At 37.6% G+C, this 144,179-nt stretch overlaps 1 long non-coding RNA gene across 1 annotated transcript; it reads left to right on the plus strand.

Annotated features, from left to right (window-relative positions):
- The first annotated feature begins 31,048 nt into the window (after window positions 1-31,048).
- Window positions 31,049-107,220, plus strand: LOC125276726. Its single transcript, XR_007186725.1, has 4 exons — window positions 31,049-31,837; window positions 36,002-36,101; window positions 77,035-77,208; window positions 106,887-107,220. It is a non-coding gene; the product is annotated as an uncharacterized LOC125276726 (long non-coding RNA).
- The last annotated feature ends 36,959 nt before the right edge of the window (window positions 107,221-144,179 follow it).

The raw sequence follows: 144,179 nt of genomic DNA on the forward strand, positions 1-144,179 counted from the left end.
CGTTTAAAGCTGCAGTCAGTAACTTTTTTGGTTAAAAATAATCCAAAATCAGTTTTTGAGCAAGTACATATCCAGCCAGTGTTCAAAACTATCTCATTATCTTAGCTCGATTCACAATAGCTTGTAATACTGTTTTATAATAAGAGCGACCTGGTGGATTTCCGCTGGAAATTTAAGCATGCAGCAGTTCATCTTTGCGTCATTATGTCACGTCTGTTAACAGAAGGAAGGAGTCCAGGCTAGTCGGCTTTATTATGTGAGGATGCTGCTTGTAGCGGATCATTTATAGCCTGTTCTCACAGCAGCTGAAATAATTAAACGTATCATTTTGATGGCGGCTTGTAATCCATAAAGATCCAAATGACAATCATCAGAGACAACTGGAGATTCACCCGTATAAAGCAAAAGACTTTGGACTGTGGAGTGGCTACAGAAATGTAATCTACAGGTAACACTAATACACACTAATACACATAGTCACGCAATGCTGATGTTGTTAACATTAACAATTTGAGAACAAAGTATAACAGTAATAATAATTTGTCGTGTTTCTCGCGCATATACTTCAATGAGAGCGAGACATCACTGCCGTTGTCAGAGCGCGATCAGACCAAACGAATCGAGTGATGAATGCCGTTGGACATAGTGGTGTATTAGAGGTAAAAAAATGATATAAATACTGTTCGGTTTCTCGCACAATCCGATCGTTTCGTGTCTTAAGACATCAATGTGCCGTCACGATCCGCAGGGTTTAATTTGGACTTGTCTATGCAAGTTTTATTTACTCTTATAGTAGAAGTTCCCATCCACTAGCATTATTTGACTGACAGACAGCAACGGTTGGAGTTAAAAATCATAATTTGTGTTCTAGTGAAGAAACAAAGACACCTACATCTTGGATGCGCTGGGGGTAAGCAGATAAACATCAAATTTTCATTTTTGGGTGAACTATCCCTTTAATTCAGGTATTAGTAGATGATTATTCATGAACCTTTATTGTAAAGTGTTATCCTTAATTTTTAGGTAAATTATACATTTAATCTGATCACTCACAGATGAGTATCCTATTCCATGGACTCAGAATCTGCAGTCTTTAAAAATGAAATGCAATTCAACACCTAATTGAGATTCACCTTACATTTGCTGTCACCTCATTTCAATTAGCATGTGGGGTGGTGTACTGAGTACACAAATAAATGTTTTATTCATCATTAACAAGTCAGTGTTATGTAAGTGGAATTAGGTTTCCATGAATGATTAATAAGCCGGAACATTTAGTCCATTTAAATGCAGCTAATCAGCTAAGGATAGTATGAGCTGTTAAAGTGTTAAAAGCAAGTTAACACTCTTTAACAGAATATTGCATCCCCTAAAAAGAGTTAAAAGAGTCACTTATACTTGCCAGAGATTTTTGGCCAAAATAATGCGAGCACACTGCCGTTCAAAAGTTTGGAGTTGGTAAGATTTTTTTTATGTTTTAGAAAGAAGTCTCTTATGATCACCAAGGCTGCATTTAGTTGATCAAAATACATAAAGACAGTAATACTGTGAAATATTATTACAATTTAAAATAACTGTTTTCAATTTGAATATATTTTAAAATGTAATTTATTCCTCTAATGGCAAACCTGAATTTTTAGCAGCATTACTCCAGTCTTCAGTGTCACATGATCCTTCAGAAATCATTCTAATATGCAGATTTGCATATTAGAAAAAAGTGCATCCATCCATGATAAAAGATATCCATATGGCCCCAGGGGGTTAATAAAGGCCTTCTGAAGTGAAGTGATGGGTTTTTGTAAGAAAAATGTCCATATTTAAAGCTGCAGTCCGTAACTGTTTTTGGTTAAAAATGATCCAAAATCAATTTTTGAGCAAGTACATAACCAGCCAGTGTTCAAAACTATCTCATTATCTTAGCTCGATTCACAACGGTAAGCTTGTAATAATGTTTTATAATAAGAGGGACATGGTGGATTTCCATGGGAAATTTGAGCATGCAGCAGTTCGTCTGTGCGTCATTACATCACGTCTGTAAAAAGAAAGGAAGGAGTCCAGGCTAGTCGGTTTTATCACGTGAGGATGCTGCTGGTAGCGGATCATTTATAGCCTTTTCTCACAGCAGCTGAAATAATTAAACTTATCATTTTGATGGCGGATTGTAATCCAGAATGGTCCAAATGTCAACACGACGCACGTACAGATAACTATTCCGCATGAAACCTGCAATTGCAGGTTTCAAACAGAGATGGCGACAAAGAGGAAAAATCGTGGACTGCAGCTTTAAATCTTTATAAACTAAAATAACTAGCTTCCGGTAGAAGGCCTACGCAAATCAATGAACACCAAAAGAGTAATCTTCGCTGAAAGAAGTCATATACACCTAGGATGGCTTGAGGGTGAGTAAATCATGGGATAATTTTCATTTTTGGGTGAACTATCCCTTTAATGTTTTAAAATATTGTTATAGAAAAGACATTGTACCTAGTGATGTGTCGTCCACCAGAAAGTTGAAAAACTTCTGTGACTTTACTCTCAACTAGACAGAGTCTTTGTTCGCCTGGGGTCAAAAGTTCTGCTTCTTTCATTATAGATGGTTTATAATTACTTTGTAAAGTATAAAACATTTAATAATGGTATTTTTTTTTCTGGTACAAGGTTCTGCCTAGCACTAGGAAAAATGAATGGTAACATTGACCCGTGATACCAGTGACCAATTATTTCCATTATTCTAATGCTTTTCACAATATACCATTACCTATATTTAAACCTTACAATTGACCCTTCCCCAGGAGTTTGATTGACAAGCCATCTAACCAATCATAACGCCGAATCTGACATTTTGTCCGACAAAGCAATCAGGAGTTAGAAGATTAACCTCGGTGGACTTGAACTTGAAAAATGGTGTGTACTGACATCTTTCTGCATTTGAAACAACATTCCTTTTCATTTTCATTCATGTTTCTTTGATACTATTAACTAGTAGGAACAGATGATCGGTTCACAAGCTGCTTAAGCTGAGGCAATACAGCAATCTGTCACAACACATTAAAGAGCCACAATACGTTTTTTTTATTGTTCAAATTTCTTAAAAATGTACATAATTTGAAAGTTGGGACTATGTTTAATATCATAAATAACCTGTTCTGTCTTGTCTGTTGACATGTTGTCAGTGTCCTCTTTGTTACACAATGTATTTTTCTCTCTGTGTGGCATGACAGCGCCATGGCTTGTCGGACAAAGCAACAGTAACTAAAGGAGGTGGGTCTTTGCGAAGGGTCAGTTAGTGGGAGTCATGGCCTAGCAGTTGACATCACTTGACATTTATTATTACCCATATTAGTTTAATTTAGGATACAGGCTGTATGTGCTGGCAGGAATGAATTGTATATTCATTACAAAAAGGTCTTTATGGATATGTTGACCTTGAGAAAGGTTTTAGCATCAGATGCGATTAACTCAGTTAACCTCAGTGCTGATGTATTGAAAGCCAGGGATCTTTCACCTGTCAAAGCTGATGTGTCACAAAGCGCTGTGATTCACATGTGTGAATCACTCTGAAAGGGCAGACGAATCCTCACACACACTCAGAGACGATGTTTCACAGAGAGAGATGGAGAGCGAGAGAGATTTCCTTGTGGATCTGGACAGAAAGAAAGAAAGAGAGGTTATATGAGAAGCAGATTAGAGAGTGGGGGGAAAAAAGAGAAATGAATTAAAGATGACAGTGAATCATCTATGAGGATTTGAGGGTAGAGTCGTGTATGAGCAGAGCTGAGAGGAAAAGGCCTCTGTCAGTAAGTCTAATGTCCCTGAACAGCAACGTAATGTGTGAGTGCTCTCTCTCTTTCTCTCTCTCTCTCTCTCTCTCTCTCTCTCTCTCTCTCTCTCTCTCACACACACACACACACACACACACACACACACATTGGTTTCTCTATCTCACTATCTCTCATTCTGTTTCTTTCTGCCTGTGTGTCCTCTTGTTCTTAGTTTTGTGTAACAAGACTTCTGACTGTCTGTAGCTTATTCTGGCTGTGAAACGGCCACTGAACGACATGAAAAATTACCAATGAGTTTGTTTTCTTTTTCTTGATGTTTAAGGGTGGGTTGATCTAAAATATATGACCACAAAAGGCCAAAACTTGGTGAAACTTGGCTGGAAAACACAAAAGAAATGGGCAGAAATAAGTAAGAAGTAAGATTTACAGTATTTCTGGTAAAATAAATGAAGCCCTGTGAGCATGAGAGACTTTTTTTTAAAACTGACCCCAAACTTTTGAACAGAAGTGTACTTCACATCTGTTTTTTGCATCATAAACCTCAGTACTCAAAAGGGTGATAGATTAATCGTTAAAATGAATGCTTTCTTTTAATTGTATGTGTTATTTAAAGGGTTAATTCACCCAAAAATGAAAATTCTGTCATTAATTACTCACCCTTTATGTCGTTCCACACCCGTAAGACCTTCGTTCATCTTCGGAACACAAATTAAGACATTTTGGATAAAATCCAATGGCTCAGTGAGGCCTGCATTGCCAGCAAGATAATTAACACTTTCATTGCCCAGAAAGCTACTAAAGACATGTTTAAAACAGTTCATGTGACAACAGCGGTTCAACCTTAATGTTATGAAGTGACGAGAGAATACTTTTTGTGTGCCAAAAAACAAAATAACAATTTTATTCAAGAATATCTAGTGATGGGCGAGTTCAAAACACTGCTTCATGAAGCTTCAAAGCTTTACAAATCTTTTGTTTAGAATCAGTGGTTCGGAGCGTGTATCAAACTGCCAGAGTCACGCCCCCCAGTGGTGAACCATTGAAATTTCGAAACACTTATGACGTAACGAAGCCTCGTTTACTGAAATCACGTGACTTTGGCAGTTTGATGCTCCGAATGCTCCGAACCACTGATTCGAAACAAAAGATTCGTAAAGCTTCGAAGCTTCATTAAGCAGTGTTTTGAAATCGCCCATCACTAGATATTCTTGAATAAAGTCATTATTTTGTTTTTTTTTGACGAACAAAAAGTATTCTCGTCGCTTCATAACATTAAGGTTGAACAACTGTAGTCACATGAACTGTTTTAAATACGTCTTTAGTAGCTTTCTGGGCATTTAAAGTGTTAATTATCTTGCTGTCAATGCAGGCCTCACTGAGCCATTGGATTTTATCAAAAATAATATCTTAATTTGTGTTCCGAAGATGAACGAAGGTCTTACGGGTGTGGAACGACATAAAGGGTGAGTAATTAATGACAGAATTTTCATTTTTGGGTAACCCTTTAATTAACTGGCTACAGTATAAATAAACATGTCAACAGTTTGAATTGACTTGACAGTTTCAATTTGAATTGACTTGCTTGTACAGATTCTCTTCTATCTGCTGTGATAGTAATTGACCTCAAAAACAATTATTCTGGTTTGTGATTTCACTTAGCAATTTTATTAATAATGATTCAGATATTCTGATTAGACATTAAAATGATTAACTCTTGAGTTTAAAACTGATACATGAGCTTTTCAACCGAAAAAGAACCGGCTAATTCACTCACTACTATGGTCGCACTCGTTGCTTATTTTGTTGGATATTTAATTAAAAATAACAAAAATAAAATGTCTTTACATATGAGTTATTAGGAAAATATCTGTAAATGTCCAGAAAAATTCCAGAGAATTCCAAATTCCAAATTCAAAAAGATTTTTTTGTTTGTTTTGTTTTTTTACAGTTTTTTTACAGTCCAGCACAATGCCAGAACAGTGACACTCCTTTCCTTTCAGAAACCTCAAACATGTTTCCACACCCTTTACTTTTTAAAGGGAGACTTTTATACGCTCAGTAAACTGAGTGGGATACTGATTGAAAAGCCTCTGTTACAGTGCAGTTATCTGTCCGTGCATGCTGATAAACTCTAATGGCACAAAGGCATGGTTGTGTGTGTGTGTGAGAGAGAGCTGAGCTTTGTGCTCCAGACAGAAACGCAGGACAGTAAAGCATCCGTTAGGAGACAGAGGGATTCACGAGGCTGCAGTGGCCTATTTTCAGGATTTACAGCATGGGCTCTGCTGCACTTCATGGGCAGACGAAGGTAACATGGGGACTCTGTTCCAAAATATAGTAATATGCCTTGCTTCTTGCTACAACAGCATCCTACGCTGAAAACAAATCTGGTGTAGGGTTTACTTTGAAACACTTTTCACTCAGAAATTTCTTGTACAGTTCACAAATAATTATAAAGAAACTGCAACTAACATACATGATTAAAGTAGCAAGACTGAAATGGTATTTTCTTGTAAAACATAGGCTACTCCAATAATTTTATTCACATCTTCTTCTCAGCTTTTTTTTTTTTTTTTTACAGTGAAACACTGTACATACTGTAGGCAGCAACTCTGTGCCCCATGCAAACATTTATGTAAAGCACATGGGAATTTGACACACAATTGATTTCAGTGGAGTTTCGCTTTAGCATGTTGCTGAGATGATTCTTTTCCAAGGATGAAAATATCACATGTAAATACTGGTTAAACCTGTGCATTTTAAATTATATTGACAGTACATTTACAGTATATTTTATTGATAATTTTAGGCATTGAATAGATCTGACCAATCAGGGCTGCGTTTCTCAAAATCATTGTAAGTCTAAGTAGATCATGGCACCAATGGTCCTGCAATTTATAATCAATGCTGGTTTGCACTTTGCCTAGCCTGAAAACACTCTTTGCACTTTCATACAGTAGCACAACATTAGTTGATGAACTGTTTCTTTTGTTGAGGCTGCAGAGCTGATATGGACGATAAGTAAAGTAATTTACATATCATATTTATTCATATGAATTTAACTTCTGACCATTACATCAAAAGCAGATTGTGATGTTCAGATATCTGACCTAATATAATTCATGTTTTATGTTAAAACATTTATACACAGTTAACATTATCTAGCAGCATTATGTTATTTTTCTATTCTAAAACTGTAAATAACTGTATTTTTTTTTTTTTTTTTTTATTTTATTATTTTATTTTATTTTAGTCTGTGTTAAAACTGATTAGGAGAGGGGTAGTGTGTGTGTGTGTGTGTGTGTGTGTGTGTCAGAGGTGGGTAGAGTATCCAAAAACTGTACTCAAGTAAAAGTACAAGTACTTATAGAAATATTTACTCAAAGTAAAAGTGAAAGTAATAATCCTAATAGTTACTTGAGTAAGAGTAAAAAAGTATCCAATAAAAATCTTACTCAAGTAGCTCGTTACTAGTTACTTTATATATATATAATAATTAGATATATAATTAGATATCTTTGCAACAAACAAACATAGAAGAGACAAGCATTATTTCTAGCATCTGTAACCCGAATGTATCGTTACTATATTAATAACGTATACAGCTAACGTTACATTTTAAAGAAGAGAGAAAACTCTTTACATGTGCTCGCGCACATATCTGAACTTGACACAAACAATGATCAAATACACATTGACGGATCTTCTTCGGTCTGTTCTCCAAAATGTAATCAAATGTATATTTCAGCAGGCGCGTGTAACTGCTTAACTGTGTCAACGCAAAGCGTTCATTTTCAAGACGAACAGGTCGCTGGCGCCGCCATTGCGCAATAGTAGCCTATATATAAATGAATGTATAAATTAAGATATATGCCCATAAAAACGGTAAAGAAATATACTTTTGTTATAGTGACGTAATAATCTGTTTGGTTGTAAAATGTCGGCTATTGGCTGTATCATGAAGTAAAATCAAATGAAATCGATAGGCCTACCGGTGGAATTGTTCACAGACAGCATACGCAGCTCAACTAATAAAGGTCTTCATCGCTGGCAAACCATTGGATGCATTTGCAGATTTGCTTTTAATTGACTGTAGGTCCACTGCCACTTCATCCGCACCGAGTGAGAAACCACTTCAAACGATTCAGCGCGTGCAGGAACTGAACAAATCATTCAAACTGATTCGCGAATCAATTTAGACAGCTTTACCAACTTGTCTGATCAAGTCTTTGAACAGAATCGACTCAAAAGAGTGATTCATTTGTGAATGGGGCATCGTTCATGAAAAAAGAGACAGCGCGCATGGAATAAACTACGCATTTCTTAACATTTACAGTATTGAATTAAAATAAAGTAACGAGAGGAACGTTGCCCATTGTAGTGAAGTAAAAGTACAAATTTTTCATTACAAATATGCTCAAGTTAAAGTAAAAGTACCCACATTTTAATCTACTCTAAAAAGTACACATTTTCCAAAAAACTACTCAAGTACATGTAAAGAAGTAAATGTACTTCGTTACTACCCGCCTCTGGTGTGTGTGTGTGTGTGTGTGTGTGTGTGTCTGTGTCTGTGCGCGCCTTTTTGACATTTAATTTCATCAGAATCAAACAACACTTTCTCACACAACCTAGATAAGAATAATTGAACAAATTAGCAACTGTGTTTTTCAGCTAATAACATGTTTTCTAGGGAGTCTAATCTCATCCAGATTATTATAAAGTACTCGTTGTGCTGAATAATGCACCTTCATTGTGAATTTAGACATTTTAGCCAGCTTTCTGGTATTTGTTCTGACATTTGAGTCCAGGCTTCACAGAACAGCCACTGTAGCAGCAGCGTCAGGTATGATCTTAACCTTAATTATGCGGTGTGACGTCCCATTGGTCGCTTCCAGTGTAAACATGGTGTTTGGAGGCTGTGGTGGCCTATATTCAGGATTTACAGCCTGGGCTCTGCACGACTGGGCAGACTTCTTCTCTCCCACAATCCTTTCCCACCGACAGGACCCTCTTGTCTCCTTCCTTTCGGTTATCTTTTATTACTAAAGCACTTCACTGGTATGTCATTATACTTCCTTTAGTTAATTTCCTTCTACACCTTTTCCTTGCTCCACCTTTTCTTTCTCTCTCTCTCTCTCTCTCTTCCACTACCCCCCATCTCTCTAATTCCCATTTCAATCCCAGCATCCCTCTCCGCTCTACCACCTCCTCACCCGAGGGTCCCGTAAAGCAGACTGTGACACACTCTGGTGATCTGGATAACAAATAACCTTGGCGAACTGGCTGGATGGGGAACACGGCTTACCAGCAGCCACGGACAGGTGTGACAATGGCCCAGCATGCAACAGGAAGAGCAGGGAGATATATTTAGTGTCTGATCTCTCCGGTGGCCGGGGTTTGGTGGTATTAGTGGCGTAAAGTGTGGATTGGTCAGACCCCAGGATATGTGTCTCTGTCAGTCCTGACACTCTGTAAAAATGGAGAGTTATCTTTCATCAGGGCTTGGCTGATTTGGAGCCAGTCAGCAAGTTCATATTTTCATGGTGTTTGGACTACAAATTATAACAGTTTGTATGCTCTATTACTTAAGCTCCATTACCCTAACAAAAAAAAAAAAAAAAAAAAACTTCACTTATCTCTCCATTTGTTAAAAAAAAAAAATCTGGGAATGGAAGCCTATGGGGCAAGTGCATATGAGAATTTAAAAGTAGACATTTAAAGTTTTTTTATATATATTTTTTTTCTTAAGACTGTTCAGTTTTCAGTGTTATTTGAGTATTTTTCTATAGTATTTTATAACATTTTAAATGTGTTTTTATTTTTATTTTTTTGGTTTTCATTTTATTTTGTAATTTTATGTGCTTTTGTCATTTATATTAGTTTTTTATATTTCTATTTAGTTTTATATTTATTATAGTTTGTTTGTCAGTTAGTTGCCAAGGCAACATTCATTTATAATTTTTGTATAAGTTTAAGTTTTTCATTAAATATATTTATTATGATTTCACTATGGTCCTTGGTTATGATTTCACTTTTTAACTTTAGTTAGTGTGTAATGTTGCTGTTTGAGCATAAACAACATCTGCAAAGTTGCAATGCTCAAAGTTCAATGCAAACTGAGATATTTTCTTTTACAGAAATCGCTTGGGACTACAACAAACGGCTGGTAGGAACTACAACGGGCTTCTTCCCAGGTTAGTGACATCACAAACCCCAAAATTTACTTAAACCCTGCCCCCAGGAACAATCAATGTTGGCTATGTTGGGCTGCTTTAGAGAAGAGGAAGAGTTGTTGTCGTAGAGTGTTGTTGCCATGCCGTCATTTTACGTCAGACTGCTTCGCAAACGAGGATCAATTCAACGCTGGATTTGCGCAAAAGATTAACATGACGGCACATGCTAGTTGATGAGTTGAATCAACTCCACAGCAACTACATAAATTTATCTACGAACCATTCAGAAACATCCAGTTGCATTCTAAAAGTTGTAACTCCTTCCTGAGTCTCTCCAACACCGTTACTGACAATCCTCATTTTGGCTGCGTGTGAGATTCTCCGGCTTTATTGTTGTTGAGCAACTGAAGGGCGAGCTGTTAAAGCTCCGCCCTCTTCTGGAAAGGGGCCAGGAGCAGCTTATTTGCATTTAAAGGCATATTTTTGCTCACATCCAAATAGGGGCAAAGTTGACAAGCTATAATAAATGACTTGTGAGGGATTTTGAGGGGCATTATAGGTCCCCATTAAATGTTGTGTTTATTCCATACTCTAATAATATAAATTAAAAATACACAGCATGCACAACTATTGGGTATTCGATTCAGTATTTGGTTAATTATCTGAGAATGTTTTTTTTTTCTCTCTTTTTTCATCCATCTTTCACAGAGCTCATTGAAATGCATTTTTAGGGTTTCACTTTCTGTGAAGAATGAATGCTATGCTGCCTTAGAATTTGACTAAAAGAAGGTATTGCCTTGGTGTCACCTGTGACATTGGCATTTATGTAAGGTAATCACTAGGTTTTGGAACAGAGCTACAGTCTATCATCTAATTCATGACCATACAAACAAGATACTCATTTCATTGCCTTCCTCTAGTCATCCATGCACCTGCTGATCAACTCATTCTATCATACAGAACCTACTACAGCTCTGTCAGCTCTAGTTAAGGGCAGGAGGAAGTGCTTTAGACTGACAGGAAACCAGAGGCCACAAGAGGATCTAATTGCAAAGTGGGACAGAGTCAATAAGGAGAACAAATTAAAAATGGCGGCTTAATAGAAACAGGCCTCAACTGATTGCACAGAGGCGACAGAGACCAGACAGAAAGTTAGTGAGACATATAGAGATACAAGATTCAATTAATCTTTTTATTTATTTTGGAAAAAGCTAAATAGTAGCAGGGTGTGTTAAAACTTGTAGTTTGGTTCTCTTGGTTAGGACCAAAAAAGAAAATGATGCACACTATCATTTTTAACACTGGACCCAAGGATACGAAAACGAAAAAAACATCTTTTATGATGTAGGCTATATTTTGCGACAGCACATACAAACATACAAAACAATGCCGGACTAAATGCGCTTCTATGTGCGTACGTACACTACAGCTTTTAAAATGTGTAAAGGAGTCAAAGTTACAAAATGAATTTGCAATTGTTTGTTGAGTTCAATAAATCTTAAATAAACTCTATCAGGTACAAGGATTGTAACACTTTTTAGTATAAAAAGCACTCTGAGTGACCACACAAAACACTTGAGCTAAATATGAAACAAATTGAGAAAAATCCATAAATCCATATGCAACACATATCTCTGTAAAATTGCGAAGTGTATGTCTTTTCGTCTTTTGCCGTCTTCTGATTGGCCAACATCCACTTGAGATGACTGCTTGAGAGGAACAACAATAGTACCATTGATTCAAGGATGTTGTCATGGGATTGTTTTTACCCTTGGTTATTTTTTTAATCAGAGTATTTTAAAAGATTCTGATAATGCAGTCTGTAAAAAGTTTGATAAGGCCCATTCACAGTAATCACAGTAAAGGTCTTGATATTATTACATAAGGTGTAATGAGTCACTTGTATCTATATGGTGTGTTTGAGTGTGTTCTCTGAATTCAGCTTCATTATTATAGATTTTTATAGATTTTTTTATTTTTATTTTTTTTTTATACATGCACGTTTTTTTAATCTAAAGTATGAAATTCCAGGGTGATGCCATAGTGTGTAAAAAGCATTCATAAATTATGAATAGCTGCATAGACTCTAAAACATAAATGATCAAGATATTGACAATCTAAAACGAAAGTTCTTTTAATCTCTTTTAGACATACAGATCCTTATGAAGAAAATGTATGCATGTTAGAACCACACTTAACATGGCATGCAAATACTTATAAATACTAATGAACAAACTATTTTTGTAAGATATGGAAACTCTGGTGTGGATTTTTTTTTTCTCTTGTGTTTTGATGTATTTCAGTGGTCCGAGTACTTAGAGAGTGCTGTTCTCCCATGAGAACAAGTTGAGCTGAGAGCAGATGAATTACCAGAACTGCGAGTTGTTGAGATCGGACTGTTCTCATCTCTGAATTGTCCAGGAGTGTCCATGATAAACTAGTAGCATTGTGAAACCATTGTGCCTTACCGTTTGCAATTCCTATTATATGAGTCCTTTCAAAATTGCCACTTTTCAAAGGTTAGAGCTTGAATCAAGGTACAGTAATGGCCACTTCAGACTGGGCAGCACATCAGGGAACTCTTTCAGAACACCATACGGTTACACGGGCCCATTAGTCTTGTGTCATGGCTTCAACACACCTTGCAACGAAATCGTCATACTCCACTTTTACCCATGCTTGAAAAGCACTGCCAGGCTGGAAGAAAGCATGAACATTTGTGCTTAGAGCAGAAAGAAGTTCTATTGATTGCTTTGATATATTGCAGAAGGAAAACAATGACTCTTGGCTTCTTGAAATTGTACTTTCTTGTTTTCGTCTCAGTGAATTTAAATTAGTTCAAGAACTGATGCATAATGATGACAGGTTCAGTCTTGTGTCATTCTGCACGACAACCAGTTTGACCTTCTCACTTTTTAAATGCTGAATGGCATTGCATTTTCAGAATGCCATACAGGTATCTGTTATATGCTCTTGCACTGTTAAAGGGGACCTATTATGCAAAATTCACTTTTACTTGCTGTTTGAACATAAATGTGTGTCGGCAGTGTGTGTACACAACCACCCTATAATGATAAAAATCCACCTTCTTTTTTGAAATCCCCATTAAACCTCAACAGTCTCATAGAACGTTTTCTGAGCAATCACATTGGCCCACCCATGACTGCTGACTGCCATATTAGCATAGTTTCCGCCCTCAGCGAGTTGTACACTGTCTGCCATTATCTCTACGCCAGAGCAGCTGCCGCAACAACAATTGAGGTGTGAGCCGCTGAAGACGCAGTGGATTAATTTTAGTTTTGAACGCAATGCACCACAGATATAATATAAACATGCGATTTCTGTCCCTGCTGTTCACATTCACAGACATAACCGAATGTGTTTATGTGAACTTTGTGTGTTTTTGACATAACCTTGTGTGTATTTGGCAGTGTAAGCGCAATAAAATGTGAAAGAGAAGTTAGTTTAGTACTCACATGATGTGCCGTCTGACAGCCAGCTTTCTTTGTGTGTGCTTCAGATGTGTGGGTTCAGAAAATGTTAAATTAGAAGTTTAAACTGATATAGCATTAAAATGCATGAAGATAATAAACTTTCATGATGAAGAAGAACTGCAATGTCCCTGAGCGTGATCGCGATATAGATGATAATCAAAACCAAGCAGATATCTTGTTAGTATCTGGCAGAGTACCTGATGCATGCAGGATCTCTGAATGAAGGAAGAACTATTCTGGATAGTGGGCAGGGAGCACCATCTCATTTGCATTTAAAAATACATGCATGAAAAAGCATATTTTTGCTAGCACTCAAAAATGGGTATTTACAACTTCGGAAATGTTCACAGACATATTCTGGGGACACCTGAGATGTAAATTACACATTGTAAAAAGGGGCATAATAGGCCCCCTTTAAGCCATGATTTCGTAGGTAGTTGCTCACTGGCCCTGGCTAAAAGAGCCCATAAGTTTCAATAGGGGATTTCGCACCAGAGGAACCTTTTCATAGTTCTTAGGACTATTGGTTGAAGTACCCAGATTTTGCTGTTTACAGCTCAGGATTTTAGTTCTAGGAACTCCTTTTGGGGATCTAAATTAGCTCCTACTTCAGAGTAGGGTCTTGCCAATGCAACCAGGAACATGGGCCGGGGGAGAAATTAGTTCTCGAGGAACTATCCTAGCAGCTAGTTCCTAGAACTACCTGGTGCGAAAGCCCCTAATGATATTCTGCCGCCAGTTGCATAAAACTCCTTAGGTTAAGAAAAACAAGAAACATATACCCCCAGTTTCACAGACAAGTCTTAAAGGGTTAGTTCACCCAAAAATGAAAATTCTGTCTTTAATAACTCACCCTCATGTCGTTCCACACCCGTAAGACCTTCGTTCATCATCAGAACACAAATTAAGATATTTTTGATAAAATCTGATGGCTAGTGAGGGTCTGCATTGACAGCAAGTTAATTTAGACTTTCAAATGCCCAGAAAGGTACTAAAAACATATTTAAAACAGTTCACGTGACTACAGTGGTTCAACCTTAATGTTATGAAGTGACGAGAATACTTTTTGTGCGACAAAAAAAAAAACGACTTTATTTAACAATATCTAGTGAAGGGCGATTTCAAAACACTGCTTCATGAAGCTTTGAAGCTTTACGAAACACTTATGAAGTAATGGAGCCTCGTTTACTGAAATCACATGACTTTTGAGATCGTTTGATACACCACTGATTCGGAACAAAAGATTCGTAAAGCTTTGAAGTTTTATCATCCACCAAATAATTTGTCTGATCACTTAGAAAAGCATTAACACACCTCTCCTCCACTAGGCAAATGATTTGAGGTATCATTCACACTCTTAAATATAAAGGTTCTAAAATGGAATTTTTGCAGTGATTTAATGGCATCACTGCAAAAATTCCATTTTGGAACCTGTATATTTAATCCCTGCACAGACCCCAAACGACATTTGCTCAAATAAAAAAAAAAAAATGTTCTTTTTGTCCAAATGACATGAAACTTTGTACAGTTGTTAACACTTTCTAGATCTACAAAAAAAAAAAAAAAAAAATTGGAGTGATATCTTGTTTTTGTTAGTGTAAAAAAAAGGTCACACTCAGGGTCTTCGGGGTCTCCACAGACCCCACACTGTAAAAAAAATCCCGTTGTTTCTACGGAAAAATACCGGCAGCTGTGGTTACCAGAACAATACTGTAAAAATGACATCAAACCGTAAACATACTTACGGAGTTACATGTGAATTTTACATTTTAAATATGTATATTTAACATTGGATTTCAGTACACTGTAAAAAAAATCCCAGTAAAATTTACGGTAAAATAACATATTTCATTAACTGATATAATGTTAATTTACCAACCTAATGAAGTACAAATATCTGTTTTGTATCTTTATAATACACTGACAGTCACCAAACACAGTGGTGATAAGAGTCACATGATGAATCAAAGTTCATCACAAGCAGCTTTTCCACAAGCTGAGGAGGACAACACTAACATATAGAAGGTGCACACAGTGTCATTCACACACACACTAAACACCATCATGGTAACATGCATGAAATTTTAAAAATGCAATAAACATTAATTTAACAACATTAGATGTAACATAAAACCCTAATGTACATAACTGATTAGAAAAAAATGAGAAAAACTAAGAAGAAACAGAGTTATTTCAACAAAAATATATCAAATGTGAAGTGTCACGCAGGGAATTGTGGGAATGTCAATTTACGGTTTTTCACTGTAAATTTTACAATGAATTGTTATTTTTCACTTTCAAAAACTGTGAATTTAACGGTATTTTACCGTAAAATGACATTAAATGTACCGTTAGATCTATTACAGTTATTCACCGTATATAGTACGGAAACTTTCTGTAAACCAATTAACAGTTTTTCACCGCAGCATTTTTACAGTCTTTTACTGTTAAAATCACGGTAATTTTTTACAGTGCAGGCAACAAAATGTAATTTTGTAACAAAATAATTGTTTTTTTTTTTAAAACAAATGTAATTTTACTCTGTTTATTAATGTTTTTACTTCATATTTGTGCAGTTTTTGGAGGATTTGTCATATCTTTTAAATTTATGTAAATAAATAAATACTTTTTTTTATATACAAAAACAGCTTATTGTGTAAAATTCACTTTATAAAAGACCCACATTTCTAACTTTCATTCATGGGGATAACATGGATAATTTGACGTGTAAGATTTTTGCCCATCTTTTGGAAAATGCAGTTTTAAAAGTAAAAAAAAAATATCACTTTTATCAGTAGACGGCTGCAGAGCTCCACTATTTGCTATGTGTTATTTGACTGACTGAAAGACATCTTTTCACAAGTATTTTTCAGTTGGATTTATATCTAAATATTATGAAATCACAATTATGACAATAAAAGACAATAAAAATTACTTTTTGTCAAAGTTTAGAATTTTTTGTACTGAAAAAAATAAGTTTGAATAAGGATGAATTTTGTCCAATTTCTAAGCGGGGTCTCATCATAATGTAACAATATTGAAAAACTGATTTTTTTCATTACAAAAAAATACTAAACTTTGACAAAAAGTAGCCTTTATTGTTATAATTGTGATTTCAGAATATTTAGATATGAATCCAACTGAAAAATACTTGTGAAAAGATGTCTTTCAGTCAGTCAAATAGCACATAGCAAATAGTGGAGCTCTGCAGCATTTACTGGTAAAAATGATAGTTTTTTTACTTTTATAACTGCATTTTCCGAAAGATGGGCAAAAATCATACACTAAACCATGTCAAATTATCCATGTTATACCCATGAATGAAATGTATTCCCATTATGAAATGTGGGTCTTTTATAAAGTGAATTTTACATAAAAAGCTGTTTTTGTATAAAAACCTATTTAAAAAAATATTTTTTCATTTATTTATATAAATTTAAAAAACATGATAAATCCTCCAAAAACTGCACAAACATGGAGTAAAAACATTAATAAACAGTAAAATTACATTTGTTTAAAAAAAAAACAAGTATTTTGTTACAAAATTGCATTTTGTTGCCTGGGGTCTGTGGAGACCCCGAAGACCCTGAGTGTACTTCCCAAACGAAGACCGCACAAGGGTTAAGAGTGTGAATATGAACCATTTTTTGGTTCCCCATTGAATCTTTCATTGAACAGTTCTTAAAAGAATCATTTTTTTCTTACTGTGGAGAACTTTTTAATAAACTGAAGAACCTTTTTCCACAATAAAGAACCTTCTGTGCAATTGGAAGGTTCTGTGGATGATTAACGTTCTTCATACAAGCAGATGCTAGTAAAGAACCTTTATTTTTAAGAGTGCATGTCCATAACATAAACAGTATGTGATGGGCTGTTCACGTATGTAGGTGTGTGTTAAAATTGTAAGAGCAATGATAATATTGATACTTGTCTTAGTAAGCACCACTAAATAATTTCCCTTTTTGTGTGATTGCTATTTAACACAACACAATGGAAATAATTAATAACAAGAAAAAATCACTTACCTAACCAATAATCATCTCTTTCCACTCATGCTCTAAGCAATCTCTCTTACATTATTGAGAGGTCGGGGGGCTAAAGTGCCATAACTCTGAGAGAGTTTACTTCTCAACCTCTTCACTGTGTTTATCAGACACCACCAATTAACAATATCTCAAACCCCAAACACACTTCTGAATGTAATGCAATAAATCAGTATGGCAGCACGTCGGCCATGAAAGCCATTTTTCAGTGAGGGAGAGAGAGATGACAAACATTGGATTTGACATTATGAAATGGATTACATTTTAGACCAATTAAAATTAAATGGGCTGCAATGAGTGTTGACCCTGACCAAATTGGCCACTACTGATCTCATCAGCACTGTATCTCCTATCGGCCAGACGGGGAGTCTGACTCCAGCGGTCGTCATGGTGAGAAAACGAGAGGGAAAGAGAGGACTGATCAGCATGACGACGGGCCTCTGGATTAGTATATGTGCATCTGTGTCACTTTGTTCATATCACAAATAATGTAGTAGGATACAGATTTAAATGGCTCATATTTTACATTGTGATGCATTTTTTTTTTTTTAATTGACTGACATTGTCAGTCAATGGTTGCATCAAAAAAGACATATACACTCTAAAAAAATAAATAAAATAAAAAAGTAGGGTGTACATTTAAATTATCTTCACTTAGAGATTGCTATTAAATTTCACAAATTATTACAAAGAAACAACTTCTTGAATTAAGCCTGGGACACCAAGCCGACGATCAGCCTTTGGGCAACGTCGGACCGTTTTTAAGCGTTGGCAGAAAGTTTCCCGGTGTGTTTTGCACCTCTGGCTTTAGTCGGACGCCGCCGGGGTTTTTTCGGGCCAATTCAACATACAGAATCACCGTTGGGCCGTTGTGCAAGAGAGAAAAATCTGATTGGCTGTTCAGTTTAGTGAACAAGTCGAAGCGTGAAAATAATAGCAAAACAGTGAGCAAACAAGTCAAGGCAGTGTTGTGCCGAATTCCTACCCTCCGCCAAATTATTACCCCCTAGTATTGGTAGGTTTAGGATTAGGTGTGGGGGAGGGGTTAGGATTAGGCAATCAGATAGCGACTTCAGTGAGAGGGGTAATTATTTGGCAGGGAGTCGAAATTTGGCACAACACCGGTCTCCCTTTCTGAATTACAAATATATCCATGGGTTTCATGTGACGTCACTGTATTTTATCGCAGCCATATTTGTGTCCGGTCACAGCCGCGCGCAGATCGGCGGAATTATTGGCTTCATTCAAAAGGGACCACACCACTGGCAGCCAAACAGCAACGCACAACATTAATAACTGCTGGGACTGTAATTTACATAACTTTATAATTGTATACAATATTGTATTAAAATATTGTGAATTCTAGTTGCTGTGTTTCGGCGTGTTATTACAGGATGAACAAATTAACGACACGAGCTGACTACATTACTTAGTTCAAGTACATGCGTGCATGATTTTGTGCAAATATAAGTTGTAATTTTATGTCTATCTTGTATAAATATATATGAATTACCCTATATAGGATGTGTTCCTTTGAGTTAATTAACCTTCTAGCAAAGAGCTTAATTTTACGGGTGTTCATTCAGGGCGTGCATCTCAAATAATACTGTTATCAAAATGAGATGATTTGAGAAAAAAAATCTGTTATTGTTCGTGATCCTTATTAATCAAACCATGTGTTGCTGAATATAATACGAGAACAATATAAGAGCTAGTTATTAAAAATAATGCATTCATTTAAAAAAAAAAAATGAAAGTTTTAATATTACTGTAAACATTTTAATGACTTAATCATTGATTAAGAATAAATAGTAAAATATAATAATATATGTTGTACTTCTAATGTGATGCAAAACATACTGTACATAAATATACAGTACATGTATGTTTTGCATCACATTATAGAAGTACATGTGACAAGGAAATTGTAGGGAGAAAAGGAAGGGATAGGACTGGGAAAGACCTGAGATGAATTAGATCCCAGGTCACCCTGCACATACTATAAGTGCCACCGCACAACATGTCGGAACATGTGCACTACCTGGCAGGCCACATCTCTGAGCAACTTGCAATCCTTGACTTATTTTCAGTTAAAGTTTCAGGTCCCTCCAATTATATTTGTGTTTTCATCACATTTTTTTTTTTAGCATTATAGCAAATATTAGCACCACTAGTCATAACTGAATGACCCGTTTGTGCAGCTTACAGTAGTTTTAGATCAGTGTTTCTCAGCTATATAGGGTCACCAAAGCTCTTTTAAGGATCTGTGTATCATACACTGCTACTTTCTGTTGATTCAGCTTCTCATTAAAAGCACTTAATGTTTTAAAGACAGTTGAACTTTGAGATCCCTACATTCTGTTTTTAAAAGTCTGTTTTAAATGCAACTTGAAAATTTTGTCAATTTATTTTGGTTTTATATGTACAGTTTGCATTCTTTAAGTATTTTCAAGAGCATGTTTCAAATTTTTACTGTCTTTGTCTCTGAATGTGTGATGGAGTTTTTGATGGTGCATTTCCACACTCTGTCCATATTTGTCCCTCATTCTCTAAATTGTTTCCATCCTGAGAGGCACTTCAAAACCGCCTCGCTTACCCGCAACAATTAAACATCGCAGCGTGGCAGACGATGTTTTGATTGCTCATTAAGATGGAGAGGCAGAAGCCATTGCTGCAGATGCTCTTGTTATCATGTAGGATAATTAATGTGGAATGAACAGAGAGTAATGGAAAGAAAATCAAAGGTGGAGAAGACGGGAATGGTGATAACTGCACAGAGGCGAGCTGTCACCCCCCCTTCGTTAAAGAGAAGAGACTCTGTTTAATGTCTCCATCAAGGCAAGATGACCTTAGAGTCAGAAGTATCAAGGGAACTGCTGTAATTGACATGACAACCAATCAGAACAGAGCTTGTGAACTACCATGACGGCCCTCATTCTCCTATGATATATTAGAAGAGTTTTTTGCATAATCCTCTTTTTCCTTTTTATTCATGGAAAAAAAGAAAGAAAAGAAACTTAATCCAGAAGTTAAATTCATTGTGTTGTAAAGTCATTTTTAAGTAATGTTTGTAATGAAAGAAATAATATAATATAATAATAAAATATAATATCTATGAATATCATTTAGTTTAAGATACAATTAATTGTACAATCAACATTTTATATTAGTTTTATTTTTCTTCTTACATATAAAATTAAAGGATTAGTCCACTTTTAAATACACTTTTCCTGATAAATTTACTCACCCCCATGTCATCCAAGATGTTCATGTCTTTCTTTCGTCAGTCGAAAAGAAATGAAGGTTTTTGAGGAAAACATTCCAGGATTATTCTCCTTACAGTGGATTTCAATGGCTACCAACAGGTTGAAGGTCAAAATTACAGTTTCAGTGCAGCTTCAAGGGCTTTAAACGATACCAGATGAGTAATAAGGGTCTTATCTAGCGAATCGATTGGTCATTTTCGAAAAAAAATACAACCGTTTATGCTTTATAAACAAAATATCACATTGAACGTACTTTCCGCTTCCACATTCTTCATAACGCTTACGCTGAATGTCCTACGCCTTCCCTATTCAAGTTACGGAAAAAAACGAAACTGGTGCCGCGTTCGTTCCGTAAGTAGAATAGGGAAGGCGTAGAACATTCAGCATAAGCGTTATGAAGAATGTGGAAGCGGAAAGTACATTCAATGCGATATTTTGTTTATAAAGCATAAACGGTTGTATTTTTTTTTAAAATGACCGATCGATTCGCTAGATAAGACCCTTATTACTCATCTGGTATCGTTTAAAGCCCTTGAAGCTGCACTGAAACTGTAATTTTGACCTTCAACCTGTTGGTAGCCATTGAAATCCACTGTAAGGAGAAAAATCCTGGAATGTTTTCCTCAAAAACCTTAATTTCTTTTCGACTGATGAAAGAAAGACATGAACATCTTGGATGACATAGGGGTGAGTAAATTTATCAGGAAAAGTGTATTTAAAAGTGGACTAATCCTTTAAGGCACAATGAATTCAACTTCTGATATACACCGTTAATGCTGGTTCTAATAGATGATAGAAGGTGCCAGAATACACAGTGCATAACAGTTTGTTGCGTAGGTCTTGCTGACCCCTGTCCACTGCTGAAAGTGCCAACAGTGGGCATGTGAGCATCAGAACTGGACCAAGGAGCAATAGAAGAAGGTGGCCTGGTCTGATGAATCAGCAGGATCTGCTGCTAACATCTTGGTGCCAGATACCATAACACACCTTCAGGGGTCAGGCGGGTCAGGGTTGTTTTGGCATAAAAAGTTGGACCAACACAATATTAGGAAGGTGGTCATAATGTTATGCCTGATCAGTGTTGGATGGCCAAGGAGACACTTTGGCATGTATCATCTGGAGACACTCCTGACAATATATGAACTGCATCTCAACTGCATTAAATATGAATGGCTGCAGTCCAGAGTAGAAGCTTGTCTCGGAGACCTGTGTGTGTGTGTGTGTGTGTGTGAGACCGAGAGAGAGAGGGTAAGTATTTGTTTGTGTGGGAGTGTGTCGGGCCTGGAGGCCAGTGTCTGCCCTTTAGAGGTGTTACTGTGCTAAACATGCACTGAACTCTGTTTTTATCTCCAGTTTTTTGCGCTTCACTGAGTTCTGTCTTCTCCTTTCTCTCTTTTTCTTTGCCTTATGCTCACTGTGTGAGGTACCCAAGAGGTGCAGACAAATTAATGAAGCACTCATGCAGTTAATGTAACATAGATCTTAATCACTGCAGTCTAACTCGTTTTCATGCAGTACTCAGCTCTAAGGCATAGTTTCAGTTAAAGGTGCTATAAGCATTTATGTTTTGGAATACCGTGCATAAAATATTAATACCTGACAGAAATCATTGAAAAAAGTTTCCCTGATGATTGTTTGATGTAATGAAAATACGTCCACAAATTTCTACTGGACTAAACATCATGGATCTTTTTTTTATGTGTGTGTGTGCACGCACTGGAATTTTTTCTAGATGCTCTCATTGCTTCTGAATTGTGTCTGGTGGCATCTGATTTGTCTAAGGTCTGTGGCTGCAGATTTGGGCATGATCATCAGCTAAAATCTGGATTTTCATTCAGAGTTCATTTTTTCAGAGGAACGATTGAATAAGCCCCTGAAAATCAGGTTCTACTTGTCAAATCCCCTGCTGTGATGTTCTAGAAGAGCAGGTATTTCAATCAGAGACAAATTGTTCAGAAACTTTCATATATAAATCCATTTCTACCTGGGTCATCTTTGTATAACCTGAGAACACCTTTCTACACTAATCCCAATTATTACACGGTTCTCTCAAAAACTTGATTCTGATTGGTCAATTGCTGAACCACTAAATTATATAACTGCTAGTTTTAAATTATACCTCTCGTATAACACTTTCTTCTCTCAAAAAGATATTTATAACAAAATTAACATCAAAAATTGAATCTTAAGGCTTAGACCTGACCTGTACAGTTTGTCAAGATTTATTACTTATGTATTAAATTTAAAAGAAGTATGTTAGTAAGTTAGGGTTGTTTAGGTGATGGGTTGTTAGGTTGGTTGGCTAGTTAGATTGTTAGTTAGTTATTCTGATCATACATTGTTGCAAATTACACCACTTCAGACCTGCATCAGAGTCCTGAATGTCATGTAGGGTTTTTTTTTTTTACTATAATGACTGTCTGACTGTATATTATCCTTTACATATCTTTCTGCAGCTGTTGTGGGTAGAATTCAGATTAATTCATATTTGTTAGTGTCTGTTTAAAAGACACTTTGCATGAGGACTTGCTGTACTACTTGCTGTAATCACTGTTAATTCTAGTTTAGAAATTGATTTTTTTAATCATAATTAATGACACATAAAATGACAGTGTTAGGCTGAAGGTAACAAAATATGGTGGTTGTTTCTTAATGAAAGCTTTGGCTCATTTCCACACTGGCTGGAGATGTCCTCAATCCCTTTTAGCATTTTATTAAGGGCCAAGGTGCCCTCATAAACTATTCTGATTGGACCATTTTAAATGGACATGCAGTTTAACCTTTTATCTTGAGGGAGGTGTCCGGAATGACCTCTTTAAGAAATTATACTGTAGACCGACCAGCTCTATAACTCTATATGAATAGAAGCCAGACGCAATAGGATCGTGATCAACATGATCTTCTTCACATCATGTTATAATTATTTATGTTACTCATTAATGAGGTTTGAGATTAGAATGTTAATGCACACATTTTTTTTTTTTTTTTTTTTTGTTATACTGGTCAAAACTCTCTTCTCATCCCGATAGCAATTAATAACAGAAGTAGTCTAAATATTAAAATCTGTACATATATCTTCTGTGGAAAAAATGTTCATCCAATCATTGCATTCGGTACGAAAACAAACAGCAGCCACTTTTTACAGTTCCTCTTGAACCAAAACAACAAGCTTATGCTAACGAGATGGCAACCCGTGACGTTCTGCCTGAAGTTGTTCACATCCTCAGACTCGGATTTATGAATTTCTATGTTAACACTATCAACAGCTAAATGAATCTGCAGCAGTCATGTGGTACTAGTAAAAGGTTGTTTACCTTCATTATTATTGTAATGTTATGTGCTCTGAGACATTGGAGGAGGTGTGGCTTTGGAGATGCTCTGAAGGGAGGGTGGGATCTAATGCTTTCAAAGCTAGCTTGCTATTGCTAACCTCTCCAATATTGCCTACCCTAGCTTTAAAGGTGCAATGTGTAAATTTATGTTTCCAGTGGTGTATAAAGACCTTACACAATGGACCGTTATGTTTTTATTACCTTTAGAATGAGCCATTTCTATCTCATACACCGCAGGTCCCCTTACATGTTAAGTACCCATTTTGCGCCGGCATGTTTCTACAGTAGCCCTAAATGGACAACTTGCTCTGCAGAGCGTGTTTGCTTGACTGGCTACTCTCTTCTGTCTCAGACCACGACATCTTTGTCCTGTGTTGGCCACCATAGCTTCACTATATTCCAATTCGCAACCTCACCACTAGATGCCGCTAAAATTGACACACTGCACCTTTAAGGATGAACAAAAGTCTGGTTATTCCTGTCTCTTCTTTATTAAGAAGTCTCATCCCGCATATTGCAGTACATTTGAATTACAGAGAGAAAGGAGATTAAATGTTTTATGGGTTCCACACAATAAATGCTTTCAGAAATCATTCTAATGGCTATACTTACAAAACAGTGGTCAAAAAAACATGAAGTGAGGCACAATGGTGTGTCAGACATGACAACAGTTCCTGTGTTTACTTCTACATTTCCTGTGTTCACGTGCTAATGTGGCACTTTATGCTGATGTCAGCATGTATTATGTCAGCTCAGCTTGTCTGGATGGCTTTTTTTCTTGAGCGTCTCTTCACAGTCTGACTGTGATTGCCTCTGAAGCAGCTCCTTGCCAGAGCATCAGCCAGGCTCTCTGAATAAGTCCTCTTAACCGTCATTCTGTCCAGATCTCACTGCAGTCTCCCATGAAGGTGCTGGTAATTTAGAAAGACAATTTGTGCTGCAGTTGAAATAAGTGAGAACAGAAAGTGCACGCAAATAGCAGATGCAAATGCAAATAGCTTATATATACTTACAAAACAGTGGTCAAAAAAACATGAAGTGAGGCACAATGGTGTGTCAGACATGACAACAGTTCCTGTGTTTACTTCTACATTTCCTGTGTTCACGTGCTAATGTGGCACTTTATGCTGATGTCAGCATGTATTATGTCAGCTCAGCTTGTCTGGATGGCTTTTTTTCTTGAGCGTCTCTTCACAGTCTGACTGTGATTGCCTCTGAAGCAGCTCCTTGCCAGAGCATCAGCCAGGCTCTCTGAATAAGTCCTCTTAACCGTCATTCTGTCCAGATCTCACTGCAGTCTCCCATGAAGGTGCTGGTAATTTAGAAAGACAATTTGTGCTGCAGTTGAAATAAGTGAGAACAGAAAGTGCACGCAAATAGCAGATGCAGGAATGAATTTATAGCTGCAGGTTTTTGGTAATAAAGAGTTGAATGGAATGAAATCTGCTATGGTATATTGGCATATATATATATATATATATATATATATATATATATATATATATAAGCCAGTTACACTTCCAAGCTGCAAAAAGGACAAAAAGCACCATAAAAGTGTCAAAGAAATCCAGAGTTAGCATTAGTTCTGGCAGGTCACCTCAGTCAAGCTCGCATCAGCTGAGGTAACTCGCGTCAATAGGAATACAACGCCTATCACAGCATCCATATATAAGCTCCTCAGTATTATCAGTAGCTATCGCATTTCTCAGAAGCTAAATACCTTCCTCCATCCCCAGCTCCTCCTCCTCCTCCTCCTCAGGTATTGGCAATATGATTTCCCTGAATCAGACTAATTCTTGAAATATGTGTACATGTTAAATTATTCACATTAAAGGGATAGTTCACCCAAAAATGAAAATCTGATGTTTATCTGCTTGCCCCCAGGGCATCCAAGATGTAGGTGACTTTGTTTCTTCAGTAGAACACAAATGATGATTTTTAACTCCAACCGTTGCAGTCTGTCAGTCGTAATGCATGGCAATGGTAACAAAATCTATGAGAGTAAAAAAACATGCACAGACAAATCCAAATTAAACCCTGCGGCTCGTGACGACACATTGATGTCCTAAGACACGAAACGATCGGTTTGTCCGAGAAACCGAACAGTATTTATATCATTTTTTACCTCTAATACACCACTACAGTATGTCCAACTGCCTTGAGCGCGCGCATGGCATCCGGTGCGTTTGGTCAACATCCATTTTCCTTGTATGGAAGAAAGAAGTTACAGTATATTCTGCTTAACATCTCATTTCACAGAAAAGAAGTGTAATATAGATTCAGAATGCGAGTAAATGGTGACAAAATGTTCATTTTTGTGTGAACTATTCCTACAATAGACTTAAATTATCTTTGAACACCGGTCTGCTAGTTTGACCATGTCCACTTGGAAAGAAATGTATCGTGTAAAAGAAGAGAGGATAAGAATTTAAAAAAAGAAAGTCAACAAATCCTTGAGCTATTTGACCGCTCTCCACAGAAGTTCACGTCCTGCTGGTCGTTCTCTATAGCTCTCCAGGTGAGTGGAATCAAACAGATGGAAGTGGAAGCAGAATTGTGTGACAGCTGTGCTGTGGCGGTCTGGTATGACTGGTGGGCTGAAGGCTCCATATTTAGGTGCTAAAGGTGAGCGAGTCGCAGACCCGCTGCTAAAACCCTTTCACCGCATTCACATCTTCCAACTCCTAATTTATATTTTCCTATTCACACACGCTTCGGCACTCAAAACTGACCTTTAGCCAATCAGGAAGCCCCAGGCAGCCTGGCTTTCAACACTTGTTTGTATGTGAGAGAGGAAACGTCAGATAGACAGTATCTGCTTGTGTGTGTGCTTAATGTCTGCTGCATATGCTTTGAACTTAAACATGCTGGTTGGCTGCAGGGTTTAGACAGATTTGAAGGTCCAGAAAGGTCCAGAGATGTCTTCAGGAACTGTGAATATACTACTGAGTTTTAAAAGGGTTAGATCATTCATTTATTTATTAGTAAAATGATCTCTAAGCTTCCCTTTAATGCTAGTAAATATGTTTTCACAAAACAGTAACACATTAGCTTTAACAGGCATTTTTCACTCTTTTTTTTTTAACTCAATAAATCTTAAATGACACCCTTTTTTGCTGCTGTGCATTTGCAAATTTTGCTCATGCTACTACTGCTAATAATATCAGTTTTTGAGTGTTGATTAATATATCTAAAAACAAATATGAATTGAATCATTTGGTCTCTGTTGTTAATTTTAAGCTTTAATATTATAGTGTAGTGTATAATGTTATAATGTAAAGTTCCCTGTAGAGTTTACAGCATTAAGGTGCAGTTGTATTAGTGAAATTTTGTTGGCAACCTTTCAAAAACTTAACAATAGAATCTACAGATGTTCTGAGATGAGAAGAGGAAGGAGGTGTTTTTCAGAGATCAAGCCGAAAGATCCACAGCTGTACAATTCACTAACAGCCAATAAGCATGACAGCACCACTGGGCATGAATCTCATGAATCGAGTATTGCCAATCAGGTCAGAAACCATTTCCCATTACAAATGCCCTATTAATATTCACCAGGTCATCTATGAATTAGCTGGTGAATATTAATGCTCTGTAAAGGATCAATTAGCATACTGTATCACATCATCTGCTATGAGATTTTCAGCCTGTTTGCATCTCATTTCATAAATTTCTCACACTGTTTCTTTGCCTCTGTGCAAAAATCTCACTCTCCTGATCCCATGCTAATGTCTTTAACTGTCCCAATCCAATCTGATGAATTATTAATGTCATCACTCATTAATTAATGGCCCTTTACTCTGGACTAAGCGAGAGTCGCCTCACAAATTGTGCAATGGAGACTGTCATAAAAGCCCTCCTATATATCCGAGATGATTGACAGGTGGCTTATGCAATCGCATGCATCCATCAGGGAGCTAGATGTTCCCATGAGGTTTGCTTGACTTGGTGGAAAGTGAGGAAAGTGTGAGACTTCAGACTTCACTAAATGCCCCTGTCAACCATTCTGTCTTTATGACACATTGTGTCAAATCAAGGCCCTGTGAGAGGTCAATTTATTAAATATGTGCCACAGCAATGTATGTGGCAATTTTCAGAGAGTCGGTTTGACAGCCAGTTGTCAGGCTATATATAAAACACATCTTCATGTAAACCTTTCATTTACATTTATGCATTTGGCAGATGCTTTTATCTAAAAGTGTATATTTTATCAGCTTATGCATTAAGTCTGTCTGTCCCTATCTATCTATCTATCTATCTATCTATCTATCTATCTATCTATCTATCTATCTATCTATCTATCTATCTATCTATCTATCTATCTATCTATCTATCTATCTATCTATCTATCATTTGTTCTGTCATTCGCTCTGTTGTTCTTTCATTCCTGCCTTCATTACACTTTATTTCAGTGGTCCACTTTAGACCTTCTACTAACTATAAGTAACTTGCAACTACATGTCAACTAACTCTTATTAGAGTTAGCCTATTAGAAGACTGTAGTAGACTGTTAGGTTAGGGTTAGGTGTTAGGGTTTGGATAAAATTAGGATGAAGGGTGTAGGGGTAAAAAAAAAAAAAAACTCTTTTTTGGAACGCACTTCTGCGTCATCTTATCGAGACATCAAGGAGGAGTAGATTGTGCAAGCCTTTTGTTTAACATTTATTTATTTTTGGCTTATCGCACCATATTGTATATTGTATCTATGTATTTGAATGGACCCATAAAGGAAGCTGTAGCCTAAAGTATTTTTGTTGAAGTACAATGTTGTTTTGACTATAATAATGTACCAAATCTAACTCGTATAAATATTACAAAATAGGCTACTATACATAGCCTACATTTATAGGACAAATCGAACTCCAAGCCTCCTGTATCCATTCTGTGACATCAACAACTTCCCTATCCCATATCTGTGTTTACATTACTTCCTGTCCCAAAACGATTGTCATTGATAGTTTTACATGCACATAGTAGACCCTCGGGTTTTGAATGGCCGTGCTATTAAATATTTATATATTTCATGTCGAGTTGCCATGATTACCTGCCAGATTCGATAAGTTAACAGCTGTCAGTGTCATGGATGTATTGCAGCGCGAATTCTGACTGAACGGATATAGACCGGAAAATAAAGGTAATTTACGTTTGATATTTTATCTACAGTTATCAGTTTTAGAATTCTACTTTTTTTTTTTTTTTTTTTTTTTTTTATGAATTTGAGCGAGCCAGAGAGAGAGAGAGTGAAGCTTTTGGCCTAAGAAAAACAACACGGTGGTCTCTTTTAAATTAACCGGGCAAAGGTTGAAATTCAGCTGCTGAATGTATGTGAAAAATACATAACATTAGACATATAAAGTTCCCACCTCAATAATAAAGCTGCGAATTTTTAGTGCGAGTGCATATAAGCACGTCTGCTTTATAATACAACATTAAAGCTACCTTTTAGTGAGCACATATGTCGCCTTCACCTTGGCTTGGAAAAGACCCGGCGCCAGACACAAATTCACGGACGGGCATTACATTTTTTTCAGGGGGGCACAAATGAGATCAACCTTATTGCATAATAGCATTATGAATTAAATGGGCAAAAAAAAAAAAAAAAAACGAGGAAGAACTAAACGCACGTCGCATGGGCTCGACATTGCCCGGGACAAGTTGATTTTTTAAAGGGGCAAGTGAAAGAGAATTTTACTTGCCTGGCCTGATTAAAACGCCAATAACAAAAAATGACTAGAGAATCACCAAAATGCGATAATGCTTCTGCATTCATTTAGTCTAAGTGGCTTAGTGCATAATAATATCGATATTATCGATAGTGCATAATAGTATATAGGCTGATGTACTGACGCTAACAAAATGTTGCGCTGTTGAGGCGCTCGCGATGCCTCTCGAGGAGAAATCGAAACAAATGAGCGCAGCAGAAACAAAGAAACTCAGTTAACACACTGCCAGAAGCGGCTCCTGGCCATTAATTTAGGTAGGGCAGATTCTGGGTCTTAGCGCTAGTTTATAATAAACGCCAATAACAAATATCCTAATCGCATTCGCATATATTATCACATTATCCACACATTAGACACACTTTTGGCAGAATTCTAATGTCCTTGCGTTATTCATCCTGAGGTTGGCGCTCTAATTATGTTTGACAGACTTTAGGACACTGAATTGCCTTAATGTAGTATTTATTGCGTCCGAATGTTGTTTTAGGATGTTACAAGATATGTAGGAATTCCAGCGAAGAAAAAAGTCATGTCTATTCTCAGAAAAACATAAAACAAACACAACAGGACTACTGTATAAGCTATTCACATGAACTAAAGGGTTTATCCTCTCATTTATTTAATACGCTACTCCACATAGGAAGAACAGACATGCCAACTAGTTACTGACCTGATACAGACACATATGTGAAACGGACTGATGTTGTCTTGACCTAGAGCAAGGTTTACGTGACATAATGTCACGTGGAAGTAAGCGGGGCAGCCAGAAATCTGCTCAAATGGGTGCTGCAGTTCCATTTTTCACCACAGGTTTACATTGGAATTTTGTGGGGCGCTGTAGAGCTGGGAGGGCTCTGAGACAGGCTGCCCCGCTTATCATGATTCATGCCTGCCGAATCCTTGCGCTATATTTTAATATACCCTGCTCACTTTACGACTAGAAAATCTGAAAAATATTTGTTGCAGAATGCTGAACACATTTACAATATATTATTATTTCAGTCTATTTTTGGATGAATATTTTGTTGGGCTATGCCCCACCCAGACGAGCCGCGGCTGAATACTGCAGTAAAAATTCGAATGTGGAGTTTTTATATTATGACATATGATACAGTTAAGCAATATCACACAACCAAGAGTGCCGAATAATACCATCACGACTGAAAATGTGACACTGATTTCATATGGCAGTTCTATAAACAAGTAATTAATATGAATTTACTTACATTTTAGACGCAATATTGACTGTTTTTGTTCTGTTTTAGCAGCGAAAATAGTTCAGACAAATCACAGCAGAAGCGCGTCAGTCTCACAGCAACACTCGGGCTTTCGCCTAGCATTACCTCGCTGATCTCTCCTGCCAACTTTGGTGGTCTTTGATTAAAGAAACGCTGTATATCCTCTGTCACTGTCACACGAGATAGTTCAGCAGTTGTTTAAAAAATGACCGCTAACATTAAGCGGCAGCACTATGCTTAGCACACAACCAAACATTTCCGCGCTCATTATTTACAAACCAATCAAATCCGTTTATTTTATTTTATTTTTTTAAATCAGATCAAACACATTTTTATCCAGTAGTTATGATACAAAACGATAACTTTTGATGACAGAGTAGCCTATTGATAAAAAAAAAACAAGGACTGGTGGTTGGTGGGACGTAGAGTTGTCGACTTGTCCAGGGCGGGTAGTGACTCACAGGGCGGGCCAGGCCCCCCAATGCCCGCCCATGGCGCCGGTGCCTGTCCAGAGATCGGTTATGTATCGGATTTAAAACCGCAGTTGGAAGTGGCTCAGATCGGATGCGAAAAAATCGGATCTGGATGGTGTGGATTTTTGTGTGTACACGTGTGCAACTAATTCCGATCTGTGTCAGATGTGAGCAAAAGATCGGATTTTTTTTTTCTTGATCGCGAGATGTGCACCGCCATGTTTTTTTTTTTTTTTTTGCGCGGCAGTTCAGGGTCCTGACTCCTGTCAGTTGGATTTACAGCACGTGAATTCATCCGTTTCTCCTGAAATTCGTGTAGGTAAGTGGTCGATGAACTGGGAGAAGAACTTTATAGTTAGGCTACACTAGTGTTTCTCAACGGGGGCGTTCAGAGAACAACGGGGGGCGTCGGAAGCAAGATTTTTAAAAGGGGGGCGTTCAGGTGTTCTTGGGGGGCGTTCACGAGTTTACACCAAAGATCCAGGCAAGACAAGATTAAACGTGTAATTACTTGCAAAAGAATTGCCTACAACATTCTAAAATCTGCCAGTTTAACGCAACATGTCAGCTAGGCTATGTGTCGTTTCTTTTGCAACGATTATTTTTCCAGTCATAGACCAGTGCTCAAGCGCTGACATGAATTCATGTGCACAAAAATGTTTCGAGCTGACAACAATCCGGTGGTGGCTTGAATCCAGCGCTGAACCACACAGCGGAGGAATGGAAAGTTGACAAGCCATTAAAGAAGTACTGACTTAAGAACCAATTATATTTTCAAATATTTTCAATAAATCATGTTCCCATTCACTCCGGTGACGAATTTTAAAATGAATGAAACTAAATTCTATTTGTAAGGTAAAACTTTTACATTTTAATGCCTAATGCCAAAATGTTTTCTTTGTTCACAAAGTAATTTACTGGGCATTATTGTTAACTCGCAAGACTGTGAGAAAATGACAATTTGATGGATAATTAATTTAAATATATTCTGTAATCACATTTAGGTAATTTCGCCGTCACATCTGAGCGCAAAACGCTGCTTGGATAATTTCAAGATAGGCTTGTTAAAAATCATTAATAATACATTAATAATTTAATAATTGTTCATATGTGTTTATTCTTGTTAGAAGATTTTTTTATTTTATTTTACTTTTTTTATCATGACAAACCAAATAAATTTGAATTGAATTAATTATACCACTGATGGTAACATTAAGCTGATACCAAGGTATTTAAGCCTATAATTATAACAATTTTTTATGAAAAATCATGATTGTATTTATTTATTTTTTTCCAAAGTAAGATTAATGTAAGCAGCTTCTTGCAATACTCTCCTAAATGCGTAATAAATCCTAAGTGCACACATTAGCGCTGAAATGACCGTAAAGCAGCCTATGGTCGTTTTTACTGTCCAGAATTATCAAAAAAAAATCAATAGGCAGACGCAGATTATCTTGAGTTTTGCGTTAGTTCAAATGCGCGTTAAGGTGATGGAAACCATTGGCATACTCATGGTGTGTAGTGACCATTTGTGCGTAAAACACCATGGCATTATGTATTAGTCCCAACAAAGTCTGACAAACAGCCCTCGACATAGAAATCAGATGTTTAAACTCGTAGTTATTTTGTGCGCGAGCGCGTTCATGTGGAAACTGCCAGTGTATGGGCATATACTTGTTTAACCAGTATTTCATCAGTTCTTCTGCGTCTCCTCACAGCATTTCAATAAAACGATATCCAACAACACAAATGGCTCTCTCTGTAGTCACAAGTTCCCTTCATAACACTTGCACGCTTAAGTTTCAGAAAACATCGTCATCGAAGTTTATATGTCTATCATTTATGTAATTATATAATTTATATGTATTCTTTATATGACAGGTTTTCAAACCCTGTGTCACGAGACTTAAAAAATAAATAAACAAAATATATTTGACTTTATTGATTAACAAAGCGAAAGAAAAAACTGTGCCCAATAGTAGCCTATATCCTGCTGAGTTTGATTCATTTTTGTGAGGCGCGGCGCTCCACAAACAAGTTCAAGGAAAGGAAACCGAGATGGCAAAAAGCGCATCCTGTTTTCTTTATTTTGCAAAAGCATAATGTTCTGTTTTTAGTGTGTGTATAAAAGTAAACTTCGCAGTATCGAATAATGTCTTACTCATATCTGTAAATTACGGAGTATTTAAGTTGTTTTTGCTGGTGAGGAAACAGTTGAAGTGATTGCGCCGGCGCCTCGCGTGCGCACTCAGCATATTCATTGCAAACTTGACATCGCAGCCTGTTCATTATCAAAATAAAATACCGTCAGCCAAACATAAAAATTACACTGTTCATTTTTACATACTCCGTAGTATCCAATCTGTGCCGTTCAGCGTGACCACCGCTGAAACTGGTCCTGCCAAACACATTTTTGCTCATTTGGGGGATGATTGTTTTCGTTGATATTGAAACGGGAGTGAAGTACAAATCCTATTTGACACAATAAATAAAAGTTCAGCATCCAAATACATTGCTAATATGGAAACATTTGAATTCGTGCCGAACGAGAGGCTGCTTGAGAACACCGATTTTTACTTTCAGTTTCGCATCAAATTAATTCGTTTGGGCTTGTTTATAGCTACTTATAAGTTTTTATTCTTGTTCTGTATATGTATATTATATATTTTAGTACTCTTATGCTTGACTTGGTTTGGTCGCGTCAATAAAAAAAAAAAAAGGTCGTTCTTTAAAAAAAGTTTGACAGCCACTGCTTTATATGTTGCTTATGTGTTGGAAAACACAAAATCCGGCATGGACCACTTTTGGTGTTATATGAGAGGGGGATCCCTCAAATGAGGTGGCGGATCAGATTTCGGAGGTTCCGGTTCCAGCTTGTCCCGGCTGCCTGTTCAGTCAAATCAAATCTGTTATTTGGCTTTCAGTGACATGCTTTTTGATTATGAAAGCTGCAGTTCGTAACTTTTGGAGCTCTAGCGGTAAATAACCAAAATTGCAGGGGTCTTGGTACTGCAGGTACTGTAGCCTACTCCGCAGCGGTGCCGACTCGAACCAGTCTAATAGTCCCAATATAAATATAAAATATAAACTCTTATTATAGGTGTGTCATAGTGATTCAGGATAAGACAAAAACACGGTTTGGAAAATGGATTCATGATGAAGGCTAATGGTGTTTGGGGGGCGGTAAAGGATCTGGATAATGGATAGGGGGGCGTTGGCCCAAAAAAGGTTGAGAACCACTGGGCTACACTATGTGTATCTGATATATGAATAAAACGTGGCGGCAAATTATATTTGAATTGATTGTTAATGCTGCTTTCATAGACATCAGTGTGTATTTTACAAACTCTAAATGTATTGTTTTACTAGTAGGCTACTTATGTATATGTAAATGTTTGAAACCTAAAATTAACATTATGTGGTTGAATACACTAGTTGTGAAATGACAATTAAGCACTGAGCGCGTCTGTCTCTGGCTCTGCACCAGCCAAAGCGCGAAAGCACAGTTTGAATCTGGCAGTTTTGTGACGTCACTGAATATTCTAGAATATCTAAAGTTGACTATCTGAATAAAATGTGTTTCTGCTCTATCTAGCTGTCCTATAAACATAATTTTCATTACTCATTCATCCAATGTGTGTTTATTCATTTATTTTTAATTCGTAGATACCAATATGACAATTTTGAGGAAGTTGAGCCTCCTTTATTGGACTGATCCCAAAACTACCCTTACGTGTTTTTTTTTTGTTTTGTTTTTTTGCTTCCACAGAAGAGCCAAACTAGATTGTTTTCTTCACTCGAACACAAGAATCCTCAGTGTAAAATTAATAACAAAGCAGTAGCGAAGTCTTCTCTCATTGTTATAATCTAACACAGTACCCACAACAATTCGTTTAAAACAATAAAGTCCTGGATACCATAAATGCAACGACACGGGTCCAGTATTACCTCCCTCGGTTGTCATCGACTGCCCTGATGGTGGATGATAAAAATTCTTTCATTTTCTGGGCTATTGTAGGCAAGGGGACAATTCTTACATTAATAACATCCGGGGCAGTTTTGTCCATGCTGAATCTTGCACACAGGGTGAACTAAAACCATTTATGTCTGTGTTTTGGAGCCAAAGTGTCCTGGGCAGATATTTATTATGAGGGTTTCCCTGGATAGCAGGCCAAATGGTTCATTTCGATTACAAATGCAAAAATTGAGGCCTGCTTTTCCACTTTTAAGAGCGTATTTATAAGCACATTCCAATCAATTCCATTTTTGATATTGTGATTTTTATAGTTGAGTGTAAATCCTTTTGGTTTATTTAATTCAAAGTCATTGATTTTTTTCTCTCCTCCATTTGTACATAATACAAGGCACAAGTTTAGCAACACAACACAGTCTAGCAGCCGTTAAAAAAGTGTCTGCTGATCAATGGAAGGTCTAACCAACTAAAACAGTCTTGAAACTAACTGTATGTGTGGAATGTTTTCAGAAAATGTACAGTGACACTGTAAGCAGATGTAAGAGAAGGAATAAACACTCAGGAATGGGGATGCTCGAAGATGAAGCTACACAGATGATGCAAGAACAATGTAAGACAGTAATACACAGAACGAGAGGGAGTAAACACAAACACACTGAGATCTCTCACCACGTGACTGATACTACAGCTTATAACTTTTGGCGTAAACTTTAGTGTAGCTTGCTGTGTTTGACTAGTCTCATAATAATTTGTATTTATCTTAAAAATCATAAGATACCAAATGAATTGGTTCATACAAAACATGCAACCTTTACTCCCATTGAGAGGGATGTTGTTTAGTTCACTTGCTATTCTGTATTTGAAGAAAGCAAATGCTTGCCTACATCAGTAAACAATGCGTTCTATATTTATTTATGCAGCACAGGTTACAAATGTGTGATGTCTGTGGCAAAGTCATGGGTTTGATTCTCAAGGGATGCATGAATTGATATGCATGTGAATACAGTACCTTCGATGCAAGATGTTTGGATAAAAGCATCTGCCAAATGTAAAAGGTCAATAAAAAATCAGTAAAAGTTGTATATACGAATTGTCCAAATCAGTCTTCTGAAGTCATTCAAATTATATGCATATTTACATATGATGATGACGATACACACAATGAAGTTTCTTCGTTTTGAACATAGAATCATTTTCCACTGAGTTAAAAGTAAGAAGAGAGAGGTACAAAAGATGTTTTCTGTAGTAGATTATTCAGATCCATGTTGCCTTATTATTATAATCTATGTATTCATATTTTTAATTAGCTTTTATTTGTATATTTTCAGTTTTAATTTTAGTTCAAGTTTTGGTGATTTTGTTGTTTTTGTCATTTTATCAGTTTTCATTATATGTCTGTCTGTTCTGTCTAGCTTTATTTTTATTTTGGTGCCTAAACTAGTTTTTCATCTAATATTTATATTTTATTTTATTTATTTTTTTATTTTATAAAAAATATATATATATATTTTATAATAGTTTCAGCATTTATTTGGATCAATTGCAACACATCATGCAACACCTTGTTAAAAAACATTTATTTTTTTTGTTAAACCATGTGATGTTGCAGTTAATACAGTTGCTAATACAGTTACTTTTTGCTCACATTTGCAAATTTTATGTTAATGTTGGACCCAGGTTGTACAGTATGAATATGCCTCTCTTGCATATGATTTTAGTTAGTTAATTTCTGTGAGTGAAAAGTGAGAAGGTTGAAACGCCACAAATTAAAATTGTGCACATTTACCATGTCTTCAAACATTTGTACGATTGTAAATATTCATCACTCTTGCTCAATCCACTGCTTACACTGATGAGCAGATGTTTGCTCCCTGCGTCTGTCAATCACAAACCCTGAGGGTAAATCTCCTGCAATCCGTGATTGTGATGTGAGAGTGACGTCTTTTTCACTAGTTATCACACTGGTTTGACGCTTTCTCAGTCTCATTCTCCTTTCTTCTCTCTCAACTTCTTGACTAACATCTGCTGATCTGTTGCTCATCTACATATCAGATAAAATACACTCATACTTATGATTTCACATACTGATTAGACCACCTAACATTACCATAACCATGCTTCTGTCAGTCACACTTGTGTCCTTATATAAGCAGTTGCCAAGCTTTGATTGGTCTGATGATATTTGCAGTACAAAGCAGATATCTTCACTTGTATTTCATATTTGTAGTCATTTCATGTAGTAATATTTTGGTATGTTTATCTTTTTCTAATGGCTTGTGTGGTGGAGTGGTTATAACTCAAGTGCTTGTGAATGGATGTTTGCTTTTTTATTCATTGTACAAAGTGAGTTATTACTTTTGTGCTCTTTAAATTTTGCTTCCATATTCTGACGTACTTCAGAGTGAAACAGGATATTGAACAAGAGAAAAATGCTGAACAACTCTTGAGGTTATCCATTGATCAATGTTTAGTTTTAATGTTTTTATTTTGTTTAAGTTAAGTTTAATATATATGTCAGCAATGTAATAATAATATAGGCCTAATGCTTTAATTTTACACTTGACTACACTTAATAACTGTAAAAAAAATAAAAAAAATAAAAGAATTTACACAGTAAAATACCGTTTTCTATTGAAACAGCAATATACTGCAAAACAATGCATTCTGGGTAATATTATTTATTGTTTTCAAGAAAGTAGCCTATAGACCTCTTTTCTTAAAATCACAATATTACCCAGAATGCAGAATGTTACCCAGAATCCAGAATGTTTTTATGGTATATTACTGTTTCAATGGAAAATGGTATTTTACTGTGTACATTTGTTTTGTTGTTTACAGTCATTTTTTTAGAGTGTAAAAAGGGATGTATTTTTAGTTAACAAAAATATTAAATTTGTCATCAACTAAAATAGTCAATCTGTAAAAGAACAAATTCTATACACTTTTTTGAATATTTATTTTTTTCTTTATAAATGTATTTAAAATACATTTCTATATAATTTAAGAAAAAAATAGTTTATTACCTATTGTATGTGTTAAACATAAAAGATTTATCAACAGAATATTTATATATAACAAAGTCCATACGATTCTATTCTATTCTGTTCTACTCTACTCTATTTCGGATGCACTAAATTGATAAAAAAGTGACAGTAAAGACTTGCATTGCTTAAAAATAAATAAATCAAATAAAAATAAAAATATGTGTGTGTGTGTGTGTGTGTGTGTGTGTGTGTGTTCATCAAAGAATCCTGAAAAAAAGTATCACATTTCCAGAAACATATTGAGCAGCACAATTGTTTTCAACATTGATAATAATAAGAAATATTTTTTTGAGCAGCAAATCAGCATATTAGAATGAATAGAAGGATCATGTGACACTGAAGACTAGCATAATGATACTGAAAATTCAGCTTTAACATCACAGGAATAAATGACATTTTCATATTCAGTATATCTCCGACTTTTCAATGGTACTGAAACTTTTAAATGGTATCAGCAGCTGTAAGTTTTATATAATAAGTTTTATATTAACATGATTTGTTTCCAAGCTATGTCTGTGGTCTTTAACCTCCAAACTGCCTCTCATTTAGAGGTCTCTCTTCTCGCTGTCCTCACCGTGGCCTTGCTGCGAGATGCTCCCCCACTGTCGTGTACACACCGTCTAAACTTTCATGCAGCGTGGTCTTGGGCTAATGAATGTAATATGTCTTGCATTAATAATGCACCTCTGAGTTATTTTCAGCTGCTTGGGGTTAATTATCTGCTTGTTAAAGTTGCATAAGAGTTTGATTAAGCACAATAACAGATAAATAATCTTTCCCTCTCTCCATCCCCTCTCATTACTGATGTCACAAGCTTGGCTTATTGCTTACTGAGCTTGCAGTTAACGTGCACAGACTTATGTGTGTGTGTGTGTGTGTGTGTGTGTGTGTATGTGTGCATGTATGCGTTACATGCACATATACAGTATACTTGGTCTGATTATTTAGTCCAGATCTGAGAGCGATTCCACCCTGCAGTTCACTTTTTACATTGTTTTATTTGGCTATAGTGGGTTGATATGCACAATCCAGCCTTTCTTCTCCTAAATGCTAATCTGAACAAATAACCACCTATTTACATGTTTCATAATCAACTTCTGTGTCTAAATTTTGCACAAGTGTTTGTTGTTTGATAAGTGTTGGTCTGCATCTTGTTGTAGGTCTCAGTTTCCATTATATTCAGTTGTGAAATTGAATCGTTCAGATCACAATTTTGGTTTATCACCATTGAGTCAACTTGCTCAAACCTCTGATTGTTCCAGTGGCACAGTCCTTGCAATTAGTGTATGCTAAAGCACTTTGAATGAATACTGCTTGTTAAATAGCAGTAACTGTGTGGCAAATAACCAGGCGTAATCCAAGAAACAGAAATTTGAGGGGTAATTTGTGGGCTATTGTAATTCTGTCCAGACTCAGCAGATCTTGATTTACTAAAAATGGAGTCAGATCTGACCCCCTACCCTGCTTTAAGCAATGAACAGTTTGTCTAATACAATTAGAAAATGTGTTTTTGTTTTGTTAACATTAGATGACTAATAATAGTTGCCATGTGCCCTTAGTGATCATCTTGTGCTGTTTAAGTCCTTTTATCCAGTTCTAATGGATTGCAAACACTGATTGAAATTATTATTTATATTATTATTATTATTATTATTATTACCAAAATACTATTATTATTAACCTGTGGTAAATTAACTAGTTGTTTTATTCAAAATTAAAAAAACAAAAAACAAAACCATGTCTATGCAGTATAATGTTTTCTTAATTCAAATACACAGCATACTATAAACTGACAATTTATGTCCTTGAATTTTCATTTACACTGTCATTATAAGTCACTTTTTCATGAAAGTGTAAATGTAAATCTGTATTTTTTTTCTTCTTAGATTTGGTGGAATTAATTCATTTGATATATTTATTTGAATCTTTTAACCATTGCTTTTTTTTTACTGCTGGTTCTGGAACTGTGGCATAGTTTGTTTGAGGGCCCTATCATACACCCGGCACAATGCGACGCCAGGCGCAACGCCAGTGGTTTTTGCTAGTTTCTGCCTGACACAGCTATCATTTTCACATCCAGCATCACGTTGTTTAAATAGCAAATGCATTCTGTTTGCCCATGGGCATGCTGGTCTGAAAATGAGGTGTGTTCAGGTGCATTGTTGGCGTGTTGCTATTTTAAGGCAACTGAAATAGACTGCGCCATTGACCAACTGAAACCTGGTCTAAAGTCAGTGGTGCAGTATTTTTTATTTTATTTTATTTATTTATTTTGTTATTTAAAGGGCGCGTTAGTAATATGCACCTATAGGCGAGTGCACAATGTGCATACACTCTGCTTGGGATGTAGCAGCACAAAAATATGCCAAATATTAAAATTAAAAGGATTACAATGTAAAAGATTATTATTGTGTACTGTACATAGCATAGCAGTATAGCAGAAAAAAATGCTGTACAGGTCAGTAGCTGTTTATTTATCATTTGTGTTGTGATGGGTGGGATTTATGTCATTTTTCACGCTTGGTACAGTTGTTTTAGTTTGAACTTAAATGGAATATTATGTTTTTGCGCATTATATGTTGACTGCAAGAACATTTATTTGGTTTGAACACATTTTTGGAGAGCAGGCATCTCTCAGCAGAGTCTGGACATGTTTAAATAATATATTTAAAAAAAATCAAAAAAATATGCTCTATACAATATATTGCTCTATATTGTGGAGCTATACCTCTCAACACACCTGCTGAAGATTTATCTCAGTTTACACTGAATTGAAGCCTTCACTGATATGTTGTAGTATCTTCTCTTCCTCACGCCCGTGTGACCTGCACTTCATTACTGTGAGAGTATTTTGCTCAATCACAGACTCCCTGCTCACTGTCTCTCCTGGTAGCTGTCAAACACTTTATCTTCAAACAGGTTTAATCCCACTTTAATACTAACTGAGTCATGATAAAATAACTCTTATATAGAGAAATCCTTTTAGCCAAAGGCAGCCCTTTGTAGCAGGTGGGCTAAGCATTTAGGAGGGATCTCAGAAACAGTTCTAATCCTCAGATGATTTTAAAATCTGACACACTCCATCACCTTCATCTGCCTTCACTGTGGGGCAGGGGGCTGAGGTGGGCATTTTTTGTAACAGTAAAAATAACAACCATACTGTACATAACTGTGCATACATGTTTTTTTTTATTTATTATTAGTTTTTTTTTAAAGGTGCCATAGAATTGAAAATTGAATTTACCTTGGCATAGTTGAAGAACAGGAGTTCAGTACATGGAAATGACGTACAGTGAGTCTCAAACACTTGCCTGGCAAGGCCAGACTGATATATCTTCTACAAGATATATCAGTCCGGTCAGTCCGCCCTCTGTCGCGATTCGAGTCAACTCCAAACCGTACCGTGCAATCAGATTCGCAAACAGCGTCACTCTAGTGCGGCGAAAGTCCCTTCAATATCAACAACAATTGCGCACAGGAGACCCGAGAGTTTGTTCTATTCAGCCGTGAATTCAGTTTTTAATTACCAAAAACACATTAATTATTTACTTTTCACTGTTGACTCTCTTGTCGCTTTGCTAACGTCATATCCGCCCTTCTCTGATTGGTTTACTCCGCTTTCTGTTTGCTCGGATTAGAAATCGAATTGATTAAATGGCCGACCAGACTCATCCGCTGGTACAGTGGTGAGGCTGGATTTTCCAGGCAACTCAAACACCATTGTTTCCTCCTTCTTATGTAAATTTGATTTGTTTGAAAGACCACCGAAGAACAGGCGAATCTCAACATAACACCGATTGTTATGTAACAGTTGGGATCATTAATATGTACGCCCCCAATATTTGCACATGCCAGCCCATGTTCAAGCATTAGACAAGGGCAGGCAGTATTAACGTCTGGATCTGTGCACAGCTGAATCATCAGACTAGGTAAGCAAGTAAGGACAATAGTGAAAAATGGCAGATGGAGCAATAATAGCTGACATGATCCATGATATTTTTAGTGATATTTGTAAATTGTCTTTCTAAATGTTTCATTAGCATTTTGCTAATGTACTGTTAAATGTGGTTAAAGTTGGTAAATAAACTATTTGCAAGTTGACTGTGCGGTCACATCTTCTTATATACATCTGAATTCTTCTCTCCTGACTGGCACCTCAGACGGCAGTGCGTTTGTTTCTCCTTTTAAAATGTGGTTAAAGTTACCATCGTTTATTACTGTATTCACGGAGACAAGAGCCGTCGCTATTTTCATTTTTAAACGCTTGCAGTCTGTATAATTCATAAACACAACTTCATTCTTTATAAATCTCTCCAACAGTGTGTAATGTTAGCTTTAGCCACGGAGCATAGCCTCAAACTCATTTAGAATCAAATATAAACATCCAAATAAATACTGTACTTACATGATCTGATGCATACATGCAGCATGCATGACAAACATTTTGTGAAGATCCATTTTTAAGGTTATATTAGCTGTGTGAACTTTGTTTATGCAGTGTATTAGAGTCGCAAGCTTGGGGGCAGGGAGAGCGAGGATTTAAAGGTGAAGCAGCCTGAATCGGCGCATATTTAATGATGCCCCAAAATAGGCAGTTACAAAAATTAATAATAAAAAAAAATCTATGGGGTATTTTGAGCTGAAACTTCACAGACACATTCAGTGGACACCTTAGACTTATATTACATCTTGTGAAAAAGCATTCTAGGGCACCTTTAAGTGACACAGATTCCATATAAATAAACAGAAGTATGCAGCCAGAGCAAATCAGGTACAACAGTGAGGAAAGAATACACATAAAAATTCAATTAAGTAAATTAATAAATAAATAAATATATGCATATATTATAATATTATTAATATTATTTATTTATTTTCTATATTTATTCCATATAAACAAAATTATTGTCACTATCACAAGCTGGAGTGCCCTTGACAGCCACCAAAGGGCAGTCAGCTGTTGCTCATTAGCTTGTTAGTCTCTGCCTATATAAACCTGGTTCATTCTATCATTCATTGCCAAGTCTTGTATGTGTCAGCACTGTCTTTCTGAGCTCTCATTTGGTTTACTGTTCCTTGGTTTTGACCCTGTTTGTTTGTTTTGTGTATTTTCTTGTTTGCCTGTGTTCCTGTTCCCTTTTAATGTTTGGACTGTTAACCCTATGTTTTGACCTTTTGTCCTGGCTTTTTGGAATACGTCTTTGGATTACTCCTCCATAAACTGCACTTGGACAACTTTTGTGTATCCGAGCTGTTGCATGACAAGTATGCAGTTAGAGCAACCCTATACAGCAGTGAAAAAATTCAATTAAATACATATACAGGTATTTCTTATTTATTACTTGTTAAGGTCCATATTATCCACATTAATATTGTTGTTATTACAGCTATAAACTGAAAACAAATTATTTTATTGCTATTCAATTATTATAATGAGATTATTCTAATTATGTCAGTATTCTGCACCCATTTCCAGTGTTCACTGGGTGATACACACCCTGGTGTCTGATGAATGGAATACTGCAGAAAATCCAAAAACTTGTATTTTGCTCAAGCTTCCAAAATATGTACTGCATGTTTTTGTTTGTCACTAACTTACGAAACAAGGTAATTTCTTCCAAAGGATCCAAAATAAAATAATAATTCAGCATAATACAGCAGATAAATACAAGAAGGCAAACACTCATTTGTTTGTATAGTTATTTGAATTCAGGCACTGTTGGACAGCTTGGCTCTTAAATGTTTAAACCAGCCTCTGCTTTGACGGGCTGTAATTATGCGCAGATGCTCGTGGCTAACAAAAACTGAACACCCAACAATTACCAATCAGTCTGCTGAATGTGAGAGCTCATGTGGATAATGACAGCAGAGCGGTGAACTGTGATTGGAAGGTGGGCACTCAGACTCTCTCTCTCTCTCTCTCTCTCTCTCTCTCTTTTAATTCAACAATTCAATTTAATTAAAATGAGCTTATATTGATATGACTTGTACAGTATTGCCAAAGCATTGGCCATTATATAAGCAATGAACAAATAATCCATGAAATTAATAAACCAAGAAGTAAATAAATACATGAATACATTTTTACAAACAAGAAATAACAAGAAAATAAGATAAGAAAATTTCTGACTTTAGTTCCCTTTTGAAAGGGAACGAGACGCTGCGTCAGAGAGCTAGTGGAACCGCCTCCACGGGAACCGGTGTCTGAAACACATATCCAATCTTGGCAATATCATATTGACGGGCAACAGCCCATGACGTCATAACCAAGGGAACTGCCTGTGCAAACTGTGTTCTGCTTTAAGAATGCTCCATTCTCGCCTGGGTCTCTTCTCGAGGCTCAGATCATGGGGCGTTCAGATGGAGCTCACTGAACAGTTTGAGAGGGGTGTGACTGCTTGCGCTATTCGGTGGCTCACAAGAGTTGAGAGTTGTTCTGTAGAGGCCGCTGCTCCGAGCTGGTCATTTAGTACGCTCCCTTATAGCCCGAGCATTGCCACAAGCTGATGCCAGTGTTCGTCTGAGTAGGCCCAGTTGGGCCTCCTCAAGGGCATGTTTGTACTCCCCTTGCTTAAAGGGTAAAAGGTGCTTTTACTGAGTACACTGCTTGCTGGCGATGTGATAGGTCACAGGCTTAGGCACTGTATAAACATCTAAAATCTCTGCTACTTGACTTGTTTTAAGGTAGTTGGCTTTAACAGGCCTCCCTTCAGTTTGAGTCCCACCATGTTGGGCTCTTAGTGGCCAGCACATGCACTGTCAGGTTGCTGGCCTTAGCAGGCCTCCCTATGAGCAGCCCCCAGTAAATGGGTTCCTGGTGGCTGTTATATATTTATCAGATAGTAGGCCTTAGCAGGCCTCTCTGTGGTGAGCCCCCATCAGTGTGGATGTTGTAGCAACAAAATACGCTCTGGGTAGCTGGCCTTAGCAAGCCTCCATGTGAGCCTCCCCAGCACTTTGGGTATGTGACAGCTAGCAGAGTTTTGCTGTCAGGTAGCAGGCCTTGGTAAAAGGGCCTCCCTATGGGCAAACCCCCAATGTTTTTGGGGCTCTTAGCAACTAGAAAAGACTTGCTATTGGATAAGTAGGCCCTAACAGGCCTCTTTGTGAGTGAGTCCCCAATAGTGTGTAATACCCCAATACTTTTTAGCCCCATATTGCTGGAACTTGGTAGCCAGAAGATTTGCTCAGGTTGTTGGACTTAGCAGGCCTCCCTGTGGGCGAATTCCCAGTATTTGGGTACTTGGCAGCTACCAATGGCTTGCTATCAGTTGGATAGCAGGCCTCTCTGAGGGCCCAGCAGTGTGGGTTTCTGGCAGCTAGCGAATGCTTGTACTCAATTGTTGGCCTTAGCAGGCCTCTCTGAGTATTAGCAGGCCTCCCTGTGTGAGAGCCCCAGTTTTGCAGGCCCTAGACAGCTAGCTAGTCTTGCTATCAGGTAGCTGGCTTCAGCAGGCCTCCCTGAGTATTAGCAGGCCTCCCTGTGGGTGATACCCAGTGTTGTAGGCCCTAGACAGCGAACTAGCAGGTAGCTGGCCTTAGCAGGCCTTCCTTTGTATTAACAGGACTCCCTGTGGGTAAGCCCCAATGTTGCAGGCCTTAGAATGCTGGCTATCAGGTAGCTGGCCTCAGCAGGCCTCCCTGAGAACCAACCCCCAATAAGCGGGTGCATGGCAGTTAGCATTGACTACATTCAGCCAGTGAATTTTGCCATCAAGGTGTTTGGCCTTATTGGGCCCCTCTGAAGGTGAATTCCCCACAGTGCGGGTACTTCTATATCAGATTAGACTCAATGCCAGGTAGCTGGCCACTGTAGGCCTCCCTGATGCGAGTCCCCAGCTGTTGGGTATCGGTCAACAAGGTCATGTTGTCAGGTGGTTGGCCTTTCTGGCCCTCCTGAGACCTCACGTTACTACGTGTAACTGGCTTAGCTTTCTAGTTCACCTTCGCTTCCCAGCCTATAGCCTGGTCGACCTAATAGGTTGAGCTTTTGACTCCCCTTACTCTGGGGTAGATTTGAGTGCTTAGCTCCCTAAGTCTGGTCAGAGGTTGAAGGCTTCTCTCGAGGCCTCCCAGTTAGATCAGCCCTTAGGCTTTGAGCACTCCCCTCGTGAGGGTTCCCTTTTAGGGTGCACAGCCTCCTTTGCGCCTTGAAACATAGGTGCTTTGTAGATCCTAGGATCGAGCAGAGTAACTCCACTTGCTTGCAAGGGTCGAGTCCTGCTCTCCAGGGTGCCCGTCTCTAAGATCTGGTCTGAGTTGGTCTACTGCCCTTTCTGCAGTTCCTCTTTCTGGATGTCTCTTCATGAGACTTTTGCTTCTAGAGGCTCTGTTTCTGAGAAAACAGACAGGTTGTTGTCAGACTAGTTTAATAATACAGCTAGAAGCCAGGTCAGCCTCCCTGGTGGCATTCGGGGTTGACTTTGTTCCCCTGAGAAGTGACTGGCTGGGGTACCTTCGGGCCTCCTAGCCACGCTCCCTTAAAGGGACCCCTTCTGTTGCTGGTTCCAGGCCTTAGTGCAGCCTTGGCAGGCCTTCATATGTAAAATATAGAGGCCGCTTTGAAGCTTATAGCTGAGGCTTTGACCGCTGTGACCCGTAGGGTGGGTCTGGTGTTTCATTTGAATTTGCCTGATTCTGACAGTTGTCACTGCCATTTGTTGGCATGCACTCCCCTCAGCATGGCAGCTTGGGTATATCGTTCCCCTAGCGCTTTGACCCAGCTCCAGTTCCCTTTCGAAAGGGAATGTCTCAGGTTACGCATGTAACCATGGTTCCCTGAGAACAGGGAACGAGACGCTGCATCTCTTAGCCATGCCTCGGGGCCTGCCTGCTTACAGTCCCTTCAGACGATAAGCGGATGACATGTTATCTGGGTGCCCCTTATATACTTTAGGGTTGCATGGTTATGACGTCATGGGCCGTCGCTGGTCAATATGATATTGCCGAGATTGGATATGTGTTTCAGACACCGGTTCCCATGGAGGCGGTTCCCCTAGCACTCTGACTCAGCATCTCGTTCCCTGTTCTCAGGGAACCATGGTTACATGCGTAACCTGAGATGTTTTGTCTGCTGGCTGAATCTCTCTCTCTCTCTCTCTCTCTCTCTCTCTCTCTTGTGCTTCCTGTACCTGCCAGTTTCCTTGATGCTTCAGAACTTCACTTAACATTTGCTCTCTTTCTCTGTGTCCTCTGTATTATTTAGAACAATTTGGCTTTTATTGCACCTTTTCAAATACAAAATTATTCTGAAAAAACACCATAGTGATGTTTGAAAAGGCACACTCATTCTATTTTTATTCACATGCATAGTCCACACTATGGCTACATTCACACCGCAGGCCTTAATGCTTATTTCTGATTTATTATTTATTTATTTTTTTACTGTTCACATTATCTTTTTTAAATGTGACCAATATCAGATTCGAGTATGAACTGGTTACGGTCCTGAACTGACCCGCATACACAAAAGAACGATAACAAAGACGGCACTCAGCACACTGTCATACGGAAGTAAACATGGAGGTTACCAAAGTCAACATTTACACGTTCATTTATAAGGATATGTGGTTAACTCAGCCAGTGAATTTGTGCGCAGGCGATAAGAATGTCGCAGATAAGGATGAGGAGAAAGTGAGCAACAGTTCTTGTACAGTTTTTCCTTCAGTTTTGCTTGTGTTTTGACCTGTATCTGATATAGGGCCACATATATGAAAGTGACCCAAATCAGAACAGAAAAGATCAGATTCCATGTGGTTTGTGCTTTTCACAATGTTATAAAAAAAAATCAGACCTGAGTCACATATGAAGAAGAAAAAACAAACAACAACAACAAAAAACAGATCTGGGCCAAATTTGCCTGCATTGTGGACATATATGAACTTCCTTTATACATGAAATGCTACATTTGCAAAAATTTGCATTATACTACAAAACACACTTTTAACACACCGCAATCAGTGTTGGAGGTAATGCATTACAAGTAACACACATTATGTAATCAGATTACTTTTTTCATGTAACTAAAGTAATGCATTATTTTTACATTTACAACAAAATATCTGAGTTACTTTTTCAAATAAGTAACTTAAGTTACTTTGTTTTCCCATTTATTAACTGACACCTCTCCCATCCCCATGTTGAGAGAAATCATGAGTAAGTGCAGAGGTGTTGAGTGTGCTGTGTGTAAACATGATGGTTATTATAGTTCTAGACTAAATGTGAGCAGGCATTTACTCATCTCACTTGCACAAAAACAGATTCAGTGTTCATGAATAAAATGAATGAATAAAAGCGATGAAAAGCAAACTCAGAATATTACACATACCTGCAATAATTAAATTAAATGTTAAATACAAATATACTTTGTGTATTAAATCTCACTTTATTAAGCCATGTCTTTGCTGCTGACCTTTGAGGATCTAGTTCTACCATACTAATAAGCAAAAATGATTTTAGATAAACATCACATTTATGTTTCTTTTTTTATTTCTTTTTTTTTTAAGAGAGTTGAAATTTCTTCTCCTACATCTTTTTTTCTGCACTCAGCACACTGTCATACGGAAGTAAACATGGAGGTTACCAAAGTCAACATTTACACGTTCATTTATAAGGATATGTGGTTAACTCAGCCAGTGAATTTGTGCGCAGGCGATAAGAATGTCGCAGATAAGGATGAGGAGAAAGTGAGCAACAGTTCTTGTACAGTTTTTCCTTCAGTTTTGCTTGTGTTTTGACCTGTATCTGATATAGGGCCACATATATGAAAGTGACCCAAATCAGAACAGAAAAGATCAGATTCCATGTGGTTTGTGCTTTTCACAATGTTATAAAAAAAAATCAGACCTGAGTCACATATGAAGAAGAAAAAACAAACAACAACAACAAAAAACAGATCTGGGCCAAATTTGCCTGCATTGTGGACATATATGAACTTCCTTTATACATGAAATGCTACATTTGCAAAAATTTGCATTATACTACAAAACACACTTTTAACACACCGCAATCAGTGTTGGAGGTAATGCATTACAAGTAACACACATTATGTAATCAGATTACTTTTTTCATGTAACTAAAGTAATGCATTATTTTTACATTTACAACAAAATATCTGAGTTACTTTTTCAAATAAGTAACTTAAGTTACTTTGTTTTCCCATTTATTAACTGACACCTCTCCCATCCCCATGTTGAGAGAAATCATGAGTAAGTGCAGAGGTGTTGAGTGTGCTGTGTGTAAACATGATGGTTATTATAGTTCTAGACTAAATGTGAGCAGGCATTTACTCATCTCACTTGCACAAAAACAGATTCAGTGTTCATGAATAAAATGAATGAATAAAAGCGATGAAAAGCAAACTCAGAATATTACACATACCTGCAATAATTAAATTAAATGTTAAATACAAATATACTTTGTGTATTAAATCTCACTTTATTAAGCCATGTCTTTGCTGCTGACCTTTGAGGATCTAGTTCTACCATACTAATAAGCAAAAATGATTTTAGATAAACATCACATTTATGTTTCTTTTTTTATTTCTTTTTTTTTTAAGAGAGTTGAAATTTCTTCTCCTACATCTTTTTTTCTGCTATCCAGCATGGCAGAACAGCTCAAAGGTTTTTTTAAGCTGCGCTCTCTACTGTACAGGCACGAATTTGCATCCAGCCCAAATGACAAAAAGTAATGTAACGTATTACTTTCCATAAACAGTAACTAAGTGACGCAAATAGTTACTTTTTAGGGAGTAATAATATTGTAACACATTACTTTTAAGAGTAACTTTCCCCAACACTGCATACAATGCAATGCACTATACTTGAGCTTCCATTACCAGTGACGAATAAACTGAAAGCATTATCAACTGTGATTTTTAACATCTAGAACTCGTTATTTGGTCAGACGGCCAATAGTTAAGATATTTATGTACAAAATTGGATTACAACTTAAGGAGTACTGCAATATTTTTATTGGGCGCTACTCACTGAATTGTAATGCTGACAATGTTGCACACTACTGTTTGAAACATCGTTGTGTACTGTATACTGTGCAATATACTATTTTTTAATGAAATAGTAAGCGATATACATTTATATACTGTGCATTGAGTATGCAGTGTGCAAGTACTTCATTTGCCTTTAGACTGAAATTTGAAATATCATACTACACTCTACTCATACTGTTTCTGCTGTATATGCACTGAAAATACATCAAATGCAGTACATACTCTTGTGGATGCACTGAAGTCATTTACCATTCATGTAGCATAATACTATTCGAGAATTTGAAATATTGCATATGATAGTATACATTGTGCACTATGCATTGTCCTTCTCGTTTTGGTTCTTTCATTTAAGTGTCATCATTTTGTGTGTGTGTGTGTGTGTGTGTGTGCATGTATTTATGGAAATGTGATATGCATATTGAAGTTCAAATATAATAATTCCTTTGTAGTCTACTTTAATAAAGGTCCCTCCTATCAAGATGATGGTACAAAGCACCACTTACATTATCCTGACCTCAAACACTTGAAATGAAGAACAGGAAAACGATAAAACACATCCATTAGAGAAATACGTAGCCCACCTCCTGGATGATTATAAGCCATTTGAGGACAGGCGTAATCCTATTGTGCTACAGATAATCACAGATTTATTTGGAGCAATCAGGTGTGAGGTTATGTGCTGTATTATGTATTTCTAGAGATCATAATCCCTGATTGAACAGTCTTTGATGTGTTTGTGGGAAATGAAGCCAGGTGCACCTGTACGGAGGAGAGTAATCCTTCTGCGGTAGTAAACCAAGAGCACACATTTTATGATTAATACTGGAAACCAGAAAGGTGGACTCTGTGTGTGTGGGGGGGGGGGGGAATTCCATCATGTCATACACCCCTTAAATCCCCCTCAATATCAGATGTTACATCAGGTGAAGAGGATAACCAGGTTGTAGTGGAGCTAGAGATGAGATGGGTGTCTCCTCTCAGCAGAGGTCGTCAGCAATTCCAGTCTCACTTCCTTTTACGTACCTATGTAACAATGTATCAAATTTGCATAATTCTAGCCTATGCTCTTCATTGGCTGCCCACAAATGATGTCTACTTTGGTTCGTGTTGTCTACATGTTAAGAAGTTTTCTGTGCTGCAAATCCACTTTGCGCTGGAATTGATATGTAAAAACCAACGCCATTGTTCATATCACTGTGTATCAAGTGCTGAGGAAGCCTCTGGAGCTGAAATTCAGATATGGTAATAGGTGTTTCATTTTTGATGCACACTGTGAGCAGTAGACCAATCACAACAGACTGGGCCATCTGACCAATCAGAGCAGAGTAGGCTCGCGGAAAGGAGGGATTAGAGAGGCTGGTTCTTCAAACGAACAGTTTTCAGGCTCTTTGAAAAATGAGGTGATGTGTAATGTATATATAAAGTGTTTTTTTGACCTTGGATGCATGTAAACCTATTGTAGGAGACCTCCAAAAACAAATTTAAGATCCTTTAAAATAGCATAGGGGCATTTTAAAGGTGCTAAAGAGGATCTTTTCGTCGACTGAGAAACCAAAGACTGTTAGTGAGTTTCTGAAATGAGCGCATGCGTAAGAACAACCCCCCTCCTTCACAGCTCATTTCGAGGGAACGCCTCCCAAAACTCGTGCACGAGTATTGGAACACGAGTGTTTACCACCGGCATTCGCTGTGTCGTGTTAGTGGATTCAATATGTCGGACTCACCGCAGGTAACTCATATTCTGCAGTTGTTACTCCTGTCTCCTGACAAAAACATTGCATGCGGCGCCTGTAGATTGTGGAAAGTTACTGGAGCGCGCAGCCACGCACGTGTCTCACAAGGAACGTCATGGCAGTGATTGACATGTTTTTAAGGCCCTACCTCGTGCACAGATTATGTATATTAATATTATCCCTTTCAGTGCACCTAATAAATAGTCTTTTATCAGTTAGTAAAGACAGTTTCAAGTAATATTGCAAAAATGTATAAAACAAAACATCCTCTTTAGCACCTTTAATACAAAAAGTGCCTTTTCTCATGAGATCAGGTTGATTTCCCCCACCCCTATATTAGGACATATCTGTGACTGCATCAGACCGCATTTAAATACATATTGAAAATGATCAGTGATTAATGTACTTTATTTCAGCACAGATTTCACACGCATCTTCACATATCTTGTCGTTGAATTGCTTTTATTCATTGCTTGTCTTCTTTTAGAATCTTTTATTTGATTTCTCATAATACAAAATTCAACATCTTTTTTGTATTATTTGAAGTGTAAGAACCACATTCGTCTGTGGTGGATTCTTAGAGGGTTTAGTACATGTTAAGGTCTATTGACAGCATCTGTGACACACTGTTGATTACCACAGACAGTAACTTCAACTCAATAAACAATTCACAGAAATCCTTTAACAATGGATGTTTTGGGGGTAATTTGCTTTACATTTGTCCATTGACAACATTTTTACAAACTGAACAATGAGTTTAAATTATTATTTGAGCATGGCGCAGATGTTGTCCAAGGAATGGGCATTGAATTTGGAACATTCAAACTCTAAAACAATCATGACCATGTTATTTGTGGAGAATGGCATTTCTCTCTATTGCTGTGACAAAGCATGTCTGTATTTCATTAGTCAGAACTCCTCTGTTCATTCTTAATCACATACAGCCTATTTTAGATGAATTACTAATTTTAATAAAAATAGGCTTTTTATTCCTCTAGTGAAATTTCTATTCAAAAGCCTGAATATGTATGACCACTTATCAATGCAGAAATAAAGTATTAGACATTTTAAATCAGAAAAGAGAGGCAGCGAAAATATGCAGTAATCATACATATTTCTCTATCATGCATTTCATTAGTGGGGACTGTGCCCTTTGACCTCAGAGGCATTGTTTCAAATCTTATAGGCTGCCTAAATAGGCAGCATTTTTGTGCAAAGTCTGTTCTAAAAGCTAGGTTCTAAAAGTCATGATAATGACTTTTAAGGTACTTTTGTTAGGCCATGTATGTTAATGCTTATCAGTGAATCATATTGTCATCATTGCTCTTTGAATGATGCATGGAGTTGATGCCTATGTATTTTGGATCAGTTTGGATGCTGCCTTAGAAAACTGTGTTCTGTGTAGACAGCAGAAATAAAGGAAGCTCAATAGGTTTTAGACAAGAGCCAGAAAGAGCAGTGAGAGTAGAACGCTAATCATCCAGGGACGTCATCTGTGGCGACACCTGCACTTCCTCCGCAGAAACACGGGACAAATGTCACACAGTGGCCAAATATAAAACCCCTGAAACCAGGTGGTCATTCAACAGAGCCAGGCCTGAAATGGTAGAGTAGTCTACTGGGTAAAGACCTGCCATTGTAGGGGTCATAGATTCATTTGCAGTTTGGAACAACCTATGAACTGAAGAATACCTCTGAGCCAGACTTGTAATACCAGGTTACTCCCAAGGGATCAAGGTTTGGCTGGTTAGCATGGTCTCTGCTGGTAGAAGCCATAACTACACCATTTTGGTGGACAAAAGCATGCTTTGCAACATTTGCTACTTTTCAATTTGGAGTCAGAATTTTTTTTTTTTATTGTTTTTGAGAGAAGTCTCTTATGCTCACCAAGGCTGCATTTATTTGGTCAAAAAGACTGTAAAACAGCAATATTGTGAAAAATTGTTACAATTTAAAATAAATAATTAGTTCTTTCATATATTTTTAAAATTGAATTTATTCTTGTGATGGCAAAGCTGAATTTTCAGCATCATTCACTCTAAAAATTGCTGGGTAAATATTGGACAGAACCCATGCTGGGTTAAAGTATCCCAGCCAGTTGGGTTACACATTTTAACCCAGCAGGTATCACTGACTCTAAACTTTTGAACAATAGTGTTTATACTGGAAATATCTAATTATATTATAATAGATGTGATTTTTCCCCAAAAGCATGATGTGGAATGAGAATACTAACTGATAGCTTTCCAGGTATTATAGGCCTTGCTGGTTGCTTCATAGAGAATGTGCATGCAAGTAAAACAGCAAATTTAACTATAATATATTTGGCTGGTATGCAGAGGGTCCCTGTAGCCCCCGTGCATTAGTAGTGCTAACTGTAATTGCAGTAACTGTAATAATCATCATGGCGTTAACTATAGCACCATAGTGACACTGACAGTGATTGTACTGATATTGTTTTTTTTATGCAGCACACAGTGGTGAGATATCAGAATAACCGTGATGTATAAGAGCCGTGACAGCTACCACAGAGGGAGGAATAGTTACAGTGATTTTGACAGTGTCTCAACATAATAACAGTACTAAAGATAACTGTGATGACAGCGACAAGAAGTGTGAAACAAACCAGTTTAACTCAAGAGCACTGGAGCATAGAACATGCAATGAGATATAATTATATATTAAAGTCTCTCTCTTTCTCGCTCTCCCTCTTTCAGTTGCTTTGTTCCCAAATCTATGGGGCGGTTTCCTAGACAGAGATTAAGCCTAGTCCTAGAATAAAATGGGCCTTTAAACCAGATTAACAGAAATCTGCTTTCTCTGTCATGGTTTAAAATAGTTCTAGACTTAGTCTAGTCCAGAGTTTAATAAGCTAATTTCCTGGAGGAAGACTAGAGCTACTCCAGGACTACATTGAGGCTTAAATTAAACCTACAAGGAGGCAGGTTTAACTTCAGAATAACATTGTGTTTCAAAGAAGACACATGTATATTGATATTGATATACACTGTTTGTGTGTGTGTGTGTATATATATATATATATATATATATATATATATATATATATATATATATATATATACACACACACACACACATATATATTTTGATGCTGTTCACTTTATTTAAACAATTTATTTTGATTTAACACCATTGTTTCTGGTTCAAATGTGATTGCTTCATGTTAAATTGACTTGTAATGGTTACTAGAACTCACTTGATGTTTTCATTTTGAAATAACATGTTTCAGTCAAGTACAGGACTTTCACTTCCCATCATGCTTTGCACTGGGCTGAATTGGGATAGTAAATGTTGAAAAGTGTTATTTTATGCATTTTTTTAGAGATGAGAATATGGAGAGACTTCTTACTGTTTATTTTTCTATTATGTAAAAGTTTTTGTTATGCTAGTTTTTTTTGGAGATTACCGTTGTGGTGAAGTGTTGAGCTTGTGTTTGGGATGAGGACGTGCTAACAAGATTAGCTTTTTTTATATAATGAAACAACCACTATGATAGTGCTTTGGATCAAACCAGTATCATTTCTAGACTGCCAACCCTGATTATCACGTGTAAATAGTTATGTTTAGTTTGTTTCTGTGTAAAGGACAAAACAAAAGCATTAATAATCATATTATATATATATATATATATATATATATATATATATATATATATATATATATATATATATTCATCTATTTAAATAAAATTCATCTATTTAAATAAAATTCATCTATTTAAATAAAATTCATTACAGACAGATTTCCAGGCATTACTTTTTTTTCCACAGCTGATGTATTTTGCTTATTTTAAAAGAACTGTCTCTTGTTTAGTAAATTTATTTATTTATTTATTGCAGTCTTTTTCTGCTGCCATTGTTTTCCTTGGATTTGCTTCTCAGTTCCATGCAATTGTAAGCTTTTCTTGGTTAATTTTATGTTTTCGAGACAACCTCTCTCATGCTAATTCAGATTAGCACAGTTGGTTTTAAATTAATCTAGTTTATTTTAATTCAGGACTCCATAGTCCAGGTTTTAGTAATCTGTACTTAATCTGTGTTACAGAAAGCCATTTTTTAAGCCACGATTAACTATTCTAGATTAAGGCCTATCCTGGCTTAATTTAAACCCTGTCTTGGAAACCGCCCCAAAATGTAGGCAGCATTTTAAAGCTCATAGTCGTGCTCCAGATGTGAAGAATATACCAAATAGGCACTATGATAACACTGCCTTTAAGATACATTGTTTTGGCCAAAGAGCTGCCTGTGTTTGCTGTTCATTTCATATTCAAAGTTGGTAATTTCTCTTTAACACTGATCTTAACTAATGAAGAGTAGAATAAATTTGATATTATTTAAAAATGTCACTCCGTTATTTTATACAGCTCTTGACTGTCTACCGATATTGATGTGATCAAGTTTTAGAGTTGCTGAGTGTACGTTTTCAACAACACTCTGAGAATACTAAAACAAATCTGACAACTAATAACCCATCAGAGGCCTTATAGATTATGAAATATATCAAATGATAACAGATACAATAAAAATAATGCACTATGGGATCACATTTTTGCCTACACATTTAAAACATTTTGTCATTTTGACGTAGCATCCTCCCCCGAGTCCTGGCTAATTTCTGGACAGTATACCACTAATGAAAGAGGAATATGAAAAGTAGCGTGAGAAGAAAAATAATGGAGATGCAGTGGAGGGAGAGATGCCATCCTGACATCTTTCTAACCTGTCTTAATGAATATCACTCTAATCAAATTTAAATATACAGAGTGCCAGGGGAAACAGTAATTAGCATACAAATACAATTGTTTTGATAATGAGGTCTGCAAGACGAGCAGAAGAAAAAAAAACAATTTGCAAAATGAAATACATGACTGCTGTTCATTTGTTTGTGTAGTTTTGTTTGCATGAGGGTTTGAGGATGATGGATTCTGACCGTAATTCACTCTGAGTTGTTGTTTATGTTTGAACTTGTTCTGAGTGCACTGACATTTAGCAAAATAACATTCAGACATAATTTGGTTATTTTGTGTAACAGAAATCATGTCTTGAAGTGACATTTAATTGGTCATATCTGATACCAAATATAAAACCAGAGCAGAATTTGTAGAATCTTTTTGCACTCTCAATCATATCTTGTAAATAGAAACTAGTAATAAGCTAATAAGTAATATGGAGGGTTCAGAACTCACCGTTATAGATCTACACCGTGTGCTGAATTAAGTTGATTTTCTGATCATATTTTTTTCCCAAGCACATTTTACCAATTCCAAACCACATCAATCTTAATAACAATTAATTTTGTTTAATCATTTATAAGTGATATATAATTGTTCATGAAGGCTGGAAATGAAAAACGCCTTATATTCAGGTGTTGTTAGACAGATTTTCTTTTACAGGCAAAATGAGCCAAAAAGAGATTTAACTCAGACTGAAAAGTCAAAAATTATTAAATGCTCACGAGAAGGATGCAATACTAATGCAATAAATTGCAAAGTTAAGGCATGACCAATGGACAGCAAAAGGCTCATTGGGTCAGCAGGGTCAGACAAAAACAGGTGGAGAAAAAGACACATGTTAACTGCAAAATAATTAAGAGTTAAGGTGAAGTAAGTGTGAACCCATCAGGAACCCTTTAGTCTCCAGTGCCAGCATTTTCCAGAACTGCAATCTACCTGGAGTCTCGATAAGTGCAAGGTGTCAGGATCTCAGAAACTTATGTTAGGTTAAAGAATCCTAAAAAAATGACCCGCTCTTAATAAGAATCACAAGCTGAAGTGTTTGTGAAATACAGAATCTGGCAGTAAGTTTTGGGAGTTCATTTTTAATCCATCTCCTATCCTGAAAAGTCTGTCTTGCAGATATGGAATAAAAATGACACACTTAACTGCCAGATTCTGGAAGATAAATTCTTCAAACAGTGGTACAAGAGGATGTGGTGCTGGTCCTTCAAGAGTCACTCTCAATCTGTCTGTCTATAAAACAGTATTCATATATTTTACTTCTTCACCTTAATTCTTAATTCTTTTGCAGTTAACATGTGTATTTTCTTCTTCACCTGTTTTTGTCTGACCCTGCTGACCAGTGTTGCCAATTTAGCGATTTTGTCACTATTTTTAGTGACTTCCCCGCCCCTTTTGAGACTTTATAGGGACAAATCTAGCAACTTCTTGGACAAACCTTATCTAGATTATTATTTTGCCTGCTCATCTATATTCATATTTACAATCAAACCAAAAATTATTCAGACATTTTTGATATATTTTTACTAGCGGGTGCAGGACACTATAGTTCATTTATGTAAGTGAGGATAGCAAAATAAAGTAAACTGTGACATATTATCCAAAACTTGACCCAAAACTTCTTCATACAGTGGACTACCAGTAAAACTGATAAAAATTTGGAACCAAAAACTATTCAGACACTTTGACCTGGCCATGTTTTACTGAAGTGTTATCTGACATAATTAAGATTATTTTTTTCTGACACAGTTTAACTCTGAGATCTTGCCATATTTTATTACCATTGTTTTTAAACTATAGTGAATAAACTGTATTAATGAATTAAATGTTTAAGGTGCCTGACATTTTTTTGGTTTGACTGTATATATATAGATGAATTTGCCATTATGATGTTATCTAGTGACATTTAGCTACCAGTTTTAGCTATTTTCAATTGAAAGCAGTTGGCAACACTGCTGCTGACCCAATGAGCATTTTGCTGTCCATTGGTCATGCATTAACTTTGCAATTTCTAGTATTGCATTAGTATTGCATCCTTCTCATGAGCATTTAATAATTTTTGACTTTTCAGTCTGAGTTAAATCTCTTTTTTGGCTCATTTTGCCAGTAAAAGAGAACCTGCCTAATAATTATGCACACCTGAATATAGGGCGTTTTTCATTTCCAGCCTTCATGAACAATTATATATCACTTATAAATTATTAAATAAAAAAATAATAGTAGTTATTAAGAATGATGTGGTTTGGAATTGGTAAAATGTGCTTGGAAAAAAATATGATAAGAAAATCAACTTGCCTAATAATTCTGCACACGGTGTAATAGTCATATATTAGACGATGTGTCTGGTACACTCATAGTGAAAAACATTTTAGACCTGCATAATGCATAAGGTGTGCTGCCAGATTCAATTAAAGCTTTTTATTCAAGAGACAAAATAGATCTAATTGATGAATAATTGAAACGTTAAGTGAAAGGCCATAACTGCATTTCCAGTAATCTATAATAATCAGCCACAAATTGTAAAATTGCAAGTTTTGCATTGTTTTGAAAATATCAGCCATTAGAGATGAGAGGCACCTTTTGTCCATGTGTTTTTATTTTTATTTATTTATTTGTTCTAAATGAATAATGCATATTTCATTTACAGGCTGAAAAGTTACACTTATTCTTTCTTTTATTCCTTTTTTCTTCCCATAATACATAAATACCACAAATAACATGACATGTTTTATGATTATGACTTTAAAACGAATATTGTTGATATTTAGGCTAATTAACTATATTTGCAGATTTTTGTTTTAATATGACAATTTAACAATTTAACTATTTATTGAACATTAGCGTCTTTTATCCTATTGCTTTTTATATAATTCCAATAAATAGCCACAAATTTAATCTTAATTATTTGTTTTTGTTAACATAAACAATAATATGCTCTAGCTTTGTTTTAAACAATAATCTAACAAGGAAGGATATAATCTTTTTTATTGTTTTATAGGACATTTTGTCCAAAGTCAAATGGTTAAAAAAAAATACATGTTGCATATTTAATAATAATAAAAATGTTGTTTACTCTCAAAAGGTTCTTTACTTTTTTATGCGTCTACAACTGATAATGTAAAAAATCTCGTTTTCATGTGTGTCAGCTAGCTTTATTAAAGCTATATTCAAGAAAGAAATTAAATTGAGCACATATCTACATCCATATGCACCATTTATAATCGCATGAAAACGATACAACACAGGCTGATTTATACACTAACACAGTTGCTTTTATGATGCCAAATGAAGAATGTAAAACACATTATCCAGTCATTTGACTGCCAACACAATTGACTTGTATCGCTGTCCCCCACAAAGTCACTCATAAGCCATTATCAACTGTTTTTGAAGGATTTCAAATGTGAGCTTTGAGGGAAGCATGTTTATTTAAAAATGTAATTCTACGGCTTCAGAAAAGTTGAAATGTATAGTGCACAGGTTGAATGGTTCATTTTTATACTTCAGAGTGCTTTTTTTAAGATCATGATTGTTAGTTTATTTGTTGTGTTTCATATGACTGGTGTTCTGATGTGGTGAGAATGTTTTGGTTTTGCACGGATAAGACTGTTACTGCATTCAGGTCAGACAAAGCTTGAGGTCTCTTTTCCCCTACTAACATGTTCTGTGTTCAAACAAACTCACACTCCAGACCTCATAACCACAGAATAATCCCTCCTCATATATGTGCTTCTGAATTGAAGTGAGCAATTACAATGAGCCCATGACCTGAGAGATCATTAATCCCAACATAAATAACTCCATTATGAAGCTGGAGGGTTGAGAGCAGAGCACAGGCCTTCAGCATCATGCAGCATTAGTTAGATTTCCAGAATTAACCTTAATTCTTATTTTAAGAAAATTAAGTGTCATCCAGTCTCATCTTGAGAACCGTGGCCATTGTTTAGGCAGTAACATTTTTTTTTTTTTCCTAATCTGACTGTACTGTCAAAAGAAACATTGATTCTGCATTTATATCATTTAGTTTCTTTATAGAAAATCCATTAGACTGCAGATTCAATAGAATAACTCCAGGTATCTGCTCCTCCTATGTCTGTATGTGAGTATATACATCCGTATGTTAATGTATGTGTGTGTGAGTTCACAGGAACCTCCAGAACATGATTAATGGAATTCCCATGCAGCTTGGCTCCTGCCTCCTGATTTAGGACTATAATAATGCTTCTCTATATTGGAGTGTGGTTTCCAGACCATTAAAATAACACGGCATGGGTCCCTTTAACACAAACACCTCATTTAAAACATATTGCTGCTGCACTCTGGGGAACTGAGTCATGGTGTCCTTTCCAAGTCTATAACCAAGGAACAGTAGAAACTTTTAACATCTGCTCTTTCATACATCTTTCTGAAGATATGTAGCTTATTTTTACCATTACTGTTTTGACAGCACAATGAGGACTCACCTGAGTGATGTACAGGTTGGCTGTTGATCTCTTAAAGGTGCCATGGAACGTTTTTTTACAAGATGTAATATAAGTCTAAGGTGTCCCCTGAATGTGTCTGTGAAGTTTCAGCTCAAAATACCCATATATTTTTTTTAATTAATTTTTTTAACTGCTTATTTTGGGGCATAATTAGAAATGCGGCGATTCAGGGCTGCCGCCCCTTTAATTGCTCGCGCTCTCTGCTAACGAAAAATTTAGAAAGACAATTTACAAATATCACTAAAAATATCATGATATCATGGATCATGTCAGTTATTATTGCTCCATCTGCCATTTTTCGCTATTGTCCTTGCTTGCTTACCTAGTCTGATGATTCAGCTGTGCACATCCAGACGTAAATACTGGCTGCCTTTGTGTAATGCCTTGAACATGGGCTGGCATATGCAAATATTGGGGGCGTACATATTAATGATCCCGACTGTTACGTAACGTCTCGGTTACAAAGGTAACCCTCGTTCCCTGAAGGGATCTACTTCGAGTGTAACTAAAACGAGCCAATGCACATTGGCATGCAATCATATGCATCAGCTGCTCGCCTCGCAGCGCGGGTATATAATGAGCAGCAGGTGCGTTGCATCTTCAGGTTTTCGCTGAGGAGCCGAACCGGATAGGCAGCAGCATCAGCGGGGTACAGCGACTGTGGCGACGGGACATACGTCTCCGTTCCCTCCTTCAGGGAACGAGGGTTACCTTTGTAACCGAGACGTTCCCATTCAGTCGGTCACGTTCGACGTACGTCGGACAGACCGACGAATAGGAATCCCTACCAAAGCGCCACAGGAGCTGCCCCCTTCCAGCGCTCTGTTGTAAGCCACCTGAACCCCCTTGCCTGAGGATGGTGGGACAGGGCTAACACAGAGAGAGTCGATCACTGCTGTTCCCCAAAACCCATTCAGTGAGACTATTGGATAACGCTGGGAAAGCGTACTGCGGAAGCCACATCCTTCCCCGAAGGAGTTATGTGGAGAAGTACATATGGACTAACCCTGTAGGGCTGTGCTACATATGGAAGAGCTGGGGTGACTCCAACCCGATGAAGGGTAGGTTTTCCCAGAGGGAAAGACACGGGCTTCGTTTAGGAGCAACCGTGGAACCAACCATATGGGATCCCCGTAGGGTCACACATATGGAACCCAGCCTAAACCCGGTTCTCAAGGATAAAACGGAGTATAGGCCTGGCGCCAGACGCTCCGCCACGTCGGCTGCCGAAGGGATATCGGAGGACTCGACAGGGTCTGCCTTGTAGGGACTCTCTGGAGAAAAGAAGCGCATGTAGCGCAGCAAGCCGACACTAAGCCGGGGCCTCTCCGTGCCTCTGACCTGTGGCGAGAACACGGGAGGAGACCGGCTCGACACGAAGGCTATAGTATCTAGCGAACGTAGAGCCCGCAGCTCTACAAATGTCTGTCAGCGAGGCGCCACGAGCCAGCGCCCAGGAGGATGCGACACCTCTCGTGGAGTGAGCATGCAACCTGAGCGGGCAGGGCACGCCCTGAGCTTGGTAAGCCAGGGCGATGGCATCCACTATCCAGTGGGCCATCCTCTGCTTGGAGACAGCCTTTCCCTTCTGCTGGCCTCCATAACAGACAAAGAGCTGGTCTGAGGTCCTGAGGCTTTGGGTTCTGTCTATGTACTGTCGCAAAGCGCGAACTGGACAGAGCAAAGCCAGGGCTGGGTCTGCCTCCTCCGAGGGCAGCGCTTGCAGGCTCACCACCTGGTCCCTGAAGGGAGTGGTAGGAACCTTGGGCACATAGCCAGGCCGGGGTCTTAGTACCACGTGGCTATCACCCGGCCCGAACTCCAGGCACGATACGTCGACCGAAAATGACTGCAGGTCCCCTACCCTCTTGATGGAGGCCAATGCAACCAGCAGCAAAGTCTTCATAGACAGAATCTTTAAGTCTGCCGATTGCAAAGGCTCAAAGGGAGCAATCTGAAGTGCTCTTAGCACCAGAGTGAGGTCCCAAGAGGGTATGGAGGGGGGACGAGGAGGATTTAACCGTCTCGCCCCCCTAAGGAACCTGACGACCAGGTCGTGTTGACCAACAGATTTGCCATCTATGTGGTCGTGGTAAGCGGAGATAGCAGCAGTATGGACTTTGAGGGTGGAGGTGGACAGCCTACGCCCCAACCCTTGCTTTAAGAAGGAAAGCACGACTCCGATCGAGCATCCTCGGGGGTCTTCTCGGCGAGAAGAGCACCACTCGACGAACAGGTTCCACTTCGAGGCGTAAGCACGTCTCGTAGACAGTGCAAGTGCCGAAGTGATGGTGTTAAGTACCTCAGGGGGTAAGTCACCTAGAACCTCCGCGTCCCGTCCAGGGACCAGACATGGAGTTTCCAGAGGTCTGGATGCGGGTGCCAAAGAGTGCCCCGTCTCTGAGAAGAAGGTCCTTCCTCAGAGGAATGGGCCAGGGAGGGCTGTCGCAAGGAGTGAAAGTTCTGGGAACCAGGTCTGGTTGGGCCAATAGGGCGCAACTAAGAGGACCTGCTCCTCGTCCTCCCTGACTTTGCACAGGGTCTGTGCAAGTAGGCTCACTGGGGGAAACGCATATTTGCGAAGGCCCCGGGGCCAGCTGAGTGCCAGTGCGTCTGTCCCGAGTGTTCCCTCGGACAGTGGGTAAAACAACTGGCAGTGGGAGGTTTCCGGTGAGGCAAACAGGTCTACCTGAGCCTCTCCAAACTCTCTCCAGATCAGCTGGACCACCTGGGGGTGGAGTCGCCACTCTCCTGGCAGCTCAGCTCGTGATAGCTCGTCGGCCACATGGCTGAGCACACCAGGGACAAGAATGGCATGAAGCGACCTCAGACGCTTCTGACTCCAGAGGAGGAGATGGCGGGCGAGTTGCGACATGCGACGGGAGCGTAGACCACCTTGATGGTTGATGTACGCAACGGTCGCAGTGTTGTCCATCTGGACCAGTACATGCTTGCCCCGTAGTGGCCCTTTGAGGCGGCTCAGAGCAAGACGTACTGCTAGCAACTCGAGGCAATTGATGTGCCAATGCAGATGGGGTCCCGTCCAAACCCCTGACACTGCATGCCCGTTGTACGTGGCACCCCAGCCGGTGGCAGGAGCATCTGTGAATACCACAGCATGCCGGGACACTTGTTCTAGGGCAGGGGTCATCAACTATATTTGTCCAAGGGCCAGAATTTTTCACTGCAGACACTGTAAGGGCCAGATACTCGTAATATAAAATAAAATTCGAATTGTATCCTAATATGTTATTATTTGATATACTAATTCTAATTCCAAATTTATGTTATTTTTTACATATTACCTGTACTGCAGCAAGCCACCAGGGGGCGATAGCGATATTTTAGGCTTCATATTCGTGAGGCTGTCAAGCTGTCCATCACTGTCACGCAATTGTGCGCAAATCCCAAGCAAGGAAAATTTCGACATTTGTGAAAAAATGAGCAGGTGAAACAATAAAAGATGTTCAATGAGAGAACGCCTTTATAGTCATTCTTGAATGAAGGCAGGCTATGGCACAAGCTACTTTTCAGAAGGCTTTTTTTTCGTTAGATTTAAAAATAAAAAACGGTTCTCATTCCCCCTTGAATAAGGCCGGCGACACACTGGCTGCGTGAGCGTCTCAGCTGCGTGGGGTGTCCGTTTTTATTTCGGCTCCCATATTTAACAGGTTGGAGTTTGCACACTGAGACACGCGTCTCAGGCGCGATTAAGCCACGCAGAAAACGCGTACATGTTAGAAATAGAACCGACGCGTGTTCCAGCCCTATGGTTCCAGCAACGGGAGTGTTCTCTGGCTAGAGCGCAGAACAGCGGAGTTTGTATGGACCGAAGTGCATGGACCCTGCCCGCGTGAGGTGCGCCGCTTCCCGCTCGCGCTGCTCTGACTGTAGTTTACTAAAAGTTTATTAATTCTGAATGTGTCGCGTCTCGTGTGTCCATCTATATTGCACCAAATGCGACACTGCACTCCCTTGTGAAGTCGATTGGATGAACGGTTCTCAAAATAATAAAAATGCAAACGGACATACAGACACAGATTCCTGCCTTTATTAGAGAGAAAAATATGTTCAGCCCCTCTCTCCGAAGCTTTGAATAGACGATGTTCATCAAAAAATGGTATTCGGACCAGCCCTAAACTTTTTCCTCTTACAAGGTTATTCCTGATTTCAGTATTATTCTGGGGGCCGGATGGAAATCTCTGGCGGGCCGGATTTGGCCCGCGGGCCGCCAGTTGACGTTGCATGTTCTAGGGGCACTCCTGCCCGGAGAAACAAAGGGTCCGACCACGGACTGAAGGCTTGGCGGCACTCCTGAGTGATTAGCACCCGGAACGTGCCGCGTTGCCACGCCCATCTCGGGACTCGGCCGTGAAGCCAGTGTTGAAGCAGTCTCATATGAAGCAGACCAAGCGGGGTTACTGCCGCCACGGCCGCCATATGCCCCAGGAGCCTCTGAAAGAATTTCAGTGGGACCGCTGTCCTGCCATTGAACGTATTCAGGCAGTTCAACACCGACTGAGCACGTTCCTCTGTGAGGCGTGCTATCTGTTCGACCGAATCCAGCTCCATACCGAGAAAAGAGATCCTCTGCACAGGGGAGAGTTTGCTCTTTTCCCAGTTGACCTGAAGACCCATTTGGCTGAGGACCAAATCCTTGTGTTCGCACAACTAACCCCGGGACTGTGCTAGAATGAGCCAGTCATCGAGGTAGTTGAGAATGCGAACACCCTGTTCTCTCATGGGAACAAGGGCTCCCCCTACGACTTTCGTAAAGACGTGGGGAGACAGGGCCAACCCGAAGGGTAGGACTCTGTACTGATATGCTCGACCTTCGAACGCAAAGCGCAGGAATGGCCTGTGTCGCGGAAGAAATGAGACATGGAAGTACGCGTCCTTCAGGTCGATCGCTGCAAACCAATCTCGGGGACGGATGCACTCAAAAATGCGCTTCTGCGTCAGCATTTTGAACGGTAGCTTGTACAGGCTCCGATTCAAAACTCGCAGGTCCAAGATCGGTCGTAACCCACCGCTCTTTTTGGGTACAATGAAGTAGGGACTGTAGAACCCTGACCTCATATCGGCCGGAGGGGCTGGCTCTATCTCCGCACGCAAGACAGGGGCAACGACATCTTTCACTGTAGTGAAGAGGACGTCCCTGAACTTGGGGGGATGCCGGGCGAACTGAATCGCATAGCCGAGCCTGATGGTCCGAATGAGCCAGCGAGACGGACTGGGGAGCGCTAACCAGGCTCGCAGAGACCGTACAAGCGGGACCAAAGGGACCACCGGCGTACCCGCAGCGGGGCAGCGAGGTGGAACACAGGGACGCGGCTCGGGGGGCTCTCTTTGTGAGGCGGCCCGAAGCGGCGTCACAGTGTGCTAGGCAACACTTACCTGGTTCCACGGATGGACAGAGGGAGCAGTCGAGGCTGCCCGCTGCTCGCTGCTGTCCGCTGGCGACAGAAGAGGGGGATGAGAGTGGTGAGGTTTTTCTCCTCCCACTGCTCTCCAAACCCTCTTCAGACCTGGAAATGGAGGAACTGCTCTTTTAATTTTGGGTACCGCTGCCTCTTGGGTCAGTGGCGGAACAGAAACAAACCCAATAAAAGGATTTACCACCCGGCCCTCCTCCAGGGGTGGAAGAGCAGCCCCACCCATCTCTGGGTCGCCCGTCTCAGGGGTGATTCTCACCAACCACTTAAACAGCTGCAGAGACGGGAGGCGTCATCTCCCCGCAATGGACACAGCAGAGCCTGCTGGGCCAGAGTTTCTTGCAGGGGATGACACCCTTGGCGACGAGCAGACCGAGGGGCGGCCCAAGAGGAACTCAATGGCTCCCCGATCCGCTACTAACTGAGGAGAACCGCTGGGCTCAGTCCTCGACAGTGTCACCGAAAAGGCCACCTTGTAAGATGGGAGCATTGAGAAAGCATTTAGCTTGACAACCTCTCGCACCTCACAAGGTAAGCCAGGGGGCACTTCTGGACCACTGAGGTGGACATCGTCTGGCTGAGGGCCTGCGCCGTGACTTTGATCACGGTTAGTCAACAAGCGCAGCTCAACCCCAGCACAGAACTACCCTCATGCAAAAAGAGTGCCTTGGCCTCACATGCAGGGTGGGTGTGGTCTGTGTACAGCCACCCCAACCAAGAGGGTAGTGAGAGAGGAAAAACTTATGCAGATTTTGGCACTTTTGGCATTCCATATTTATGGCACCAACATACCCCCATACTGCCAAGTTTTCCATGCACATCTGGAAGACCCAGGAAAGCATGGCTGTAAACTCCGAATCTGAGTCAGCATAAGCACACACCATTACAGTGGGCAGCGTCACCCTCATTTCCAGAGCATAACAGCACTCTCTCCGATGCTGCAATCGACGTCTGTCCCTCAGCTGGAGCTCTGAATGAAGCTAGGTTCCCCTATGAGAAGGACCAGCAATCCAATCTAGAAACTGCACAGCTTGCAATGCGCTAGAGAGGGAGGGGCCCTAGGGGGTTGGTTCCCCGAAGGAACCCCTCAACCTCATGTCACCCAAGCCATATCAGCAAAGTAGACCTCTTCTGGTGCACCAGAGAGGGCGCTACAATGGAGATTATGCAAGGGAACCGCGCATCTAGAGCGCTGAGCGAGCGCTGGGTTGCCGTGACAACCCGCGCTGCAGCCTGGCAGCTCGACGGCACACGACACGCAGAGGAGCGAGAGGTTTGCTCTCGCTGATCTCCACGGTCTTCCCAGAGTGTCGGGCAGACCCGCGGCTGTGCTTTTACACACAAGTGGCAGCTGGCCAACAACAGAGGGGACTCAAGCTTCCCGGAGAAAGAAGAGTCACGACCGGCGTGTCGACGTGGTCATGTTCTCATATGAAAACATGAAACACCCACGAACATCATTTCAACACGCGCCCAGACATGTGAAACAGTGATCGTGGCCGTCAGTGAGGACAGGAACGACCGCATCCCGAAACACAAGTAGGATGTCATCTTTAAAGAGACGCGAATCTACTTGTGTAAGCTCTTTCAGGGACTTTACTCTTTTAAAAGTGCTGAAGCACGCAGGGGAACGGCCGCCGCAACACAGACAGGGATTGTGTGCAGCCTGTCGTGTGCTCTCTCTCTCTCTTTGAAGGCGCTCACTCTTACCAGCCGTAAAAACGGCTTTTCAGCGCTCAAAAGCGCACCGTACCGGCCGTGAGAACAGCCTTCCGACGCTGTCAAAACAGCTATTTGCTCAAAAACGGCAAACGAAACAAAAATAGAAAAAGAGAGGACTTCAACCCCGCTGCTGTGCTGTTCGCCTGCACTCGGAAAAAAAGAGAAGTTCAACCAAAAAGCTTGACTCGTCTTCCAGCAGACACTCACTTGCAGAGAACAGGAACAAACACCGTTCGGCTCCGAAGCGAAAAGCTGAAGATGCAACGCACCTGCTGCTCATTATATACCCGCGCTGCGAGGCGAGCAGCTGATGCATATGATTGCATGCCAATGTGCATTGGCTCGTTTTAGTTACACTCGAAGTAGATTGGCCTCTCTAGCGAGATTCCTATTCGTCGGTCTGTCCGACGTACGTCGAACGTGACCGACTGAATGGGAACAGTCGGTGTTATGTTGAGATTTGCCTGTTCTTCGGAGGTCTTTTAAACAAATGAGATTTATATAAGAAGGAGGAAACAATGGAGTTTGAGACTCACTGTATGTAATTTCCATGTACTGAACTCTTGTTATTCAACTATGCCGAGGTAAATTAAATTTTCAATTCAATAGCACCTTTAAAGTAACAGAGAAAGTCTATCAATTAATAATGGCTTGAGTTTTGCTCGGTTGCTTACACAAAGCTATCAGATGACTTAAAAAAAACTTTTAATGTATGTTGTACTGTATGCGCTACTTTGTTTCTACGTTTTGAAGTTTGGCAGCAAAAATCAACATTTTACTTCCCTTGGAAAACAAGCTAAGACAATCTGCCCAACATCTCCTTAATTTCATGGAAGAAAGAATCTAATTCTGATTTAGAACAACATGAAGGTTAATAAATGATTTAAAATATACATTTTGGACTTTTCCTTTAAGAAAATGAGTTGATTGAGGATTCTTTCACAATCAGTCTCCGGAACGCTTCTTGATGGATTGACTTTGTATTACATTTGGAATTATTGTTGCTCGAGCAGCTTTGTTAAGAACAAAATACTCTGTAAATATTAAATTATTCCTTATAAATAGTGTAAATATTTCTTTATACCAGCTAAGGGAGGGGGAGGATATTCCTACTGGGGGAAAAAAAAGCTGCTTAAACCTACTTAAGCTGATTTCCTAGTCTTGTTTTAGAGGGGTAAAGGACACTTTTCAGCTGGAAAACCAGCTGGCTGCCCAGCCATACCTGCTTGGCCAGTCTGAGACAAGTGTAAAAGAGTTAAGACCAGCAAGCCAGCTTAGGTTTAAGCAGGATTTTTTTTTTTTTTTTCCCATGGATTTGTCTTTTTTATGCCTTTGTGATTAGTTCCATACAATCACAAACTATCTTAAGTTTGGTAATATCCATCTTTTTGCCTCTTCTTCCTTTATAATGTAAACAACATTAACGTTGCTGCAATGGTGATTTGTGTTGTTGCTATGGTGGCTGTGCAACATTTGCCTGTCTGAAACAATTTGAAATGAAATCACCACATTCAAGGCCCAGAAAGGTAGTAATGACATTGTTAAAACAGTCAACGTGACTATAGTGGTTCAACCTTAATGTTATGAAGCAACGAGAATACTTTTTGTGCGCAAAAACAAAACAAAAATAACGACTTTATTCAACAATTTCTTCTAAATTATTCGTTGATGTCTTGCTCTGGAGGCAGTCATATGCAAATGTGTTTTCCCGTGTGCTGCCACAGATCCCGCAATATCAAAACGAGACATTTATAGATTAAATAAATAAAGACATCTCATATCAATGTCTTTACTGTAAATTTTGATCAACTTAATGTGGCCTTGAAGTTATTTAAAAAAAAAAAAAAAACGTTTGAATGGAAGTAAACGGTGAACAGAACATCTAACATCTTTAATCTTGAGTGTATATATAATAAAATTACGCATCTAATTCAGCACCTGTGAAGGACATATCTGAGCTAGTCTCAATTGTGTTCTCAACTATATGCACAGCATACTCATTTAAATGAGACACACTTCTCTCTGTCTAGCCTCGTCTGATGAAGAGACAGCCTATCAGGCGAGAGTCTCATCTTCATATAAGTCCCGGCTCCCACAGGGTCCCCTCATTGAGAACGGGGAGGACGATCACCCTGTCAATCACACAGACTCTGTAATTGAAGCTCTGCTGTTCAAGGCAGATTTTAATTTAGCTTCATAACATTAACCATCACCTCTGTGTTTATTTGTGAAAGCTGCAGTGCAGAGGAAGTCTACAATGTTGCAGTCACAATGTGGTCTGCATGCAGAATTACAGCATGACGAACTGTGAAACGCTAAAAATGTTTTCAGTATTATCAGTATCTAGCACTAAGTCATGAGTCATGTTCACTGTAAAATGTAATAAGTTGACTTAGAAAAAGTGAGGAAACCGATTGCCTTAAAATTTCCAAGTAGTGTATTAATTTTTAGTTGTCATAACTTAATTCAGTTAAGTAAAGAGAACTTGTTGGTCAAGTTCTGTTAACTCAAAATCATTAGTTGGGTTAACTTATTACTAGTGTTCACATTACTAGGAAAATCTTAGGAAACCGATTACCTTAAAATTTTCAAGTAAGCTGAACTAAAAAAAATATAATTTAAGACAAAAAGCAACAACAGATCTTAGGCAAAATATTATTTATTGCTCATCAATTTTCTTCAGACATTACAATGTACCAAACAGTGCCATTCTGGCACCCCTAAATTCTAAACATTTTTCATTATTGTAACAATATGCATTACAAATCATGACTGATGAATAAACCAATAATACTAACAGTCTTTTGACAAGAAACTGAATAAATTTAACTCAGCATAATTGATTTTAAATTAACTAATAATATGTTTTGCATAATGTCCTTTTTTATTTCTTAGTTCTTTTTAAAAAAAAAAAAAAAAATGGAATTTTCAAGACTGTTGAGAGAGAATTTTCAAACAATATTTATTTATTTATTTATTTATTTATTTATTTATTTATTTATTTATTTATTTATTTATTTATTTTTAAATGGACGAACCCAGCAGTTGGGTTAAATGTTTGACCCAACTTGCTGGGTTGTTTTATTTAACTCAACTATTGTTTAAAAATTACTATATTGCTTCCTTAAAATGAACCCAAAATATAGGTTGGAAATTCACATTTATTAATATGTTTAATAAATGAACATTTATTAGTAAGTTTAATAAATAATAATTAAATAATAAACATTTATTAATTTTCTTATTAATAAATGTTCACCTTTTGGTTATTACTGTTGCCTCTTTTACTTATGTGTCTGATTTATAATTTCCAGCCATATAGTAATTTTTAAACAATAGTTGAGTTAAATAAAACTGCCCAGCAGGTTGGTCAAACGTTTAACCCAACCGCTGGGTTTGTCCATATTTAACAACTTGGGTTGTTTTTAATCCAGCATTTTATAATAATAATTATATATTTTAAATTAACTAAAGGTGCCATTGAAATTAAATGTCCCTCTTTTTTATTTTCTTGTATTTTCCAAATGAAATGTTGCCTCTGAATAACAAAACTGCAGACAGGTTTGTTAAAATTTTATCTGAACACAAAATTTATAGAACATTTCTTAATGGGAAGCAACACATTTTTTTCCATTTTTTTTTTTTTTTTGAACTGGAAAGCATGCTTTGTGTAAACCAGGCATCCACAGTACTGCATGTATAGAAAGGTCCTACAAGAAAAACAGGCTGCAAATCCTCCTATATTTCTGGAGCTTTATATTCTTACACTCGCAGACATCCAAGCAAAGCTTTCTCTGAATCTCCCGCTGAAACTCAGCCAAGAGAGCTGTAAAGCTGGGGTCTGGGAATGTTTTAGAGAAGAGGCGCCCTTTACCCTCATGAACAGACAAGAGATTTCCACCAAAACAAACAAACGGATAAACAGGCTTAGGTTCCTCCTGGAATGAGAATCTAGTCGCTGTAACCTTAGCTCTGCAAAGGGAAGAAAGAGACCCAATATCCTCGCAGGATACTGCGGCGGAGGGTCGATGCTGGATAGTGGAAAGGGATCAATGGCCACAAACTGATGCCCATTACAGTCCCATGCTTCTCAATAGGCAATATAGCCCATTTATTTGTGTGTCTGGTTATAACCTGGGCCTGCGTTTGGTCCCATCAGGAAAACAATTATGTAACCTGCAACGCAAGCAAAGGCTCTGTGAGTATGGATAGCACAGCAATAACTATCTGTATTCCTTCTGAAGGTGACATTGGTTTATAATGGTGACCAGGAAACCTTGTGGCGAAATTCAGAATTGATTTGCAGTTTGTTTTCCCTCTCTAAGATTCCTCGGAGATCGTGCATTAGATACAGCTGTACGTATGTGGGCAGCCCAAGGTCATTTAGCATATAAGAGTGATATATTCTGACGTTAAGTCCCCGCGTTCAGAATGGGCAGATGCTCTGGCTCGGATGCTGGTTGCCAAGTGTCTTTATTAATAAGCTAAGGGGAGGTTTGAGAGCTGCTGGCAGCACGAGCAGGAAGCGCCTCCCCAGCCCGAAGCCGCGTCTTTGCTGCACGAACTCACCTGCTTCTGTCTTCGTTTGCGTCAAGCAATGGGAACATGCTCACCTACAGAACACCGTGGAGATTATTCATATTATATAAGTGCTCTTCGTTCTGACATCACTTCTCATCATCTCTGCAGTCTCGCAAAGGCACTTTAAGGTGCACTGCTTATTCATCAGGGCGGTTTATTACATTTAAGCAAAGGAAGCTCTCTGCTGGACCTTCACATTTTTAGAAATATAATAAAAGGGAATGTTTGCTCTTTGAAGTGTTTGAGAAAGTAAATGATGTCATGCGGTCTGTTCTGGACCCGCTGAGTGAACTCACTCCGTTTGATACAACTTTACAGATAACTTTATCTGATGTAATTTATCTGAAAAATGTCGAAATATTAATTTATTACACTTTGATATCAAAATAAAGGTATAGTTTGTGTCTTTTAAAGTGCAGTGCTGCTTTTAATACGCTGACATGTGGGAAACTCGTGTAGCAATCATGTAAGCTTTCCCACAGACTCTTTATGATTCAGTTAAAGACTTGAGCCTCTGTCTCTTTGATTCTTTTGTATTTAACATTGATCATGTTGTCATACCTTCAGGAATGTGTCATAAATGTTGAGTAAGTTTGGACAAATCTGTGCACTATCATGATCGTGTCAGCTCGATCTTCCATTGTTCTCTGCACAAGTCGCCAGTGGCCGAGTTCCCTCTTTCTGTGCCTGTGTATATATATATATATATATATATATATATATATATATATAAAAAGAAAGATTGCAAGATTTAAACTAAATTCTTTATTTATTTATAATTATGTAATATTTGTTTATATAAAAGTAAGTTTATGTATGCAAAATACAATTTCTTTTTTGTTTACTATTGATTTTGGGCTGAAATATGATCATTTCTCAACTATACAGTGCACAGCATAAATGAGTACACCCCCTCTGAACAAATACAAAAGATGTATTTTCTTTATGATCACTAATACAATTCAAGGAAAGATGGCAAAACTAAAATGTATTAAACATATACATCATGCAACGTCAACTGGCGGCCCGCGGGCCAAATCCGGCCCGCCAGAGATTTCCATCCGGCCCCCAGAATAATACTGAAATCAGGAATAACCTTGTAAGAGGAAAAAGTTTAGGGCTGGTCCGAATACCATTTTTTGATGAACATCGTCTATTCAAAGCTTCGGAGAGAGGGGCTGAACATATTTTTCTCTCTAATAAAGGCAGGAATCTGTGTCTGTATGTCCGTTTGCATTTTTATTATTTCGAGAACCGTTCATCCAATCGACTTCACAAGGGAGTGCAGTGTCGCATTTGGTGCAATATAGATGGACACACGAGACGCGACACATTCAGAATTAATAAACTTTTAGTAAACTACAGTCAGAGCAGCGCGAGCGGGAAGCGGCGCACCTCACGCGGGCAGGGTCCATGCACTTCGGTCCATACAAACTCCGCTGTTCTGCGCTCTAGCCAGAGAACACTCCCGTTGCTGGAACCATAGGGCTGGAACACGCGTCGGTTCTATTTCTAACATGTACGCGTTTTCTGCGTGGCTTAATCGCGCCTGAGACGCGTGTCTCAGTGTGCAAACTCCAACCTGTTAAATATGGGAGCCGAAATAAAAACGGACACCCCACGCAGCTGAGACGCTCACGCAGCCAGTGTGTCGCCGGCCTTATTCAAGGGGGAATGAGAACCGTTTTTTATTTTTAAATCTAACGAAAAAAAAGCCTTCTGAAAAGTAGCTTGTGCCATAGCCTGCCTTCATTCAAGAATGACTATAAAGGCGTTCTCTCATTGAACATCTTTTATTGTTTCACGTGCTCATTTTTTCACAAATGTCGAAATTTTCCTTGCTTGGGATTTGCGCACAATTGCGTGACAGTGATGGACAGCTTGACAGCCTCACGAATATGAAGCCTAAAATATCGCTATCGCCCCCTGGTGGCTTGCTGCAGTACAGGTAATATGTAAAAAATAACATAAATTTGGAATTAGAATTAGTATATCAAATAATAACATATTAGGATACAATTCGAATTTTATTTTATATTACGAGTATCTGGCCCTTACAGTGTCTGCAGTGAAAAATTCTGGCCCTTGGACAAATATAGTTGATGACCCCTGATATACATAATAAAAAACTGAGAAATATATGTCATTAATAGCCATAAAATAAGCAAGTGAGTAAATTTTATTGGCAAGATAAGGTGTTCCTTTGTTTATAAAGCAGGTTGATTTAAACCACTGAGAACACTGTGTAAGGCTGCCAGGCGACATGTTCCACAACCAACTCATGTGATATTGAGATAATAATCTCTTATTATGTAAAATTAATTACATCTGCAGTGTGTCTCTGTGTTGAGCTTGTCTTCAGTGGGAGGGAATGTGTGTGTGGGTCAGGAGGAAGCTAAGCCGACACCTTTATCCACTTGCCTTGATTGTAAATTCCCCTATCTGTTCAGTGTCTTGGCACATTTTCAGTGCTTTTGAATCGCAATGACCGTGGGATTTCCTTAGGTGTCAGACAACGATAAAAGCTTTTCTGTAAATATGTTTGCTAATGTATTCCCACATATAATGCATGTGACACATAACCACACAAACACAGACAAAGACGCTCACACACTCGCAAGACACTAAAAATCAGATAACCAACTAAACCTTGAGGTAATGAACACGTGTTCATGTTTTATGGATACATTCCATAGAAATACAGTAATGATTTTTATACTGCACAAACTGTATATTCTATCCCCTAGCCCTAAACCTACCCATCACAGAAAACTTTCTACATTTTTACGTTTTCAAAAAACATCACTAAGCTGTTTTCCTCATGAGGACCAAAAAAGACACACCTTATGTCTTTTCAATTTATTGAACTTCTCTTTTTTTCTTGTTTCTTGTTAATTGTTAGTAAAATGTTATTCTATATGTTTAAGGTAATCGATAAAGATGACCAGCCATTTTTAGATCATTAGATTTAGATAATGCTAGCATATGTAAGAAAACATTTCTTGATTCATTCTTTCTCTTTTTTGCAGTTCATTATGAGAACAATCCAACCTCATGAGAAAACATAACTGTTTGACAATATGGTGTTTTTGTATGAATTTGTATGATTTGATTTGTAAAAAAAAAAATACATGATTTTTAGGGGGAAAGTAAGTACACCTCAATCTAACCATCATACAAATTAGCCACCAATTCATGAAAATGCAAAAATAGTTACCTAGTACTGTATGGAAAAAATAAGCATATTATAATCAACATACAGTATGTTTCACTTGTCTGCCATCTTAGATGTATGTTTTCACTGAGGTCAGCGCGATGCATTCTGGGATTGCCTTCACCACGGAGGCTGCATGCAGTGCTTCCTTAGAAGCTGACCATAAAGAGGTTTCTTATGAGGCAGCATATTAGTTCTGTCTACTTTTTGGGGCAGGCATTGTGTCAGGTGAGTGTTTACGATGCATTAAAATGCTGTCTACATTGGTCAGCTATGTCTTGGAACAGTGCATATGTCAGCTCATGCATATTCACAAGCAACATTATTATCTTAGATTAGAGATTATAGCTCCTAATTCCATTGAAAGTTTTTGCTGATGCTGTAAATCCTTCTTCACTGATTCTATACTCACAAGGTATTTTTGCAGGTTGATTATATGAGGGTTAATTTCCACTGTCCCCAGGTCATCCTGTCCCAGAACTGCACTCCCGAAAACCTTTTATTATCAGCTTGCCCTGCTGACTAATTAACGACACATGCACCTCTTCCTCTCTTCTCTTTCTCCAGGCGATCATGACCCAAAGAGTCAGACACTCAGAAGCAGCACTATACTCAGACACGTCCTCATCCCAAGACTGAAAATCTAATTTCCTTCATCCCTCTCTGCTCAACTCACATACAGATGGACATATAGACAAAATCAAGGCACATCTGGCCAGAAAATAAGTTTGTGGTTTCAAGGTAAATCATCTCACAGGCACTGCTTCAAAATTAGTGAGCTGTCACATAGGCAGTATTTCAAGGCATCACAGGTTTTCAAGCTTTTTGACACAATTTTCAAAGGCCCCCTCCCAAATATGGTAAGATATTTCCTCCAGTATTTTTGGTATAATTTTGACAAGCAGCTAGTTTTCATCGTTGTATTTTCTACAGTGTTTATGTATGCTTTTTTTTCTTTTTTACATTTTAAATCTGTTGTCTGTAACTTTTTTTGGTTAAAAATGATCCAAAATCAATTTTTTGAGCAAGTACATAACCAGCCAGTGTAAAGATGATAATTCTGCAAATAACTGCAATTGTAGGTTTCAAACAGAGATGGTGACAAAGAGGCAAAACTTACTGACTGCAGCTTTAAATATTGAAAAAGTAACATGGAAAAACCAAATTGGAATCAACTGTCTTGTTCATTGCATGAGGAACACTTTTCGTATATAAAACCCAGATTTACTGCCTAGCTTTGCAGATAGATTACATGTGAGATCACATTTGAGTCAAAGTCAAAGTTTATTTATATAGCACCATTTATACAGCAGCAGCTGACCAACATGCTTTATAACACACCATAAAAGACATCAATCAAAATACCATAAAAATAAAAATGAGACAGACAGACAAATGAAATAATATCAGCAATGAAAGACATAAATTAAGAGTCATAATCATAAAAGTTTATAATGATAAGAATGTATAGAGGCCCACTGACAGAAAGTACAGTCAGAAACCACATAGCTGGTCTACATTAAGAATGTATAGAAGCAGTGGTTTGGATGCTGCCTTAAAAAGCAACTAGGCAGTAAAAAGCAAGGCAGCACACTAGTTTCTGGAACAGAGCCACTAATACCCCTTTTCCACCAAGGCAGTTTGAGTGCTGGTTCGGAGCCAGAGCCTAGTTTCAAATCAGTTTGTCTGTCTTTCGACACACAAAGCACCAGCTCCGAACCAGGAAACGTGGTTCTTAAGTAGCACCAAAACATTGCTGGGCTAGAAGTAAGAACCGCTTGCAGCTAATCGAGCTAATAGCAGCTTGATTGTAATTTCCGTCTATATACAAATGAATACAGGTTCGCAAAGCCATGAGCATCAACAGTAGTGAAACATTCGTGATTGTTAATGGAAGGCTTGTTCGAGATGCATCGGGGCAGCGCGGACCAATTCGGCGGGTGACATCGGAGTGCCGCAGGTCCATGGGTGTGTTTGTAAAGCATACGACTCCTTGTGCTTTTGGATCGTTCTCGCGGTGCTTTAATGTCATAAGCCGATCGCTCTGGGGGAAGCCAATGCATCTCGAACAAGCCTGGTGTGTTTGTGTTTGGCGCTGCAGCGCTAGCTTTGCTGTGAAATATGAGACGTATTTGTGACGTAAATCCTGGCTCTGTGCTGGCTCTCTAGCCCGTGGAAAGGCAAACCGGTTCTTAGAAGGCTCATCGGTTGAACCAACTCCAAACTGGCACTAGCACTAGCTCTGAACTAGTACCCGGTTCATGCTGGTGGAAAGGGGATATAAATGACCTTGGGTCAGTCTTATCTTGAATTGAACATGCTGATTTTTTTTTTTTTTTTTTCTGCAGACCTGTAGTGTAGCCATATACTCACATGCATATCTAGATTTTTGAAAGGCAAATTGTTATTCAATTTACTTCCTGCATGGGCATATGTGCCAATATTTGCCAGTTGTGTTGAATTTGCATGACAGCAAAGGCTCAAAAGACAAAAACTTCTTAAGTCATTAAGAAGAGAGTGTTTGAATGACTTCATGCACTTAAGTTATTGTGTTTTGACATATTGTGCCATCCCTCCATCAGCTCATGTGGTGATGTCAGGTCATGCAGTGTTACATAGAACGAAAGCGCTCTGGTTTTATGATAGCTTCATCTAACCATCCTCCGTTCCATCTTTCACACAACATCCATCCACGCACATAAACAGAAACCCGTCAAAAGGTCAATAGCTCTCTGTGACTTTTTTCCAAAACCTAGATATTCATTAAATTTACATTTTTAGGGCCCAAGCCGAAGGCGAAGGCCCTGTTGTTTTCTTTAGGATAATTTTTTTTGACTATTCTGGCATTTTTGGCATGCTTAACATGCTCAAAAACTCTTGAAACTTTGCACACACATCGAAATCGTCGGCCATCAGGGCCGGGCAGAAGCTGGTACCTGGGCGTGGCAGGGGGGCTTGACAGCGCCCCCTTGAACGGTGTCTAAAACCTTGGTCCATATATCAAACATGCTTGCACGTATTTGTATGAAACTCGGTACACATATAGACCTCATCAGGCCAAACAACTTTCATGCTCTAAGTTATACGTCACCTGAACAGGAAGTTGGCTATTATGGGTTGTTTGGAAAACGCATGCTCTGGAATTTGATATACTCCTCCTAGGCGATTAATCCGATCACCACCAAACTCGGTCAGCATGAAGTCAAGACACTGATGATGAAAAATTACCAGCAGATTTTTGATATCTTGAACGGTTTGGTCATGGCGAGGCAACAAATTTATGGCGAGAAAAGGGAAACAGGAAATATGTCTACACACATTGACTGCTTTTTATGAAACTTCACCTGTGTATTCATTATAGGATGCTGATCACATGGATGGGACTATTGTGAGTCAAAGTTATAGCGCCACCAACTGGCAGCAGGAAGTGTGTCACTTTCGAAATGCTTTGAGATCACCCTCTTTTTTTTACCCGATTTGTTTCAAACTTCATCAGTGTAATGTCAATACACAGCAGATATAGACCTGTGAAAAGAATCGTGATATCTCAAACACTGCATCAACGCATCAACACTGCAACAATGCATCAAACTTTAATATATGTTTTGGATGCTTTTGAGACGCTTAGCATGCTTCAAATTGCATGAAACTCAATACAAACATCAGAGATGTCAACCAGTAGACATGGGCAAAACCGTAGAAACAGGCAAGGAGGAGGGCCTCTATAGCACCATCTTTTGAAAAAAAAAAAAAGTGGGGGGTTAGTTTAAACTACAGTCACCAAACTCGGTACGCATATTGTTCTCATTAAGCTGGGCAACTTTCGAATTTACAGTCATTAGCTCCGACCAACAAGAAGTTAGATATGGTTTGAATGTGGATTTTTCACACACACACACACACACACACACACACACACACACACACACACACACACACACACACACATAGACTCTCTCTCTCTGTCCAAACCCCCCCTACTCCCTCCCTTCAAATGACTTTGATATAGTCCTTTTGTATTTACCCATTTTAAATGCCTATTGCCCGTCATGCACAGTTGCCCTGAAGCCACCTGGTTGGAGGTGCCACTGGGCTTGGGCCCATCATTGCTGCTTGCAGCTATATTTACATTTATCTTTTTCTCTAAAGTCAATTGTTTATATTTGCATTATTTGTATAATTTTGCAAAATCTGTACAATTTTTATTTTTCACACAGTATAAATTGGGCTTAATAGATACAGTACTATACTATACGTATCGGCCTGAGCTGCATTTATGTTTAGCTGAGCTGCATTTATGTTTGAGAAACCGCTATCTTTCGGAGCAGCTTGTGTTACTCCACCTTTATCATTGTTAGATGAAGGTGTTTTATTGTATCACTTGTTCTTGGCTCAGTTGTTTGTGATTCCTTAAGTAGGTCGCGTATCGCTTTCTGCACATTTAAGTGTTGTGTTTAGCGAGCTGTATGAGGGTGTGACCTCTAGTGTTGTGTGTTTGTTTGACTCTAATCTACTAAACACCCTGACTAGAACATGTGCATTGTTTCAGACATTATGTTGACACATATGCTGAGGCGTGGTGACAGGGTGAAAATATGTGCTGCGGCCAAGGAACCGTCTCTCTAGAGCTGCTTTAGGCCATGGTGAATTATGGCTGGCGTGAAAGTGCATCTCTCTCTCTCTCACTTCAGTGATGATGTGAGAAAAGTAGAAATAAACAACAACCTTGCATCTTCCAAAGTCACAGTTGCTGGACTTCAAACACTTAATTGTTTTGAAAGTCATTGGCTGAGGATTCGATCTGAATTATAAGGAAGCAAAAGTACTACAAGAATACTTGGTCTTAAAGAGCCCCTATTAAGCTTTTTCGAATATTGTGAATAACTGCGAACAATGTTTGACCCATCCTCAAACACTAGTTGTAGCTGAGGCCTGAAAAAGCTTAAAGGTGCCCTAGAACCATTTTTTACAAGATGTAATATAAGTCTAAGATGTCCCCTGAATGTGTCTGTGAAGTTTCAGCTCAAAACACCCCATAGATTTTTTTTAATTAATTTTTTAAACTGCCTATTTTGAAGCATCATTAAATATGCACCGATTAAGCGGCGTGGCCCCTTTAAATCCTCACGCTCCCTGCCTCCCCCCGAGCTCTCGACAATACAGGGCATTTACAAAGTTCACACAGCTAATATAACCCTCAAATGGATCATTACCAAATGTTCGTCATGCATATTGCATGCATGCATTGGATCATGTGAGTATTGTATTTATTTGGATGTTTACATTTGATTCTGAATGAGTTTAACCCTTTGAGCGGTACGGTCCCACATATGGGATTTTTATTTCAGTGCCCCTGGGCGTACGGTCCCACATATGGGATTTCGAACATTCAGCGACGTCACATAACTGCCAGATTCAAACTGCACTTTCGCGCTTTTACTGTGAGACGGACGCGCGCAGCTCTTGTCATATATCACAACTATGCAGTGTTTTCAGCCACATAACGTTTCTTTTAAGGTTTCAGACATTTAAATATGCATAAGCACCATTAAAACAATATATTTAGAGTTTATAAAATACACACTGATGTCAGACATCAGTGGAAGGAGCAATAACAATCCATTCATATACAATTTGCCGACATTTATTCATATCAGACACACATAATGGGCCCAAGTAACTATAAAGTTTACTCTATTATTCTTCCAGTTCACCATCAGCCACTTACTTGCATATATTTCGGGAGAAAATGATGAATTCACCTGCTGTAAATCCGACTGACAGGACTCTGCGAACTGTGGGGCAAACTAAGATGGCGCCGCCCATCTCGCGTTATAGATCAAGATAAAGATCATTTATAAAGGCTTTTAAACGACAAAACACACTCCCTTACACATATTTGAGGATCGGAATATCAGATAGTTGATAACATGGAAAGCAAGTTTGTGAATATTTTAAATAAACAAGGAAAAACAAAATAATAGCGATCCACCTGTCATACAGTGTTATTGTGGCTGCGCTCAGCGCTCGTGACACGCATGACGCGTCGCTATGGAAACATTAAAGGCAAACGTTCTAAAATAACGGTCGCCTTAAAAAAACTCACTCTGGGGGGACAGTTAGAATATTTTAAACTCACGCTTGAAAGGGTTAAGGCTGTGCTTCATGGCTAACGGCTAATGCTACACTGTTGGAGATATTTATAAATAATGAAGTTGTGTTTATGAATTATACAGACTGCAAGTGTTTAAAAATGAAAATAGCGACGCCTCTCTTGTCTCCGTGAATATAGTAATAAACAATGGTAACTTTAACCACATTTAACAGTACATTAGCAATATGCTAACGAAACATTTAAAAAAACAATTTACAAATATCACTAAAAATATCATGTTATCATGGATCATGTCAGTTATTATTGCTCCATCTGCCATTTTTCACTATTCTTGCTTGCTTACCTAGCTTGCTTACTGGCTTGTGTAATGCCTTGACCATGGGCTGGCATATGCAAATATTGGGGGCGTACATATTAATGAGCCTGACTGTTACGTAACAGTCGGTGTTATGTTGAGATTCACCTGTTCTTCGGAGGTCTTTTAAACAAATGAGATTTATATAAGAAGGAGGAAACAATGGTGTTTGAGACTCACTGTATGTCTTTTCCATATACTGAACTCTTGTTATTCAACTATGCCAAGATAAATTCAATTTAATTCGATGGCACCTTTAATTGATGCTGTAATGTATACTGATGTATACAATGTATGTATATAGCAGAATATTAAAGTGTTTTTTGATCTTGGATGCATATAAACCTATTGTAGGCGACTCCAAAACAACAATTATAAGTGAAAGTGACACGTGAAAGCCAAGTATGGTGACCCATACTCAGAGTTTGTCCTCTGCATTTAACCCATCCAAGTTAGTGCACACACATTAGGAGCAGAGTAGTGAGTACTAAACACACACACACTGCAAACCGTGATACACAACCGCAGCAGTGGGCAGCCTTTATGCTGTGGCGCCCGGGGAGCGATTGGGGGTTAGATGCCTTGCTCAAGGGCACCTCAGTCATTTCCTGCCAGTGCTGGAATCGAACCAGCAGCCTTTGGGTTACCAGTCAGACTGGGCAGTGCAGTGATTGAGTCGTTAAACTGATTCAGATGGGATACACATGAGTCTTTTTGACAAATTCTTTAGAAAGAACGGGCTCAAAGGAGTCATTTCACTGTGAATCAGACTACACTGGTCATGCTGTTGTGTGCTTATAAAAATGTCGTCCAATGCTGTTTGGTAAACATCAGAACTTTTTTCTCATTCTTTCCATCTAGAGAAGTATGTGAGGTTGCAAGTTCAGTTCCTGCTTACAAATGGATTCTTCCCTCATGATAACATTTCATCCTTTCACTCTCCTTTTCTGACTGATATCTGCTCGTCATGCACATTCCTCACATCAGACTGGATTAATGGTTGGAACATGCTATGATTTGTGTTTAGGTTATATCACTGGCGCTTAGAAATGGGTCACCTGTAATGAAAGTCTGGGTGTGTATGTGCTGTTTTTTATCTGCTGTGGCGGTGCGGGGCCACGTTCATGCCCTGCTCTCAATAACAGCTGAGTTATTGGAGAGATCAGGAAGACACCGCTGTGTCATCCACACAGTCCAACCAATATTATTACGGCTCTATTCTGAGCTGGGGAAGTTTTGACTTTGGGCTCTCAAACCACACGCACATTTATTCTACCAATCAGATCTGGCCATGTACACACTGTAAGTTTCAGGAGTGACAAATTCAGGAGTGAATCCCCATAAATTATTGTACAGAACACGACTCACTCGGCTCATAAAGCAAGCCGGGTTTATGGAGTTATTAAAGTGAGCAGACACGGGTCGCAATATTTTGTTCTTATTTTCAGCATAAAGTATTTGAATTTATTTTGGTTTATTACGGGCTTGTTCTTGTACGCTGATTTGTCTAACAAGATCTGGCAACACGAATGAGTCAAGGCTTGTGCTTTCCCTGTGATTCAGCGCACATAGAGAAGAGAGACACATCTCCGATGCACGTCATTAACAACTTTGTTCAGTTTGGTTCTGTACACACTGCGTGGAATTTCTGTAAATGCGGTTGTCACTACCTGTTTTTTTCAGGAATTAATGCGGTTGTACAATGCGGTTGTCACTCCCATATTTTACTGAATTGTGAGTGTATAGAACACGATTAAGCACTAAAAGGTGAACTGACATCCGAATTATACGAGAGTCTAACTATGTATTGACTAGTGATCCTTTTTTGAAGATTTATTTGCTTTTGCTAAAAAAAAAAAAAAAAAAAAAAAAAAAAAAAAACATTTTAACAATGAGTTCAGTGAGTTCACTCATTTAACATTTTTCTTTTCTTTCTCAGACATTCTACTGACTATCAGTAACTTTGCAACTGCGCTCTAAAAAGTAATTCAGGGGACATGTTATCACAACCTAAATAAATGCATGGTTTCCAATTTACTGTTTTAATTAAAACTTTTAAGTTCCAGACATTATTTTGTTGAGTTCTGTTGACATATTAATGTTGATCATTACATCAACTTATATTGTGTGTAATTTAAACTCAAATTTCTGTGCTAATTGATTTTTTTTAAGTTACATTTAGTGTGATAGCTGTGGATTTGAACTGAAATAGGTAAGATTAATTGGTTCCATATCTACAAGTAGTTGGAGCGACTTCATTTTTTCAAATAATCAACTTAAAAATGTGTGTTTATGCTACAAATTATTAAGTTCCTCTAACTCAATGTGGCTTGTTGGTTGCAGATAATTTCATTAAAGTTGTCATAACTCAACATAACATAATATGCGTTTTTTTTTTTTTTTTTTTTTTTTTTGAGCCAACACATTATTTTTTAGAGTGTACATGTGAGCTTATTCTACTAACCCTAACTCTAACCTTACAGTCTACTAATACTCTGAGTTAGTTGACTTGTAGTTGCATATTAATGAGAGTTAGTTGACATGTAGTTGCAAAGTTACTTACAGTTGCGGCCAGAATTATTAGCCCCCTTCATAAATATGATCAAAGATGACTCTAAAAATAAATCTGCATTGTTTATCCTTTTGATCTTTAATTTATAAAATTAGCAAAAAATCTAACCTTTCATTGAAGGAAAAGAATTGAAAGTGGGGGGAAAATAACATTAAGAAATAAATGTTTTTCTTCAAAACACGTTGCCCACAATTATTAGCACCCTTTTATTCAATACTTTTTGCAACCTCCTTTTGCCAAGAGAACAGCTCTGAGTCTTCTTCTATAACGCCTGATGAGTTTGGAGAACACCCGAGAAGAGATCAGAGACAATTCCTCCATACAGAATCTCTCCAGATCCTTCAGATTCCAGCTCCATGTTGGTGCTTCTTCTCTTCAGTTCACTCCACTCATTCTCTTTAGGGTTCAGGTCAGGGGACTGGGATGGCCATGTCAGAAGCTTCATTTTGTGCTCAGTGACACATTTCTGTGTTGGTTTTGATGTTTGTTTTGGATCATTGTCCCGACGGATGATCCAACCACAGCCCAATATAAGATTTCTAGCAGAAGTGGTCAGGTTTTGATTTTTTTATCTGTTGGTATTTGATAGAATCCATGATACCATGTATCTGAACAAGATGTCCAGGACCTCCAGCACAAAAATAGGCCCACAACATTAAAGATCCAGCAGTATATTTAACCGTGGACATGGGGCACTTTTTATTCATGTGTGCACCAAAACCATCTGGTGGGTTTGCTGCCAAGAAGCTCTTGTTTTAGTTTCATCTGACCATAGAAGCCGGTCCCGTTCAAGACTGAAGTTCCAGTCTTGTCTGAAAACTGAATAAGCTGGAGATTGTTTCTGGATGAGAGCAGAGGATTTTTCTTGAAACCCTTCCGAACAACTTGTGGGGATGTAGGTGCTTTTGATAATTTTTTTTAGGCTTTCTGAGATTCAAGACTCAACTAATGTCTGCAATTCTCCAGCTGTGATCATTGGAGAGTCTTTGGCCACTTAAACATTCCTCCTCACTGTGCATTAGGATGATTTAGACGCATGTCCTCTTTCAGTCAGATTTGTAACATCTTTAGTTGATTGGAACTTCTCAATTATTGCCCTGATGGTGGAAATGGGGATTTTCAATGCTTCAGCTATTTTCTTACAGCCATTTTCTATTTTGTGAAGCTCGACAATCATTTGCTACACATCAGAACTATATTCTTTGTTTTTTCCCATTGTGATGAATGATTAAGGGAATTTGGCCTTTGTGTTTCCTCATGTTTATACTCCTGTGGAACAGGAAGTCATGGCTGGACAATTTCATGTTCATGATCACCCCGGTGAGTTAAAAAAATTTAAATATGAATGGGAATATACTTCAGAGATATTTTACTCATAAAAAATTCTAGGGGTGCTAATAATTGTGGGCAACGTGTTTTGGAGAAAAACATTTATTTCTTAATGTTATTTCCCCCCCACTTTCAATTCTTTTCCTTCAATGAAAGGTTAGATTTTTGCTAATTTTATGAATTAAAGATCAAAAGGATAAATAATGCAGATTTATTTTTAGAATCATCTTTGATCATATTTATGAAGGGGGCTAATAATTCTGGCCACAACTGTACAGTATAGTTAGTACAGAATGTATAAAGTTGACTATCGAAATAAATAACTTTTTTAGAATATTAGTCTTTTTTAAATTAAATTGAATATTGTATTTTCTTGATAATTCACTGATTTAAATGTCCTATAAATTAAATGAACATTTTTTCTCTTTTTATCAGGAAATTGATGGACTAAAACCAAAGGATAAGATTGTTCATAACAACTGAATAAATACTGTATGGCATCTGAGCAAAAACAGAATCTCATTGTAATGCTTACAAAAAAGACTCGATACAGTAAAACTACAGTAAATTATATAAAGCAGATAGAAATATCTACCATGTTTTGAAGGATGTATGAAAATCACAACCTGCATACACATTTATAATGCCATATGATAGATACTGTCATAGCTCTAAAAACAGTTCTCAGTTCCTCTGAGGTGAGGCATTATGTAATGTAATCAGTTCTCTCAGCATTGAGCGAGAGTATTGATTCAGAGGCTCTTGTTCTTGTGCTCTGACACAGAAAAGGTGAGAGGAAATCCTCTGGCCTGAAAAGAGCAGACAAATAAAATGTTAGCCAGTGAGTAAGACAATTTCAAGAGCTTCTCTAACGTTTAACAGACACATGTAAGTTCTGGAATCCCTCTGAGATTGGGTTCATTCAGAAAGACTGGAGGGACTTGTTAGAGACCGGTTTGTTCCACTAGAAGATATACAGAGGCAATGAATGCCAAAGAATGTTGAAAGGAAAGTTTTATTGATATTGTAGAGAGCGGTTAGTTTGATTTGTGTGTGAGGACGTGGGATGATCTATTCTCTGCTAAAGACTTCCAGTCAATGAACTGTCCCAGAAGCACATCCTAATGATGAATTTCTAAAATATCATATTTTTTGTCTGTTGTTCTGAGGATCAAAGCTGTCCAGTGGCACCAATTTGTTTTTGCTTTTTTCCCCCTCTTTAGTAATGAACAGAAGTACCTGTTCCCAAAAGAGGTCAAAAGAACAGTTATTTTTATTGGGGAAGGTTATCCCATTAGTACTAAATGTTGGTCAAATGGTTTGGTATTTTACATTTACTTTACTTTACTGTAACTTAACATTTTTTGACTCATTTTAAGCAGCACAACTGTTTTCAACATTAATAATAAGAAATGTTTCTTGAGCATTAAATCGGCATATTATACTGAACAAAATTTTAAATGCAACACTTTTGTTTTTGCCCCCATTTTTCATGAGCTGAACTCAAAGATCTAAGATGTGCACAAAAGGCTTATTTCTCTCAAATATTGTTCACAAATCTGTCTAAGGCCCCGTCCACGCGGAGATGCGTTTCTGTGAATACGCACAATTTTTTTATCGGATAGGCATTTCGTCCACGCGGATCCGGCGTTTTCAAAAGGTGAAACCACTATTTTTTGAAACTGGGTCCCAGAGTGGATAAATTTGAAAACGGCGTCTTTGCGTTTTCGTGTGGACGGGGCAATTTGTATATTTACTGAAATGATGATGTCATCACCCCACGTGTCGACCCTAGTCAGACGGCGCTAACAGCACAAAACAGCAACAACAACAGCAATAGCAGACACTTGATGCTAGCGTTCATGCTGCAGAAGCTACTGAGCCAAAATAAAGTGTTATTTCTAAGCTTTGCTATAGTTTGTATTCAGCGCGCAAGGTTAATGCGCATACTTCAAGTCTTCTTCGCTACTTTAAGTGCATTTCTGTGACAGAATTACAGCGCCACATCATGGTCTGGCATGTATGCTATATCATTTTGAGTCGTTTCAGTGGTTTCGTGTGGACGCAGATATTTTTTGAGACGAGAAAAAAAAAGATCGGTTTAGGGTAAGCTCCGGCTTCATGTGGACGTAGCCTAAATCTGTGTTAGTGAGCATTTCTCCTTTGCCGAGATAATCCATCTACCTCACAGGTGTGGCATATCAAGATGCTGATTAGACAGCATGATTATTGCACAGGTGTGCCTTAGGCTGGCCACAATAAAAGGCCACTCTAAAATGTGCAGTTTTATCACATAGCACAATGCCACAGATGTCGCAAGTTTTGAGGGAGCGTGCAATTGGCATGCTGACTGCAGGAATGTCCACCAGAGCTGTTGCCCGTGAATTGAATTTTCACTTCTCTACCATAAGCCGTCTCCACAGGTGTTTCAGAGAATATCAAACCGGCCTCACAACAGCAGACCACGTGTAACCACACCAGCCCAGACCTCCACATCCAGCATCTTCACCTCCAAGATTGTCTGAGACCAGCCACCTGGACAGCTGCTGCAACAATCGGTTTGCATAACCAAAGAATTTCTGCACAAACTGTCAGAAACCATCTCAGGGAAGCTCATCTGCATGCTTGTTGTCCTAATTGGGGTCTCGACCTGACTGCAGTTCGTCGTCGTAACCAACTTGAGTGGGCAAATGTTCACATTTGATGGCGTCTGGCACTTTGGACAGGTGTTCTCTTTTGGGCAGATGGCAGACAGCGTGTATGGCGTTGTGTGGGTGAGCGGTTTGCTGATGTCAGCATTGTGGATCGAGTGGCTCATGGTGGTGGTGAGGTTATGGAATGGGCAGGCGTATGTTATGGACAATGAACACAGGTGCATTTTATTGATGGCATTTTAAATGCGCAGAGATACCGTGACGAGATCCTGAGGCCCATTGTTGTGCCATTCATCCACGGCCATCACCTCATGTTGCAGCATGATAATGCGTGACCTCATGTTGCAAGAATCTGTACACAATTCCTGGAAGCTGAAAACAGTTCTTGCATGGCCAGCATACTCACCGGACATGTCACCCATTGAGCATGTTTGGGATGTTCTGGATCGGCGTATATGACAGCGTGTTCCAGTTCCTGCCAATATCCAGCAACTTCGCACAGCCATTGAAGAGGAGTGGACCAACATTCCACAGGCCACAATCAACAACCTGATCAACTCTATGTGAAGGAGATGTGTTGCACTGTGTGAGGCAAATGGTGGTCACACCAGATACTGACTGGTTTTCGGACCCCCCAATACAGTAAAACTGCACATTTTAGAGTGGCCTTTTATTGTGGCCAGCCTAAGGCACACCTGTGCTATAATCATGCTGTCTAATCAGCATCTTGATAATATGCCACACCTGTGAGGTGGATGGATTATCTCGGCAAAGGAGAAGTGCTCACTAACACAGATTTAGACAGATTTGTGAACAATATTTGAGAGAAATAGGCCTTTTGTGTACATAGAAAAAGTCTTAGATCTTTGAGTTCAGCTCATGAAAAATGGGGGCAAAAACAAAAGTGTTGCGTTTATAATTTTGTTCAGTGTAGATGATTTCTGAAGGATCATGTGACACCAAAGACTGGAATAATGATGCTGAAAATTCAGCTTTGCCATCACAGGAATAAATTACATTTTACATATTACATATAGAAAACAGTTATTTTAAAATGCAATAATATTTCACAATATTACTGATATTTTTGGTCAAATAAATGCAGCTTTTTAAGATTTCTAAAATATTTTTAAAAAATTTCTGACCCCAAACTTGGATTGGTAATGTATTCCTGAGTGAAATAAAATATTCAATAAAATGTAGAACATGGTCAGTAACAAATATTAAGAAATATATAAGAGGGGGTTAATTTTGGTTTCATGTTAATGTCTTAAAGATTTGGCTAAAAGACAATTTAGGATGCATGAGACAAACAAGGTTGTACCTTCAAAGCATCCTAGAAATTCATCCCTGAAGGTCATTGTATATTGAGCATTGTATGTGCTCAGTGATTGATTATGTACTTCATTTTGCATGTTACATTGTAGATGTAGTCTTTTCAGTGCAGTATCTGCTGAGATAGCGGAGACAGGGACGACTCTCATTTGTGCTTTTATAGCTCTCAGTGCCCTTTCTATCGCTCAGCTTTTCTTTACTCCAGTTCGCTTGTTTTACAAGGTTGTCTGATCCGACGATTGAATCTGCTTCGGTATCTTCAGCCCATCGCGACGCCCCACTGATACACAATATTTGTTTTTCACCATCCTTTGTTTCTTCACTCTTGGAAGGAATCTGGCAAGGCAGCTCATTTTCATTTCAAACCGTTTGCTGGGTGCTCAGATGCTAACGTGCTGCTGCGGACGCTGTGTTCAAATCTTCATAAGAAAAACAATTCTATGAATTTCTACAGATTGATCACTGGCTCAGGAGGGACGGTAACATTCGAGGGAGATGGGACCGTGTTTGCGTGAGTTCAGTCAGGTTTGGGCTTGAACACTTAGATTACAAATTCATTATGATTCACAATAATTTGGTGTGCCACTTATCTAAGGTACAATCACATAAGTCAATGCCATTAGATACAAAATAATGTGTATACCAAATATTAATAATTATTTATGCAAGCTTTCAAAAAAAAGGTGATTTTCAGTAAATAACTGCTTTGTTAAAAGTCTTTTCCTCTGAAAAAGATATCATATGGCTTTAGAATACCAATGTAGAATACATCGTGACAGAATCGTGACAATACAATGTCCATTTACGCTATTGTGACAAGCCTCGTCTTTAAAAATCATCAACAAAAAGAAAAGGAAGTTGTATCATTATTTCCCACACTGTAAAAAAAATCCAATTTCTAATTTGTTAGACACACTCTATTTTAAAGTTTTCTATTATCCAACTTCAACTCTATTTTAAAGGTGAATTTGTTTCTTGAAGTTTGAACAGTAGTTTATTCACAACTTGGTCTCAAGGAAAGATGTACCTGTGGGAACGAGTTGCAAAAATACGTACCAATACATACATATCACAGCAGTTTCCAACAGAAATGAACACTAGAGGCAGTAGCGCTTTTAATTGTTTTCATACACAGTTACAATTACACGGTCAAATTATGGATTAATAAAGACTTGTTTTCACGTCTCCTTGCACAATATTATGTTATGACTTCAAAACGCTTTTTACCAAAGTGCATGATTTGAAAACAAATATATTTTTGATTTTGCATCGCTTAACCAGCTCCATATGTTTCGCTTTTCTGACATAACAATCTTGTTTGGTAGCTCAGCTGGTATGGAGTTGTACTTGGGAAGAGGAAGCATTGGGTACGAATCCAGTGAAAAACGAGTCACGGTAAAAGAGCTCAAAGATGAGAGATCAAAACAAGCTAAAACGGCACGATTATGGATGTTTTTTTATGTTACATTTGCTTTTGTTGACACTATCAGGTAGGTTTAGGTGTAGTGTTGGTGGTGCAATATTTTAAAACTTAATGGAGCATTACATATTTAGCACCACTTACTGGACAAATTTCAAATCAGAACTGCTATGATTGCATATAAAACCAATGTCATAAAAACATAATATATTCACGTTTATCTGTTCCGGCAAAAAAATAAAATAAAATAATGCTTTTAGTGCCACTCAGTGGACATTTCACATTGAAACTGCAGTGATATATACGTATTGGTATGTATTTTGCGACTCACGAAAATTTTTCTAATGAGACCAGGCTCTTTATTCAACCTCTTATTTAACTGTTAACAAAAATACTCAATGTAGAGTAGAGGAAGGCTGGTTTAACTGTTTTTTGTGAACAACCAGTATAACTTTCAAAAATGAGTTGGCACAACTACTAAAGTTGAGAAAAATCAAAAATGCTCTGCAGCTGGTTGCTTCATTTTTCAACTTTGTATTTTTTACAGTGCAGCAATATATTAAAAGTTATAATCGCTCAGTTCTTTATATAAAGTTGGATATTGTCACCAATGGTTGCAGCAAAGGAAGAGCAATAGAAGGACCTAATCGCAGTGTTTATTTAACAACAAACTAAAAAAGACAAAATACTCGAATAAAAACACGAACAAAACAACTACCGTACATGGACCAGAACTGAACAAAGACTAACAGAAAACAGTCTCAATATATATTATGTGTTTACAATACCATTTTCAACTAAAAATGGAACATTTTTTATATGCTTTGGCCATTCATTTATGAGACAACAGCATTTTGGGGACCTGAAAACTCAAGCTTTTGAAAACAAAGTGCAAGTTTTTGAAAACCATACAGGTATTGTCTCTGTGTAAACAACAAAACATGAATGTGTAAAAATGCATGTGCATGCGTATTACGTGTTCAGTCTATAGGTGCATAGGTGCATTTCCTCCTGGGAAAACTAGGTTGCTGCTGAAGGAGGTGTTAGTGAGGCCAGCAGGGGGTGCTCACCCTGTGGTCTGTGTGGGTCCTAACGCCCCAGTATAGTGATGGGGACACTATACTGTCAAAAAGCACCGTCCTTCGGATGAGATGTTAAACTGAGGTCCTGACTCTCTGTGGTCATTAAAAATCCCAAATTTGCCTATTGGCTTCTGTCCATCATGGCCTCCTAATCATCCCCATATACTGATTGGCTTCATCACTCTGTCTCCTCTCCACCAATAAGCTGGTGTGTGGTGGTCATTCTGGTGCAATATGGCTGCCGTCGCATCATCCAGGTGGATGCTGCACATTGGTGGTGGTTGAGGAGATTCCCCCTTCAATATGTAAAGCACTTTGAGTGCCCAGAAAAGCAATATATAAATGTAAGGAATAATTATTATTATTATTATTATTATTATTATTATTAGTGTTTCTTTACAAAGTGACATCGCCAACTACTGGCCTGGCAGCATAATACAGCGTGTTTAGTCGTTTTTGCTGATCCATGTGAATGGGGATTGTTTTGGCAACATTGTTGTCTTTACGTGATAAACACGAAGAAAAAACATTTCTTTTTTAGTACATTGCTGTCGTGTAAACGTATCCTTAAACCAATTAAATAAATGTAAAACAGTTTTAATAAATAAATTAAAACAAATGTAAAAGTGCTATAGATCATTTATTAATAATTTTGACTTGACTTGAACACCTCCTGATGGTGGTGTCACCACAGGAGCAGCTAATGAGTGTTTCACTGATGAAGCCACAGGATTAAACAGCTTCAAAGAGAGGTCTCAGTCTCACCACTGTTCAAGATGCAGAGGAAGATGACCAGCAAAGTCCATGTCATATTCAGAGCAGAGCAGTTAGCTTTACTGAACTGCCTTTGCTTCACTAAGACTGTTTTGTAACCATTTTTTTACAGTTTATACATCAAACATTACTGTAAAACTGATTCAAAACATTAACTGTTGACACAAAAGGCAAATATCTTCCAGATATTATGTTAATAATTTGCCATGATTTGAATAATAATTATTTTACTGTTTATGAATAAATAATTTGTAATTATTTAATTATTTTAGCAAATTATTTTGTATTGGTAAAAATATTGATTATTATATTACTTGCAAATAGTAATAAAAAACACAAGTGAGTTTTTTATTACTATTATTCATAGCTGGCTTTATATTTTAGGACTTTATATTTTGAGACCTTTGCATGGAAAAATCATATTTGCTAATGTCTTTCCTCAAACCACCTCACAGTGTTTATACTTCAGCTGTGTCTCTCTAGCTTACAGAGAAGTTAGTGCAAAGGTATTTATTAAAGATAAGACAGCTGGATTTGGGCAAACAATACACTGCTGAAGGCATGGCTGAGGTGAAACTCCTGTGTACATTGCTTTATTCAGCTACTTCAATGAGAGACATTGTGCTTTGTGACTTTGCTGAGGGATATATGTGTTTACATTCTATCCTTTCATATCAAAATTGAATAAGATTATGACTGGGACACTTTTTATTCAACAATATTATTGATCTGCCTGCATTGAGACACCATTGTATGAGAACTGAACTGAGTTGGACGATGCCATCACTGTTTTACACTGTGTAGATAAATTAACTAAGTTAATAACTTTTTACAATGGAAATGAATCAACACTGAATTTACTTAAGCTGGACAGTGACACTGTTTCTTCTAGAGCTGCTGTACAGCCAAAACAAACTTTGTTGCATTATTTTCCTGTTATCACTGTAAAGCTGCTTTGAAACAATCTGTATTTAAAAAGCACTATATAAATGAAAGGTAACTTGACTGGGGCTAGTTGTCACAAGGGCTGTATCTCAGTAATTATAAGGTTTTGAGTCAAATCTTTATCCAGTATCACAATTGTTATATATAATATCAGTTGGATAAACAAGTAAGGAGATCCATATTGACACATTCAGGTAAGAATCAACTGGGCAGGGCTATTTCTATATATTTCAGGTTGAAGTAAGTTGTCACGTTTTGTGTATGTTGTTGTTATTATATTTCTGATGGGAAAACATAGATTGATACTTTTATGTTACCTTTCACTTGCTGTTTAATTCATGTTTTATAATTGTTTCACTGTTTAAATTTGCCCACAATAGGCTGTTTATTGGAAGGCTTTCAATATCACAATTTATAATTCTGAAAGGTCAACATATACACAGCAAAATCTCCAGAGTTAAATCAGTTCTGCTTAGAGTACATATGGTCCCTCTCTAAATAGTGTTAAAATAACACTGAATCAGAGTTAAAGTTTATGAGATAATTAAACAATTAATTAAGTGATTATTGTGCATTAGTGATGAACACCTGCTGTTAACAAGCAGAATCACTGAACAAAAGAGAAACACAAGAACTACAACTGACTTCAGTCACAGCCTTATTAATTGTTTAATTATCTCATAAACTTTAACTCTGCTTCAGTGTTATTTTAACACTATTTAGAGAGGGACCATATGTACTCTGAGCAGAGCTGATTTAACTCTGGGGATTTTACTGTGTATAAACCGACTGTATTCTTATTTAGGATGTGACTGAAGACAAAGTGTAACAACTAGCCCTGGTCTCCCCACCAGAGCTAAAATATGTGAAATTCTGAATACCTTTCTTTTAAAATCTCCTCCAGGAACCACTCAAAAGCTTGTGCTGTGTTCATTTCCCAGTGTTCTGCAGCGGGAGTCATGCTGAATGGAGACTTGGTGGAGTTGGAGTTGATCAGTGTAGAACTAATTAAAGTACAGAATGGCTCACTCATTTCCACCCTCTGCTCTCATGACACACTGGGTATTTAAGGAGCTTTACAGAAAATATGAACACCAACTGTGAATGTTGTGGAACGACAGACCTGACCATATAAAAAACTCTCTCTTGATAAAAGTAAAGCTTCAAAGAATAGTTCACCTCAAAAATGAATTAAACCTGCATTTTACTGTGGAACACAAGGGCAGTTTTTTATTTCTATTTATTTATTTAATTTTTTTGGATAGTTGTCAACGTCATGCAGCTCTTTTACATACAGTAATAGTCTTAGTGTCATGCTCCAAAAAGGCATCATAAATTTAAGGATTGGAATCATCAGAAAAATTGAGACATTATATCAACATCTGGATCATAATATGATAATATTGTATTGTATAATAATATATTGCATATTTAGTGTAATTCAAAATTTTGATGTAATTTATTCATCTGCATTATATTTTTACTTGTTCTGATTTGGATTCTGATAAAATAGAAATAACTGTATTTTAATAATAAAAACAATAATAATAATTAATTAAACATTTTCAACAGCAATATATTTTCTATTATTATTAGTAGTAGTAGTAGTATTGCTGTTTGTTTGGTATATTGTCTGATGATCTGATATTATATTTTATTATTAATTTTGTATATTAATACATTTGCATATGATAGCATTGTGTCAGTAATTTAGCTTCTAATTCGTAGAAAATGTTCCCCTCTATTGCAGCTTTCTGAATATTAGGTATGTTTTATATTCTCAAACCAAACATATAATTGTGTAATTTAAAACAAAAACAAATGCTTTGTCTCTTGTGGTGTTTTATTCAGACAGGCACTTTGATCCTCGTGTGGTGGTTTGACGTATTTGTAGCTTTTCGTCTTCATTCACATTCCAACATGAGGCCATCCTATCAATCACAGGAACAATGGCCGTCTCTTTCAAATGCTCTTGAATGGCAAATTGGAGCTGGAACAAGACACTGGTCAGAGAGTTATTTCCCAGTGCTGTCATAAGATCCCTGCACAAGAGACACACAGAGAGAGAGAGCGAGAGAGAGAGAGATGACAAAACTATTAAACTAGACATTGGGCCTCTTTCACTAACCATGCGTATACATGGATTTTTTTATGCGTGAAATCTTCGTATGAACATTTTCATGAACAAATCATGATTCATCAATAACTTTTGTTCTAAATTTTATTCTAAATTTGTGAAAAAAAAATGTAGGAACAGCTGAAACTACATACGCAAAAATCACTCACTTTAGCTGGTCTTATAAATCTGTTAAGATTACATTTTATACAAATTTCATCTTAAAGTCCCTGTAAAGTCAATTCTGAGAATTCTTTCTAAACACTTTAAAAATGTATTGCTGAAACACATTACAAAGACTCAGAATTGTGTAATGCTTAAATGTCAAGTTAGAGCGTTAAACAGTTTTTCACCAAGTCTCTGTTCAGGATTTTTTGGGCGGAGTTAAAACGGGGGTCTGATGACGCACTTGGGCCCCCGAGCATAGCCCCGCCCCTAACACTATATAACTGTTGATGACGCACTGAGCGTGGCTCCGCCCCAAACGCTACAGCAGTTCACTGTAGTGAACTTATACAGCCCTTTGCACATTTATCTAGTAATGCCTTCGTCACGCAAATGCATATTACATGGTGGTTATATACAATACAGCTCGGTCTCCATATTTAAATTTCCTAAAACGATGATATGAAGGATTCTAAAGTGATCGTTCAACCGATGATATGATATGGAGCCGGACAGAGTCTCTCCCTCCCAGCCTTCATCCTCCCTTCTCGCGGCGCCGTCATCTGTCGACTCGACAACAGTCGGCAGTACGTGCCCACCAATGAGTGTAAGTTGCCGTGTGTGCTTATGTTATAAAAAGTAGGTAGTCCACAGTAACTCTACTAAAATTTGCAACCCTCTAACGTGAAACTTTTTATATGCATCAGTACGTTTGACTCATTAGACAAGTCAGTAGATGAGACGGCAGCTCTTGCAAGTGGGTGTGGTTTCAGCGCTGACAGCGGACACGCCTCCAGCGTTTGAGAGCAGAGAGCGCTGCCTATTTTTTCGAGATTTTGATGACTTATTTCATTTACTTTCAGATTTTTTTAATCATTCAAATTTGGCTGGGTGGTTAATAACACATTTTTCTGCGGTGTGACAAACTCAGAACGCATACTTTAAAATGACTTTACAGGGACTTTATATGACATCATTATATATACACACACACACACATTATATATATATATATATTACACACATATACATACAGTGGGTACGGAAAGTATTCAGACCCCTTAAATTTTTCACTCTTTGTTATATTGCAGCCATTTGCTAAAATCATTTAAGTTAATTTTTTTCCTCATTAATGTACACACAGCACCCCATATTGACAGAAAAACACAGAATTGTTGACATTTATTAAAAAAGAAAAACTTAAATATCACATGGTCCTGAGTCTTCAGACCCTTTGCTCAGTATTTAGTAGAAGCACCCTTTTGATCTAATACAGCCATGAGTCTTTTTGGGAAAGATGCAACAAGTTTTTCACACCTGGATTTGGGGATCCTCTGCCATTCCTCCTTGCAGATCCTCTCCAGTTCTGTCAGGTTGGATGGTAAACGTTGGTGGACAGCCATTTTTAGGTCTCTCCAGAGATGCTCAATTGGGTTTAAGTCAGGGCTCTGGCTGGGCCATTCAAGAACAGTAACAGAGTTGTTGTGAAGCCAATCCTTCGTTATTTTAGCTGTGTGCTTAGGGTCATTGTCTTGTTGGAAGGTAAACCTTTGGCCCAGTCTGAGGTCCTGAGCACTCTGGAGAAGGTTTTCGTCCAGGATATCCCTGTACTTGGCCGCATTCATCTTTCCCTCGATTGCAACCAGTCGTCCTGTCCCTGCAGCTGAAACACACCCCCACAGCATGATGCTGCCACCACCATGCTTCACTGTTGGGACTGTATTGGACAGGTGATGAGCAGTGCCTGGTTTTCTCCACACATACCGCTTAGAATTAAGGCCAATAAGTTCTATCTTGGTATCATCTAATTTCTCACCATCTTGGAGTCCTTCAGGTGTTTTTGAGCAAACTCCATGCGGGCTTTCATGTGTCTTGCACTGAGGAGAGATCTCTGTCGGGCCACTCTGCCATAAAGCCCCGACTGGTGGAGGGCTGCAGTGATGGTTGACTTTGTACAACTTTATCCCATCTCCCGACTGCATCTCTGGAGCTCAGCCACAGTGATCTTTGGGTTCTTCTTTACCTCTCTCACCAAGGCTCTTCTCCCCCGATAGCTCAGTTTGGCCGGACGGCCAGCTCTAGGAAGGATTCTGGTCATCCCAAACGTCTTCCATTTAAGGATTATGGAGGCCACTGTGCTCTTAGGAACCTTAAGTGCAGCAGAAATTTTTTTGTAACCTTGGCCAGATCTGTGCCTTGCCACAATTCTTTCTCTGAGCTCTTCAAGCAGTTCTTTTGACCTCATGATTCTCATTTGCTCTGACATGCACTGTGAGCTGTAAGGTCTTATATAGACAGGTGTGTGGCTTTCCTAATCAAGTCCAATCAGTATAATCAAACACAGCTGGACTCAAATGAAGGTGTAGAACCATCTCAAGGATGATCAGAAGAAATGGACAGCACCTGAGTTAAATATATGAGTGTCACAGCAAAGGGTCTGAATACTTAGGACCATGTGATATTTCAGTTTTTCTTTTTTAATAAATCTGCAAAAATGTCAACAATTCTGTGTTTTTCTGTCAATATGGGGTGCTGTGTGTACATTAATGAGGAAAAAAATGAATACACACACACACACACACACACACACACACACACACACACACACTTATACTGTGCAGTATACAGTAAAAGATTAAAAAAAGGGGCATTATAGCTCAAGCTGCGTCTTTCCTCTGCATAAAGATGCAGATACATGTGTGTCTGCTAATCAGAGGTCTGTAATTTGGGTCTGTATTAAAAGTGTTTATTGTGTTTGAACTTATTTGGAGGATAGCACACTTGGCATTGCTTGAGGATTTTGCTGCGCATGCTCTCTGGTAAGAGCGCCTCCTAAGGAGTGTCATGTTTGCTGAGAGAGGAAAGCCCTCATATGGAAATGGTTTGCCCGTGTTTTATGCAAATTTCTATTCTCGGGCACGTGATCGCTCATTTAGACTACTCCAAATTCATTAATGTACTCCAAATTCATTAATGTAAGAAAAAAGTTCCTCCATCCACATCCATCCATCATAAACGAACACTCCGGCTCTGGTGGGTTAATAAAGGCCTTCTGAAGTGAAGCGATGCGTTTGTGTAAAAAAAAAAAATATCTATATTTAAACAAGTTATGAAGTAAAATATCTAGTGAATGGAGACATTTTCTTCAGCTCATACTCATTGGTCCCGTTCACTGCCATTATAAAGCTTGGATGCATCAGGATATCTATTAATATTTATCTGATTATGTTCATCAGAAAGAAGAAAGTCATATACACGATGGCTTGAGGGTGAGTAAACCTTGGGCTCATTTTCATTTGAAAGTGAACTAATCCTTTAATAGCTAGTGTTCCATTTTTTTGGACTTTACATTGAATAGCAATTATATATTTTATAATATATTTATTATGAATTTCCTGCAAATCAAACAACCTTCTGAAGATCATTAAACAACTACTGTAATATAAATTTCACTAAGCAAGTATCATGATTGTAAGATGTCCAGCACTGACAGATTTAACAAATGTGTGTGTGAGGATGATGGGCAGAAATTATTGTGCTTGTACAAAGTGAAAGATCTGATGTCCACACACCACCATTTGTGTTATCTCATTCCTCTGGGCCGGCCAGTGTTTTGGGTCAGTCTTTTAAGTACAGTGCTATCAGAGAGCCCACATAAGTGCAGCTATTTTCTGCACAGCTGAGAAGTGGTGGGGGGAAAAAAAGCAGAAAGTGGTCATTACCTTTGGGGAAAAAAAGTGTACTGTAATCATTTTAAAGGGAAAAGAAAAATCAAAAGGAAATTGTCTGTTAATCTCTGTGTAGTTACATGGCTATAATGTAGAGAAAAGTATGGAGGTGAAGAGATGGAGGGTTAAAATGGATGCTGATTGTTATTTGAGAATGTTTATTATTATTATTATTAAAATTGAACTTATTTATATAAATACAATATCTGTCAGAAGTTTGGAAACATTACAATTGTTTAATGTTTTTGAAAGAAGCCTCTTCTGCTCACCAAGGCTGCTTTTTTAGGTGGGTGTGGGTGTGTACATCATGGGGAAAGTGCAGTGTGTAGAGAGTCACAGGGTCTGAAAAGACACACACTGACTTGCCTCTGATGCAAAAAAAAACAAACAAAAAAACTAAAAACTAATCCGTTAACACCTAAACATCCCATAATGGATCAAACATGGCTTATCTGCTTCTGTGTAAATGACATGAAAGTGCAACTGTGTTTGAGATTCGAAATGTGATAATGATTAATTAGCTAAACTGTAGACAACAGCTAAACCGTGAGTCTCAAGTAAGAGCATTATAATTAGAAATCTATCAGATCTGTTTATATAAGTTAAACATGTCATTTGAAATGCAATTTTATCATATTTTCTCTATGCATTGTTATATATTTTTGTTCACTGGCCACTTTAATTAAAAATGCAGGTTGCATGGCGTGATTTCTTCCTCATGCAGAACATTGTTCATTAGAAGCAGAGTAGCAAAGCTACTCATGTGTACATTTAATGCACAAACTCATAAACGTACATGTACATGCTACATTGTATACTTGTTCAATCGATGTTGATTTTTTCAAGCCATAATGAAGATTCTGGAGAATCCCATGCCTGGCCAACCAAACTGACAGCCTGTGACCAGTGGATAAAGTTAAATGTGAAAATACAGTCCTTGAGTCTTATAATGGTAGAATGGATATAATTGCATACTTGTGTGTGTGTGTGTGTGTGTGTGTGTGTGTGTGTGTGTGTGTGTGTGTGTGTGTGTGTGTGTGTGTGTGTGTGTGTGTGTGTGGTGTTTTGCATGCTTCCAGGCATTTCACAGTGTAAGGGAGCCATTTTATTGGCAATCACACAAATCTGCCACTTGCTCAATATTTAATGAGCTGAGCAAATGAAGCACAGAAAGGGATCTATGGAGTCTCTGTATCAGCAGTGCCGCCTAAGAGGCCTAACTTCATACCCAACATACACATTACTGCCAATACCCCCCTCTTCTGCCATTTTATTTATTTTTTTAAATATATCTAAAATGCCCCATTATTAAAAAAACAAAACTAAACAAAACAACTGAAGGTGTTGGTGTAAAATACCAGTTTGTTATTGCTGATTTTAATTCACTGTATGGTTTACTAGGAACAATAGTGAGAACTTGCAGTACTCAGGACCTTAGTATCTATGAGTATCAGAATAACTTCATGAATGTCAGATTGGTGCATCATCGCTCTAAAAAAATGGTAGGTTAAAAACAATCCAATCGCTGGATTTGTCCATTTTCAACCCAACTTGGGTTGTTTTTAACCCAGCATTTTTTATAGTGATCGACTGAGTAAAATGCATAGAAAAATACTTGATGGCTATATTTAATGTATTACATTTTATACCTGTTAACTTGCTAATATCATTCATTCATTTATTTATTTTTTTATAATTTTAATATTTATTTTTTTAAATGGATAAATAGTAGAGTCATGATCCTTCATATGGCAATATAGAATAAATAATATATAATATATCTATTTAATGAATTAATTAACTCATAAATAAATAAATATTTAATAACCTGATTTAAATATGTCCCTATTTAAATAATAGGGATATTATATTTTATATAGCAGTTTGGAATAAATTATTTTTTTAAAACTATTTTTTCAGTCTAACTATTTTATAATTTTGATAGAATGAATTGTAATTAAACTTAATAGATTAATATTAATAATTTTTTGTATATTCTTTAAATGGTAAGGTCTACATTATGGGGACAAAAATATGTGTTTACCAACTTTGATGAGGCCCACACTTAGCTATTCATTCATGAGCATGTCTGTGATCTCTCCCCTAGACCTTGTCTCTTCCTTGTCCCAGTATCTGATGGGATTATTGAGCTCAGAGCTGTGATTTGCATCTGAGCTTCTGTTCAGAAGGAAATGGGCCATTTACTGTAGTTCAGTCTTCTCTGATGGTTCAAGGTGGCATTAGGCACAGATCACTTCAATCAGTCACTGATTGGTTGCGGCACAGTCTAGAGGCGAATGACCTGTCTTACCTGCTCTCAGCTTCACTTAGGCTGCATCTGCATGCATTGTTTTACTAGGCACTGGAAGAATTAACTGCTGACAAGTGAGTCTTGATAGATCTCCCCGGTCCAGGGTGCTTTTTGTTGTTGTTGTTGTTGTTGTTGTTTTTGTTTTGTTTTTTTGTCACACCTGCAAATAGTGAAAGAACCGAAAAAGTCAATCAGCCATGAAACAGTCCCAAACCCTTCACTAGCGACTATACTGAGCTGTGACGTCAAAAGGTTTTAATTGAAAGTTCATTTAACACTTTTAAGAGCTGTGCGAACTTCAGAATTGAGTTGAGAATAGCTAAACCCTGAATTTGAAAGCAGCAGACAGGATACAGAATTGCAATTCAAATTTGAACGTACAGTAAGGAAGTGAATTGAATTGAAATGAACTGAATTCAAAGAGACACGTACGACTATAATTTTTAACTAAAAAAGAAAATTTTGTCAAGACAAGCTTTGAATGTTTATTTTCACAAAAGCTTGTTTGAAAGATTTGAAAAAAAAAAAAGTTTAAAAGGTTTGAAGGTTTATAGGCCTTACACAGAAAAATATTCAGCAAGAATGCATTAAATTGATCAAAAGTGAATACATTTATAATATTGCAATAGATTTCTATTTCTATTAGAATGATTTCATAAAAATGATTTCATCACGTGACACTGAAGACTAGAGTAATTGGCTGAAAAATTCAGCTTTGCCCTTACAGGAATAAATTACATTTAAAAAAACAGCTATTTTAAATTGTAATCTTTTTATGTAGTAATTTAATTATTTCATAATCTTAATATTTTATATTAAATTTGTATTTAATGTAATTTTAGATATTAAATGGATATTTTAAATAGTAGAAAGAAGATGTTGAATGAATGATTGAAATAATATTTCACAATATTACTGTTTTGTACTGTATTTTTATTTTTTTTAAACATACACTATATTGGCAAAAGTATTGGGACACCCCTCTAAATCATTGAATTCAGGTGTTCCAATCACTTCCATGGCCACAGGTGTGTAAAAACAAGCACCTAGGCATGCAGACTGCTTCTACAAACATTTGTGGGTCGCTCTCTGGAGCTCAGTGAATTCAAGCGTGGTACCGTGATAGATTGCCACCTGTGCAATAAGTCCATTCATGAAATTTTCTCACTACTAAATATTCCACAGTCAACTGTTAGTTGGGAACAACAGCAACACAGCCACGAAGCGGTAGGCCACGTAAAATCACAGAGTGGGGTCAGCGCATGCTGAGGTACACAGTGCACAGAAGTCGGCAACTTTCTGCAGAGCCAATAGCTACAGACCTCCAAATTTTGTGTGGCCTTCAAATTAGCTCAAGAAAAGTGCGTAGAGAGCTTCACGGAATGGGTTTCCATGGCCGAGCAGCTGCATCCAAGCCTTATATCACTAAGTGCAATGCAAAGCGTCGGATGCAGTGGCGTAAAGTACGCCGCCATTGGACTCTAGAGCAGTGGAGACATGTTCTTTGGAGTGATGAATCACGCTTCTCTGTCATCGGATTGATGGACGAGTCTGGGTTTGGCGGTTGCCAGGAGAACGGTACTTGCCTGACTGCATTGTGCCAAGTGTAAAGTTTGGTGGAGGGGGGATTATGGTGTGGGGTTGTTTTTCAGGGGTTGGGCTTGGCCCCTTAGTTCCAGTGAAAGGAACTCTTAATGCTTCAGCATACTGAGACATTTTGGACCATTTCATGTTCCCAACTTTGTGGGAACAGTTTGGGGATGGTCCTTTCTTGTTCCAACATGACTGTGCACCAGTGCACAAAGCAAGGTCCATAAAGACATGGACTAACAATGGGATGAATTAGAGCAGAGACTGCGAGCCAAGCCTTCTCATCCAACATCACTGCCTGACCTCACAAATGCGCTTCTTGAAGAATTGTCAAAAATTCCCATAAACACACTCCTAAACCTTGTGGAAAGCCTTCCCAGAAGAGTTGAAATTGTTATAGCTGCAAAGGGTGGGCCAACTCCATAATAAACCCTACGGATTAAGAATGGGGTGTCATTAAAGTTCATGTGCACATAAAGGCAGGCGTCCCAAAACTTTTGGCAATATAGTGTATGACATTGCATGAAAGTGAATGAGAATGAGTCATTCACAAGGAAAACACCACTAATATGTAAAAGAACACTACAGGGCAGGCAGAGCGTGTCTCCAGATCTACACAGGCAAATCCTTGAAATTCAACAGTACTACTGTGTGTGTGTGTGCATGTTTCAGGAGCTGGGCCATGAAGGATCATGCTGTCAAAATACTATATCCTCATCTAAACAGCAGCTCCATTTCTCCGGGTGTCCTAATCCCTGCAGTCACCCAACTACAGCTAATTCACATCACTGATGCCCCTCGCTCACACTCCTCCCTCATTCTCAGGGGCTGCTTTTCTTCTGCCGCTCTCTGACTCACACCCTCCGTCCCTTAGTCCTTTATCCACTCCATCACCTTCATCACTTTGTATTCCTTCAATGCATGTTTTTGAGGTGACTCTCTCGCCCAGAGGCTCAGGGATCTGGTATCGTTTCCTTATTCTGTTGGGATATTCTCATGAGACTGAACATATTCTCTATTTTATTCCAACCCCCCTCCCCTCCACCTTCTTATTTTCTCGCTCATTTCATTTACTGTCTATTCGTCCTCATTCTCATTCTCATATTGTATATGTTTCTCTCTCAGTATTCCCTCTTTCTCTACGCCTCCCCAAATCTCTTGGCAGTCTCTGCAACTTGCAGTCCAGTCCATCTGTTTTCATTCATTAGGACAGATCTGCTTCTCTGGCTATCTGACACCTTTTCACGTTGTACTGCACAATGTAATTAAGAAAAGCTGGGGAATCATGTCTGCGACCAGACGCTTCTCAGCCCTTTTCTCCTTTCCTCTTCACCTCTTACTTGCCTTTCTCCTGCATTCACAGATCTCTGCTGTGGGTGATTAGAGGAATAGTTCAGCCAACAATGAAAATTCAGTCATTATTTACTCTCCCTCATGTCGTGTTGGCCAAACTTGTGTGCTGTTGTTTTATAAAACACAAAAGCAGAGATTTTGGAGAATATCTATAGTTCCATACTTGTCAAGCCACCCTAAAAACCACCATAAAAGTAACCTATACAATTTTATGCTATTTTCCTAGTCTGCTGAAACAATAGCTTTTTGTGTAGAAAAGACTTAGATTTGGGTTGTTATTAACAAGAAATCTTCTCAGTTGCAGGTTTAAATATAGTACCATTTGATGTCCATATTTGATTTGTACTCTCCTAAAAATGGTCTTTATTGGAATCAATAGTTCCACGAAGAGTCTTTAAAATCCATGGAACATTTTCGTTGTGTTGTATGTTGAAGAGTAGCGTAAAAAGTCTTCAAAACTTCTCCTTTTTTGTCCCAATATAAAATAATGACATGAGGGTGAGTAAATAATGACAGACTATTCCTTTAGGTGGACTATCCCTTTAAGGTGACTCTGTTCTGGCTCTTTGCTCTAGGTGTTCTGCCAGACTCAAGGTTGGCGCTTTTTATGATGGGCAGCAGATGGTCACAAATGTGAAACTTTCAGCAGCTGACATCAACAGTTGACATTGATTCAATCATCAGGTGCTAACCCAACAATGCAACATGTCCTACAACACTATCATTCAAACTCTTGGGTTTGGTAAGAATTTTAAATGTGGCACAAGTTCCTTCAGAATTCATTCTATTATGCTTCTATTTGATTCCCAAGAAACATTTCGGTAACATTTTAGATTAATGTTCTGTCATTAATGAATAAAACCCTACCCTAACCCAACCTCCTTACCTTGGGGGCTCGTCCGGGATTTGAACCCGGGACCTCTCGCACAAGTAACAAATGAGTAACGCACTATTAACATTCTAGTAACTGTTATTAACTAACAAGATACTCTGATTAACGATTTACTAAGTAATAGTGCTCAGTTGAAAGAGATAGTTCACTATTAATCAATAATACTGGGTTGACAGGTTCATAATTAATGTAAAAAATGCATAATTAATTCTAAAGTGAAGAAGGAATTACTAATTATTTGAATCAGTATTCTAGAGTGAAAAGCATGATAACTCCTTAATATTGGCTGAAGTCATTGTAAAATTTTGAGGTTTTTAAGGTTTTTTTATAGTAATGACTCAAGTCATTGCTACATCCTTCTAAAGAAGTTTCTAATTATTTGGATCAGTATTCTAAAGTGAAGTTCATGGTAACCCATTAGTAATGACTCAAGTGTTACTAAATCCATCTGAAAGAATTACTATCCAAAAGCTTACAATGACTTGAGTCATTACTATGCAGTTATCATGCTTTTCACTTTAGAATACTGATCCAAATAATTAGTAATTCCTTCTGAGGAATTTGGTATTACTAGTGAGTTACCACAATCTTCACTTTAGAATTAATTAGATATTATGCATTAATCATGTTAATTATTAACCTGTATTTAGTTCTTAGTAGTCCTCTGGGAGGTATGAAAAAAAAAATATAGTTATTGATCAGCTAATAGTGAACTACCTCATTCTACTAAGCGCTATTACTTACTAATTTGTTAATCAGAGTTTCTTAATAGTAGCTACTAGAGTGTTAATAGTGTGTTACTCATTTGTTCCTGTGTAGTATTCTAAAGTGTTACCAAAATTTTTTATTATATTATCAATGTTGAAAAAAGTTGTGCTGCTTATTTTGTGGATATATTTGTGTGTGTTTTTTTTCAGGATTCTTTGTTGAATAGAAAGGTAAAAAGAGCAGCATTTTATTGCATTCTTTCCAAATCCCATTTCCCCCTCTTTCTCCTTTTCTCGCTATCTCTATTAAAAGTTGCAGAAATACATTATTTTCAAGGTTAAAGGTGCTGTAAGTGATTCCAGCTGTTTTGCTGATGATATATCTCCTCCAAAGACATATCATCCAACCTGATGTCAGCAAGAATGAATGTGCAAAACGTTTTTCTGATCGGCTATACACATTTACTTTAAAACATACACATTTAATCTGACATTAGTCATACATCTCAAGAGGAGCAGAATGATGTAATATGCTAGCAATGCTTTTGAAGTACCTATATTTGTTTGGTTAGCATATCTTTTTCATTTGTACCATAATTTTGTGCATTCTCAAAGTTTCTGAAATCTTTGCCTTCTGACAGTGACCGAACATTGACTCCTGCACCTGTACTTCAGCACCTTCCCATATGTCCATGAATGTACATTCTACACAAGTAAAACTCAAACTGTTGATGTCATCCCACTACTGTGTGTTAGCTCTGTTTTAGCTGTCTAGGAGGGAGCCAGATTTTGCTGAAAATTAACCATATTTCTAATCAGGCACCCAACTGAGGTGCCCATCCGCTGCTGAACAGACCGGGCTCAGTGTGTCTCTGTGGCAGGCAGCTTGTGTCAGCATGTGTCTCCTCCACATAGCACCTCCAGCAGTGTATAGAGGACAGGCATTTACCCCTCGCCTTTCATTACGCCTCTCCTCTGCAACAAAAATAAAGTAAAAGTAAAAAAACAAGGAGTTGTTGGCCTGCATCTGCTTTAGTTTTTTTTAGATGATCAAACACAAAACCTCATATGTGACCAATTTGGAACTCTACAAAGGCTTGCTGCCTTTGTAGAACATTCCAAATCAGTCACTTCTGAGGAAGTGTCCTATATAGGCAACAGAGAACAAGGCAGCTCACCAGGTTTTAGCTTGTTTAATCATGTAGCAGCTTTTTACATTTCTATAGGGCTTTTAACCCTGGGTCATTAAAACCCCGGGTAAATGGAATCCTGGGTTATCATGCTTCACATTTCACATTGCTCATAATTTTCCCGGGGTTAACAATTAATCCTGGGTTTTAAGCTGACATTTCTCATTGTACATTCCTAAACCCTGGGTTACAGTTCTTATTTGCATATTTGCGGTGTCAGTATCATTGATTGAATAAACGCAGCACACAACCTGTTTGCATAGCTTTAGCATTGCATAGCCTTGTATTGCCGATTGTACTGCTGAGTTTATATTGAATGGTCTCTTCTTCACTCAAATTGTAGCATTTTTCTGTCAGCATTTGTCATTTTTCCTCTCAAACACTCTGAATTTACTGTTTATATACAATGTCGTTGCTAAGCATCTAGTCATAACATTCTAACACCGTGTCATTTCACACTGCACAAGTTTGGCACCTCAATGCGGGTTTAAGGCCGTGTGTCCACCAAAGCATTTTTTCCAGCTGCTAGCATACTTTTTCAATTGTTTTCAATGGGAACACCGCGTTTTTAAAACGCTAGGTGCATAACGAGGCGCTGAGCGTCTTTTTCACCCTCAAGCGCTGAGAGCTGGGCGTTTTTTACTGGTCGCTTCGAGTTGAAGAATGTTCAACTTTGAGTAAAACGCTGCACTCATCACTGTCACTTTTTAACCAGCCATCCAATCAGAGTGGAGGAGGGGCAGGACAAATACAACACCGACCAACTGTCACAACATTCTTGCTGTACAGCGACATCAACAAACAGAGAACGAAACAAAATGGATGAGAAATGAATATTGCTGGTCTCCGAACATACATAGCAAGTAATTCCACATTGTGTCAACATTTTTAGTCTGAAACAAATTACCTGCAAAATCAGTTATAAGTAACAGTGTATTCCGTATCATAGCGACAAAGCGTCTCAACAGAAAAAAACGCTGCACAGATAGGCATTTTAAGCAGAGCGTCTAGCGTTTTCAGCTGGCTAAAACGCTTTGGTGGACAAAACGGTGCCTAACCCTGTTTTTCCGGAGCAGGATTTCATAACCCTGGGTAAAAAGCAGTGCTAACCCCGTTTCTAAATTGCAAGTGTGAAATGTTCCTTTACCCGGGGTTAAAATAAGTGTTTAGAACGACGATAACCCAGGTTCAAGTGCTGCAGCGTGAAAAGCCCTTATGTGCATTGAAATTGCCCCCAGTTGATTCCAATAGACGTTGTCACTAACATGTCTCTAAGCTAACGATGTGATTTACTAATAAGCATAATAAAATAAAATAAATAAAAACTACACAACTTAAAAAAAAAAAAAAAAAAAAAAAAAATCAAACTTATAGGCCTGGTTTCATAGGCAGGGCTTAGATTAAGCCAGGATTAGACCTTAGTTCAATTAGGACATTTAAGTAGCTTTTATAAACGTGCCTTAGAAAAATAAATAAATAAATAATTAAAATAAAACATTACTGGTGTGTATCTTGAGACAAAACAATGGCACTGACATATTTTAAGATATATCAGTTCAAGTTGCTTTCAGTTAAAACAGCTCAAACATGCTTTTTAGTCTGGGACTAGCTTAAGCCTTGTCTGTGAAACCGGGGAATAATATTATAGTTTTCTTAGAAAAAAACAAACAAACATCTTTTGTTTCTGTAAAGAACCCTGAAACCTTAACACTTATCTGAAGTACCTAATTAGATTTTCTACTTAAAAAGTAAAAGAGGAACGATAACTATTTTGTTGTTTGTTTGTTTTTTCATTTTGTTTAAGAAATGAAAATAATGAGAATTAAGCTACATTTTTCATTTTTTGTTCATGGGTAAAAAATGAGTTTACTGCTAAAATTTTATTCATACTGTATGTATGGGCAACCCTGAAACATCCCTTTTCAACTCGCCCCATCTTCTGTACTATCTTATTCCCATCCCACAGAATGTTAGTTCACATAGGCTACAGCTCTGCAAATTAGTCTCTGTAGTAAGCACTTTTCTTCAGAACGTTTGGCTGTGTTTTCATCTTAATCATACCCTGGTGAAAAGCAGATCCGAATTTGGCATTTATAAATATTTATGGACATGGGAAATAATTATACAGTAGGTTAACTTTTAAACTTTAGATTAGAACCTTACACAGTCTAATGGAAAATAATTGTTGAATCAATAAAGAACCATAAAGCTGCTAAGCAAACTTTCACATACACTTCAGTCCTGGTCATTTAAAATAAACTCAATCATAGCCAGTCTTCTCTTCTTTGTTAGCTTGAGCCTGTTCTCTTTATTTGCAGTGAGTGTGATTGACACAACCACCTGCACTGGACAAATAACCTCGGTGGTGAGACGATGTACCTCTGACCGTATCTCACACTGTGACTGTGTCCAGGGCTGCCCGAGAGTAAACAGCACATAGATGAACTGAGCGCTACTACATAAATAAACCTGAACTTTGACCTTGGCTGATGACACAAAGAATAAGACAGACATTTTGTCCCCTCAGGCGATCCCCACGTCAGCCATTGCACTGACTGGAATTGTAAACGGATCTTCTAAGTTTAGAACTCATCCCTGGAAATCTCATGGATAGATCTCTCACTCCATGAGCGGATGCTTAGAATTCCGTAAGGAGTACCAACCTACTTCTGTTATATATGAATATATTTTTGAGAGAAGACCAGAACAATGGTCTCCAGACCTGATTTGCAGGTGGAATTTGTCAATGTCAACAGAACTGAAGAGGAGAGCATAATTTTTGTGAGAAAGGACCATCTGCCATCTACACTCGTGTTGAAATTGAAGGTCTTCATAATGATGCGAATGAATATCTAATACATTCACTCCCAGCAGACAGCTGTGTCATATCCACTAACTTTAACAAGAGACAAGTTCTCAGCAGACTCAGTGCTATACATGATTTCAGTCATTTTGATATTTTGCAAACTTAAACCACACGGCCTCTCTCCAAAACCTTCCATCCAAGAATATGTCAGCAAACTTGAATGGGCAAAATGATGGCTGCTCTCCAAAAGCTTTTTTACTGTTTACAGCAAAATTTTAATGTTTGACTTATTAGCATGGTCCAGGTAGCACCTGCTGGCAGATGCTGTAACTACACCATTCTGGTTTGCCATTTCCATTGATGGCCATTCAAAAGTTGGTGCGTTTTCAAAAGAAAGAAATAATTTCATTATTTTGTAATAGGTTATTATTGCTAGTGTTCAATTGTTTGTTTCTTTGTATTTTTTTTTTCTTCTTTCTGTATGCATGTGTGTATGCATGTATTTTTATTTATTAATTTACTTTTTGAAGGGGTGGTTGATTATGATTTCACTTTTTTAACTTTAATTAGTGTGTAACGTTGCTGTTTGAGCATAAACAACGTCTGCAAAGTTACGTTAGTTAGTTTAATGCAAAGGGAGATATTTTCTACAAGGACTACAACAAACGCCTTATAGGGACTACAACAAGCTTCTTTCTGCGTTAGTGACATCACTAACCCTAAAATTTACATAAACCCTGCCCCGAGAACACGCAGCAAAGGGGGTGAGGCCGTGTTGTAGTAGAGTGTTGGTACCATGCCGTCATATTAACGCCAGACTGCTTCACAAACAAGGGTCAATTCGACGCTGGATTTGCACAAAATATTAACATGACGGCACATGTTAGTCGATGAGTTGAAACAACTCAATAACAACTACATAAATTTATCCACTAACCATTCAGAAACGTCCAGTTGCATTCCATAAGTTGTAACTTCTTCCTGAGTCTCTCCATCAGCGTCCGACTCCGGTTTGAACACTGTAATGTTGAACACCGGTACTGACAATCCTCATTTTGGCTGCGTGAGATTCTCCAGCTTTGTTGTTGTTGTTGAGCAAAGGAAGTGTGAGCTGTTAAAGCTCCGCCCTCTGAGCAGCATTTGCATTTAAAGGGACGCACACAAAAACGGCATGTTTTTGCTCACACCCAAATAGGGGCAAATTTGACAAGCTATAATAAATGATCTGTGGGGTATTTTGAGCTGAAACTTCACAGACACATTCTGGGGACACCAGAGACTTATATTGCATCTTGTAAACGGGGCATTATAGGTGCCCTTTAAAACATAAAATGGACTTACAATGCATTCAATTCATGTTAAATTGATATTGTTTTTGAGATGAACTCATATGAGTGACAGATGCATGTGGCGCTATGTTGTCATATTTACCAATGAATTCACTTCTGACTTTTACTTTTTTGACTTGGAAGTGTGTCTGTTGTCAAGAATGGTGGCAGAAGCAAATTGTTGTTGATCATAATACAAAAGTACAGTTTAGTTTGTACACATTTTGTGTTGAGTTTATGAAGAATAGTGATGCGATGTTTTGGAAAATACTACTTATTTAGCTGGTGTATAAGGGGATAGACTTTCCCCATCATTCGCTAGCAAATATGTGAATACATTGATAAAACAACCACAACTTGCATCAATTTTATTCCGACTAAAATCACATGAATGCACATCATTCCCAATTGCAATTTCGATACTTCTAACCAGGAACTTTTCAGTATTTCCCTGTGTGCTGCCTTTGAGTCTAGTGTTATATCTTACACAGGAATGGGCATTTTATGTTTGGTGCTGGGGAAAAAAAAATTCACTTACATGACCTTTAAATTAAATGCAAGTCTCAGACTAATATGCTTTAGTAAAACAGTTTCAGCTGGCGTGTTGCTGTTTAAACACTTCCTGTTTCAGAGATTTCTCCTTATGTTTCAAAATATGTCCTACACGTTACATCACCCCAGAAAACACCCACAGGCTGAGCTCGGTCCTGCCATTAAAACAGTTATTGCAGCCTATTATGATTTACTTTAAAGGGATCTCAGTCAGTCACTCTGTGTGTCCGTCTCTTAACTGTCCTGCTTAGCGCTGACATGATGGAGCCGTGTTCATTTACAGATCTGTCCACAACTCTTGTAATAAGGCATTGATTTACAGAGCAGTTCTGGACAGAAATCCTGGTATTTTGCTATTGCATGACGTGAACTACCAGAAGTAGTGATTAATTGCAGTGTGCTTGTGTAGGATAGTAATGTTTAATGAAGTGTTATTCCGGTTGATTATGCACAGGCAAGTGCTGTGTGCTTTATTAAAAAAAAAAAATGTGTAGGAAACAGTCTGACCAATTGACAACATGACGGGAAAAGTCAGGAGAGAAAGAGTTTGTGTGAGAGAAGGAAAGCAAGTTTTTTAATGCAAACTTTTTTCCATAAAACAACAGTTTCTAATTACGTTTGTCATGCCTAAAGGATAAAAGTTGGTATAAAGCACTATATTCTGAGTCATCAATTGTTAATTTTTGACTCCTCCAAAAAATCAAATATATATAAACCATGATGCAACATGGGTCTCAAATAAAATATTTTTTTGGGTATTTTGTTATGTGCTTTTGTCATTTGTATTAATTTTTGTTCTTTTTTAAATTTTACCATTTACGTTTGATTTTATTATTATTATTTGCTTTCAGTATTAGTGCATCACCTTAAACTTACTTTTGGCTTAACTATTGCTTTAATGCACCATTCAATGTTCCAGAGATTTATTAATATTAAATAACAGATTGCATCATGATCATGTGTGCAAGACTGGAAAGAAACTAAGAGAAATAAACGACAGAAAATGAAGGAGAGATGCCTTTAGAACAGGCTGGAGTGACGACACTCTTGGCTTACTTTCAAATATTTTATTTTCAACATTTCTGCTACAACAACAACTTTCTGCTGTATTTTGGGCCTAATTAGTACATTTTCTTAAGGATAAGAGGATATTTTAGTATGTACAAAGTGCATAATTAATATACCCAGAAAGTTAAATGTCCTCTGGGTGTTAAGTGTTAATTGCCTTGGCAAATTAACATACCCGCCCTAGCACCTCACTTCCTGAAAATTGCTGAAATACACACCATGTCTATTCAGAGACAGGGGAAGAAAGTGAGAGAGGCAGAGTTGCCTTGCTGCCCAGTCAGTCAATCAGTCTGTCAGTCAGTCACTGCTTGTGTCTGGAAAAATGCTGCTTTCATTAGAAGTATACAGAGCTAGGAAGGCATCAAGGCACATCCAAATCCATTGTTAACAATTGTGTCTTCCAAGACATCTTCATCTGTCGAATGGACCCTTTTCACAGACTGAGAAGATAACGCATTTCCACAGTTATCAACATTGCAAATCTAGTAAAGTTTTTGTTCATATTTTCATTTAAAAAAAAAAATGTAATACACATTTATATTTGAAAAGTCATGAAGATTTTTTCTTTTGCTATTGGAGCAAATGGAAATACAAAAATTATATTTGCTGCAGTCTCTTGTTTACAGCTATAAAAGTATACCCAACTATGATGATTTCTGCTTCTGAGAACAATGGAAATGTGAAAGAGTCCAAGGTAACATATGTTTTTCAAGTGAATATATATTTAATGGAGTATTGTATTTAATTGGTACATAAAGTGATTAAATATCATTTTAATCTAACAATTTTTAAGTTTAGGGTTTTTGAAGAAGCTGTATGCTCACCAAGGCTGCTATTATTTGATCAAAATACAGTAATATTGTGAATTACAATAACTGTTTTATTTGAATAAATGTAATTTATTCCTGTGATGTCAAAGCTGAATTTTCAGCATCATTACTCCAGTCTTCAGTCACATGATCTTTCAGAAATCATTCTAATATGCTGATTTGCTGCTCAAGAATATTTCTAATTAATATATATAAAGATAATATTTTTGTGAAAAATATAATGTTCCAATATTTATCTACTATCTCTCTCTATCCTGCACGCTGACTGTCACACTGGGTGATATGAACACATGTATGACGATATCTCTCTGGTCTTGGCATCAAAAGTACAGTCATTTTCCAACTGTTTTATGTTATTTACAAAAATGAGTTCTCAAAACTTTCAAAGTAAAACTTTGAAGAATGAAATGTGTTGAAGTGAAGTTAATGTTAAAAGGATTACCCAAAAATGAACATTTCTCATCATCATTTACTCACTCTCGTGTCTTTTCAAACCCACATGACTTGCTTTCTTCTGTGAAACACAAAAGAGGAAATTGTCAATAATGTACTACTCGTTCTTTCCATGAAGTTACAATGTGTGGCACAGCTTTCAAAGCCTTAAAAGTTATGCAAAACACCTTAAAATTGACATGAAAATATCATAAAAGTATAGCCTTGACTTGTTATATTCCAAGTCTTTTGAAGCCATGCAATATCTTCCTGATGAACAGAATTGGCTCTTTTTTTTTTTTTTTTTTTTGTCTGGTAATAGCAGGTGGTCAAGGTTAGGCCAAAGCATTTCTATCACCCCCTGGTGGCTGGCTGCAGTATAAGTCATAAACCCCACCCTCTCCATGTAATCAAATGGGACGTGAGCCAAATAAAAAAATCCAATTACACTTCAAAAAAAAATTTACATTTTTTTTTTCAGGTAATTCTTATCACCTAGACATATGTTCAAGTGTTTGTTTTTTTCAATTAGTTTGGTTTTAGTTAGCAATTTGATGCTATAAAAATGTGGTGTAATGTCATGATCGACAGCTGTGCTTGCAGTCGAGTCTGTGGGAGTATGGGCGGGACCTTGAATACCACGGCTCCAGCTCAGGATCACTACTACTTCACTATTCTAATGAAATAAATGAATTCTAAAACACAGGCTAAATTCGGAATAGCATACCCCATTACTCCTACTACTTCTGCCATATCTTTATATAATATGCATAGTATGCTGTTCGAAACCAGATCAATCACATTGCTCATTTGATTGGTTGTTCTCTGATATGAGAAGAAAAATGCAGTTATAGCCAATCACCTGAGTCATAAATACCATGTGATTGATCACTCTTGTTGAATTTGCCATAGTGTACAATGAATATGATAAGATATGGAAGAAATAGTAGAACTAGTGTGGTAGTATGCTATTTTCAATTTATTCATCAGACACTGACTGATATGGGAAAAAGAAGATAAAAAGATTAAGCAAAAGCAGTGCATTATTTTTTATTTATATTTATTTTTTCTGGGATTCATATTTATGGACACATTTTCTTTAAGGCAGTAGTTTATCTTGAAACTGACTGTAGACACTTGCTGTGTTTACTGCAGCAAACCTCTAGAGCTCTTTTTAAACCTGTTACCTGTTATGTGTGTGTGTGAGAGTGAATTCATATGTGTGGGTTAGTCTGAAGGACTGAAATGGACATGTTGAGGCTCAGTCAACCAGATGACTCGTCAGTCAGTCAGCCACACACACACACACGCACACACAGACACACACATATACGCGGTTCCATCTGCTCCAGGCTCAGTCCGGCTCCAGCTCTCAGTAGCCGTGCCGGAGACAGCAGCTCATACATGGGGAAGCTGCAGGCTGCAGGCGCTGTGAGGTGATAACAAGGTGGTAACAAGGTGTAAGGTTTGTGAGGGTCCACTCCAGCACTGGTTGTGAGGTGACACCTCACATCATTTTTAATCAAGAATTGTGGCATAAACTAGGGAGTGCAGACATTTTGTTTTCTGGATTCTGACACTTGTGGGGGCTGAGGGTGTCAGTGTGGTGGGTTTATAAAGGGCTACAGTCCACATCCACAGCTAAATTTGCAGTGTTTGGGGAAGTGCCATTGAGGTATGAGTAATGTCTCCTCTAATTGTGGTTTCTACTGAGCAAAACCTATTTCTATAGGTCAAACCCTTCGACCACCAGAGCAGAAATACCCTATGTACCAGCCCATGTACCATTCTTTACAAAAAAAAGATTAGAAAAAAAGAAAAGCCATCAGATTTAATTCCAATTTTTACATTATTTAAACAATATAATGAACAATATGAACTATTGTTATTCAGTCTTTCATAAAGATACAATGATAAAGAAAGTAAACATCTCAAAGATGCTCAATGAAGCTAAATGCCCCTTTTATAATTTTATTTATTTATTTATTGGTTTATGTTGTGATCAGAATATCCTGACAAAATGAAAAAAAAGTTTTCTCAAAATCTTGCATTGTTTTGTTTTGTTTTGTTTTGTTTTTAGGTCTGATGATAAAATTCATTTCTGAAAGACCTCTGGGAATGATAATTAAATGGTTTTTACCTGACCAGAGACATTGTGAGTGGCATACATTTTTATCTGTTTTGTTTTTCCTCTCTCATGAGAAAAATTAAGTAACTGAGTCACTTATAAAATGTGCAGTAAGTAAATTAGTGACATTGATCATGTGTCTCTATTGTACCGACTTTCAGATTTTCTTGCTTCCATTGAAGCACAAATGCTCTTTTATTTGGAACATCACTCATCAGTTCTAAAATCTTGAATTTTCAGTTCAAATTTATAGCTCAAATTGTTATGATTGTGGTATTTTTAAAAGTTTGTGGAAAAAAGTAAGATTTATATATATATATATATATACAGTACAGTCCAAAAGTTTGGAACCACTAAGATTTTTTATGTTTTTAAAAGAAGTTTCGTCTGCTCACCAAGGCTACATTTATTTAATTAAAAATACAGTAAAAACAGTAATATTGTGAAATATTATTACAATTTAAAATAACTGTTTTCTATTTGAATATATTTCACAAAGTAATTTATTCCTGTGATGGCAAAGCTGAATTTTCAGCATCGTTACTCCAGTCTTCAGTGTCACATGATCCTTCAGAAATCATTCTAATATGCTGATCTGCTGCTCAAGAAACATTTAATGTGTACAATTGTACAAAATATTTGTGTACAATATTTTTTTTCAGGATTATTTGATGAATAGAAAGTTCAAAAGAACAGTGTTTATCTGAAATCTAATCTTTTGTAACATTATAAATGTCTTTACTGCCACTTTTGATTGATTTAATGCATCCTTGCTGAATAAAAGTATTCATTTCTTTAATTTCTTTTCAAAAAAAATAAAATAAAAAAATTCTTACTGACCCCAAACTTTTGAACGGTAGTGTATAATGCTACAGAAGCTTTGTATTTCAGATAAATGCTGTTCTTTCGAACTTTCTATTCATCAAGGAATCCTGAAAAAAAAGTACACAACTGTTTTCAACATTGAAAATAATCATAAATGTTTATTGAGCAGCAAATCAGCATATTAGAATGATTTCTGAAGGATCATGTGACACTGAAGACTGGAGTAACGTTGCTGAAAATTCAGCTTTGCATCACAGGAATAAATTACTTTGTCAAATATATTTAAATAGTACACAGTTATTTTAAATTGTAATAATATTTCACAATATCACTGTTTTTTACTGTATTTTTAATTAAATAAATGTAGCCTTGGTGAGCAGACGAAACTTCTTTTAAAAACATTAAAAATCTTAGTGGTTCCAAACTTTTGGACTGTACTGTATATATATATATAATTTTATTTTATTTTTTTCAGCAAAGAGGCAATAAATTGATCAAAACTGAGAGTAAAGACATTAACATTGTTACAAAAAATGTATATAGGCTATTTCATTTTTTTTTTAACTTTGTAGAATGCTTAAAAAAGATTAAAAAAAAAAAACAAAAAAAAACATTGATAATAATGAGATATGTTTATTGAGCAGCAAATCAGCATATTAGAATGATTTCTGAAGGATCATGTTACACTGAAGACTGGAGTGAGGAATAAATTACATTTTTTAATGTGTTCAAATAAAAAACAGTTATTATAAATGATAATATTTCACAATATTACTGTTTTACTGTAATTTTGAACAAATAAATGCAGCCTTTCTGAGCATAAGAGACTTCTTATAAAAACCTACTGACCCCAAACCTTTGAATGGCAGTGTAATGAAATATTGTATTAAAACAGAAAAATGCAGAATAAAAGCATTTTAATGAATGGTCTCAGACTTTTGGCCACACTGTAAGCTATATAAAGTCCGAATAATTATACTAGACAATTAGTATTCTACCTGCTGAGACGTTCTCTTTGAGGTTCTGGGGAACATGAGCCGTAGCTCAAGTGTATTCTTATGAGGAAACTACTAATAGTTTGTGATCCATTAATATATGCATTGATTCTGGAACATTCCTCAGCCCTATTAGAAGAGTTGAACCTAAAGCTAGGGTAGGCAATTTCAGAGGGGCTAGCAATAGCAATGTAGGTTTGAAACTATCACATCCCACCCTCCCTTCAGAGCGTCTCCAAAGCCACGCTTCCTTCAAAGCACAAATGAACGCACACAGCAGAGCCTGCAAAGCGTCACGAGATGAGCAACCAAAATACAATGTAAACAACTTACAGAGCTCCACTTGTAACACATGACTGCTGCAGATTCATTTCAACGTTGATAGTGTTGCCATAGAAATGCATAAATCGGCTAAGAGTAGAACGTCACGGGTTGCCACCCAATGATTGGACTATTTTTGTTGTTGTTCTGAGACTTCCACAGAGGATATATGTATTATTATTATTTCAATATTTAGACCACTTCTATTATTGATTGCTCTCAGGATGTGAAGAGAGTTTCAACCAGTATAACAAAAAGTGTTTATGAAAAACATTTTCTAGCTTTAATAAGTCAGCTGTCAATGAAAATATATTCATGACATGCAAAAGAAGAATATGCAGAAAAGACGGAGAAAAATGAGATGTATCTACATAGGAGGGCTGGGTGTATATGTCTTCTCGTTAGAGAAGGAAACACAAGGGGCCACTCCTCTCCACGGCATATCGTCTGATTGTCAGGCAGAGCAGAGGGCGACTCTCAGCTCTCGATTGCATATAAAAACAGGCTTGGTTAGAGCTTTGGGGAAATGGGCTGCGCGCTCTTGAGAAAAGCAATGTTTTTCTCCTCTTACATGAGTTGTGTTGCAGCTCGTCGTCGCTGGTGTGATAGGAGCTCGTCTTGTGATTGTCTGTCTGATGGCAATGCCTCAGAACCCCAGACAGAAAGTGTGAGGATTTTGGGATGTTGTGGTCCCTTCTGAGACCCAGAACTATAACTAATCTGTCCCTCACAGCACAACTTTAGAGAGGAGATCTCACTATCAGATCTCAAATGAGCAGTTGGGTTTAGTGAAGGAAACATCAAGATCCATTAGACTGAATGATTGAAGCCTGTCGTGGAGGTCGTCATGAAACAAGCACAAATAGAAAGTGAACGACTGTCAGATCTCTTTAGAAAGAACATGTCGTTCTCTGTCACTATTCTGCAAGTTTAAAATCATTAACCTAACATTAAAACTGCATGAAAGGTCATTCAGCAGTACGGTAACCAAGCTAATTATTCTGCTCAGTAGCTGGATTTTTTGTTTCTAAATAAAGCAGCTCTTGCTTATTAAAAAAGGTGAAAAGGTGAAACTCTTGTTATCTTCATAATTTTCAGAATACTTTAAAAAGAATTAGAGGCTACAATTACTTGTACTTTCTTTTCCAGGAATTGAAAAGACTAATGTGCCGTGTTCAAAAGTATGGAGAACATCTTGTTCTATATTCTATGGCATTCAGATCCAAATAATATTATATTATTATCATAATAATTGGGAATTCTGATGCATATGCTCTAATGCAGTGGTTTATTTTTTGCTTGGAGTACCCCCTGAAGGGATTACCATCCTTTTGCGTACCCCCTCTCTTCCACTTCGTCTGCAGTCACACCTTTACCATTAAGGGACAATATTTGCCCCCTAAATTGATTTTCCAGTGCATATTTTTACCTTTATGAATAACTTTATAAAATAAATAATGTTATAAAATAAAAAAAAGCAAGTCACTGTTTTTATGAGTGAGTCATCAAGTCATTCATTCAGTAACGAATGGCTGTGAATGAATCATTGAATCATTGACTCTCACGATTCGTTCAAAGCCGCAGAATTGTTCGCGAAACAGAGACGTGTGTTGTAGTTCTGCTGTGGATTCGTTAGAACTATTATTTCATTGCAAAATAGAGTAAATACTGACAGTACTGTGTTTAAAATGTACGTTTTGTTTTTTGACCTGTTGTATAATAATGTCACGTTTGTGGATATTTGGGAAAAACTGCATTCTTGCTCGTTATCATCATTAAATACAAGAACTTACACAAGGTATGTTTTTTTATCGGAGAAAGTTTGAGTCTTAAATCGAAATTAATCCATTATCTGTGTCTTTATTTGTTCTTCATGTGAGTAAGTGCTAAATCCCCACTTTTACAAAGGTGCATTGTCGAAAACGGCAGTAATTTTGCGCGATTTAAGGCAGCAGAATCTGCACGCGATCTATCATATGCATGCTGCGTCTGTGGATAGAGTCATTTTTGACTGCAAATGATGAGGTAATTTGATTAAATGTACTGGATTTACGACATTTTGGCAGTCAGAAATACATGCTCGGTTTTAATACTATTTTAAGGTAGAATTAAATGAACTACTCAGCATTTGTTCGCGTACCCCCTGTTGTCACCTCACGTACCCTCAGGGGTACGCGTACCCCAGTTTGGGAACCACTGCTCTAATGCATCATACTAAGGGGGTTTTAAGAACCTCAGATCATATTTTGGCCCATTTTTAATCTCAGTCAATTGTCCACTCAGTATATATATATATATATATATATATATATATATATATATATATATATATATATATATATAAGGTGCAGTAATTCAGTAAGCGATTTCTAAGAAACTCTGTTGATATTTGAAATCGACCCAAACAAACACGCCTTCCCTCCCTTTATTGCTCCGCCCCCAAAATGCATGAACATGGAATGCAAGTCTCTTTATCAGCTGAAGCGAAGCAAAATAATGCTTCGAGAAAAATAAAGTGAAGATGATAAATGAACAGCAAGGAAAAACAAAAAATTAACATACAGTACACAAGAGTATATGCAAGCAAGAGTTGTTGTTAGTCGCCAACAGCAGCTCCAGACAAACAATGACACTCAAACCTGTCTTGTCACTATAGCTAACATTACAGCATATCTTGGTTCTTTTTAACCAATGTTAAAACCAATGTTACTCATGAATGGAACATCCGTTTTCAGGCCTTCCTGCTTAGGTCTCTCCAGTGCTGGAAAGCTGTTCTAATATTAACACAGGTCCTAAAGCTCCTGCCTTTTTCCAGTAATATTCCTCTGACCTTTTCTTTTTTGTAATGTCTCACTTAGCCATCTCTCCTTCTACAGTCTTTATTCAAATGTCCCCCACACACCCATGATTGCTGATTGGCTACAAGTGTGTTGTGGTTCTCGGTACGATCCACTTTCAACAGCATCTGCATTCAGTAGGCAAGCAACTACTAATGAGATGAATGGGAATCCAAATAGACAGCTTTCTCCATGTATTATAGACGTCTTGGTTTGGATCATTCACCTTGCCAAAATTCTTGTGAACTGCTCTCATTCCCCTGAAATGAACCCTTATTCATAATCTTTCTGACAAATATATATATATATTTCAGGTCAGAATTGTTTGTCATCTGGCTGACTTTCTCTCCATCTTTCTTTGGAATTTACTTTTGGTTATTCAGCTTAGAGCTCGTGCAGTTCAATTACTCCTCAGGTTTTGAGCCAACTCCCCTTTTAGAGAACAATATTATCCATATGATCTCCAAGGGTCATATTAATGAAGACAGGGAAAATAATGAATTTATTTTAATGGAGTTCTCTAAATTTTCCCCCTTCAGAAATGGACATTTCATATAAGGTTTAATGAGTGTGTCTTAACAGTTTGCCAGGAGTGTATTGATTGAAGAAGCTCATGGATTTCAATGAGTCAGACATTTACATAGACGGTAGGAAGGCAGTTTTTTCCTGTTGTCGAGCAGCTTGACTTGCCAGAGCACACTGATCTCACATTATCTCAACTGCTGCTGAGATTTTAAGAAGTTCTTATATTCTCTTCATGGATGCAAAGTGTAAGACTTTTTAATTAGCCAAATTAAAAAATTAAATATATTCATCAGATGCTGTGCTTAAAAAATTCCTAAAATTCCTAAGTCATAGTCTTTACTGTAACTGATTTTCAGACTGAATTAGGGCCATTAAAGTAAGCTATTATGTCTTGAGGATCCACACAACCAAAAAAAGAAATATTAAGTCACTACTGTGATGAACATTATTTGGTCTCTTTTTATAGTTTTATCATCAGAATAACACACTATTCATGAAAATGTTTACTTGAAGCCCACACATCTCATGTGTATCCAGACACACATTTCTTTTCTATTCTTTCTTGTCCGTAATTAGTTATTTATTTTAAAAATACAGTTGTTGTTGTTGTTTAGTATGATTATTTTTATATTTATTGTTTTTTTAATGGAGGGAGATTTTACTCTTGAATAAAAATAAAATAAAAATGAATGATGTAATTGTGTGATGCTTGTTGTTTTCATTAACTCGATATCCATAGACATGTCCACAATATTTGATATTCATAATGTTGCTCTGCTGCACTGCACCACTCTATATGTTGTTAGAATTACAAAAAGTTTAAAAAGTATATATTATAGGCTGGTCTGCCTCAGAAGTCTAACAGCGCTCATCAATGTTAACATGATTGAGATGGCCAATCAAATCAAAGAAGGCAGGTTTTACTGAACCCCAAACAAGAATTCCAGCACAATGCTTCAGTTTTAAGAATGAAAGAGTGTGAGGTAAGATATAGGATATACGGTATCTAAACATTTAAAATAGAAATGCTAAATGAACCACCGTAATCCACAAACTACTTGACTTTTTTAGTCAATTTTGCCAGTTTGAATTTAAAATATGTCATTTACATGATTAGTAATCGAATGTGATGAGAAAAGAAACTGAGCTGTTTTCAGCATATTAAGCTTATTACAGTTCACGATCAAAGTACCACCCTGCATTATTTCATTTTCACTTGAGAATACTTCATATTATAGCACTTGGATATTTCACTTAAAAAATAAAACATTCTGTTCATGATAAAGTTTATCAGAGTGTTTTTCCATACAGTGAAATGGCTATCATGCAAAAAGCAGGGTGGTACTTTGATCGTGAACTGTAATAAGCTTAATATGCTGAAAACTCAGTTTCTTTTCTCATCACATCTGCAAATTTCCCCAAAAAAAGTCTTCTGAAGCCAAGCAGTGAAGAAGAGACTGAAATTTAAGTTGCTATTCACTGGAAATCATCCTTGACAGCTATGGTCACCACTGACTTTTATTTTTTATCAAAACTTGAGGTAAGGTTAAGTTTCGTAAAAAAAAAAAAACAAAAAAAAAAACATTTTGAACAAAAAGCCGAGAAAATTGCTTTTTTGACAAAGACTACGTCCAGATTGTTTCAGAACTATGATCAAAACATAGATTTTGATCATATGATGGACATAAAAAAGTCCATCAACACCACCAAAACTTCACAGTTCTGTACCTCTTCCTGGAGCTACATTTCATTCGGTAATGTTAGGCAGTTTGGATTTCTATGCTGTTGAAAGTTTGATGATTGTGTTATTTTACATATGTGTAAGCAATGCTTTTATCACTTGTTTCTGCTTCTTCTTCGCCTGTGTTTTGATCCGGAGATTCTATACTCTTTCAGAAGATGCGTAATAGTGCCCCCTACCATATGACAGTGAAAATATGGATTGCCAGATTATTGCGTCAATGGCGGGGAAAGAGTTAAAGGTGCTACAGAGGATCTTTTCGTCGACTGAGAAACCAAAGACCGTTACTGAGTTTTTGAAATGAGCGCATGCGTAAGAACAACCCCCCTCCTTCACAGCTCATTTCGAGGGAACGCTTCCCAAAATTTGTGCACGAGTATTGGAACACGAGTGTTTACCACCGGCATTCGCTGTGTCATGTTAGTGGATTCATTATGTCGGACTCATCGCAGGTAACTCATAATCTGCAGTTGTTACTCCTGTCTCCTGACAAAAACATTGCATGCGGCACCTGTGGAGTGTGGAAAGTTACTGGAGCGCGCAGCCGCGCACGTCACTCACAAGGAATGTCACAGCAGTGATTGACAAGCCAGAGGGCCAATCCGCGCACGTCTCTCACAAGGAACGTAATGGCAGTGATTGACAAGCCAGAGGGCCAAACGTTTACACGATGATCGCGTAAACGATTGGCTGATGTTTTTAAGGCCCTACCTCGTGCACAGATGATGTATATTAATATTATTCCTTTCAGTGCACCTAATAAATAGTCTTTTATCAGTTAGTAAAGACAGTTTCAAGTAATATTGCAAAAATGTATAAAACAAAACATCCTCTTTAGCACCTTTAAGTAACTCCTTTTGTGTTCTAAAGAAGGAAAGTACTACAAGTACTACTATTTTTCTTTTTTTTCTTTTTGTTTTAAAGGTTGAGTATATAGTAGCATAATTTTCATTTGCATGTGCATAATTGCTTTAAATGCATTGCAAGTACTGTTCTGTGTTGTCTTTAAGCCTCTTTAGCACTTCAGACATTTTACTTGATATTAACTAATTCATAATACCACTGAACACACAGCAAGTAATGAGCTCCTGATGCCAATAGTAATGAGGATTTCAGTGTTCCAGTCACACAGAAGACATGTCCACACCCCTGCTCTGGCTCTCAGCCTCTCTGCTCATTACTACATGCTGTTACGATGTGATTTTACACCACTAGTTTGCTATCCCGATGCCTCCAACATATTAAACTGAGTATTTGAGACCGAGAAGGAGAGTGTTGATAATTAGAGCACCCATCAACACATATCCTCCATGTTTCTCAAACACTTTCTGCACAACTTTCCCCAACTAAAATCAAGAGCAACTCACCGTCAAATGAAGGGAGTCCCTCCTATTAAATATTTGGTTTATATTTGAAATTAGCATAGAAAATGCAATTAAAACAAGAGCGTCTGCTTGCAGATCGTTAAATGGTGCATTCTGATAAAGATCCTTTGGTTTTAATTAGTTAGTTTTGATGAGCATTTGAATGACATGTAATCCTTGGATGACTTTTCTGGCAATGTCAGAAACTCGAAGACTGAATTAACCTTCCCATATTTGATTGCCAAAAAAGTAGAGTATAGCAAGAATGTTGTTCAGCTTAAAACATGTGCAGATCAATTACTCCTCAACAGGAGCCAACTTCCCTTTTAGAGAACAATACTATCCATATGATCTTCAGAGGTCAAATTAATGAAGGCAGAGATCATTATTTTGACTTTCACATTTAATTGCCAAAGAAACATATAGCACGTATAATTAGCTAAATGCATCCTGAGTGTGTAAAAAAAAAAAGTCTCTTAATCAGGCTACATTGTACCTTTTTTCACTTATAATGTTAAATGTTAAACAAAAATAAATATTTTTTGGTATATAGGAATAATCATTATAATATGAATTGTACTTCCTCCTCATTACCTTACCGTCACTGGTCCGGCCAAGTTTCTGCACAATGAATAAATTTTTTTAACATGTTAATGTATATACTGTATATTAAAACATAATCTTATAAACTTAAAAGAAATATTGCCTTGGCAAGATATAGAAAAAAATATAGAAAAAATAAAAAACTATAATTAAAATGACAAAACACCATAACAAAATGATTAAAACTAAACAGAAAATGAAAACTGGCAAGCTAACTCCTGATATTACTAAATGAAATTATAGTAGCTATGTTAATAATACTAAAATGACACTGGATAGCATGTGATATTTCTATGAAGAAGCATCTAGAGGTCAAGAGGTCAAAGTCCATATCGCAGCCAGTTTGTTTGAATGACTTATACTGTATATTAGTAGATTGAGGGCATTGCTGCATTGCCGTCTAGCACACCATAATGGACATGCCTGATTTATTCTTGTTAATAATCACATTCATATTCTTATCTCAGCTCTAAAGATAATCATTTTCCTCCCGGGTCTTATCGGTGTTTAAACTTCAGTCTACTCATCTACGAACAATTACACATGGTGTTAACTCTAGGGTAACAGCATATTTGGTACAATGACAGGTGTGAAAAAATATAGTAGCTGGAGCCTATGGTCTGTTGACATTTTCACCGCTAAACAGTTCCATGTTTTCACCTTTAGGATATGTGTTGATTTGTGTGCCAAACCTTTAAACAAACTGATTTATTCGTCAGCACTCGTCTGTTAAACTCTCTTGTCCTTTTTGTTAAACCACCCAGTTTATTTACCCATTTGAAACAAAAAAATCACAATTGAGATTCTCAATTATTTCTCATAGACAGCAATGAGAGTAAAAAGAGAGCTTCTGCATGTCTCCTAATCAGATGTTTGTCCAAAAAAACTAGTAATCTCATATGCATCTCTTCTAGAGATCTCAAAGTGAGCTCTGATTTGCCAAGAGACCAAAGTTTGCAATCAAAAGCCATTATTTCATTTGAACTTCTGCATTATATTCATTCTGTATGTCAATAATTCTGTCATTAATGTCAAATTTTAAATGTCCATTTTTATTTCTATAATCTTAGGAGAAACATTTGAGACAGATATACACAATATATAATATTTTAGTTTGTTAACAACTGAGTCATGTCTATTTTTATTTCTGCTTAAGAAACATCTGAAACAATGTTTAAAGGTGCTAAAGAGGATGTTTTGTTTTATACATTTTTGCAATATTACTTGAAACTGTCTTTACTAACTGATAAAAGACTATTTATTAGGTGCACTGAAAGGAATAATATTAATATACATCATCTGTGCACGAGGTAGGGCCTTAAAAACATCAGCCAATCATTTACGCAATCATCGCGTAAACGATTGGCCCTCTGGCTTGTCAATCACTGCCGTGACGTTCCTTGTGAGAGACGTGCGCGGATTGGCCCTCTGGCTTGTCAATCACCGCCATGACGTTCCTTGTGAAAGACGAGCGCGGCTGCGCGCTCCAGTAACTTTCCACACTCTACAGGTGCCACATGCAATGTTTTTGTCAGGAGACAGGAATAACAAGTGCAGATCATGAGTTACCTGCGGTGAGTCCGACATAATGAATCCAAAAAACACGACACAGCGAATGCCGATGGTAAATACTCGTGTTCCAATACTCGTGGACGCGTTTTGGGAGGCGTTCCTTTGATTTCAAAAACTCAGTAACAGTCTTTGGATTCTCAGTCGATGAAAAAATCCTCTATATCACCTTTAAGGGTTCTGTCATAAATTCTGTCATTAATTACTCACTCTCATGTCGTTCCACACCCGTAAGACCTTCGTTCATCTTCGGAACACAAATTAATATATTTTTGACAAAATCTGATGGCTCAGTGACGTCTGCATTGAAAGCAAATTAATCTACACTTTCAAACGCCCAGAAAGGTACTAAAGTTATATTTAAAACAGTTGGTTCAACCTTAATGTTATGAAGTGACGAGAATACTTTTTGCCCATTTAAAAAAAAAAAAAAAAAATAACAAATTTATTCAACAATATCTAGTGAAGGGCGATTTCAAAACAATGCTTCATGAAGCTTCGGAGCTTTACGAATCTTTTGTTTCGAATCAGTGGTTTGTGTGTATCAACTGCCAAAGTCACATGAACCATTAAAATTTCTAAACTCTTATGACATAACGACACCTTGTTTACTGAAATCACGTGACTTTGGCGCTCCGAACCACTGATTCAAAACTAAAGATTTGTAAAGCTTTGAAGCTTCATGAAGCAGTGTTTTGAAATCGGCCATCACTAGATATTGTTCTATAAAGTCGTTAATTTGTTTTTTTGGTGCACAAAAAGTATTCTTGTTGCTTCATAACATTAAAGTCCCCCTGAAATTAAAACTTAAGTTTTTTAGCTTTTAGTATGAATATGTTAGCCTTAATGTTATGAGATATAAGCATTCAAAACTTACAGTCTCTCACTTCCGCTAAAATGGATCACGAATTTACATGACATCACATCGCACTTCAGCTTCTCATCAAATCTTCTGTCCAATCAAATGCTCTTTAGAATCATAAGTCCCGCCCCCTCCTACACTATCAACAGACACTGAAGCTGCGGCTGAATCGGTCATTTGTTCACACATTTACTAGTTTCTACATGGTGAATGGCACATAGTGCACTATTATAGAGAATAGAGAACAATTCAGACAGTGTAAATATGCTTTTCATTGACGCGAATGAAGTCCGTTTTCGCGTTAGTATAACGTGAACCGCCGCAGCGCGAGCACTGTCTGCTCTGGCTCAGGGACACGAGAGCACAGAGAGGATCATATCTGTGAGTCGGCTCAGACCACGAAAGGTATCGGACCCATTTGAATTCTACACAGAAAGCTATATTTTAAAGGTGCCATAGAATCAAAATTTGAATTTACCTCGGCATAGTTGAATAACAAGTGTTCAGTACATGGAAAAGACATACATTGAGCTTCAAACTCCATTGCTTCCTCTTTCTTATGTAAATCTCATTTGTTTAAAAGACTTCCGGAAAACACGCGGATCTCAACATAACACCGACTGTTACGTAACAGTCAGGATCATTAATATGTATGACCCCAATATTTGCATATATGCCAGCCCATGTTCGACGCATTAGACAAGGAAAGGCAGTATTAACGTCTGGATCTGTGCTAAGCAAGCAAGAACAACAGCGAAAAATGGCAGATGGAGCAATAATAACTGACATGATCCATGATAGCATGATATTTTTAGTGATATTTGTAAATTGTCTATCTAAATGTTTCGTTAGCATGTTGCTAATGTACTGTTAAATGTGGTTAAAGTTACCATCGTTTCTTACTGTATTCACGGAGACAAGAGCCGTCACTATTTTCATTTTTAAACACTTGCAGTCTGTATAATGCATAAACACAACTTCATTCTTTATAAATCTCCCCAACAGTGTAGCATTAGCCGTTAGCCACAGAGCACAGCCTCAAACTCATACAGAATCAAACGTAAACATCAAAATAAATACTTTACTCACATAATTCGAAGCATGCACACAGCATGCATGACGAACATCTTGTAAAGATCCATTTGAGGGTTATATTAGCTGTGTGAACTTTGTAAATGCACTGTAATATAGTCGAGAGCTCGTGTGGCAGGGAACATGCAATTTAAAGGGGCGGCGCGCTGAAAAAACCAGTGTATAGTTAATGATGCCCCAAAATAGGCAGTTAAAAAAAATTATTTAAAAAAATGTATGGGGTATTTTGAGCTGAAACTTCACAGACACATTCAGGAGACACCTTAGACTTATATTACATCTTGTGAAAAAGCATTCTTGGGCACTTTTAAAGTGATATAGAGAAGATTAGGAGGAGAAACGGTTAGATATTAAAAGGAAACAGAGGTTTTACTGCGTTTAACGGCTCTGGCCGAGCTTTGATATAAACAAAATGCTATTGGCTATTTTTTTTAAAAAGGGGCGGGGCTGTTCGATATATTGCCCTGTTTCAGTTGAAATCACGTCAACACATTGAAAAATGCTGCGCGTTCCAAGACACTTTAGCGGGCATTTACGGTTGAACCACTGTAGTCACATGAACTTTTTAAAATAAATCTTTATAGTAGCTTTCTGGGCGTTTGAAAGTGTAAATTAAATTTTATTGCAGGCCTCATTGAGCCATCGGATTTGATCAAAAATTTCTTAATTTGTGTTCCGAAGATGAACGGAGGTCTTACGGGTGTGGAACGACATGAATCAACATCTGAGCAACAAAATCTTCCTGTGGGTGTTTGGTGACGAATGATCAAATAAGCAACTGTAAAATTGTTTTTATATAAATGTGAGTAAATGTTTAATTTTAGCAGCTCTAGTTTATTAGCATCACAGAGTCACTATGTTACACTTTTTTTGGGAATCAACCTGCATATAGGATCCAAGATATAGGAGAAATTATTGTAAAATAATAAATTACACACATCACCTTTCATGTCTAATTAAATAATTGTTTTATATGCTTCAGCAATACAATAGTTCTCTCTCTTTCCCCCAAAGAAATCATACAAGTTTGTGATCTCAGGCATCATGCGTCCTTTTGCGAACTGGTCTGTTTTGATTATTTTCTTTTGCAATGCCTCACTCAGGTGCTGAACGTAAGCCAAAATGAAGTATTCTCAGTGATCGGGCAGAAATGTGTAATGTGTGTCACTTTCCTCCATCCAGCTGTACTCATCGACTCTTTGCTTTATCAACCCTAGTTTCTCATCAGCACTTTCCCGTGGACTTTCGACTGACCGTCAGCGGGGACTTCTGTAGAAACGGCCCTCTATCATCTGCTCTCAGCTGGTGCTGATGCCTCTGATCAGAGCTTTGAAAGGTGTTACCGTAGTAACCACACTTCCTCAGCAGTGCACTGTTAAAGGCTGTTGATTGATGCTCCAGAATCGTGACTGTCTGTGTACAGCAGCTAGAGTCTCACTGAGCGCCTTTTGAGACTGTAAAGAGTTGATTAATGAGCCTGACTAGTTTATTTAGATTTTTGTTTTGTTTTTGATATTTTTAGCACTGGGGGTTTAAGGAGCATGTAGTTAGAGACAGCTTCTCAGAGATGATTGTAACATGCTGACAGCAGTGTGACAGACTGTTAGCCTGGTAAACTCTTTCTATGAAGTTGCATCTGTAAACCTTTAAAACAACAACCACTTCAACCAACAAAGCACAGCCTGTGTAACAAAAATACATTTCATGACAACTACTCTTAGACTTCTGATTGGCCGTCATCAATGTTCCCCTTATTATCCATAATCCTTAAGCTTTATTTATTTATTACAAATAGATATTTACACAGACCCAAATCATTATGACCATCTGCCTAATATGAAGTTGGTCCATGCTGCCAAAACAGTACCGACCCATCGAGGTGTGGATTCTATAACAGCCCTGGAGGTGACCTGTGGTCTCTGCCACCAAGACGTTAGCAGCAGATCCTTCAAGATCTGTAGGTTGCGAGATGGAGCCTCTGTGGATCGAACTCCGTGTTGGTCCAGCACATTCCACAGTTGCTCAATTGGATTGAGATCTGGGGAATTTGAAGGCCAGGTCAAAACCTTAAACTCGTCATCATGTTCCTCAATCCTCAGATTATTTCTGAACAATGTGTGCAGTGTGGCAGGGTGCATTATCCTACTGAAAGGGGCCACTTCCACAGGGATCATCTTTGTTATGAGAAGGTGTACCTGGTCTGCAACAATGTTCATGTAGGTGGCATGTGTCAAATTTACGCCCAGGGTTTGCCAGCAGAACATTGCCCAGAGCATTGTCGTCCCACAGTGCATCCTGGTGCCATCACTTCTCCAGGTAATTGCCTCACATGTACATGGCCATCCATGTGATGTAAAGGAAAACGGGACTCATTGGACCAGACGACCTTCCACTGCTCCAAGGTCCAGTTCCGACGCTTGTGTGCCCATTGTAGACTCTTTGGACAGTGGACAGGGGTCATCATAGGCTCTCTGACTGGTCTGCAGCTACACAGCCCCATACGCAGGTGATGCACTGTGTGTTGTGACACATTCCTCCTATAAGCATCATTAAAAAATTGTATAACTTGTGCTGCAGTAGACCTTCTTTTGGCTCAGACCAGATAGACTTTTTTGCCTTCTTGCATCAATGAGCAAGGCTCATCGATGCATGAGGGCAACGAAGTCTATCTGGGGTGCCCAACACCCTGTCGCCGATTTGTGGTTTGTCTCTCTACTCTAACCCAGTCACAATGCCATAACAAAGTCGCTTAGACCTTTATTTCTGCCCATTTCTCCTGCATCCAACACTTTGATTACGAGAACTGATAGACTGCTTACTATCTAATCTATCCAGGCCTTAATATGTGGCCTTGTTAGGAGATGATCAACGATATTCACCTCACCTGTGAATGTACACCATTTTAAACAGTTTTTCTTATTTTTCCTAGTTCTATTTAGTGTAAAGCAGAGGTTCCCAAACACATTCCTGGAGCCTCCCCAGCACTGCAAATTTTGCATGTCTTCTTTGTCTGACACACCCATTTCAGGTTTTGGAGTCTCGGCTAATGAGCTGATGATCTGAGTCAGGTGTGTTTGATTAAGGAGACATGGAAAACATGCAGTGTTAGGGAGGCTCTAGGAATGTGTTTGCCAACCCCTGGTGTAAAGCATTTTAAATTATTTAAAGGTGCACTTGGTGATCTGGGAAATGCTAACGTTAGCCTGCTAGCATTGAAAGCATACAATCCAAAAGCCACGCCTCCTCCAAAACTCAGGAACACACACACACCCAGCTGCTCTTGGCAAAGTGTCACAAGAGACGGTGTTAATCTACTTCATGTCTCAAAGCACATAACATTAGAATAATAATGAATGACAACAACTTAAAGAGCCTGTACCTGACTGCTGCACATTAATTTCGATGTTGATACTGTTGACATGGATATGCATAATTCAGAGTCTGACTGAACATCTCCGGTTAGAACGTCACAGGTTGCCATCTCTTAATTGTAGTTATGGCATGAACGGCATGTATGAATGATATCTGTGCAAACAGGGTCCGCAAGGCTATGTAAAAACATACATTGACAGGCAGGTAGGACATCGTATTATTTCATTCGGACCGAATATAATAACAAATGTACATTTTATGGTCCTACACCTTCCGTAAATGATATACATTTATAAAAATACAAAAATGATTGCTATCAGGATATGAGGAGACTTTCAAACAGTATAACAAAAAATGTTTCTGTAGAGAATCACCTATTTACACCTTTAATGTGTTTGGGCATTTCTTTTTTCACCCTTTTTATTTGTATATAACAATTTAAATTTGATACATTGAACATAAATATAAATATTATATAAATATATAGTATATAAATTTGAACAGTATTAAATATAAATGTAAAATAGACATGAGTGAATGATAGAATTTTCATTTTTGGGTTAATCTGGAACTGCTCAGGTTGAAGTCGACATGAAGTGAAAATCCACCCTATCTCTTTTCTGAATGCAAGTTATTGATCTTACTGCAAATTCATGCATTTTTTCCCCCCATGAAGCAAGAAACTACTCTCTGGTGACTTCTCCAGTCACTTTGCTTGTTTTCTTAAACTCCGCCCCTTTCCTACAATCAACTGCAAGCTCGCATTCAGATCTGCCTCCATCCAATCAACACTCTTTACTATCATCCATATGATCACTGACCGGTTATAGACATGCCATATAATTATAGATGATATCTCTCACTGGTGGATTAATAAATGATAATATGGTGACTTTGTGAAATGGTAATTAGACAGATTCCATGCACATATTAGCCTATGCTAATCACAAGATTAACCTCAGGGCCAAAGGTTTCATTCACTCTTCCCAAAGGTGATTACTGTAATGAGACCCGAGAACTTATTCATCTGTGAATTTTGTAATATAGAATCCATTTGCATGCATGTATCAAAGCATGACGGTAAGCAAATATTCAGGCTGGATTTTCAGGGATGTGTTTGTCAGGTTTTGGCCTTTTGTTCGGAGGGAATCAAGGTGCATGAAGTTATTTATAGATGAAGAGCAATTTGCTCTGTAATGACATCAGGCCATGCATCATTTCTCCCAGACGAGTGTTAGCATTTGTGGCCAGGCCCATTAACACATTATAATGGAACTGTGACATTGACATGCCTCGGAGGGTAGACACACTCACGCACACTCGGCTTCTATTAACATAGATCACAGCTTGTGTACGCTGATTGATAGAACATCCTTGTTTTATTTACGGTATTGTTAGCCGCAGGTAAATAAGGCAGCGTAATCTGGGCCCGTCGCTCACATTCCCCACAGGAGCAAAAGGCCCTATCAGAGATCTGCTCCCGACCTCTGGCCAGCCAGCCGGAAAATTATCCATTGTGGATTCATTCAAAAGTGTGTTTGTGTTAGCATGCCTGTGTGCGTTGTGGAGTGATTGTAAATGAAAGGAAATTTTGAATACGTTTGGAAATGATAAACAAAATCCTGACATGCTGTCTGTTACTGTGACTGTGGAGCGCATGCATGCTGGTATTACAGTTATGTACACTTGAATGTTATTTTGGAAATTTTGCAGACTTAAAGGAATAATTTTACCTAATACAAAACAACCTACTGGAAGCTTGTTTCTGCCACAGAATGAAAAAAAAGAAGAAAGTAATTGCTACTTTTTTGTCTCCCAATTCTGACTTTTTTTCAAAATTGTGAGAAAAAGTCAGAACTGCGAGATTTAAACTTTTTTCCTCGCAATTTCGAGTTTAAATCTCGCAATTCTGACTTTTTTCTCGCAATTGCAAGTTTATATCTTCCAATTCTGCAAGCCTGCTTCCACCTAAAATAATAATAATAATAATAATAATAATAATGATAAACTAATTGCAACTTTATATCTCACAATTGCATTATTTTATTTTATTTTTTTGCAATTGTGACTTTATATCTCACAATTTTGACTTTTATATCTCATAATTGCAATTTGATTTACTTAAAAAATATGGTAAAAATAAAGTAAACTTAAAGGATTAGTTCACTTTTAAATAAACTTTTCCTGATAATTTACTCACCCCCATGTCATCCAAGATGTTCATGTCTTTCTTTCTTCAGTTGAAAAGAATTTAAAGGTTTTGATGAAAACATTCCAGGATTTTTCTCCTTATAGTAGACTTGAATGGGCACCAAACAGTTGAAGGTCAAAATTAGTTTCACTGCAGCTTCAAATTGTTCTAGATCATCCCAGATGAGAAATAAGGGTCTTATCTAGTGAAACCATCGCTCATTTTCTGAAAAAATTGAAAATTATATAAGTTTTATCCATAAATGCTCATCTTGAACTAGCTCTCTTCTTCTTCTTCTTCTCTATTAGAAATCCGGCAGAGTAGATGTTGCTAAGCGTATTACTGCCCTCCACAGGCCAAAGTTTGAACTAATTGTCATATACTATTGAACTAGCATATTGCATATAAAAATTAGTTCAAACTTTGGCCTGTGGAGGGCAGTATTACGCTTAGCAGTGTCTACACTGCTGGAATTCAAATAGAGGAGAAGAAGAAGAGAGCTAGTTCAAGATGAGCATTTATGGATAAAACTTATATAATTTTCAATTTTTTTCAGAAAATGAGCAATGATTTCACTAGATAAGACCCTTATTTCTCATCTGGGATCATGTTGAACAATTTGAAGCTGCAGTGAAACTAATTTTGACCTTCAACTGTTTGGTGCCCATTCAAGTCCACTGTAAGGAGAAAAATCCTGGAATGTTTTCATCAAAAACTTTAATTTCTTTTCGACTGAAGAAAGAAAGACACGGACATCTTGGATGACATGGGGGTGAGTAAATTATCAGGAAAAGTTTATTTAAAAGTGGACTAATCCTTTAATTTTACAATTTTTCTCATCATTTTTTTGTGTGTAGTCAAAGTTTCCTTTGCAGTACTTTTTACTCAAACAATATAACACTGAATTAAACCACACTTTTAAAGTGTATGCTTTACTTAGACAGATCTAGGTAAATAATACAATAGATGTGTAGATACCACATCTACATAATAGAAGTAACATGGCACATGAACACAGAGACATCATTTGGTACACAATACACAATGACGGTTACATTCGATGGATTGTCGATGGATTGAGTCTGAATGTGTCATTTTGAGTAGAAAATGTCCAAATGTCACAAAATGGCAAGTTACTAAACCTAACAACAGATAGATAGATAGATAGATAGATAGATAGATAGATAGATAGATAGATAGATAGATAGATATCACACACTATCTGTGTGTGTGGATATTTGATGATGAATCATCATCAAGTGAAATCAGAAACCTGCCTATATATACTCAAGAACGTGGGTTGGTCTCCAAGTAGCATTGAAGTGCTTGATAAGCACCACAATTATCTACTTCACGGTTCTCATCAGCTTTCTCAAGCCACTGTTTGTTCAGTAATACAGGACACTTGACAGCGGGGTCTTAAGTCCCTTGCAATCAGCCTGCACATGGTAATATAATTTCACGTGCACTAAGTTGAATTATTCTGTGCATAATGCATTTCTGTGAATGAACTTTAGGAATGTACACAATAAAAACATCTGTGTGTGTGTGTGTGTGTGTGTGTGTGTGTGTGTGTGTGTGTGTGTGTGTGTGTGTGTGAACACACACACTGAACATAAAACTGAATTTTGACCTTTAAAATCTTTCTAAATTGTATTTTTATGGCAATATCTGGTGTTTTAGTTTTATTATGAACATTGCTATTACATTCAGAGATATGAAACATTGCTAAATGTAAAGGCAACCAAACAGGTTTCACACTTTACCATCTAACAGGGGACCACCGTTCATTTGTGTAATGAAATCACTATTACATGCACATTTTGCTGCTGTTTAACTTTACCATTTAACTTGAGTGGAAATGGGCATGGAATAAAAAAGGTAACATATTGTGATAATCTGTTATTGTAATGGCAAATTAACTAATTTTGTTGAAGTCAATAATTAAACCTTACTAAACCAACTTAAATACATACATTTTTACCCCAGAAAAAGTTTTATGGGTTAAATCAAGCAGAAATAGCCCTTTAAGGTTGATAGAACAGGTCATCACTTTATACAGCGATTTTTGATTTGATTAAACAAAATGCCTTTGGTTCCCTGTTTGATGGTAAATTGTGACATCTGTTTGGTTGCTTTGCCATTTCTTACTATCACAGACACACTGTAGATATGTTGGAGATCAGATCTCAAAATTTTATGTTGACTTGCTGCATTGCTGCAAAATTGTCAGTTATCTCAATTAAATTATGTGAACTAAATGTCTTTTAACACTGACACTTTAGATGAACCAACTAAAGATTTTTAATGCAACAATCAACATAAAACTGAGTTTTGACCTGTAAAATCTTTCTAAATTGTATTTTATGGCAATATCTGGTGTTTTAGTTTTATTATGAACATTGCTATTACATTCAGAGATATGAAACACTGGTCCCCTCTTGGCGAGTGTAGAGTGATAGTCCCCTGTTAGTAATATAGGCGTGTAGGTGTGTGTGTGTGTGTGTTCCTGTACCATCTGTGTCTAAATCATGACACGTATTAGTTCGCAAACATGCAAGGGATAATGTGCAGTAAACCGGTCATTATTGCCCAGTAAACTTTTTCACCCTGTTCTCCAGCTAGTGTAACTGTTAAACTAACAGTTGATAAAGCAAAAAGACTTGTCTAGATGAGAGTTACTAAAGGCAGCATGGCTGGCAGTATTTTGCCATTATCTCTATAAGTGAGTGATTGAGGTGTGAGAGGTACTGGTGTGTAGACAGAAGAGTCAGTCAATGCTCAAATGAATCAATCAGCCACAGAGGCATGGACACGAGGTGTGGAGAGTGGTTGGTTTTCTCTAGCTCTGCTTAGAGGAGCTGTGTTCTCCACATTCACAGTGTTTCTTCCATGTGGTTTAAGGTACAGTGTTCTTCTGCTCTGCTCTTCCTGTGATCAGATGTTGTCTTTAGCTGACAACATGTAAGGAGACTCTAGGGCATGCAACGTCAACTGGCGGCCCGCGGGCCAAATCCGGCCCGCCAGAGATTTCCATCCGGCCCCCAGAATAATACTGAAATCAGGAATAACCTTGTAAGAGGAAAAAGTTTAGGGCTGGTCCGAATACCATTTTTTGATGAACATCGTCTATTCAAAGCTTCGGAGAGAGGGGCTGAACATATTTTTCTCTCTAATAAAGGCAGGAATCTGTGTCTGTATGTCCGTTTGCATTTTTATTATTTCGAGAACCGTTCATCCAATCGACTTCACAAGGGAGTGCAGTGTCGCATTTGGTGCAATATAGATGGACACACGAGACGCGACACATTCAGAATTAATAAACTTTTAGTAAACTACAGTCAGAGCAGCGCGAGCGGGAAGCGGCGCACCTCACGCGGGCAGGGTCCATGCACTTCGGTCCATACAAACTCCGCTGTTCTGCGCTCTAGCCAGAGAACACTCCCGTTGCTGGAACCATAGGGCTGGAACACGCGTCGGTTCTATTTCTAACATGTACGCGTTTTCCGCGTGGCTTAATCGCGCCTGAGACGCGTGTCTCAGTGTGCAAACTCCAACCTGTTAAATATGGGAGCCGAAATAAAAACGGACACCCCACGCAGCTGAGACGCTCACGCAGCCAGTGTGTCGCCGGCCTTATTCAAGGGGGAATGAGAACCGTTTTTTATTTTTAAATCTAACGAAAAAAAAGCCTTCTGAAAAGTAGCTTGTGCCATAGCCTGCCTTCATTCAAGAATGACTATAAAGGCGTTCTCTCATTGAACATCTTTTATTGTTTCACGTGCTCATTTTTTCACAAATGTCGAAATTTTCCTTGCTTGGGATTTGCGCACAATTGCGTGACAGTGATGGACAGCTTGACAGCCTCACGAATATGAAGCCTAAAATATCGCTATCGCCCCCTGGTGGCTTGCTGCAGTACAGGTAATATGTAAAAAATAACATAAATTTGGAATTAGAATTAGTATATCAAATAATAACATATTAGGATACAATTCGAATTTTATTTTATATTACGAGTATCTGGCCCTTACAGTGTCTGCAGTGAAAAATTCTGGCCCTTGGACAAATATAGTTGATGACCCCTGCTCTAGGGGATCATTGATTTCTAGCAAATGCGCCATTACTTCCTGTTCTCAGATTTTATAGATTTGATAGACAGGATCCAGTTCTTGATATTGAATAGATCTGTGGATCTATGGTAATATTGTCGTTTTTCTGAAAGGTACAGTATGATACAATTAACACTTTTATCTCAAAAGATCAAGGAAAATTTGATTCCTCACGTATTGGCGGCATTGACCTTAAAATAGCTAGATGAATTTCACAAAACCTGTAAAGAACATGTCCACAAAACGAAGTTGAATTTGTCTGGAGCATTTCTGAAAGATACAGTATATTTTCATTGTACAATTAACAGTTTTATCTCAAAAGATAAAGGAAAAGTGTATTCCTTTTGTGTTGAATCTCACAAAACCTGTATGAACATGTCTCTAATAAAAGCTTATTTTTAGAACCATTTAAATTTGTTTCAATACAACATTATTTCCATTTTTTCCAAGACAATGCAATTGTTTGCCTCAACAATCGCATTGTTTTACTTGCCATGATGTTTGTAATTCCCATAGTTTTATTAGGCGATTAGATTTTCATTGTTGTAATGCTATATATGCAAATTCATTAATATAAATTATTCAATAATTTATAATAGTATTTATTTTTTTATATTTATCTTTGAAAGTATTTAATGGATAAATGGTTTTAAGCCAGTTATTTTTGTATTTTGATTTAGTGTGTCAGTACTAAATATCAGTTTACATTTTCAAACATTCTTTTTGCCATTTATTGTAATAATCCAATGAGATTTTTGTATGCACAAAGAGTCTGTCAACAGCCGGTATGCTCTACACTGAGATCTGATCTCACCATCATCGAGTCCATCTGGGATTACATGAAGAAACAGAGACAGACTTAATCCAGAAGAACTGTGTTTGCAGGTGGGTTTCTTCAAGCGTCTTGGAGTCTTCTGGATTTAGTCTGTCTCAGTTTTTTTCTGTGCAGCTGTGTTGGACTGCACACATGCAATTCCAAACATTTTCACCGTGCTATAATTATGCAATTATGCTGGAATTATACGATCTTGAACATGTATTAGTGCATGAGTGCTCAGCTGGGAGAAAATAACATTTTTGAATAACATTTATTAAGGCTAATTTATCTATTACATTAGTTAATCAACTCATTTGCAGTGCTAAAACAATGTCATACATGTCATTACCGCAATACATTTTAGAAATATTTAGAGTTCTGTGTAAATATTAGTTGCCTGTAGAGGGAGAAAAAGAGAGAAAATGTGTGTGTGTGCTTGTGTGTGTGTGTGTGTGTTTGTGTGTGTGAAATAAAACACCTGGTTCCTCCCATGGCAGAGAGCACTGGACGTGACGCATCCCAAGATGCCTCATCAGAGGGTTTATACTCAGCACAGACTCCCTGTTCTGGGACAAGACTCAGAGAGGAACTTGAAGACAGAACAATGCCTGCTTTATGTTGCAGGGTTCACAAATACTGAATTGTGGCCATAGCATTATTTATGTGCATATGCTGTTTGCATTACTTTAGCAATGATTCACAAATGGGATTATGCAATGTTTTATGCTGAACCAAACATCTGGACATATGTCATTATGATGCTCCTCTCCAACATTTGGTCAACTTTTGATGAATATCCAGCTGTGATCAATAGAAAATATACAAACATCTCATTTAAACATATAGCAGTTTACCAGTTGTTTTTTGTGCTAGAATACTGTTGATGTTATCTGTGCCCGGCAAATAGCGCTGAGTTTCATGAACAGGAATCCAAGGATTTCTGAACGAGAGGATTTTGCAGTGGATTTTAAATGAATGGATCAATTGAATTTTTGACTTTGAAAGACAGTACGTCAAGCTCTTTTATATCAAAAGATCAAGGACAGTTTGATTCTTAATACAATGGCCCTTTAAAATGCTAAACATGAGGTCTGATTCAGCATGATGCATTACACTTCACTGACATCAGTAGTGGCATGTCTTTATGGTTTACTTTCCACACAGTGATTTTGAATTTTGTAAACAAGAGACATGTATGACCTGTTCTGCTTTCGGCACAGTTTTTCATTGAGTCTCATCGCTCGTGGCAAAACTGGCACAGAAACTGATTGATCACTTATTTTTCCCTCAGTACTGCCCATGGCTATATCAGGGAAATATATACATATAAAGGCTGAAGCAGGTTCATGGGAGAGTCAGTTATATTTTACAGAAAGTACATCTATTTAAATTCAGTGTTTAAAAAACGTTTACTGTCCATTTCCATCTGACACTCTGTGGCTCGTTTTGAAATGTTTGGATTCAGGAAACAGAATCAATAATGCCTATTAGGAGATATATTAGGAATATATAATTTTATTCTTAAATGTTAATTAATAATAATCATAATTATTTGTTACAATTATAATTATGTGTCGTAATTTAACGAATTTGTTCTCGTAATTTAACAACTTTTTTCTCATAATTTAATGAGTTTATTCTCAACATTTTATCTTGACTTTTTTCTCGAAATTTAAGGACATTTTTCTCATAATTTAATGAATTTGTTCTTGTAATTTAATGACTTTTTTCTTGTAATTTAATGACTTTATTCTCTACATTTTATCTCGACTTTTTTTTTAAATTTAACAAATTTGTTCTTGTAATTTAACGACTTTTTTCTCATAATTTAATGAATTTGTTCTCGTAATTTAACAACTTTTTTCTCGTAATTTAACAACATTTTTCTCATAATTGAATGAGTTTATTCTCAACATTTTATCTTGACTTTTTTCTCGAAATTTAACAACATTTTTCTCATAATTTAACGAATTTGTTCTCATAATTTAACAACTTTTTTCTCGTAATTTAACAAGTTTATTCTCAACATTTTATTTCAACTTTTTTCTCGAAATTTAACGAGTTTTTTCTCGAAATTTAACAAATTTGTTCTTGTAATTTAATGACTTTTTTCTCGTAATTTAACGACTTTATTCTCAACATTTTATCTCGACTTTTTTCTGAAAATGTAACAAGTTTTTTTCTCGTAATTTAATGAGTTTATTCTCAACATTTTATCTCGACTTTTTTCTTGAAATTTAACGAGTTTTTTCTCGTAATTTAATGAGTTTATTCTCAACATTTTATCTCGACCTTTTTCTCGAAATTTAACAAGTTTTTCCTCGTAATTTAACGAGTTTATTCTCAACATTTTATTTCGACTTTTTTCTCGAAATTTAACAAGTTTTTTCTCGAAATTTAACAACTTTAATCTCGAGATGGTTTTATTTTTTTATTATTGCTTGGCCCTAATCATCTTCCGTAGTTATTATTATCATCATAATCAGGATATAAAAATTGGACAAACATTGACTAATTTGAAAAAAATATACGATACAGTATGACCTCTTTAAGAAAAATATTTTTAAATTAAATATTTATTTTTATAAATACATAATAATAATAATAATAATAACACCTTATTCCAGAAACAGAAATGAACATTGAGCGTTGGATTTTTCTTCTTCTTACTAAATTGTATTTGGAAATCTGTCCTGTGGTGCAGAAATC

The sequence above is a fragment of the Megalobrama amblycephala genome, linkage group LG10 (assembly GCF_018812025.1).
Source record: "Megalobrama amblycephala isolate DHTTF-2021 linkage group LG10, ASM1881202v1, whole genome shotgun sequence".
Lineage (NCBI taxonomy): Eukaryota > Metazoa > Chordata > Actinopteri > Cypriniformes > Xenocyprididae > Megalobrama > Megalobrama amblycephala.